We start from the raw sequence: 144,179 nt of genomic DNA, 5'->3' as shown, positions 1-144,179 counted from the left end.
TGGCCCTGTGTCTGAAGTGTGTGATGTCTTTAGCAAAAGGGATTTGCCTTCCACCTAAGCAGGGTAACCAAGGGCAGCAACAATAGGTTCTATATTTTGAGTCATTTTGTAGGGACTGGAATTACTAGCATCTATGATTTCGTTCTCTCTTTCTATTTTTTCAAGATAGAGTTTCTTGGCATAGCATCTCTGTCCTAGAACTTGCTTTGCAGATCAGGCCAATCTCAAATTCAATGACATCTGCCTGCTCTGCATCCTGAGTACTGGAGTTGAAGACATGTGCCACCACTTCCAGGCAAGGTTTTTTTTCTTAATTAAATGATTTGAAGTGGAAAGATATCTTTTTAATCCACATCATTTGAGGGAGGAAAACCAATCTCTAACCTGGACCACAGCTCCCACTGGAAGCCCATATAAGGGATAGGAAGGAAGGAAGCCTTTGCTCTTTCCTGCTTGCTCTCCCTTTGCCAGCAAGTCCATTTCTCCCCTGGCATAAAAGCCAATTTCAGGATTCCACTACTGAAGACCAGCCGAGTTACCTAGCCCCAAGCACTGAACAACTACTGGATTTTTGAACCTTCTGTTGGTAAACAGACAACACTGACCACAGCCTATAAAGTCATTCTAATAATTTCCTTCTATATATAGAGATTCATTCTGTAGGCTCTGTTCCTTAAGCCCTGGCCAACAATTAAACAAAAGGGCTTCTCAATGTCTGATGTTTGGGTTTTTCTGAGGTGGTCTTTGGTTCTTGGAGGGAGCACTATCAGCCCAGATAACAAATGTTCATTACACTGAATACGTGAATTGTAATTTTTAAGATAAGTAGTTAATGGTAGAATTCCTTGTGGCTTTTTCAGACATCTTTATTGTTGTTTTACCAAGTTCTCTTTTTTCCCTGTATTTCCCTCCCTCCTCCTTCTCTAAGGAGCCCCACTTTTCCCATTTTTCCCATCAGATCACTTGCGACTTACCATCCCTCTTTACTCTCTCCCCAGCTTCTTCGTTATTTTCCTCCCTCACCCTCCCTAGCAAGATTTCCCAGATCAGATTATTTGTACCCTGCTAGTTCCTTCCCTATTGCTCCTCATCCCCCTCCCCCAATCATGGCGACAGCCTGTCTCATTTTACATTTTAGGTTTTAGTAGTGAACCACAGGCTATGTACTCACATCTGAAGATTTGGAGCTAGGAGCCTCTAATAAGGGGGGACAAACATCCTTGCCAAGTTTCGATCTTTATCATTAGTAGGGTGCACTGTGCTGGTAGCACGGAGAAAGGATGGCAGAAGCGTCACAGGAGCCGCCCTGGTGACAAAGGAGACAAAATCAGTAGAAGGGGCAGCAGTAGCAAAGGCACAACGTTGACAAGGAAGCAGCAGAATAGCTCCAGAAACTGGCAGAGGCAGTGTTCTCGAAACATCTCTCACATTCTAAGAGACGGTAATCCTTACTGGACCTCAACGCCAAATTAATAATCCACATAGAAGTCACCTCAGACTTAACACTGCTAACCTACTTGGTCCCCAGTCTGTCCGGGCAGTCTGTTTTTAAGAGATCAATGTAACAAGCAACTTGGCTTGCCTTGGATGTCCCATGTAATCAGCTTTTACAACGTAAGCTAAAGCACAGCTGTGATCTTAAGTTTTACGTTCTTTCACGCCCCTGCCCTACACAACACACATACACCACTCCCTCGCTGAAAGTAGCAATTGCAGAACTTCTAAACTCTATCCTAAAGTTTGACTGCGAGCATTTGTGGATATTGCTTGGTAAATGATGATGTTTGTTGTCTGGGTCAGTTGGGATCCACTGGGACCAGCAATTTAGTCTCTTGTAAAACTGTTACAGGTTTCTGTAAGGTATCCCCTACTTTCCTCATGTGATGCTTTCTGTGCTGTTAAGTACAGCGAAGTCCTCTGTCAAGGGGAGAGATGCATACAGAGACAGAAGACATGAGCATGAGGTAGAGAATTCAAATCTGCACTAGCTCCCACTCGAGGGGCTCTAAATAGAAGTGATTTTTTTCCTTTATGCAACACTGGGGTATTATTGGTAACTTAGAGTTAATCACTAACACATTATGATCTGTGAAAGGCACAGAAATGTTAGAAACAAGGGACAGCTGTAGTGCAGAGAGAAGGCAAGAGAGGCTTGAGAGCTGAAGCTTAACAGAAGCGGAAGACTTTAAGGAGCCCGAGAAGAGAAACTACAGGCCCCGGTTGCTGGGTGAGGTCCAGCGGACTGTCTCCAAACCTGTGTTTCAAGGGTTTCAGATATGCCACACCTGAGAGCTATAATATATGTTGCTGTAGGGCTGATGAAAAGCTATCTATTGTGTTAGAAGGTGACATTTACTCTTGTCTGCTATTACAAAGGCAGTGCTTTCTAGAATACTAAATGCAGGACACTATGAACAAGGATACTTGCCAGTAGTCAACCAGAGCAATAAACATTCAACCTCAGTGCCTAGAGCCCTATGTCTTTATATTCTTTTTTTTAAGTTTTGAGTTTTAATTGTCTTTTAAATATAAACTTAAAAATGTTTTTCTTTTTTTAATTTTTTATTAGATATATTTCTTCACTTACATTTCAAATGTTATTCCCTTTCCCGGTTTTCTGTCCATAAGCACTCATCTCTTCCCCCTCCCCCATACAGCTATTCTCCCTCATAAATTCCCTTTACTACCCCCCCCCATATTCCCCTGCACTGGGGGTCCAACCTTGGCAAGACCAAGGGCTTCCCCTTCCACTGGTGCCCCAACAAGGCTATTCTCTGCTACATACTCAGTTGGAGCCCTGGGTCAGTCCATGTATAGTCTTTGGGTAGTGGTTTAGTCCCTGGAAGTTCTGGTTGGTTGGCATTGTTATTTTTATGGGGTTGCAAGCTCCTTCAACTCTTTCAATACTTCCTCAAATCCCCCCCCAAGGGGGTCCTGTTCTCAGTTCAGTGGTTGGCTACTAGCATTGGATGTGTCTCTCAGGAAAGATCTATATCCGGTTCCTTTCAGCATGCATTTTTTAGCTTCATCAATCTTATCTAGTTTTGGTGGCTGTACGTATATGGGCCACATGTGGGGCAGGCTCTGAATGGCCCATTCCTTGAGTTGCTGCTCTAAACTTTGCTTCCACATCCCCTCCTATGGATATTTTTTTACCCTTTTAAGAAGGAGTGGGAGCATCTGCATTTTGGTTATCCTTCTTGAGCTTCCTGTGGTCTGTGGATTGCATCTTGGGTAATTCGAGCTTTTGGGCTAATATCCACTTATCAATGAGGGCATACCAAGTATGTTTTTCTGTGATTGAGTTACCTCACTCAAGATATTTTCTAGTTCCATCCATTTTCCTCTGAATTTCATAAAGTCATTGTTTTTGATAGCTGAGTAGTACTCCATTGTGTAGATGTACAATATTTTTTTTAATCCATTCCTACGTTGAAGGGCATCTGGGTTCTTTCTACTTCTGGCTATTATAAATAAGGCTGCTATGAACATAGTGGAGCACGTGTCTTTGTTATATGTTGGGGCAGAATGGTTGTACCAGTCTGCAATCCCACCAACAATGGAGTGTTCCTCTTTCTCCACATCCTTGCCAGCATCTGCTGTCACCTGAGTTTTTGATCTTAGCCATTCTGACTGGTGTGAGGTGGAATCTCAGGGTTGTTTTGATTTGCATTTCCCTTATGACTAGGGATGTTGAACATTTCTTTAGGTGCTTTTTGACCATTCGATAATCCTCAGCTGAGAATGTTTTGTTTAGCTCTGAACCCCATTTTTAATAGGGTTATTTGGCTCTCTGAAGTCTAACTTCTTGAGTTCTTTATATATTTTGGATATTAACCCTCTATTAGATGTAGGATTGGTAAAGATCTTTTCCCAATCTATTGGTTGCTGTTTTGTCCTAATGACAGTGTCTTCTGCCTTACAGAAGCTTTGCAGTTTTATGAGATCCCATTTGTCGATTCTTGATCTGAGAGCATAAGTCATTGGTGTTTTGTTCAGGAAATTTTCCCCAGTGCCCTTGTGGGAAAAAGTGGGGAGTCTTCCCCACTTTTTTTTCCTATTAGTTTGAGTGTATCTGGTTTGATGTGGAGGTCTTGATCCACTTGGACTTAAGCTTTGTACAGGGTGATAAGCATGGATCGATCTGCATTCTTCTACATGCTGACCTCCAGTTGAACCAGCACCATTTGCTGAAAATGCTCTTTCTTCCATTGGATGGTTTTATTTCCTTTGTCAAAGATCAAGTGACCATAGGTGTGTGGGTTCTGGGTCTTCAATTCTGTTCCACTGATCTATCCGCCTGACTCTGTACCAATACCATAAAGATTTTATGACTATTGCTGTAATGTCTTTATATTCTAAAGCATAGAACAATAATCACCCCTGGCCCTTAAAGTTTGGAGCCATAAGTCTCTGGGTCTGCAAGTCAAGCACTTAGGTCTTCCACACTTATGGGCTCCTGGTTGCCAACTTTGGAAGAGCCCATTTTCTGATCATAAATCTTATCTGGTATGTATAAGGACCCCAGCAAACTTACTGGTAACAACACTGAAAAGAACAAGGGGAAACATACCCTGTGCTCAGGGGTTGAGAAATATTAATATTGTTAAGATTTTGATACTATGAGGTGTTATTTTTTTCTTTTTTCTATCAAAAGCAGCTTGCGTGCCAAGGGTCAATATTCTATAAATCTCTCCCAATGTTAATCTCCTTCACCTGGTAAAACTTTTGCTTGCACAAAGGTCCCACTGCCTTCCTGGGACTTGTGGCCTGGAAGACCCGCCCTGTCCCACTCTTCCATTATTTTCTTTGCACAGATTTTATTAAAATGTATTAGTCATGAAAGACTGTGAGACCGCACCCCAGCCAATGACCCACAGTCACTACACTGATTTAAGATAAAAACCAAGTGTACTTCCTGCCTCAGCAGGCTTGTTATCCAGTCTGGGTTTTGGTGCACCCATTTTGCCAAAAGAAATCACCTTGCTGTCCTAGTTTGCTTTCTATTCCTATGATTAAACAATGGCCAAAACCAGCTTTTAGAGAAATGAGTTTATTTCAGCCTTTAGTTGTAGACTACCTTGATGGAAGCCAGGGAAGGAACTCCATACGGGAACGTAAACAGATGCATACTGTCTTGCTTTCCATTGCTTGCTCAGCCCGTTTGCTTATACAATTCAAGACCTGTCCAAGGGTGGTTCTACAGCCCACAGTGAGATGGACCCTCTAAGGTAATCATTAATCAAGGAAATGCACTACAGGGTTGCCAACTGCAATCTGATAGAGGCATTTTCTCAGATAAGGTTCTTCTTCCCAGATAATTCAAGCTAACAAAACAATAACTACAACAACAAAACAGCTAGAACAATTCATCCCTTGTGGAGCTGACACGCCAACACATAATTATGAAACTATAACCTTCCCAGTCTTGTCTATTCCCAATATCTCATCATAATACTGTCATGGTTTGAATATGCTTGGTCTAGGGAGTGGCACTATTTGGAGGTGTGGCCTTGTTGAAGTAGGTTTGTCACTGTGAACATGGACTTTTTCACCCTAGTCTTAGCTACCTGGAAGCCAGTCTTCCACTAGCAGCCTTCAGATGAAGATGTAGATCTCTCAGCTCCTCCTGCACCATGCCTGCCTGAATGCTGCCATGTTCCCACCTTGATGATAATGGACTGAACCTCTGAACCTGTAAGCCAGCCCCAATTAAATGTTGTCTTTTATAAGACTTGCCTTAGTTATGGTGCCTGTTCACAGCAGTAAAACCCTAACTAAGACAAACACCAATGTTACAATATAAAATATAAATAACTTTTAAAATCTTGGTCTTTAAAAAAATTAAAACTCTTTAAAATATATAATGTCTCTTTAAAAGTCTCTCAACTGTTAGCTTCTATAAAATTAAAAATATTTGAACACTTTACTTCTCCAAGAGAACCAAGGCACAGTCACAGTCAAATTAAAACAAATCAAAATTCAATAGTGTAAAAAGTACAGATCTTAAATGGGGCCCATCCATGATCCTCTATAGACTCCAAAAGGCCTGGCCAGCTCTGCCTCTTCAGCTCTGCTACCTGCAACAAACACAATTTGTTTCATGTCTCACCAGCTCCATTCCACAGCTGGCACTCACCTTGCCTGTCATGCCATAGTCCTGGCATTTCCATATGTTGGGGCCTCCACTGCAACTGAGGCTGCATCTTCACCACTGACCTTTCCTAGACTCTCACGATTCCCTTCATACATTTCAAAACAACACGGGAGACACATATTACCAAGTTTGACTATACCGTGAGACACAGCCTTGGCCAGCTCTGTACCACAGTTGTAGTGTATTGACCCTGAGGAAATACTCCCAGAAGACTTCACATCAATAATGCCAGTCTCTTCTTAATCACCACTAATTAATTTCTCTACATGCTCCATGAACGGGCCCCATTCAAAAACTGTGCTTTTTACACTGCTGAATTTTGATTTGCTTTAATTTGACTGTGACTGCGCCTTGGTTCTCCTTGGAGTAATAGGGGATTTAGTTTGTTTTTTTTTTATTTTATAGGAGTTAACAATTGAGGGACATTTCTACCCACATTCAATGTTCCCAATCACAACCTGGAGCCTTATTTATGTACAATGTCTAGGCCTTAAACTTGTTCCCCGACTAGCTCATAACTCAATTATCCTGTTTAAATTATTGTATATCTGCTACATGGCTGGTTAGTTCTCCTCAGTTTCATACATCTGGCTTTCTCAGAGTCTGGATGGTGAATCTCCTGCCTCTATTTCCCAGAGGTCCAATTTCTCTGCTGGAACTCCCACCTTCTACTTCCTGTCTGTTGTTAATAGGCCATCAGCCTTTGATTGACAGATGATGCTTCCACATAGAGGACAAGAGATTTCTAAAAACATTAACAATGGTCAAACCCTTGATGATGTGGCTTTAGTAAACAAAAGACTGGGTTTGGGCTCTCTTGTCAGGAGAAGGAAAACGAATGAGAGAAAGGAAGAAGGAAAAAAAGGAGAAGGAAGATTGATGAATTTGGGGGGAAGAGAGAGCTTTTGAACTGACAGCTTGCCTCCACCACTGACTCCAATCATTGAATCAACACTGCTCCCATCCCCCACTTTCTCAGGACCCTCCTCACACTGAGGCCAGACCTCAGCATCATAGTCCTATTGCAGGCTCTGCAGGAACACATCTGAAGATTTTCATGCATGGCCATGTTGTGCCTGCTAGTCTTGGGGTATGGTAAGTGCTGGATGATGCTAAAAGACACTCATAAACTTCAGGAGTTTTAGTTTCTATTCTTTGTTTTCAAAACCAAGAAAACACTAGCCAAACTGTGCTCCCATCTATGTTTTGAACCAAAGCAAAACCAAAACCCAGCAAGGCAAACTCCAAATCCTGCAGCTCCCTGTCTTATGTTCAAGGGTGTAGAGGGCCCCTACTTTCCAGCTTTGCTGCCTATAGCACTTTTCTTCCTTGGGCTGGTTCCACTCCCTGTGTGCAGCTCTCCTCAGCAGATATCCCAAGGCTCTGACACCTCTAACATCTGGGCATCTCCACTGCAACCCAGGTTTTATTTTCACAACCTCTCACAATGGTGTCTCCGGCCCTTCATGCAGGGACTCCCCTGTCAACATGCAGCAGCGGTTCTTAACTATGGAAGGATCATCTACAACCCCTTAAATTATGTATCCTTCACGATTCTAAAATCAGAACCACTTGGCAGAACAACACTTCGCAGTGAGACTGCCTGCATGATATGTAGCCTGGCCCCATTGACTCACCCTTGCAACAGCTTTCATCTGTTGTTGCTTTCAAGGAACAGAAAGTTCCTTAGGCTTTTATTTTTCATACATTAGAAGCTTAGCTGTGTGGAGTCTTGCTCTTTATCCTATGCAGATCAGGTTTTGCCTGATGTTATTCTCTTTTGATGTAAACCCTGGCTCCAACATTTTATTCCCTGAAACTCCTTTTCTCTGTACACTGTACATTTTCTATCAATTTTATCCTGCTTGCTCTTTTTCATTATAGATATTCATAATAGTAATTTCTAATAAGCATGTGACAGAGTCAATATTAGGCTGTCATGTAATCTTTTTCACCAAAGAATTAGTCCATTACTTTTACATTTGACTGCAAGCACCTTCCTAGAAAAAGTGCAAAAGCGAGCCACATTCAACAGAATTAAAGAGGTTGTGGAATCTTCCTCCACGGTTAAAGGAAACTGCTAAGGTCAGGCATGTGGCAGGGGAGTCACCACATGAAGGTCATGAGAGGCCACTGTATGAAGCTTTGAAAATAAAGCCTGGGTTGCAGTGACAAGATGTAAGAGGTGCCAGCATTGTCTCCAGCCCAGTTCCCAATATCGTTTCTCTCTAAACTGCTTGAGGACTCCACAGTCTACATAGTTCTCAGTTCAATTGTCATCCAGGTTCCTATTAGGACAGACCATTAAAGACTGTTTACAATATTCAATTGCTTTCCTAATGCAAAGTCTCAAAGTCTTCCACATTCCTCAAAATAATAGTTCAGTCAGGCCTGTCACAGCAATAGACCAACTTCTGCCTTACTTTTCTATTGCTGTGATAAGACACTGTAACCAAGCCAACATACCCACACACGAACACACAGACATGCACAGACAGACAGACACACAGACACACAGACACACACACACACACACACACACACACACACATATATATATATGTGTGTGTGTGTGTGTGTGTGTATGAGGGGAAAGGGAGTCAATCTTATTCAGATCACCACAGAATACTGTAATATTCCCAAGTTTAATTGATTAAATATATATATATATATATATATATATATGGTTTAATTGGACTTATGGCTTTAAAGAGTTAGAGTACATGATGGCAGAGCAAAGCTGTGGTGGCAGGAAAGGCTGAGAGCTTACTGTGAATGACTGCTGGCCTTTGAAATCTCAAAGCCCACCCCAGTGACATCTCCTCCAACAAGGCCACACCTCCTGATCCTTTCCTAACAGTACCACCAACTGGGGACTGAATAAAAATGAGCTCAGTAAAGAAACTAAAATACCTTCTCTGTGCATCAAAGGGGAAAAGTTTATTCCAAACTACAAAGGTTGTCTCCTGGGAAAGCAAGGAGAAGCTGACAAAGGAAAGATTTTCAGGGATAAATGGAACCAGGAGAAAAGGGGCTTCTGAACTGCCGTGAGGTTTGTGAGCCTAAACTGAGTAAGCATAGAGTGTAGCATTGGCCTTGACAAGTTAATGGTCAACACCATCATAAGCTAATGAATGGGTCGCAAGCTCCTCTTGCCAGAGATAAGGAGAATGACTTCTTTTTTAGCAAGTAAAAATTTTCTTCAAGCCCCTGAAGGAATGAAAACTTTGGTCTAAATGCCAGTCTTGGGAAAAAGATTCTTGGGTGACCAGACAGGGACCAAGTATTCAAATATATGAGCCTATGAAGCTGTTGTGTTGGGGATTGTGGGTTCTGAGGGGAAGGGGAGTCAATCTTATTCAGATCACCACAGAATACTGTAATATTCCCAAGTTTAATTGATTTTTTTATACTAATGGCGTAATGATCTACATCTTGAAAGCACTGAAATAAACCCATTCCATAACCTCAAACTCAATGATGCTGTGCTCAGGCCTCAATTGTGTTGTGCTCAAACATGAACTTTATAGGTGGCAGTGCTACTTCACAATGTCAAAAGGTTGGATATACCTGAAAGGGAGTCCACCCTAAAGACCCAAGTGTCCTTCTAATACCATCATCCTAAGCCTGTGAAAGATAAACCTGCCCGGCCACAGCCCTCCCCTGACACAGCCCTCCCCTGACACAGCCCTCCCCTGACAGAGCCCTCTCCTGACACAGCCCTCCCCTGACACAGCCCTCCCTTGACACAGCCCTCCCCTGACAGAGCCCTCTCCTGACACAGCCCTCCCCTGACACAGCCCTCCCCTGACACAGCCCTCCCCTGACACAGCCCTCCCCTGACACAGCCCTCCCCTGACACAGCCCTCCCCTGACACAGCCCTCCCCTGACACAGCCCTCCCCCTGACACAGCCCTCCCCTGACACAGCCCTCCCCTGACACAGCCCTCCCCTGACACAGCCCTCTCCTGACACAGCCCTCCCCTGACACAGCCCTCTCCTGACACAGCCCTCCCCTGCTGCCCTTCGCTTTCTAGGAACTCTTTCCACCCAGAAGTGTTGCTCCTCTCTTAGCTGCATCTTCCTCTATCTTTACAAAGCCAGTGGTGGCATAGCTGGATGACTGGCCTCAACCTGTGCCACTGGTTCTGTCCTACTGAGTGGGTTGAGTCCTGCCACTCACTCTTCTTCACTGCTGCTGCTGTCGCCGCCGCCACCACCACCAACCACCAACCACCATCTTTGCTGAGGAATGGCAGCCTGGAGCTGCTCCACTTCTCCCTCCTAAATAGTTTTTGGTCACTGTGCCCTGGCTTCCTTCCACCCTTTCAAAGACCATAGCACAGCCTCCTCAGCTTGACTGTGTGGAGGTGAGCAGGTCCTCATAGGTTTTCTGAGCTCAGAGTCTCCATTTGTTGAAACTGAAGCTGATGACACTTGGGGAGAATAGCTGGTTGGGCTTGTAAGAGATAAAGCGAACAAAGTCACAGGAACTGGGGTGGAGGAGGTCTGAGGAGGAGTAAGATTCGCAGAGCAGTTTTCAGCTTGCATAATACAGGGTATGGTGGGGGCTCATAATTACAAGGCTATTGGTCAGCAAAGCTGGAGTAGAAGAAGCTACAGAAACTGTGGGCAGATAAGCAGGCAGTCTGAAAGGAAAAGGGTTCAAAATTATTGTTCCCTTGTATACGATAAAAAGACATAGGATAAGAGTTAATGGCAGTCGTCTCTCTCTCTCTCTCTCTCTCTCTCTCTCTCTCTCTCTCTCTCTGTGTGTGTGTGTGTGTGTGTGTGTGTGTGTGTGTGTGTGTGTGTGTGTGTGTGTGTCCTGGTACAAGTCATATATGTCTTACCTTATGAAAAAAGTTATGTAAACTCTTAGTGTTATTCATGTAAGGAAATATAGACAAATTTTTTGTGCAACCAAATTAAGGATTTGAAAACAAAGAAAAAAACAAATTTTAGAAATGGAATTGCTCATTTTCTGAGTAATTAGTTTCTGTGGAAATCTATCAGTGATGGCTGTTATTTTCAAGTATAAGGATACACTAATTTTAAAGAAATGTTTGGTTTTAATAATCTCACTTGTGTTTTTTTTTCTGGAATCAGGGAAAGACGCATTACCCCAGGCTACCGGGCTTCCATTTCAGCCAGCATCCTTTATGGTTGGTCGTAGCAGTTTTATGCCATAATTCAGCCTCAGGCAACCTATGACATTGTTGACCTTGATCTTATTCCAGCTGTGTGTAGATCAGGGTGCTACATAGTCCACTGGTAATCATGCATAAAGAAAATGTCCCTGGAATTGGTTTGTCCCTACTGATTTTTTTCCAGCTCCGATTATTGTAAAGGCAGTTATTTCTGTGGCTCATTCTGAACAGTATGCCAGTTTAGACTCGGGACACACGTGGGATGGGATCTCCCCCTAGTGTTGAAACAGTGGAAACGCATCAGCAACAAACATCACAGATCAGGAATGGAGAGACCATTGAATGCTGACAGTTCACAGGAAGTTAGTAGCCTGTTTATAATTTCTGAACAGATAAGCACAATGCCAGATTGGAAAGATTTAAACAAACACCTAATTCCTCAACCCTGGGATGACAGAATAAATCAGCAAGCATCCAGAACTGATTCCTAACGGCCAAAATAAAGAGCCAGAAAATGACCGGATAGCAATTAATATTGGAGAGTTCCCAGGTTGAAAATTTTAGACAGCTGTTTAAAGTCCTCGAAGCTCAGCCTAGTGAGCTCCATTCATGGCTCTCTCTCGTTTAGGGCTGAGCACTCAGCATCTGGGACCGGGTGTGCATCTTTCTATTGGCTGATGTCCACGGCACAAAGAAGCTTCTCTGACCAAGGTGACAGCAGCTCAGGCCTATCTATGGGTATAAGCACAAATATGTAGAAGGCACATTGACAGCATGACCATTTAGCAACATACCAGTCGCGGATTCTACCCTATGGGCTTAGGAGACCATTCTTATTCAAACCACCACAGAATCTTACTGACTAGTGGGTTTCCTTAAGACGTTTGTATACACTCATAATTTTGGCTGACCTACCCTCTACACTTTCCTCCTTTCCATCCTCCTACTCTACCCTTGCTTATTCCTCTAACCCCCAGTATATATCCTCTTCTTCTTTTATTTCACATGTTTTCTGCTGTCCTTTAAACTGGTTTTTAAACTGGATTGTGAGATGGTAGATTTCTGTATGGCTTTTCATACACCCTTCGTTTGGATTGGCCCTTCCCTCCACCCCACTGGTCTTCCCTTTCTGCTTAAGTCCTTCCAACCCCAACATTTCACCTCTCCTTTTATTTTACTGACAGCGTTCAATATCCCCTCCCTTAGCATGTCCCCAAAGGCACCTCTCTAGTTTCCTGTATTCCCTTGTGATTCAAGTTAAACTCACAAAAGATTTGAAACTAGGATCCACGTATGTGCTGGTCAGTTTTTTGCTAACTTCACACAAAGTGAGTCACTTGGAAAGAGGAAACTACAACTGAGGAATCACCTGTATGAAAGCACCCTGCAGGCATGACTCTGGGGCATTTTCTTGGTTAATGATTGATGTGGAGCCCACTTAGGGGAGAGGGTGATCCTGGGATGATCAAGTCAGTGAGCAGAGTCAATCTTTCCCGCCTCCGCTCCTGTATGAATCCGATCCTGGCTTCTCTTAGTGACTGGCTGTAATTGAGACATGTAAGACAATAAAACTCTTCCTCCATAAGTTGGTTTTGGCCACAGTCTTCATCACAGCAGTAGAAAACAAACTAGGACAGCACATACGGGAAAGCATATGGTGTTTGTCTTGCTAGACCTGAGTTACCTCACTTCAGTACTTTTTCTAGTTCCTTCCATTTACCTACAATTTTCATGTCCTCATTTTTCCTCTACAGGTGAATAATCTGTGTTAGTATATACATCACACATTTCTTATCCACTCTTCAGTTGATTTTGTTTCCCAGGTATTGCAAATGAACAAATGAACAAATGAACACAATGAACACAGTGAACAGCAATGAACACGGATGTACAAATATAGAGATCAGAAGACAATTTGTTCTCTCTTTTCACCGTGTGGGTTGCAGGAATAAAACTCAGGTCTACAGCTTGGCAAGAAATGACTTTACCCACTGAGCTGTCTACCTGACTCTGGTTTGTTAGTTTTGGAGGGTCACACGCATTGTCTAGGCTGGGACTCTGTGGGATCAAGTGATCTTTTGCTCCACCTTTCACAAAACCGACAAGTGTATTGCTGTATTATCTGTCTTAGTAAGCTTCTCCAGAGAAATGGTATTTAGTAAAAGCCCCCCCCCCCCTCTCTCTCTCTCTCTCTCTCTGTGTGTGTGTGTGTGTGTGTGTGTGTGTGTGTGTGTGTGTGTGTGTGTGTAAAGGATTGAACCCACTACAGCTTTGTGAATGTTAGGCCAGTACTCCACCACTGACTGACATCTCTAGCCCTTTGGTTTGGGGGACACGGTCTTGCTGGCTTCAAACACTCAGTCCTCTTGCCTTAGCCTTCTGAAAGCTTAGTCTCTAGGCATGCCCACACTCAGACTATTTTTTAAATTGTATTTATATATTGACTTTCAGATTATGTTTTAAGATGAGAATAAGCTTCAATACATTATTAATCATAATGCTCTCTGCTGGTTTGCTTTTTTAGCTATTTTATTGAGTTCTTATACCTCTACCTTCCTTTCAACCCTTATTCCACCCTAATCCCTTCCAACCACCTCCCCAACACTAAATAGGAGAGAAAGGTTAGAGGTGAAGGGGGATATAAACATCTTTAGGATTAGGGACATTTAGTAACCAAGTCAAATCTTCATTATCAGAATATCCAGCAGACCAGCAAACCAGCAATCCAGCGAAAGCAAATGCAACAGGGACCAGCAGTACCCAATTTTTTTACTTCTTTTTACCTCCTCCTCCTCTTCCTCTTCCTCCTCTTCTTCTTCCTCCTCCTCTTCCTCTTCCTCCTCCTCTTCTTCTTCCTCCTCCTCTTCCTCTTCCTCCTCCTCCTCTTCTTCCTCCTCCTCCTCCTCTTCCTCCTCCTCTTCTTCCTCCTCCTCCTCCTCTTCCTCCTCTTCTTCCTCTTCCTCTTCCTCCTCTTCTTCCTCTTCCTCTTCCTCCTCTTCCTCTTCCTCTTCCTCCCCTTCCTCCTCTTCTTCTTCCTCTTCCTCCTCCTCCTCTTCCTCCTCCTCTTCCTCCTCCTCTTCCTCCTCTTCCTCCTCTTCCTCCTCCTCTTCCTCCTCTTCTTCCTTCTCCTCTTCCTCTTCTTCCCCTCCGCCTCTCCCTCTCTCTCCTCTTCCTTTTCTTCCTCCTCCTTCTTCATAGCACCTCCTGCCCCTCTCAGGGCTCTGACATTTATTCCCTCTCCAGAGTCTCCAGAATTAATCTATCTGCAGCTGACCAAAAAAAAGATGCTCTTCCTAGAGCACTAGACAATTATAATGGCTGTGGATAAGTAAAGCAGTCCCATATCCCACACTTGGCATTAAAACAAAAAAAATTCACATAACCTAACTGGGTTTTTCCCGATAATTTTTTTATTCACTTTACATCCCAATTACAACCCGCCTCCCTCCTCTCCTCCCCATTGTCCTGTCCTCTTCTCCTCAGAGAAAAGGAGTCTCCCTTGGGTACTACCCAACCCTGGGACATCTAGTCACAGCAGGACTAGGCGCATCCTCTCCCACTGAGGTCCAATCAGGCAGTCCAAGTAGGGGGAAAGGGATCCAATGGCAGAGAACAGAGACCAAGAACCTACCCCTTTCCCACAAGAAGACCAAGTTGCACATTTGCCACTAACGTGTGTGGGGTCTAGGTCCTGCCCCTGAATGGTCCATAGCTGGTGGCTCGGGCTCTGTGAGCCCCCATGGTTCCAGGTTAGTTGACTCTGTGGGTTTTCTTTTGGTGTCCTTGACTCCTCTGGCTTGCTCACTTCTGTCCCTCACTCCTCCACAAGACTCCCTGAGCTCCTCCTGATGTTTGGCTGGAGGTCTGCATCTGTATCCATTCACTACTGAATGAAGCCTCTCAGAACACAATTATGCTAGGTTCCTGTCTGCAAGCATAGAAGAGTATCATTAGTAATGTCGGGTTGGCTCTCTCACATGGGATGAATCATGAACTGAGGCAGTCATTGGTTGACTGTTCCCTCAGCCTCTACTCCACCTTTATCTCTGCACATCAAGGAAAGACAGATTCTGGGTTGAAGGTTTTGTGTGTGGATTGATGTCCTCATTTCTCCTCTGGAAGTCTTAGGAATCTCAGATAGAGTCACCCTGTAGACTCCCTTTATCCCCCCTGCCATCCCAGGCCTCCAGCTAGTCACCAGAGATGCCCCTTCATTCTCACTCCTAGCCCTCTCCTACCTCCCCTTACCTACCCTCCCCATCCCCACACCTAATCGCCATCCCCATTCTCCTCCTCTCCCCCGTCTTACCCATGTCCTTCTTTCCAGCCACCTCAGATGACTATTCAGTCTCACCTTGAGTGAGATGCACGTATCCTCCTTTAGGACCTCCAATTTACCCAGTTTCTTTGGGTCTGTGGATTGTAGCATGATTTTCCTGTGCTTTATGGCTAATGTCTACTTAGAAGTGAGTACACACTACACATGTTTTTCTGCTCTGGGTTACCTCACTCAGAACAATCTCCTCAAGTTCTATCCATTTGCCTTCAAAACTCATGATGTCTTGGTTTTTAATAGCTTAGAAGTATTCCACTGTGTAGCTACACCACATTTTCTTTGTCCATTCTTCATTTGAGGGGTATTTAGGTTGTTTCCACTTCCCGGCTTTTATGAATGAAGCTGCTATGAACACAGTTGAGCAAGTGTCCCTGTGAGGCATCTTTGGGGTCTATGCCCAGGAGTGGTATAGCTGGGTCTTCAGGTAGAATTATTCCTAGTTTTCTGAAAAACCACCAAGTTGATTTCCAAAGTGGTTGTACTAGTTTTCACTCCCACCAGCACTGAAAGAGTGTTCTCCCTTGCTCTACCCCCACCCAGTGTGCGCTGTCACTTGAGTGTTCTTAGCCATTCTAATGGGTGTAAGGTGGAATCTCAGGGTTGTTTGATTTCTGTTTCCCCGATGATCAAGGACATTGAACATTTTAAGTGCTTCTTGGCCATTCAAGATTACTCTAGTGAAAAGTGTAGCTTTGTACTTCATTTTTTAAAAATGGATTATTGGTTCCTTGGTGTCTAATTTCTTTAGTACTTTATGTATTTTGGATATTAGTCCTCTGGTGGATGTAGGGTTGATGGATATCTTTTCCCAATGTGTAGGCTGCCATTTTGTCTTCTTGACAGAGTCCTTTTCCTTACAGAAGCTTTTCGGTTTCTTGAGGTCCCACTTATCAGTTGTTGATCTCAGAGCCTGAGCAGAGTTCCCCCAGTCTCTGCTTCAGTTCGTCCAGGTTGCTGTCTTGAGCTTGTACCTTGATTTTCCATGATGGTGGATTATAAGTGTAAGCTGAAGTAACACTTTTCCTTCCCAGGTTGTTTTTAGTCAAGGTGTTTATCACAGCAATAGAAAGCAAACTGAAATAAACCTCAAAACGCCTGACTCCTGAAGTATTGGGGATTTTTATTGTTTTGTTTTGCCGTTTGTTGTTTGTTTTTAGATTTTAGAACACACACACACACACACACACACACACACACACACACACACACACAGAGAGAGAGGTATATCTTAGTAGTGGGACCCAAATACAGATTTGAAATTCACTTGTAATTTAAAATAATCTTATATAAATAACTTGAACATATTTAACTGTCGATATTTTTTAGACCAACTTTTTCTCAGCATGCTTTTTGGACTGGCCACCAGCTCGTGAGCCTCCTTGCCTCATCCTCCTGAGAGCTGAGATTATGGGTATGTGTTAATATGCAACCTGAAAGTACCACAGTGCATGTAGTGCTTTTGGTACATTTTACCTTGATTGCCATCTGTCGCATGAAGTGACTGTATAATTTTTCTACTTGTAGTATCATTTCTATGCTCAAAAAGTTTTGGATTTTGGAGCGTTTTGCATTTGGATTTTCATATTAGAGATGCTTAACTCATACTACACTAGCCCTATCTTATAGATGAAGAAATAGGCAGATATCCTGCAAATTCCCGAAAGCTACTATGTATGGAAACAAAGGATTTCTACTAGATCTTCATAAATCTGTGCTGGAGGCCAGAAAAAATAGTTTTGAGGCTGCAATTTAAACATAATCCAGCAATAGTAGGAAGGTGTAGTAATACTTATTGACTGGATGTATAGACTAGTGTTGATTTATATATTAGTGCCAACCATTAGTAAAGTTAACAAAATTCGAACTGTCCTCCAAGTTCATTAATATATTAGTTATCTATCACCGAGCAACAAACTATGCCCAACTTCTTGTTGGATGTGTGCCTAGAGTTTAAAGAGAACATTTAATATGAAGCATTTTCATTTATTTATTGATTCATTCATTCATTCATTGGGTTTTTTTTTTCAAAACAGAGTCTCACTGTATAGCCCTGAGTGTTCTAGAACTCACTCTGTACACCAGGCTGGCCTCGAACTCAAGAAATCCACCTGCCTCTGCCTCTCCAATGCTGATGTTAAAGACATGCACCACCAGTGCCCAGCCTCATGATGAAACATTTTCTCAGGGGTAGAGAGTAAGGGACACATGGCCAGGGTGACTCTAGCTCTGAGTCTCGCATAAGTTTGTTCCATGTCTTGTCAGCTTCAGTGGGACAGGGGAATCTTTCTCCATGCTCACTTGTATTTCTACCCTTCCGTTAGTACTGGCTGCTGACCAGATGCTTTTGTTTCTAGCCAGATGGACCTCTTCAAAGACTGTGTGGGTGTCCTCACGCCATGGTGGCTAGTTTCCGCAAGCACTAGTGATGAAGGGGTGTGTGTAGCAAAATGCAGAGAGAGGAAAGAGAGAGAAGGACAGAAATAGAGTGTTCTCCAGATGGAAGGACACCATCCCTTCTACCCTACACATGGGGCTGTGATGGGCACACGCCTTGCTTTATGTGTCAAGCACCTGCCACACGGTTACTCACACCTCCTCAGTCTTACTCAAACTTCTTTTCTGTGTGCCGTTCAATGAATCACGCACTGTCAGACCATGGGCTTTACAAGAGGTGAGACATCTATCATCAAACGTAAATATTTACGCAATCTAACTGGAGTGTCAGCTGTGGTTAGACAGTGATCTGCTACTTAGATAGTGTTTGGCCCATTTACCTATTTGCACAGGTTGTACAGGCCACATGGCTCCTTTCCCTCTCTTGTTGGTTGGTGTTAGGGACTGGTCGAGGGCACCATGTGTACAGACCACACTCGCTCCAGCTGCAGCAAACCCGCCATCTGCCATCCCTTCCGGAATCCTGGAACATACATCTGTTTGGATTCCTCGGTTCAAGATTCTGGTTTCGATGCATTCTGTGTCTTTACCAGAGTCCTTCATTGTTAAGTAAAAGTTTCCCCTTCTTTTAAAACAAATCTTTACTATTTTATGTGTGGGGGTGTTTTGCTTACATGTATGTTGTGTCAAGTGTGTTCAGTGCTCGTAGAAGGATGCCAGAAGATGCTGTTGGATTCCCTGGAACTGGAGTTATAGATGGTTATGAGTTGCTACCTAGGTCCTAGGAATCAAATCCGAGTCCTCTGGAAGGGCAGCCAAGTGCTCTTAACTGCAGACTCACCACTACAGTTCCCAAGTTTTCTCTTCTTAATCTCTGCAGTGGGTATTTTCCAAGTCATTACTCCCTCGAACACTGAATTAATGTTGTGTGTTCATGAGTTTAATCATAGGTTTTTTTGACTGAGTTGGGAAGTATAAGAGGGTGCTTAGTCTTTTTACTTTCCTTTTCTTTCTTGCTCTTTCTTCTAATTCTTTTTTTTCATTCTGTGCTTGCTTCCTTCCTTTTGGATCTTCTGCTGCTAGAGTTTGAGCCCAGGGGCCCGTGAATGCCTAACAAGTGATGTACACTGAGCTATACCCATAGCTGCAGAGTGTTTGTATTACAATTTAAAGTAAATCTTAGGGGGAAATGAAACCAGATTCTTAGCCAAAATCTTACATGGCCTCTATCCTACTTATTAATAAAGTCCTTTGTCCATGTTCCCCCCACGCCCACTCACTGCTGAAGTCTCATGACCAGGCTTCCACTGTATTTCTCTCACCATTCTCCCACCAGAATGCCACACTATGCTCTGTGTTCAGCAGGAATTTTTCTAGCCTGGAGTATCAAAAATGTCCACATTCGTCACACAAACCAGTTCCAGAGGCCTAAGAACCACGTACGTGTTCAGATTTATCACAGTAACAGCCCCACTCCTAGTACCAATGTTCTTTCCTAGTCACTTCTTTCCTGTTACTATAATAAAAATATCCTGACAAAACAACATTTAAGGAAGAAAGTGTTTGCTTTGGCTCAGAATTCAAGGGTGAAGTACATCACGGTAAGGGGGTCCTGGTAGCTGAGCTTGATGGAGCTGGTCACTTTGCATTCACAGTCGGGATGCAGACAATGATGCTGGCACTCAGTTTGCTTTCTCCTTTCTGGGCTTTTCAGGACCCAAGCCTAGGGGATGGTGTAACCCACTTTAAAAAAAAAAGACCTATTTATTTTATTTTATGTGTATGGGTCTTTTGCCTACATGGCCAGAGTTACTCCCTAGCTACTTCCTAGCAACAGTTAATCAAAGATTAGTCTGATTGTTTCAGATATACTGAAACTGTGTATGATTGTACACAGTCTTGCTTTAGAGCACCCACCTATTCACTTGTAGTCATTCTATTAGATGTCTTACTCAGTGTCCCAGTGCTGTGAAGAGACTCCATCAAGCAATTCCTATCAAGGAAAGCATTTCACTGGAGCTGGCTTACAGTTCAGAGGTTTAGTCTGTTATTCTCATAGCACAGAACACAGTGGCGCACAGCAGACTTGGTGCTGGAGAGTAGCTGAGAGTTCTACATTGCAACCAGCAGGCAACAGACAGTGGGAGGAGGATAGGAGAAAGGAAGAGAGAGAGAGAGAGAGAGAGAGAGAGAGAGAGAGAGAGAGAGAGAGAGAGAGAGAGGAGAGTGAGAGTCCAAATCTACTCCATCTTGGGACCAGCCTCCATCTTAAAGAAAAGAAAAGAGAAAAAAAAAAAAAAGCTTGGGAACTTGACCTACAGCAAAACCCAAGCTGTAGCCTGTACCAGGAAAGGCACCACGGCTTGTCCTTGGCTAGAGTCACCCCTAGCTACTTCCTAGCAACGGTTAATCAAAGATTAGTCTAATTGTTTCAGATGTACTTTCAGACCATTTGTGAATGTACACAGTCTTGCTTCAGAGCACCCACCCAGTGGCTTATAGTCATTCTATTAGATGCCTGCCACTGGACACCCCACCCTCCCCCTCACTTGCTCCTGTTTTCCTATAAAAACTTGTCCTGCTAAGGGTTCAAGGCTACTCTGCCTTCCCTTCCTGTCCTGCTGTGTTAGAGTTGGGTTGGTGGGGAGCCCAATCCTGAGCTTGTAATAAAGAGACCCTTAATGCCATTACATCAGAAACGGCTCCTTGGTTGTCTTTTGGGGTTCATGAATGCTTCCTGGCACAACAGAGGGGGGAGCACCTGACTTGAACATTTGTACCCTCAAAGCCCATTTCCAATGACATACTTCCTCCAACAAGGTCACACCTCCTAATAGTGCCACTCCCTGGTGTTCAAGCAGTCAAATCTATGAGCTGATGAGTTTCATTCTTATTCAAACTACCATACATATGTATGTGCACTACATGTGTGTCTGGTACCCACAGAAGTCAGAAGGTGCCATATTCCAGGAACCGGAATTAAGGATAGTTGTGAACCACAGTGTGGTGCTAGGAACAAAACCCATGTACTCTTCAAAAGGAACAAGTGCTCTTAACCACTAAGACATCTCTCTAACCCTGTTTGTAGAGTGGATATTCCCACTTAAATTAACCTGATTACAATAATTCCTCACAGGCATGGCCAGAGGCCAAAGCAATCTAAATAATCCCTCACAAGTATGCCCAGAACTTTGTCTCCTAGGTGACAATAGATCCTAACAAGTTAAAAACAAGATAGGCCACCATAGTCACTGTAACTTTGGTTCTTCCAAGTGGCTCATGTATGTGGAATCATGTGGTTTGTCTTTTTGTATGTAGTTTATTTCACTCAGCATAACATCTTCTATAGCAGATTCCAGTTTCCTTTAAAAAAAGAAAAAAGAAAAAATCCTGAATGAAATTTCATTCCACTGCAGTAATATTCTGACATATATAACTCCTTTTGTCCCCACCTCTGCCTGTGAGCTGACATGTTTCTACTTTTCGGTAGTTGTGATTAATGCTATTATGAATATTGGTGCACAAAAATATGCTTATGCCAATGCTATAAATGATTTTTGGTATGTATTCCACAGTAGAACTGAGACAGATAAAATGACCTAACTTTCTCTAACAGTTTTTGGCTCAGTGTTACACACTATTAAATACTGTAAAAGCATTGTTAATGTTTCAGGTTTTGTTTTTGACACTGAATCTTGCTATGCAGCCCAGGTTGGCTTTGAACTGTCATTGGCTTTTGTAGTGGTTTGAATAGGTTGTTCCCCATAGACTCATATGTTTGAATATGCTTGGCCCAGGGAATGGCACTATTGGAAGTGGCCTTGTTGGAGGAACTGTGTCATTGTGGGGTGGACTTTAAGACTGTCCTCCTAATGCCGAATGGCTGAGAAACACCTAAAGAAATGTTCAACATCTTCAGTCATAAGAGAAATGCAAATCAAAACAACCCTGAGATTTCACCTCACACCAGTGAGAATGGCTAAGATCAAAAACTCAGGTGACAGCAGATGCTGGAGAGGATGTGGAGAAAGAGGAACACTCCTCCAATGTTGGTGGGGTTGCAGACTGATACAACCATTCTGGAAATCAGTCTGGAGGTTCCTCAGAAAATTGGACATTGAACTGCCTGAGGATCCAGCTATACCTCTCTTGGGCATATACCCAAAAGATGCCCCAACTTATAAAAAAGACACGTGCTCCACTATGTTCATCGCAGCCTTATTTATAATAGCCAGAAGCTGGAAAGAACCCAGATGCCCTTCAACAGAGGAATGGATACAGAAAATGTGGTACATCTACACAATGGAATATTACTCAGCTATCAAAAACAATGACTTTATGAAATTCGTAGGCAAATGGTTGGAACTGGAAAATATCATCCTGAGTGAGCTAACCCAATCACAGAAAGACACACATGGTATGCACTCATTGATAAGTGGCTATTAGCCCAAATGCTTGAATTACCCTAGATGCCTAGAACAAAGGAAACTCAAGACGGATGATCAAAATGTGAATGCTTCACTCCTTCTTTAAAAGGGGAACAAGAATACCCTTGGCAGGAAAGAGAGAGGCAAAGATTAAAACAGAGACTGAAGGAACACCTTCAGAGCCTGCCCCACATGTGGCCCACACATATACAGCCACCCAATTAGACAAGATGGATGAAGCAAAGAAGTGCAGGCCGACAGGAGCCAGATGTAGATCGCTCCTGAGAGACACAGCCAGAATACAGCAAATACAGAAGCGAATGCCAGCAGCAAACCACTGAACTGAGAATAGGACCCCCGTTGAAGGGATCAGAGAAAGAACTGGAAGAGCTTGAAGGGGCTCGAGACCCCATATGTACAACAATACCAAGCAACCAGAGCTTCCAGGGACTAAGCCACTACCTAAAGACTATACATGGACTGACCTTGGACTCTGACCTCATAGGTAGCAATGAATATCCTAGTAAGAGCACCAGTGAAAGGGGAAGCCATGGGTCCTGCTAAGACTGAACCCCCAGTGAACTAGAGTGTTGGGGGGAGAGCGGCAATGGGGGGAGGGTGGGGAGGGGAACACCCATAAGGAAGGGGAAGGGGAGGGGGAGGGGGATGTTTGCCCGGAAACCGGGAAAGGGAATCACACTCGAAATGTATATAAGAAATACTCAAGTTAATAAAAAAAAAAAATCAGAGCAGTTCTGATGATAGGATAAGCTAATATTTTTACAGTCTCTCAATATAAGAGTAGGATTACAGATTTGTGTTAAAATTTTCATGAGAAGAAATAAAACTAGTACATTGTATTTTATTGCCCATGATAATAAATGTGATGAGTATTCACTATAGTGATACTGAAACAAATCATAAAAATATGACTTCAGCTAGGCATGATGGTAAATTTCTGAGTTTGAAACTAACCTGTTCTATATAGTGAAATGTCAGGCCAACTCACCTACACATAAGGCCTAGTCTCAATAAAGATAAAAATACTTCAAAAAAAAAAAAAAAAAGACTGTCCTCCTAGCTGCCTGGAAGATAGGCTTCTCCTGTTTGCCTTTGGAACAAGATGTAGAACTCTCAGTTACTCCTGTATCTTGCCTGCCTGGATGCTGCCATGTTCCCACCTTGATGACAATGGACTAAACCTCAGAACCTGTAAGCCAGCCCCAAATAAATGTCCTTTATAAGAATTGCCTTGGTCATGATGTCTCTTAACAGCAATGGAAACCCTAAGACAACTTTCTTACCTCATCCTTTTACTGGGACTATAAACAAGTGCTATCATCCTTAATGGGAACAATTGGCCTTTATTGTAAGCATTCCACTTAATGTTTATTTTCCCACTAACTTAAATGTTGTGGGACTGGAGCAATTAGCCCATTCCCTGGCTCCTCTTTCCATGTGTGGAAGACTGTCAGTCAAGCACTTCCTTTTTAGGATACCTTAAGTATGGTTTGGCTATTTTGAATGGTTCTCTGATACCTTAAGAAAGATAGAGCGTGACCACAGCTGCTTATTGACAAAATATCTGGTTGCAGAAGGCTCTAATCAAACAGTATTTAAAATCACTTGTGCTGGATGTCTGCCTTCACAAGCCCTGCTAAACCCTAGCAGCCATTTTTGCCTATACCAGAAAGGGTACCTTCCCTTTGTGGCTCAAAAAAAGGCTTGTGATTGGTGCATACTGTCTTTTATTTTCATGAGGGGCTCTGTATCCCACACACCCTTTCTGGCTATGTAAGTAAATTCTCCAGAACATCTTTTGGGGTTAGCTTGGGGATTCCCTTCTGTGTGGCACTACAAAAAGGTTTCTGTTGGGACAAGAGGTGCTCTATGGTTAAGAGTGCATACAATTCTTCCAGAGGACCTGCATCAGGTGGCTCACAACTACCTATACTTCTTCCTCCAGCCAATTCTAGCTGATTGGCCTCCCAGGCACCTGCATGCATGTGCACAAACCATATATATATATATGTATATATATATCCTCTGCTGAAAGTGTGTGTGTGTGTGTGTGTGTGTGTGTGTGTGTTGTGTAGGCCAAGTGTATGTGAGCATGCAGATTTATATGCATGCAGAGTGGGATACCAGGCATCTTCATACCTTCCTCTGTTATTGTCCTATCACAAGTCAGAGTCTCTCACCAAGCCAGCGGTTCACAGTATCTTTTGCTAGACTGGCTGGCCAGCAAGCTTTCAGGACCCACCTCTTTCTGCCTCTCAGTGCTGGGGATACAGCAATGTGTCTGGCTTTATATTTGGATTTGAGGATTCAAAGTCAGGTCCTTCTCTTTGAAGAGCAAGTGTTCTTACCCATTCATCTATCTCTCCAACCCCCATGAGTGGTCTTTTCTGGTCTACTTTTGATATTTATTATTAGGTCATATTGAACTGGTACTATAAAGAAGAGATAGGCAGAAATGAGTGAAATGGGAGCTGCCAAGAAGGCAACAGGGCAGGAGTGTGGCAGTGTTCTAGAAGCAAGCTGCAGAGAGCAACAGGATAGGGAACAGAGGCTGCAGAGGCTGTGAAGAGCTAAAGACAAGAACCTTCCAATCCTTAAATGCCAAGGGTCCCTACAACCCAGATAGAGAACTGTAACACAAGGACCAAAGAGTCCCAACATCTAAGGATTGTCTAGATGCTATAACATTAGCATGCATATCTGGTTTGGCTAGTCATTGCTGGAAGCCTAGGATTACTGCTAAGTGCTGAGGAAGCTAGCAATTGAAGCCCAGAGAAATACTTTCATACCTAAAACCCTAAGTCTCTAGATCGGGGTTGAGGATTTAGCTCAGCGGTAGAGCGCTTGCCTAGCGAGCGCAAGGCCCTGGGTTCCGTCCCCAGCTCCGGAAAAAAAAAAAAAAAAAAAAAAAAAGTCTCTAGATCCTCAATCCTAGAACAAAAAACCCTTGGCTTTCATCTCTACTAGTTGCAAGTTTCTGGGTCACCTCAATCCCTAGACCGAGGGCATTCAAAGATCCCGGACTATCAATTCCAGAAAAGCCTCTCCTGTCATACTTGTGTTTTTTTTTACACATCTAGCGCAAAGAGACCCCAGCAGCGGACTGCTAACAGAATTGTTGGATCACATGGTAACTCTGTAAAGGAAAAAACAAAAAACAAAACACTATTACGAAATCATTGGGGAGGCCCTTGGTCCTATGCAGGTTTGATGCTATCCTTGAATTTACAGAAATCTGCCTACCTGACTCTGCCATGCTGAAATTAAAGGACTGTGCCACTATGTCCAGATTAAACTTTGTATAATTTATCGTTATAGGGGTGACTTATGACTCCCATATACACACAGTCAAGATGCGACAAAGCAGCCGCATAATTACAAGTTCCTTGGGCTCAGTGCTAGGTGTTCATAATGACCTTGGTCAACTAGATTTTCTTTGCATTATTATTACAGGGAAACAAAAATGGAGTGGATAGATACATTGTATATGAGCACAGCTAACTATATTTTATATGAGCACGCTTAACTATATTTTCTTTGTATCATTACAAGAAAGCAAAATGGGATGGATAGATACATTATACACGACCGCAGTCAACTAGATTTTCTTTGTATCCTTAGAAGGAAGCAAAATAGATACATTGTCTGTAATGCATTCTGAGGGCCCGTTAAGCCCCTCTACCAAACTCGTACTTTTAAATGGTCTCATGTCGTTCATACGCTCCTCTTAAACTTTGAACTCAATCTGGAATTCCTGAGATATCCTTTCTCCAGCCTCCTGCCAGCTGGGATTAGAGGCGTCTGCCACTTTACCTGCTTTTTGTCTTGTAGCCACCCCTATTCTCGAGACTGGACATGGAAGTTAGGAAGTAGACAATTCTGAACGTTTTTTGGTTTTGTTGTAACACGTATCTTCAAGCAAATCTATAATTTTTTTGCTTGCTAACAAGACACGGCAAGTTATAAATAACAGGCATAGACCACAAGCACTTGCTGCTTCAAGGCTCTGCTTTGAAATCTGGGGAATGGAGGGGACAACTGCAGCTACAAGCGCCGCTGAATAGAACTTTCCGAACTGCTTTTTCCAGGCCACGCCTGAGGCTGGGTGGCCCCACGACCCCGCTCCACGCACGCGCCCTAGCTGCCGGGCGGTAGCCCGGGAAGCCCCAACACAGACGCCGGCGTCACCTCGCACCGCCTCCGCCCTTCCTGCTTTCCGTTTCCTTCCCGCGCCTGCGCGGCTCCGATTGTTTTGGCTTTCCGGTGGGGCAAAGGAAAAGGGCGCGGTGAGCCAGATGAAGGCGGGGTCCAGGCGCGGACACCTGGGAACCGGCAGAGCCGCTGCTGGAGCGGGCCAGGGCGCGGGCGCGGGCCGCAGGCCGTGACGGCCCAGCCCAGGAGGCGCGAGGAAGCGGAAGCGGGGGCGGAAGCGAGCGGCCCGGATCCCCGCAGCGACACGCCCCCGCTGTGCGTGCGGCCGCGTGAGTGCAGCCCGGCGGAGCGGCGCGGTGAGCTGGGCGGCCGGGGCCGAGGTGAGCCCGGTCGGACGCGAGGTGGGCGGCCTTTGTGGGCCGGGGCGGCGGCGGCTTTCAAACTCCGGCGCTTCCGCCGAGCGCGCGGTGTTTCCGGCGGGGCCTTGCGCGGGCCGCGGGGCTCGGGGCGGCGTCCTTCCGAGGCAGAGCTGTTTTGCCCCGCTCGTGTCGCGGCAGCTGAAGACCGGCGACCGCGTCCTTGCCTTTTTTTTTTTCTTTCTTTCTTTTTCTTGGCACATCGGCAGTAACTAAGAGTTAGCCAGGTTAGCCGGGGTTCTGTTGTCCTCGGCCTGCGTGTGCTCTACTGTGGGAAGGGGAAGCTGCCCTTTGAAACCTGTTTGTTTTAGAGGGAAATCGTGGGTTTGAACTGGACTCATCTTCTCCTGCTAAATCAGAAGACCGTTGAATAGACTGTTCGCTGCCGTAGTGCAGTTGTTTTGAGTTAACGTGTGCTCTCCCCCACTTCCCGCCCCATCAAACTCCTGGCCTACTAGTTTTAAGATTTCTTTTTATAGCTACTTAAAGGAAAGGAAATACGTATTCTCCGGGCTGCAGCTCTCTAGAATTTCCTTGGTGGCCCCTCGTAAGTTAAGCAAGAAACTAAGATAGTAAACTTGATAGACTTTGCTTTGTGAACAGCTATATCAGCTTTGTAAAGACTGGGGAAAAGACAGTGCTGGTCACGTGTTGTTTATACATGAATCTGTAAGTCTGGCTCAATGAGCAGACACTAAAGAACAGTCCTATCAGGAGAATGCTCTGACTGGAATTATATTTTCTTCCTGTGAGTTAATACATTTTACTTATCTTCTTTTCTTTTGCGTTGTGAATTGTTCCCCAAATTTGAGTAATATAGACCATGTCGGCCTTTGGGTAAAGCTCTTATTTGTAACCTAAGGTCTATTTGAAAAGTCAAGTCAGTTGTTTTTCCCAGTCTCTGTGATGTGAAGTGTTGTTGCTCTTTTTGTCTGTCTGATAACGTTATGCCTTTCTGCTTTGCTCTTTTGTTAGTTAAGCGCTTTTTCAGGTTCTTTTAGATCAGGGCCAGAAATCTTAGAGGGTATAATTCTTGGCAACTATGGCTTTTCCGTTGAGCATACTTTGTATGTAGTCCGTGTGTTTCCACGCTGTTATTTCCTCTATTCAGATAAGTACTGTAATTATTCTCCCTTTTATTTCCATAAGCGCAGTACTGTAAAATGTTAACTTTTCACTTAAGGAGATGACAGAAATAAAAGGAGTCATGGTAATTAATTAGTGAGGCCACTGTAGAGTTTTCTTTTTAGCTAGCAGAAATAATGAGAATTTCTTAGTTTCTATGCTTTGAATATTGAATGTGTTTTAGATGTTTGTTAAATTCCTAGAAACCTGAGGTGTGTCTTGAGGTATACTGTATTAATAGTGTAACCCAGGCTTGCCTTAAAATCCTGCATCAACCTGGAGTTGCAGACTAGTACTAGCATACCATGCCCTATTGAATACAGTCTTGAAAGCCAAAAGATACCTGGTTTTCCACAGATTTGCATGCGATTTAGTAAACTGTTGACCACGCCCCACCCACCCCTTCTCAGCCATATTCCTAAGACAGTTGGGGCTGAGAAAATGATGAGTTTTGCTGTCCTGAAACGCGTCTTGTTATCCACCAGTCTTGCCCTGTTTTTCAGAGTTTGAATAAAGCAGATACATATGGAACTTGAGTAGTTAAGAGCGTTAGTCAGGTTGGTCTCAAGCACTTAGGTGTAGGAAGGAAGGTGTTCTTGATGTTTTGGGACGATTGGAGTCCCTAGATCCTTTTATGGGAAGGAGAGGTGGTCATGGGATAGTGAAGACAATGAAGTGTAACAGGACCATCTTTCTTTACTCCACTCATATAAATGACAGTGGTGACTCGTAGTGCCTTTCATTGCAAGCAGGGGCTTCCAAGAACTTTACCTTTATGGTTCACTTATTTTTGTTACACTGGGGATGCTAAGCAAACACCCTACTTTTATTACTGAGCAATAGCCCCAGCCCTTGTTTGTTTTTTAAGTGACAGGATCTTGCTGGGTAACCTAAGGTTGGCCTGAGCTACCAGGATGCATTTCCTCCCCTGCCCGCTTTGGAGAAAGGGCACACTCAGCATCAAGTTTTGAGTTCTATATTTCTGTAAGGAAACACATTTTAGTATTAATTAATTAGTAGTAATTAATGTTAAGGGGCTCTACCCCTTATACTCTATATAAGAATGTGAGTATCCAAGATGATACTTGCATAACTTGGGGTATCAGGAATGGCAAGTTGATTTAAACAATGTTGTTACAAAGTTACAAAAACAGTTCTTGGTTCTCTTGTCAGTAATTGTTTTCTGTTGTACTTGGAGGAACTGACCCAAGAAAACAGTGTTAATGGAAAATTTTGGGTCAGTTTTGTATCAGCCAGGCCCCGCCCCTTCTTGAGACTGAGTAAAATGGAGAGGTAAAGGAGTGATAATTCAAAATGGCATCCTGAGCTCAATGATTCTGTCATAGGCCCTGGGTAACTTACTGACCATACTGTAGTGTAAGAGCTTGTCCTTATGCTTCAGTTTACATAAGTACGCATCAATAACCTGTCTGAGCTGGGAATAAAGGAACATGTAGGAACAGACCTGAGCTCCAAGGTTTATTAGAGGAGGGAAAATTACTGATGTCAGATTTGCCATATTTTAAAAGCAAACAAACAAAAACCCCAGCCATTCTCAAAACCCTTTTACTTTTTCTTGTCACAGCTCCCAAAATTCATTTGTGTAAGATTTGTCATTTAAAGATCACATAGTGAGCCAGGTGTAATGGTGCACATCTTTAATCTCAACACTTGGGATGCAGTGGTGGGCAGATCTCTTAGTTGAAGGCCAGCATGGTCTTCATGGTGAGTTCTAAGACAGCCAGAGAGAGACCCTGTCTCAACAAAATAAAAAGATCAAGTTTCTTTTCTAAACATTCTCAACTTTTTTTTTAAGTACTTGAAAGGAAGCTGCTACTGACACCCCTTTAGTCCTCCCAAGGATGTGACCTCTCTTAAAGAGACACTTGTTTAATGACTATGCTATTATGGCTCTCTGTCTTTAATTTTTCTGCGCTGACATCAGCCATCCAGGGTTAATCTTGTTGGGCTGATAAATTCATACTTTGTACCATCTAAAAACTCTGTACATTTAAAAAACTAACTTCATTAAAGTTTCATTTACAGCTTAGCGTGGTAGTTCATGTGTGGGTTATTGGCATTGGAGAAGCTAAGTCAGGAAGACGAGAGTTCAAGACAAACCTGATTATATAGGGGGCTCCAGAACAGCCTGACCTACAAGGTGAGACCCTGTCTGAAAAAGACAAAAATAGGGAGCTACGTTGGGATACTGTGGCCTTGTAACTGAAATCTCTAAGCCTGTTAAGAATGTGGAGATTGGGCCTTTGGGAAGGGATACAAAGTTTCACCAGTGATTGGGACTAATAAAAATTGTACAATGTGTACAGTGCTCTGTTTAAGGCATTGTTCAAGGATGACCCTGAAAAAGCTGTGGAAGAGTTCTGTTTTTATATGAGCAAACTAAGGTGCACAACTAGTGAGCTGCAGAAGTGGGCTTTCCCCCAGAGTCATTTCCACTTCTGTGCTTTTGTACATGCACATGCACATGCACATGCACACACACCACAGTACTACTTGTCATCTAGAATCCCTTGGATCCTTTTCAATAAGTCTTCAGCCTTCTGTAGTGACACTTGCAGTACTGAAAGATGGCAGCAAGAGATTGTACTTACTACAATTGAATACCTGTAACTTGATTCCTAGAGGAAGACCTTCGTGTGTGTGTGTGTGTGTGTGTGTGTGTGTGTGTGTACGTACTATGTATGTACGTACGTACGTACGTACATGCGTGTGTACACGTGTGTTTTCCAGTGTGTTTCCTGTGCTGGGATTGAAGACAGGACTTAACACAGCTTCTTGCAGGCTAGGCCAGTGCCCTGTCTATCACTCAGCTGCACTTGCAGCCTTTGTTTTACTTTTGACTGGCAAGTAATTGTATATTTTGTGGAATACAATGTAATTCTTTAGAGATTTGTTTTTTAATTAGGTATGCATCTCTGAATGTGGGTAGACCCAAGTATGTAGGTGCTCTAAGAGGTCAGAAATGTCAGATACCAGGCTATTATGAGATTGATGGAGATGCTGGAACTGCATCTACGTCCTTGCAAAAGCCATCCCTCAACCTCAGCCATTTCTTCTAGAACAATTTAACGTTTTGATGTGTACATTGTAGAATGGTGAAGTTATTTCATATGCTCATTGTCTCACCTTGAGAGAGGGGGCAAGAGAGACAGAGAAAGACAGAAATATTTAAAATCTACCCTTAGCAGTTTTTTGTTTTTTTACTGTTTGAGATAGGGTCTCACTGTATAGCCCAGTGTCTTGCTTCCTCCTGCTGTGATAAAATGCCCTGACCAAAGCGACATGAGGAAGAAAGGCTTTATTTTGGCTTGAAGTTCCAGGTTCTAGTCCGTCTTGGCTGGGAAGCCACAGGAGCAGGATTTTAAGGGAGCTAGTTACATTGCATCCACATTCAAGAGAGAGATAATTGCTAGTCTCAGATTTCCCTGTTATATCCACTTAGGACCCTCTGCCCAGAAACTGGTCTCTAACAAAGATGGGTCTTACTTAATGGGTCACATGAACTAATGTAATCAAGATAGTCTCACTTAGCAGACATGTCAAGAGGCCCGTCTCCCAGACGATTAGCAGTTTTTATATAATAACTTATTCTTTATATAATAACGTATTTATTTCTATGAAAGGCCTCACAGTGTAAGAGATTCTGATAAACTTATTTTTCCTGTCTAAAATTTTGTAATGTAGCATCTACAAGCCCTGTTCACATTCTTTTTGTCCATCACTGATCCTTTAAAGATGGGGTAGCTGAAGCTGGCATGTAAGTATCTTGTGTAGCCCAAGTGGCCTCAAACTTGTGATAGTCCTCTTGCCTTAGCCTCCCATGTTCAGGGATGTATGGTAGCTGTCACCATGCCTGTCCTTTCCTGCCTTTGACACCTCATTTTTCATCCACAACTCAGTTAATTTTTGATAGGTCTCATTTTCACATACAGTTGTGTTTATTCTGAACTTTATTCCCTCTTACACACTTGGAAAATGGGTACTTACACATGCTAGACAAACTCCGCCACTGACCTGTCTTCCAACACTTAATACTCTTAAGACAAAGTGAAATGGACAATTCTCACAACAGACACAAACCCTCCAGTGTAACCAGCAACTATGTTGTGCATGTACAGTGAATAGCATGCCAGTCTCTTGCCCTGGCTTCATCTCGTCCTTGTATTTGGTAAATGTTTTTTGTTTTGTTGTTTTTCCTTATTTGTTTGTTTTTATCTTCCTGCTTCAGCCTTAAGAGCTGGGATTATGGGAATGTGTATTAATATTGTAGAAACATGTCTTTTACACATCTTGTGTTTTTCAAGTGTTTGTGTAGGCTGGTGTAGTTAATAAAACAGAAAGAAGCAATTTTGAGTAGTTTTGGATCAGGTCATTATATATAAGCAGTGGTTGTGTTCTTTTTCTTTTTTGTTTTGCTTTCTAGTCAGGGTCTCACTATGTATCCCTGGCTGGCCTGGAATTCATTATATAGACCAAGTGGTCTCAAACTCATAGAGATCCTCCTACCTTTGCCTCTGCTGTGCTTAGGTGTGCACTACTACAGATGGCCTTTGTATTTCTGATTTTGAGAAAAAAAATCTAGTCCTATATATCCCAGGCTGGCCTTAAACTTAGAATCTTCCAGCCTCAGCCTCCCAAATGCTGCCTTTCACGTGAGCATCACCAGTCTTGTCCCTTGATCATGGACTTTTGAGGTCACAGACGCAGGCATTCTTAATGCCTCAGATGTTGGCTGGGATAACAGGTACTTAATGTGTGCCTAGCCAAGAATTTTTGAATCTGTAACAGCGTTTCTCACCATGTGTATATATCTGGGGAGGGATAAGACATCCCTTCACTTTTGGGCTTGATTCTTTTTTTTTTTTTTTTTTGAGCCTTAATGAAGGGTCCACATATAAGTACAAAAGTGTTTTCAAAGTCCACTGAACCAGAGTAGCAGTGTTTGAATAGTAAGAGGTGTTAGATGAAACTTGGTGTGTTGGCTCCTGTCAGAAGTTTACTATGAATTTGAGACCATTCTGGACTCGGACAACCTGGACTATAGATAGATACCCTGTCTCAAAAACCAACTACCAATTTAAAAAAAAAAAAAATCTCGAAGTGTAGTATATACAGTATGTCCAGGTAAAGTTAATTAACAATCATACTTAGTTCAGTTATCAGTAATTTAAGTCTGTGCTACTCCTTGTCTTTATGATCCAAAGAGAAAATAATTCTAACAAAAACTATAGGTATATATTTTAGTCAGTAGCTGTTCATCCTGAAAAATTGTAAAGACATGCATAGCTCCCAGGAAGCTGAGGCAGAGGTACCCTTGGGCTAACCTGGGCTACATAATGAGATCCAGCCCCCCTCATCCTAACCCCTGCTCCACGGAGGCAAGAATGCTTGCCTAGTATTCAGGAAGCCCTGGATCTACGTATACTGTATATGGCATATCCCTGCAACCTCAGCGCCCTGGAGGTAGAGGCAGGAAGATCAGAAGTCCAGCCTGAGAATATGAAATGATATACTGTGTCTCATCAAAAGTAGATTTAAAAAAAAAAGTCCGTTCATTTGCATGCTGCTATTGATGGTGATATGAAGGCCAGAGCCAAAATATATTGTCTTTGAGTTGAAATAATACATGTTTTGAAAATATGCCTGAAAATTAGGTAAATGAAATTTGTATGTTGACAAAACCCAGAATATTTAAGTAGATACTAAATAAAATTTCCCTTTTCGTTGGGAGTAGCTTTCAGTGGTAGACAAGTGCTTGCTGAGTGCCCATTTTACTTGTTCTGCAGTGTGTCTTAAGAAAAAGAGTAAAGTGCTCTGTGCCTCTGCCAATAGTTTGTAGTTTGAGTGGGGCATAGTAGTATGAGCTTGTAGTACCAGTACTGGGGAGGTTCAAGCAAGAGAGTTTCAACTTAATGGCCAGCCTTGGCTATGTATAGCGATCTCTCAAGAAATCAACCAACTGAAAACAAAACAAAACAACCCAATAACCCATAAAACAGTGCCCACATTTGGAGCTTAAGCTGACCCTGTCTTGGAATAAAACAACCTTGGGCTGGAAGTGTACTTTGGTAGAAGAAGGCCTTTGATTTGTCCCCATTGCCCCTTGAGCTCAAAATTAAAAGGAAAGCTGTATTTCGGGGAAAATGTTCTGATACCAGCTTCTTACAGTTACCCATTTTATTCTTTTGTCTGTCTTTGGTGTCTCTCACTGGTTTTAAAGAGACCTTTAAAAAAAGTCATTTGTAGTTTTCACTGTGATTTTTAGTTAACAATAAATGGATGTGGTATTTAAGAGCACCGGTGGTTGGTAACTCAGCACCTCACGTGTAAGTACTCATATCAATTAACAGTAGTTGAATTCATTTTAAGTAATATTAGCTTATCTTCTAAAAACTAAACAGTTTCTTCAATACTATGCAAAAAAGGATGTCAACTTCTATTGATAAGATGTATGTGATTTATTGTTATTGCTATGCTGGGAATTGAGCCTGGGGACTTGAATACGCCAAGTGTGTGCTCTATGATTGTTCTATATCACCAGCCCTTTAATTTTAAATATAATATAGAATAATATGCAAAACAGCTGTTGAAAGGAAAAAAGTAAAATGTGGTGTTATATACAGTAAATAATGGGAATAGTGTTTGAGATTTGCTGCTGTGATTGGAGAGAACAGCTTAAAGGAGGAGAGGTTTGGCTATCATGGCAGATGAGAAGCAGAACAGTGACAGGAAGGGGCTAGGGAAATACCCCCAGGAATACCCCCTTCCCCGAGACCTGGTCCTCCCATCAGTACCCAATCTTACAATTTAACTGTCTCCCAGTAGTCTTCATAATTTGAATCAGTGGATTAAACCATCCTCTCATTGAGAGATGACCTTGCCTCAGGAACCACCCACACAGACATCTCTCTTCCGTTAGACACTGGATTTTAATGGTTCTCACTCCAATCAAGGCAAAAGTCAAAATGGGCTTAGAGTATTAAGGATGTCTTTCCGACTTTTTTTTTTTTAAGAGCAAGGAATTTTGTTACAGAAAAACTTGATGTTGGGCATCTCATTTGCTAATCGCCCTGAACTTTGTATATGCACAGCTCAGGTGTGGAAGTCACAGGACAACTATTCCATGTTGTTGCCTTTGGTAAAGATGATGTGTTCAGTTATGGAATACTTCCTAGATTTCTTGAGATTACCTCTATAGAAATATGTAACTTCAGATTTTAGAACATATCTCAGTCTAAGAATTATGAATAAAGGGCTGTAGGTGTATGTTAAGAATGAAATTTTTCCAAAACTTGACGAGCGTGGAACATTGCATTATAGCTGGTAGCAGCCAGTGATGTTAGGTATTAACTTGAGAGACTGCAGGGTAAAACTTAGACTTATGATGTGCCTTTCAGATCTAGAAGGACAACAGACCTCCAGGGGTCCAGTCTTGCTTTGCCTTTACACCTGTTTCAGTTACTTCCATAGTTAATTTGCTGGAAACATGACAGTCTGTATGGGGTTAGCAATTCTGGCAATTGTTTGGTTCCAGCCCAAAGATACATTGTGATCTCTTTGGTGCCCTGAATAATTGATACTTTGTAGGAGAAAGCAGTGGTTCTAATACATTAAAATTACTTCCCTTTCTGATTTTGGAGCTCAGGATTAATTATCTAATTTAAAATTGAGATAATTTGGGGGGTTAATTTATGGGTAGCCACCTATTTGGATTTCCCTTTTCATTTTCTGCTTATAGTTCCTTTGACATCACATGTTATAAATCCTGAGTTCCAAATATTTTTTAAATTAAGCCATGATTCATTTTAATTTGTTTGTTTTAAATTTTTTATTATTTCTTGTTTTACATGAATTGGATTTTTCCTGCATGTATGTTGAACCATGTATATGCAGTGCTGAAAGGGCCAGAAAAGGGCTCCAATTCCTTGGAACTGGAGTTACAGAAAGTTGTAAACTGCCATGTGGGTGCTAAGAACTGATGCTGGTGCTGGAAGAGCAGCCAGTGCTCTTAACCACTGAACCACCACCCTAGCTCCAATATTTTTTAATGAATGTTATGTAGTAGAATTTAGCTGTGTTGTCCCCATTGAGTGGTGTTACATTTCTTGTTATAGCAAAATAAATGATAAATAGCTTAAGGAAGGGCTTGTTTTGGCTTACAATTTGAGAGTATAGTCCATTGGGGGCAAGGGATGACACAGCTGTCACATCATCCCACAGTCAGGAAGCAGCAAATACTGAATGCTACTTCCCACTGACCTTTCTCCTTTCTATTCAGCCTGGGTCTTTTCACATTAATCTAACCTAGAAACTCCTTCACAAACATGCCTAGAGATTTGTTTTCACAGTGATCCTAAATCTTATGAGGTGACAGTCAAGATTAGCCAGCCAGCTATTCAACAAATTTTTTGTTGAAATAAGCTCGTCTTCTTGCTTTCAAGTCCTATTTGATCATGTCTAATTTCTTAGGGGTACTTTTGGGTTTATTGGTGATTTAAAATGCATTTCAATGAGAGAGAATGGGCAGGGGGAGACACTTGTTCTTTCAAATATTCTGACAACTTAAGTTCAACTCATTAATTTGGAAAACAATTTGTATGGTAAGGGTGTTTCTATGTAACTTGTTATTGTCACTCAAACATTTCTAAGAGAACACACTACAAAGAGATAAATTATACATACTTGTCTTGTGTAGAATTTAGAGAAGAGATGTGACTCAGTGGAGTGCTTGCCTGGTATCTTGCAAGGTTCTGAACTCTTATCTCCATCTCCTCAACAAAGTACATGTTTGATACCTATACATACAGATGTCTGCACAGTGGAATGTCTTCAAATTTAGAACTAGCACAGTTTGAATCCAGTTGCTGTGTAGTCTTTATGAACGTATGGATATGTTCAAAGAGCCATTGCCAAAGAGGGCTTCTGTTTGAGTTTTGGTTTCCCCTTAAATTGCACTCAGGTATTGCTGTTAAATATCTAAAAGATCTGACTTTTGCAATGTAAATTTTTTAGAGAACCTTAGAATTGCCTGGTTATTCATTTGCTTATTTTCTAGGATGTTTGTATCTTGTTTGGAAGGCAAAAAAGTTTAGAGTACAACTGTTAATTTTCTGCTGCCTAGTTATTTTAAGTGTTTATGACTCAAAACAATTCATTTCTCTTGTTTCATTTTTGTACTAATATCTGAAAATGATTAGAAGTTCACAAATATAATGCATATCAAAGGTTGTTGATTTTAAATATTGTGTTCTAAAAGCTTGATCTACATATTCTAACTGACCTTTTTTCTTTTCAGTTCTGCAGAAAACCTACTGAACATAAAATGTTGCAACAAAATCTACCTCCTGTACTTTTCCCCTTTATTCATGAGCTTCACAGTTGCAAATTTGAGCAGGATGTTTGGAAAATCTGTTGAAGAACTGTAGCGCAGGATGACCTAGCAAAGATTGTGAGCCTGTAACAAGATACTCATAGTGGCTGTGTCAGCTCTGTTCTGAATGCTGCAGATAACAGCAAGTGAACTCCCTCCTCTACTTCTCAAGTATTCATTTGACCTTCCATCAAGAAGGACTTTTCTAATCTGTTCTTGAAGATATTAATGGAATACAATCATGTCCACTCAAGAGGAAAGGCAGATCAATACGGAGTATGCTGTGTCCTTGTTGGAACAGTTGAAACTGTTTTATGAACAGCAGTTATTTACTGACATAGTGTTAATTGTTGAGGGCACCGAATTCCCTTGTCATAAGATGGTTCTTGCAACATGTAGCTCCTATTTCAGGTAAGTAGTTTGTCTTGTTTAGTTTGTAAGAAAAGTGTCATTTAAATTTCTTTATTATTCTGTGTGTGTGTGTGTGTGTGTGTGTGTGTGTGTGTGTGTGTGTGTGTGTGTGTGTGTGTGTTTACATACTCAGCTATGCCAGAACAAGCAGCGGAACCCACTGAGCATCTTACTGGAGATGCTGCAATGATGCTTCAGCAATACAGATTCTTTAAATGTTAAAGCTTTTGGTTTTTGGTTTTTGTTGTTGTTTCTGTTTGTTTGTTAGACAGAATCTTCTGTTTAGCCATCCTTGAATTCATTATGGGGACCAGGCTGGCCTTGACCTCCCAGAGATCTATCTGCCTTCCTCTGCCTTCCACGTGCTAGGATTAAAAGCATATACCACTATTCCCAGCATATGTTCAAGTTTTTAAAACTCCCATCTCCATGTTTTACTTAAATTTTTATTTCAGAAGATGCAATATTTGTCAGAGAATTTCCTAATGTCATTAAAGGACAGATGACATTTTCACTAATGTATTAAATATACAAAAATTGTTGAAATTGACCAAAGTTTTACTGCAAGGTGGCATAAAAATTCAAAATACTATTTTTCTTGGAAAGAAAAAAAGAATAGATAATTTACTCTTTTAGAAACTCATAATCATAATAAACTGAAGAATTATACAATAGACTGATATTTTTAGGGGATAATTGTTGCTGCTTAGATACTAGCTTAACAACAACAGCAAAACTAGGTGCCACCTTAATAGTAACTTGATTACTATTATGCTTGTGGTACCTCCTCAGTCTTACCAGACTCCAGCAGTGTAGGGACGCCTTGTGTCCCAGAACTTAGAAGTTTATTTAGTTACGCTCATTAGAAATAATAGAACGTTTTTTCTTCTTTAGAGAAGAAAGGTTTATTTTAGTTCACAGTTCCAAGTTACAGTCCATCTCAGACAAATAATAAAACTTTAAACTTTCAAGATGATTGTCATCTTAAAGGCTCTTGAGAATAAAAGCCAAGGTAAAGAAAGAGACAGGATGAATAAGGGAACATAAATGTATACTAAGTGTGTTCCTGTTACAAGCATTTGCTTCTGTTGCCTGTTTGTGGCACCTGAAAGCAAGACAGACTAAATGCCTTTGAAAGTCGATTTACCAAAAAGTGTGGAGATGGTACAATCCTCAGAGCCCACTGTGCCAGTTCCCCGTTCAGTGCCGATTACTTTGATTTTGGTTTGTGTTGTGGGCGTTCATGCAGTTTCAGACACAGATTTTCCTGTCTGTTACAGAGCCTATGTGCAATAATCAAGCATGTTTTACAAGTGGAGGTTACTGGGTTTCAACACCAGTTGTGCTTTGGTGGCTCTCAGGTGCAGACTTAGATGCTATATATTAAAGAACTTTTCACATGACTGTGGGGTCATTTTTGTTTTCAGACCCATTGTCTTAGCAAGTGGTAGAAATTCAGTTTTAGGTTCAGTGAATGGATCCCTGAGTTCATAAGCTCTCTCTTCTTAATGACTTAATTGTAAATCTTAAGCCATTTTTAAAAAGAGCTTTATGCTTTTGTTAGAGATTGGCAGCTGCATAGTCATGGAGTTGGGTTTTTTTTGCCCAGGTCAGTCTTTATTTTGTGAACTTGTACAATTCTCCTGCCTCAGCATTGTTAATAGAATAGATAGAGTTAGTTATTTTAGCAATTATCTTGTATAATATTAAACTACGCAAGAGAAATTCTATTACTGTTTTCTGTGTTGCCACTTCATTTTTTTCTTAAGTTTGTAGCTGTCCAAATAACATATTTTATGTTATGTAAAGTTTTAATCACATTCAGAGAGGAGGGGAGGGAGGGAGGGAAACAAGCAGTTCATGTGTGGAAGCCAGAGTACCAGTTGGAGGAGTTTGTTCTGTCCTTTCTCTCTGTGGGTCCCAGGGATCAAACTGAGGTCATTAGGCTTGGCAAGCAAGTATCTTTTTTGCCAAGTCATCTTGCTGGTTTGAAGACAGTGCACTTTAATCTCTCATTAATACTGTTTAATATTGCAATTTAAAGGCAACAGTATTTTCAAGGCTCCCATTATTTATTATTAGCCAGTTCCTTTTATTTATTGGTTTATTTTGTGTCTACCAGAAGTTGCCTACTCGTTAAGTCTGCACCACATGTGTGCTTGGTGTCCATAGAGGCCAGAAGAGGCTTTTAGATCCCTTGGAACTGGAGTTGTAGATGTTTATGAGCTACCATGGGGAATTGAACCTAGGTCCTGGCAGAGCCTGTGCTGATGAGCCATCACTCAAGCCACCTTTTCAAAGTTGTGATTTTATGTGTATGTTGGACTGCATGCAGTGCTCATGGAGGCCAGAATAGGGTGTTGGATCTCCCAGAACTTGAGTTATACACATGGTTGTAAGCCATCATATGGGTGCTTGGAACAGAACCCAGTCCTCTGGAAGAGTAGCCAGTACTCTTACCCACTGAGCCATCTCCCCACCCTGTAGTTTGTTCTTTAGCTTCTGTGATGTTTTGGGAAAAGCAACTGCTTATATTTATTGAGAACATACAATAGTTTGGTACATGCGTATAATTAAAGCTTTGTATCATTAAGATCATGTGATTGGACTGGTTTTATAGCCACAGAAGAAAGCATACTAATTACCTTTTCTTATGTTTCTTTTGTTCTAAGTAGATTATGGTATATGGCTTAATAATACATCTGTCTCAAATATTTTTAGTTGGATTCTGCCTTTAGAATTCAGGATTGTTACATACACAATTAATTCTGCTTTTTATTTTTTATATGTGTTTATGGTGTGTTGCAGAGTGCACACCACTTTGTGTGTATAGGTCAGGGACAAACCTCAGGTGTCAGACTTAGCCTCCCATTTTGTTTGAGATCGTCTCCTTGTTTGCCATCACATAAACCAGACTCCAGACTTGCTGGGCATTCCCTCTCTCGTTGTAGAAAACTGGGATTACAGATGCTAGTGGATCCTGAGAATTTGAACGGAAATCCTCAATACATATGCAACAAGCATTTTACCTGCTGAGTCATCTATCTCCCCAGTATCTAAATTCTGTCTTTAAACTAGTTGTGATTTTTTTTCTTTTGTAGTTTGTTACCCAAATAGTAATTGTATTTTGGTAAAATTTACTGATCATTTTGTACTCAAAGTAACTGAGTTACTACTTGAGAATTACTCAGCAATTTTATGATACTTGTTACATCATTATGTGATTCATTATTTGGTTTTTAAAAGATTTATTTACTTTATATATCTAAGTACACTGTCGCTGTCTTCAGACACACCAGAAGAGGGCACCGGATCCCATTACAGATGGTTGTGAGCCACCATGTGGTTGCTGGGAATTGAACTCAGGACCTCTGGAAAAGCAGCTAGTGCACTTTTCCAGAGCCCATCTCTCCAGCCCATTTTTGTTTGTTTGTGTTTTTAAGCCAGTTTAGAACTTTGACAAAGGGTGAGCAATGTGTCTCAGTAGGTAAGTGTGTTTGCCACTGAGCCTAAACCTAGGTAGATTTTCCAGAACCCACATGGTGGAAGGAAAAAACTGGCTCCCACAAGTTGTCTTTTGACCTCCACGTACTCACCATGGCACACATAGGCACAAATGCAATAAACCAATCAATCGGTCAATAAATGTACATTTTAAAAATGTCTGTGGTCACATTGGTTAGGCTCCTGCTACATTTAGTGTTCAGGAAGCAGTCACTTACTGAAGTCGAGTGTTCTTGTGACAGTATTAGGTAACCATTCTCACTGTAATCCTTGCCTTGTGGGTGAAGGAAAACCACGTGTCTGGTGCTTCAGGGATTTTTGCAGTTCTTTTTTCAGTTTGAGGGTTTGAGTGAGTGTGATTCATACTCATATTCTCTTTCTCCAGACAGATGAAGCTGGTAGCGATAAATGTTCTGGGCGTCTTTTCTAAGAACCCTATCCTGACTCAGTCATAATAATTTGTGTTTATCTTTTAGCCTCAGGTGGGACCTAAGAGCCACGCTGATATCGGTTCCTGTGTTCCCTCATTGCTTGCCTTGATTTTAACATTTGTCCATATTGCTCATTTTGTATTGTATTAGGAACCACCAGTAACTTCAGTTCCTCCTGCAGTGTGTGTGTTGAGGTGGGGTACTATTTCAGCTATATAGGCTACAATCCATCATGAAAAGCCAAGGCAAAGGACCTGAGACAAGCTGAAACAGCCCAAGGGCACGGCTTCGCCGCTCTCCGCAGTGTAGCCACAGCTGTTGCTGGTTCTTAGGACTGATGCCAGCCAGCTTCGAACCCACAGTGATCCTCTTGCTTTAACTGCCAGGTGCTGGGTTTGCGGTGCAAGCTGCTGAGCCCAGCAGCAGGTGTATTTATATTATTGATGGTGCGGGTGCTGCTGGTGTGTGTGTGTTGTGTAGTCACTGGAGAGTAAGCCTGGGGTATCATATGGGCAAGGCAAGAACTTTCCGATTGAGATAAACTGGCCCTTTTAAATTTTTGAAAATTTAAAAAGTTTAGTCTGGCTTTCAGCTTCTTGTTTTCCAGCTTTGGCCACAGCCTTCCAGATAGCTGACTCCACAGTTCGATAGCCATACTTCAGTTATGCCGAGGAGTGTTGCATGCATCTCACTGTTTTGGGGGTTTTGTTATTGTTTGCTTTTCAGGAATCTTTCAAATCCCCCCCTCCCCCCCCAAAAAAAAAAAAAACAACAACAACAAAACCAAAAACTGAGTTCTACTACAATGTTGTCTACCTGGTGGGTTTTTTGTTTGTTTGTTTGTTTGTTTTTTAAACTGGAATTCTTAAGTACGGTTCTCTTGCAATTTCTTTTTTCTGGGTGGGGGAAGGTGGGAGGGATCTTCCTTATCCTGCATTAATGCCTAACCTCCAGTTTCCCTCTACTAATGCGTTCTTTACTGGTGATGATACTCTTTCCTTTAGACTCAACTGGTCTTCACATACGCACAGCCTGACTTGCCTTTTTCCAATGAACTTTTCCTTCTTGGCCCTACAACTTGTTAATGGTTAACATTTTTTCCAGGTATTTTATTGAAAGTAAACAGGTAGCTTTGACTCTTATCTACTTTCCGAGTATCCTGTTCTGTGTTCAGAAAGGAGCTAGACTTTATCAGCCTTTTGTACTCACTGTTGGCATAATCTGTCTCCAGCTAGATGCCTGCTCTAGTTTCATAGCCACTTTTCTAGTTTGCACCCTGTGCCTCTTGAGCTGTTTGTGTATAGTGTATTTGTCTTAGAGTTCGTCATGATTAATGCAAGCTTCAAACATTGTCTCCTTTACTGTTTACAAGATTACTCAGAGGCAGCAGGGAGACTGGAATTGAGCCCAAGGCCTCATGTATGATACACAAAGTACTCTACCACTGAACAGCCTTTCCAGCCCTGTCTGTTTAAAGGCCTGTGACCTTCTACTCATCTTTTTCGTTTTCTACTATACTGCATGAACTTTATTCAGCTTACCCACATGTGTTATCCAAAGTGAATGCCTTCCTCGTCTCTTTGTAGACTGAAAGTTAGTGACTGTTTCGGTACTTACTCTTAATTCACTGATACAGGAGCTTTTTTTTCTCTTGAGAATGCAGTAATACTCTTCCAGATAAATAATAGGTAAGGTGTCAAGATGTCTCAGTACTTGCCATCAAGCCTGAAGTTAGATAGACCCTCCAGTTCCACACCGTGGAGGGACAGAGCTGACTCCCAGAACTGGTAACTGACCTCCACACATGCACTGCGGCCTGCACCCTATCTCACGCACAGTGAAGATGCACAATAAATAAAAGCAACTTTTTTCTAAAGTACAGTTTTTAAAGTTTCGGTCTGAGCCGTGTGTAATGGTGCGTGCCTTTAATTCAGCAGGAAGCAGAGAGAGATCTCTGAATTCCACAGCCTTTTCTACATAGTAAGTTCCAGGACAGCCAGAGGCACACAAGTGAGACAACTGACTCACAAAACTTGGAGTATAGTATATTGCCACAGTGTACTCTTTCTAGTATAATTTCCTGCATACTTTTTGTAATGGAGCTGCATGGTTTTTAGGAAAGTTAGTGATGTATAAGCTTTTTAAAGATGGAATTTATACACCATAACATCCACCCATTTCAAGTGTGCGGTCAGCTCTCAGCAGCTTCCTTTATCACACATTCAGCTGCAAATAAATGCTCTGAGAAGGAAAACCTTCCAGTCGAGCTACTTTTCCTGTATTTACATTGTTTGAGGTATGAGGCTGGGTGACATTGAAATTGCGTGGTTTTGCCTTCCATGTGTGCAGTGTTCTATATTTGATTCCCAGCACCACATGAACCAGGTATGATAGTGCATGTCTATAATCTCAGCACTGGAGGGAGAGGCAGGAGAATCAGAGTTGAAGGCCAGCCTAGATAATCTAGGCGTGTTGATACATAGATAAATAGGTAAGTAAACAGTTTAAAGGTATGTGCTGGGTTTATACATATGTGCCTCCTTTTTAAAAAGGACTTGGCAACTTTGTTTTTGTGTTGAAGTATCCAGGAGCCGTCCTCCTTGGATTCTGATGACAGAGTCATGCTACCATTTGCATTGTCTAATTGTAAGCACCTCTGCTGCCCTGTCTGCGTGTTTATAATCATTTCTCATCCCTCCCACAGCTCTAGCCACCTGCCAGTCAGCTTTCTGTCAGTGAAGATTTGGCAGCTTTTGGGCATTTCATGTAAATGAACTCAATATGTGGTCTTTGTATCTGGTTTCTTCACTGAGCATGTTTTTGAGGCTCATTTATTTATCAATACTTGTTTTATTGCTGAATAGTATTCCATTACGTGACGGTGAGGAATAAAGTCATTTTGATGTCCTCTGTTAAAATGGCTTAGTGGTTATTGTATGGCTTGTCTTGAACCCTGGATTATATATGATTTTCTCGTGGTCTTTGAAGGGGGTTGTCTATAAGTAAATAGAATTATCAACTTATCAATTAAATTAGCATCCTGTGGTACCTAGTTTGTTTTCATTTATAAGTGTGTTTCCCGTGTCCTGCAGGGCCATGTTCATGAGTGGACTAAGTGAAAGCAAGCAGACACACGTGCACCTGAGGAATGTGGATGCTGCTGCCTTGCAGATGATAATAACTTACGCATACACAGGGAACTTGGCGATAAACGACAGCACTGTAGAGCAGCTCTATGAAACCGCTTGTTTCCTACAGGTAAAGCAGGCCTCTCCCTGATGACGAAGTGTAGCTTATCTCGTCAGTAAACAGTATTTCATTGATGATAGTCTTTAGCCTTACAGTCTTATTGCAGAGTTTATATGGGTCAGATTTTGTATATAAAGTGTCGAATTAAAAAAATAGGATTTTTTTCAGTTGGTAGTTTTATGACAGGCATATAATTTTTTCTCTCTCTTTTTAATTGGGTATCTCTTATATACATGTCAAGTGTTATTCCCTTTCCTGGTTCCCTGTCCATAAGCCCTCTATCCCCTTCCCCCTTCCCTTCTATAAGAATGTTCCCCTCCCCCCACACACACACCCCTGACAGTCCCCTACACTGGGGGTCCAACCTTGGCAGGACCAAGGACTTCTCCGTCCATTGTGCTCAGCAAGGCCGTCCTTTGCTACATATGCAGTTGGAGCCATGGGTCAGTCCAGACAGGCATGTAATTTAAAAGTATGTGCCAGAGTAACAGCCATATTGGTGTAGAGATGTTAAATTTGCCCTCCCTCCCCATTTTCCAGGGGTAGCACTATATTAAACACAAGGTCATAATCTGTGTGGGTTTGATTACAGAATTAAATTAAAATTAAAAATTAATAAGCTGGTACACTCCTGTAATCACAGTACTAGGGAGGCTGAGGCGGGAAGATCACAAATTCCAGCGCACCCTAAACTCTAATGGTCGTAGAATTATATTGAGCTGCTAAGCAGTTAAGTAAAATGGATGACTAATGCATTTTAGTATGATTCTAGTCTGTATTTCTCAGATTACCCTTTCAGATTGTAATAGAATGTGGGTATTTTCCCATCTCTTTCCCTGTTTACGAATAATACTTTGTACTTTGGAAACTGGTGTTTGAGCCAGGCATGGTAGCGAGAGGTGAAAGTGAGGAAGGAATCAGAGTTTAAGGCCAGCCTCAGCTACCTGTAACAAGACCCTGTCTACAAAAACAAACAGGAAACAGCAGTAAACAGGCATTTAGAGAATTTAAACAACTCCTTAAATCTGAGATTACCAATGTGTGCCACTTACCCAGCCTGAATAGAACAACAGGTAAATTAGGCTATTGGGCAAGAGGAAGAAATGGAAAATGTATATAGTCTAGGAGTCTAATGTTGTCATTTGTAGGAAATTGTCTCTTACCCCAAATGTATAAAACTTGACATTATGGGACAATCTGCTATGGAAAACCTATATCTTAGATAAAAATAAACTGGAGGATGGGAGTATGGTTCTCAGTGCAGGGTCCTGGGTTCAAATTCTGAGCATGTTTTTATTTTTTAATTTTTTTCTATTAATCATCTTTTCCCCCTTATTTTAGGTAGAAGATGTGCTACAGCGTTGCCGAGAATATTTAATTAAAAAAATTAATGCAGAGAACTGTGTACGGCTGTTGAGTTTTGCTGACCTCTTCAGTTGTGAAGAATTAAAGCAGAGTGCTAAAAGGATGGTGGAGCACAAGTTCACGGCTGTGTACCGCCAGGAAGCCTTCATGCAGCTGTCCCACGACCTCCTCATAGACATCCTCAGCAGTGACAACTTAAATGTAGAAAAGGAAGAAACTGTGCGAGAAGCTGCCATGCTGTGGCTAGAGTACAACACAGAGTCACGATCCCAGTATTTGTCTTCGGTTCTTAGCCAGATCAGAATTGATGCACTCTCTGAAGTCACACAAAGAGCTTGGTTCCAAGGTCTCCCACCCAACGATAAGTCTGTTGTGGTTCAAGGTCTTTATAAATCCATGCCCAAGTTCTTCAAACCCAGACTTGGGATGACTAAGGAGGAGATGATGATTTTCATTGAAGCATCATCAGAAAACCCTTGTAGTCTGTACTCTTCTGTCTGTTACAGCCCCCAGGCAGAAAAAGTTTACAAGTTATGCAGCCCACCAGCTGATTTGCATAAAGTTGGGACTGTCGTAACCCCTGATAATGATATTTACATAGCAGGGGGCCAAGTGCCCCTGAAAAACACAAAAACAAATCACAGTAAAACAAGTAAACTGCAGACAGCCTTTCGAACTGTGAATTGCTTTTACTGGTTTGATGCACAACAAAATACCTGGTTTCCAAAGACACCGATGCTTTTTGTCCGGGTGAAGCCATCTTTGGTTTGCTGTGAAGGCTATATCTATGCAATCGGAGGAGACAGTGTTGGTGGAGAACTAAATCGGAGGACTGTAGAAAGGTATGACACTGAGAAGGATGAGTGGACAATGGTGAGCCCCTTGCCTTGCGCTTGGCAGTGGAGTGCAGCAGTTGTGGTTCACGACTGCATCTATGTGATGACATTAAACCTCATGTACTGTTACTTTCCAAGGTCTGACTCATGGGTAGAAATGGCCATGAGGCAGACCAGCAGGTCTTTTGCTTCGGCCGCAGCTTTTGGTGATAAAATTTTCTATATTGGAGGGTTGCATATTGCTACCAATTCTGGTATAAGACTCCCCTCTGGCACTGTAGATGGGTCTTCAGTAACTGTGGAAATTTATGATGTGAATAAAAATGAGTGGAAAATGGCAGCCAACATCCCTGCTAAAAGGTATTCTGATCCCTGTGTTAGAGCTGTTGTGATCTCAAATTCTCTTTGTGTTTTTATGCGAGAAACCCATTTAAATGAACGAGCTAAATATGTCACCTACCAGTATGATTTGGAACTTGACCGGTGGTCTCTGCGGCAGCATATATCTGAACGTGTATTGTGGGACCTAGGGAGAGATTTTCGATGCACTGTGGGGAAACTTTATCCATCCTGTCTTGAAGAATCTCCATGGAAGCCACCAACTTACCTTTTTTCACCAGATGGAACAGAGGAGTTTGAACTGGATGGAGAAATGGTTGCACTTCCACCTGTATAGGGGAGTCGAGGGAGTGCACATGCTGAACTTGGGATATCCTTTGCTAAACCAGAGGATATAATAGGACAGAGTATGAGTACATAAAAATCTATCTTTGATACATTTTATTTTTATGCCCTACTTAATATTTGCATCAGTATAATATATATCAGTGTGTCATACAGAAAGATATGCTTCTGTAATATGAAATAGGTTATTTGATAACTGAGAAACTTAAGTGTATCATGTGAGCATAAGAGTCTGGATGATGTAACATTGTTAGCCCTGTGTATGTACAGTCCAGAACTTCACTTTTAAAAGTAATCTCCTGTTCCCAGTGTGGAATTTCAGAATTGTGCCGAGATCATTTTAGTGTATGTATTGAATTCCTGTACTTCCAAAGTCCTGGAATATAGGTTTTTTTGTTTTTGTTTTTGTTTTTGTTTTTTTTTAGTATAATTCCGCTGCACTTAACACTAATGTTCATGTTGGTATAGAAATGTCTTTTAAATCCTATACTATGGTTGAGCAAGATCTGCTATACGTCTATGGTATTACACAGGGAAAGCTGTGACTGCAGGATCAGTCTCACTATTCTACTAGGTGCATGTATTCCCTTCCCACTGACTTACACTCGTCTCTCTAGAATACAGGTTGTCCAGTCAGCTGGTCACTTACCAGGTGTGGACTTACATTGCTGGGCTTGCAAATTGCTAGTCCCTCATTGTGCGGGTCTATGTGGAGCTTTAATCAGTAAATGTCTCCACTTCCTATATTACATTAACGTTGGCTCATGCATATAACCACCTGCTGCTGATGTAGTTATCCATCTTAAAAAGATTTAGAGTGGATTAACCAGGTCATTACATCTTAATTTAATAATGAGCATTACTGTAGAGTGATTGTGTATAGGTATCTAATAGGTGTGTTTTTTTTTTTAACCTGATGTGTGTATGTTTGGGGGGCTAGGATTAGAAAGGTGAACTGTGCAGGAATTGTCTGCACTGTGCAGAAGAGCAGATCCGAGTGCTGCTCTGCCATTAATCCCAGGAACCACTAGCAGTAGTGGGGCGCCACCAATGTAACATGAGCACAGGTGCCTCATGACAAACATGGCTGGCATGTTCAACTGCATAATGCTCTGGCACTGTATTTTGAATGACATTAATTTATTAAATAAATTGTATATAATCAATATCTGTTGTTGGTTTCTTTTGTGATGGGAATGTTCTAGCTATGCTTTTATTTGAGGTTTTGCCGAAGCAGATTAGGTACTTGAAGGTGCTTTCTCAAAAATGTTTTTGAGATACACAGACACACACACACACAGACACACACACACACACACACACACACACACATGCACGCATGCTCGCGTGTGAGAGAGATAGCGAGACAGAGAGACAGAGAGGGTGAGAAAGACTGATGTCAGGGTCATTTGCTTGTTACCTTCTAGCTGCTTTGCATCTTTCTTCGGTCCCATCGTCCAACATTTAATTTAGTATTTGGTTTGAAAATACTAAATAGAGAATTGTAGAGATAAATAGTTTGTAGTTTTAAATTGATGCAAATTGTCCCTTTAAGTTGCATGTTTGAACTGAGTAAGATACATACTGTTAGTCACTTAGAAACCTACTCGTTACACCATCATAATTGTTGATCTACTTTCTGATTTGTGAAATAAGCTTTTATAATAAAGGTATGAGAATGGTATATGTGGAATGGCTCAGCTTGAGGTATGGCAGTCTTAGAATATGTCTGCAGATAAAGAGAACTATTAGAATTCACTGGGGGTTCTTTTAAAAGCTTGGGATAGCCACAGCTGGATCGCTTGGCCTATAGTCACACCTCTACTTGAGTGCTGTTGGTTCAGGCCTTAAATTGTTGGAGATTGAACCCAGAGGGTTCAATCGAACCACTGAAATACCACACCCCATTCCTTGGCATAGTTAAGGCCTGTCTTAGCATTTCAGTTGCTGCAGTAAAACACCATGACCACAAGCAACTTCACTCTATACTTTACATATCTATCATGTAGGTAAATTAGGGCAGGAACTGAAGCACCGGCCATTGACAAGGCTGCTCATGGCTTGCTCAGCCTGCTATCTTACACCTGCCCAAAAGATGGTACAGCTCACAGTGAGCTGGTCCCTCCCACATCTCAAGACTCTGCCGTACAGGCCAATGGGGGCCTGGGGGCACATTTTCTCAGTTGTTTGCCTCTTTCCAGATGAACTACTTTGTATCAATTTGACAGAAAACTAAGCAGCACACAGTTGACTCTTGGAGAATTTTTCTATCAAAGAGTGGTGGTATGTCTTTAATCCCAGCAGCAGTGGGTGAACCTCTCAGTTGTAAGCCAGCCTGATCTACACAATAATGATTTCTAGCACAGCCAGAGCTACATAAAGAGATCATGTCTAAAAGGAAAATCAACTTTCAAAATTCTTGTTTGGTAAATAATTTGGGGGACTATAATCTATACCATGTAATCCATCCATTTAAAAGTACAAACAGTTGCTTGGTTTTTAAGAATACTTAACTGTACAACCATTACCACAAACAGTTGGAATTTGGTTTTGTGGCCATCATCCTAGCAGACCCCTCTCCAAAGGGCTCCTCATTGATCTTTCACCACACTGAACCAGATTGTCTAAAAGGAAGTCTTGCTTTTGCTCTGTATCTTTGTACCCTTGGAATAAAGCCAGGGTTTTTTCCAGTTTAAAAGACTTGAAGCGTTTCCTCTGCTTTGCTATGAATGTTCATGTACAAGAGAACTGTAGAACTCTGAATACTCATGGCCAGAAAAAAGGCTCACCAAGACAAGCTAGTCACACTACCTTAGTATAGGTACAGTATAAAGAAAATTTTAAAATCTCAAATAGCACCAAGTCACATTTAAAGGTAACACTGTTAGACTAATGAAGTTTCTCAGCTGGAATCCTACAGTCCTAGAGGGACTATGGCATATTCAAGTCCAGAAATAATTACCCAGAAAGGATAACTTTAAGAAGTGAAAGAAAAAGACCTAAGATAAACAGGAGCTTGGGGAATTATGACTACCAGACCAACCCTTACAAACCATTATTAAGGGTCCTAAATCCAGATGTAAAACTATAACCATCCTAAGTACTAAAAGTACAAGTCCACTAGAAGAGTAGATACAAAAACAGAAATAGAGAAGAATCAAACATCAGCACAGTAGAGCTATCAAACCATGGAGCTTAACAAATGAGGAAAAGAACAAAGACTATGCAAAGCAGCCAGAAGGAAACAAGCAACTGACCCTGAGTCAATCAGTACCTCTGGTTTGGATGAGTATGGCGCCTATAGTCATATATTTGAATGTTTGGTTCCCAGTTAGTGGAACTGTTTGGGAAGGATTAGGAGGTGTGGCCTTGTTGGGGGCAATGTGTTTTTCAAAGGGTGGGCTTTGTGGTTTCAAAAGCCCATTCCTTCCTCTGTCCCTCCATCAATCCCTCTGTCTGCTTGCAACTTTAGTATCAGACATGTGCTCTCAGCTACTGCTCCAGTACCATGCCTGCCTGCCTGCTGCTACTCTCTCCCCACAGTGATGATAAGACACTAACCCTCTGAAACTGTAAGCAAGTCCCCAATTAAAATGCTTTCTTTTATAAGTGCTGTGTTGGTCTTGGTGTCTCTTACTAGCAATAGAACAGTAACTAAGACAATAATACCATTCAGTAAATGGATTAAATTCTCCAAATAAAAGACAGATAGGCTGAATGGATTAAAGCAAACATAAGAGTTGGAGGTAGCTCAGTTACCCTGAGAGCACTGGTTTACTCTCCAGTACCACAAAACCTATAACCTCAGCACTTGCCAAGAGGGTTGCTGGGAGTTAAGGGCAGCCTGAGATACCATCTCAAAGAAACTATAAACAAAAGGCTGCCAAGCCACAACAGTATGTTTCCTATAAGGAACGCAGTAATGAGAACACCCAACTGGAAAAGATAGAAAATGATATTCCAGGCATATGATAACCAGCCCCTAAAGCCAACAGAGCAGCTGCACTGTCTATCTGACCAAACACCTTAATGCAAAATAAGTAAGAGACAAAGGCCACCACCAAGGAAATTAATCAAAGATAACAGAAGCAGAGCATGGTGATTTATACTTGTGATACTTATGCTCGGGAAGCCATGTAGAAAGATCACAAGGTAGAAACTAGTCTAGAATACTGAGACCCTAAAAAATAATAAAGATACAGTGCTCGTATATGATAGTATACTTAAGTGATCCCAAAAGTTCCACCAGAGAACTACTAAACCTGATAAACACCTTCAGCAAAGTGGCTGGGTATAAAATTAACTCAAATAAATCAGTAGCCTTCCTCTACACAAAAGAGAAACAAGCCGAGAAAGAAATTAGGGAAACCACACACTTCATAATAGTCCCAAATAATATAAAATACCTCGGTGTGACTTTAACCAAGCAAGTAAAATATCTGTACAATAAGAACTTAAAGACTCTGGAGAAAGAAATTGAAGAAGACCTCAGAAGACGGAAAGATCTCCCATGCTCATGGATTGGCAGGATTAATATAGTAAAAATGGCCATTTTACCAAAAGCGATCTACATATTCAATGCAATCCCCATCAAAATTCCAATCCAATTCTTCAGCTTGTTAGACAGAACAATTTGCAAATTCATCTGGCATAACAAGAAACCCAGGATAGCTAAAACTATCCTCAACAATAAAAGGACTTCAGGGGGAATCACTATCCCTGAACTCAAGCAGTATTACAGAGCAATAGTGATAAAAACTGCATGGTATTGGTACAGAGACAGACAGATAGACCAATGGAACAGAATTGAAGACCCAGAAATGAACCCACACACCTATGGGCACTTGATTTTTGACAAAGGAGCCAAAACCATCCAATGGAAAAAAGATAGCATTTTCAGCAAATGGTGCTGGTTCAACTGGAGGTCAACATGCTGAAGAATGCAGATTGATCCATGCCTATCACCCTGTACAAAGCTTAAGTCCAAGTGGATCAAGGACCTCCACATCAAACCAGATACACTCAAACTAATAGAAGAAAAAGTGGGGAAGCATCTGGAACACATGGGCACTGGAGAAAATTTCCTGAACAAAACACCAATGGCTTATGCTCTAAGATCAAGAATCAACAAATGGGATCTCACAAAACTACAAAGCTTCTGTAAGGCATAGGACACTGTTAGGACAAAACGGCAACCAACAGATTGGGAAAAGATCTTTACCAATCCTACAACAGATAGAGGCCTTATATCCAGAATGTACAAAGAACTCAAGAAGTTAGACCGCAGGGAAACAAATAACCCTATTAAAAATGCCTGAGGATCCAGCTATACCTCTCTTGGGCATATACCCAAAAGATGCCCCAACATATAAAAAAGACACATGCTCCACTATGTTCATAGCAGCCTTATTTATAATAGCCAGAAGCTGGAAAGAACCCAGATGCCTTTCAACAGAGGAATGGATACAGTTCATGCTCCACTCTTTGTCACTGTATTTCCTCCTATGAGTATTTTGTTCTCCCTTCTTTTTTTTTTAACTTTTTTTTTTTATTAACTTGAGTATTTCTTTTTTTTTTTTTTTCACACAGTAGATTTATAAGGCAACATACACACCACACCAAGCAAATCGTGTCTGATGATAGATTCCAGAGTCATCTGGGGACAAAGTGTATGCATTTTCTTTTTTTTTTTTTATTTTCTTTTTTTTTTTATTTTTTATTTTTTATTAACTTGAGTATTTCTTATATACATTTCGAGTGTTATTCCCTTTCCCGGTTTCCGGGCAAACATCCCCCTCCCCCCTCCCCTTCCTTATGGGTGTTCCCCTCCCAACCCTCCCCCCATTGCCGCCCTCCCCCGATAGACTAGTTCACTGTGGGTTCAGTCTTAGCAGGACCCAGGGCTTCCCCTTCCACTGGTGCTCTTACTAGGATATTCATTGCTACCTATGGGGTCAGAGTCCAGGGTCAGTCCATGTATAGTCTTTAGGTAGTGGCTTAGTCCCTGGAAGCTCTGGTTGCTTGGCATTGTTGTACTTTTGGGGTCTCGAGCCCCTTCAAGCTCTTCCAGTTCTTTCTCTGATTCCTTCAATAGGGGACCTATTCTCAGTTCAGTGGTTTGCTGCTGGCATTCGCCTCTATATTTGCTGTATTCTGGCTGTGTCTCTCAGGAGCGATCTACATCCGGCTCCTGTCGGTCTGCACTTCTTTGCTTCATCCATCTTGTCTAATTGGGTGGCTGTATATGTATGGGCCACATGTGGGGCAGGCTCTGAATGGGTGTTCCTTCAGTCTCTGTTTTAATCTTTGCCTCTCCCTTCCCTGCCAAGGGTATTCTTTTTCCTCATTTAAAGAAGGAGTGAAGCATTCACATTTTGATCATCCGTCTTGAGTTTCGTTTGTTCTAGGGATCTAGGGTAATTCAAGCATTTGGGCTAATAGCCACTTATCAATGAGTGCATACCATGTATGTCTTTCTGTGATTGGGTTAGCTCACTCAGGATGATATTTTCCAGTTCCAACCATTTGCCTACGAATTTCATAAACTCGTTGTTTTTGATAGCTGAGTAATATTCCATTGTGTAGATGTACCACATTTTCTGTATCCATTCCTCTGTTGAAGGGCATCTGGGTTCTTTCCAGCTTCTGGCTATTATAAATAAGGCTGCGATGAACATAGTGGAGCACGTGTCTCTTTTATATGTTGAGGCATCTTTTGGGTATATGCCCAAGAGAGGTATAGCTGGATCATCAGGCAGTTCAATGTCCAATTTTCTGAGGAACCTCCAGACTGATTTCCAGAATGGTTTTACCAGTCTGCAATCCCACCAACAATGGAGGAGTGTTCCTCTTCCTCCACATCCTCGCCAGCATCTGCTGTCACCTGAGTTTTTGATCTTAGCCAATCGCACTGGTGTGAGGTGAAATCTCAGGGTTGTTTTGATTTGCATTTCCCTTATGACTAAAGATGTTGAACATTTCTTTAGGTGTTTCTCAGCCATTCGGCATTCCTCAGCTGTGAATTCTTTGTTTAGCTCTGAACCCCATTTTTTAATAGGGTTATTTGTTTCCCTGCGGTCTAACTTCTTGAGTTCTTTGTATATTTTGGAAATAAGGCCTCTATCTGTTGTAGGATTGGTAAAGATCTTTTCCCAATCTGTTGGTTGCCGTTTTGTCCTAACCACAGTGTCCTTTGCCTTACAGAAGCTTTGCAGTTTTATGAGATCCCATTTGTCGATTCTTGATCTTAGAGCATAAGCCATTGGTGTTTTGTTCAGGAAATTTTTTCCAGTGCCCATGTGTTCCAGATGCTTCCCTAGTTTTTCTTCTATTAGTTTGAGTGTGTCTGGTTTGATGTGGAGGTCCTTGATCCACTTGGACTTAAGCTTTGTACAGGGTGATAAGGATGGATCGATCTGCATTCTTCTACATGTTGCCCTCCAGTTGAACCAGCACCATTTGCTGAAAATACTATCTTTTTTCCATTGGATGGTTTTGGCTCCTTTGTCAAAAATCAAGTGACCATAGGTGTGTGGGTTCATTTCTGGGTCTTCAATTCTATTCCATTGCTCTATCTGTCTGTCTCTGTACCAATACCATGCAGTTTTTATCACTATTGCTCTGTAATACTGCTTGAGTTCAGGGATAGTGATTCCCCCTGAAGTCCTTTTATTGTTGAGGATAGCTTTAGCTATCCTGGGTTTTTTGTTATTCCAGATGAATTTGCAAATTGTTCTGTCTAACTCTTTGAAGAATTGGATTGGTATTTTGATGGGGATTGCATTGAATCTGTAGATTGCTTTTGGTAAGATGGCCATTTTTACCATATTAATCCTGCCAATCCATGAGCATGGGAGATCTTTCCATCTTCTGAGGTCTTCTTCAATTTCTTTCCTCAGTGTCTTGAAGTTCTTATTGTACAGATCTTTTACTTGCTTGGTTAAAGTCACACCGAGGTACTTTATATTATTTGGGTCTATTATGAAGGGTGTCGTTACCCTAATTTCTTTCTCGGCTTGTTTCTCTTTTGTATAGAGGAAGGCAACTGATTTATTTGAGTTAATTTTATACCCAGCCACTTTGCTGAAGTTGTTTATCAGCTTTAGTAGTTCTCTGGTGGAACTTTTGGGATCACTTAAATATACTATCATGTCATCTGCAAATAGTGATATTTTGACCTCTTCTTTTCCGATCTGTATCCCTTTGATCTCCTTTTGTTGTCTGATTGCTCTGGCTAGAACTTCAAGAACTATATTGAATAAGTAGGGAGAGAGTGGGCAGCCTTGTCTAGTCCCTGATTTTAGTGGGATTGCTTCAAGTTTCTCTCCATTTAGTTTAATGTTAGCAACTGGTTTGCTGTATATGGCTTTTACTATGTTTAGGTATGGGCCTTGAATTCCTATTCTTTCCAGGACTTTTATCATGAAGGGGTGTTGAATTTTGTCAAATGCTTTCTCAGCATCTAATGAAATGATCATGTGGTTCTGTTCTTTCAGTTTGTTTATATAATGGATCACGTTGATGGTTTTCCGTATATTAAACCATCCCTGCATGCCTGGGATGAAGCCTACTTGATCATGGTGGATGATTGTTTTGATGTGCTCTTGAATTCGGTTTGCCAGAATTTTATTGAGTATTTTTGCGTCGATATTCATAAGGGAAATTGGTCTGAAGTTCTCTTTCTTTGTTGTGTCTTTGTGTGGTTTAGGTATAAGAGTAATTGTGGCTTCATAGAAGGAATTCGGTAGGGCTCCATCTGTTTCAATTTTGTGGAATAGTTTGGATAATATTGGTATGAGGTCTTCTATGAAGGTTTGATAGAATTCTGCACTAAACCCATCTGGACCTGGGCTCTTTTTGGTTGGGAGACCTTTAATGACTGCTTCTATTTCCTTAGGAGTTATGGGGTTGTTTAACTGGTTTATCTGTTCCTGATTTAACTTCGATACCTGGTATCTGTCTAGGAAATTGTCCATTTCCTGAAGATTTTCAAATTTTGTTGAATATAGGTTTTTATAGTAAGATCTGATGATTTTTTGAATTTCCTCCGAATCTGTAGTTATGTCTCCCTTTTCATTTCTGATTTTGTTAATTTGGACACACTCTCTGTGTCCTCTTGTTAGTCTGGTTAAGGGTTTATCTATCTTGTTGATTTTCTCAAAGAACCAACTTTTGGTTCTGTTGATTCTTTCTATGGTCCTTTTTGTTTCTACTTGGTTGATTTCAGCTCTGAGTTTGATTATTTCCTGCCTTCTACTCCTCCTGGGTGTATTTGCTTCTTTTTGTTCTAGAGCTTTTAGGTGTGCTGTCAAGCTGCTGACATATGCTCTTTCCTGTTTCTTTCTGCAGGCACTCAGCGCTATGAGTTTTCCTCTTAGCACAGCTTTCATTGTGTCCCATAAGTTTGAGTATGTTGTATCTTCATTTTCATTAAATTCTAAAAAGTTTTTAATTTCTTTCTTTATTTCTTCCTTGACCAGGTTATCATTGAGTAGAGCATTGTTCAATTTCCACGTATATGTGGGCATTCTTCCCTTATTGTTATTGAAGACCAGTTTTAGGCCGTGGTGGTCCGATAGCACGCATGGGATTATTTCTATCTTTCTGTACCTGTTGAGGCCCGTTTTTTGACCAATTATATGGTCAATTTTGGAGAAAGTACCATGAGGAGCTGAGAAGAAGGTATATCCTTTTGCTTTAGGATAGAATGTTCTATAAATATCCGTTAAGTCCATTTGGCTCATGACTTCTCTTAGTCTGTCTACATCACTGTTTAATTTCTGTTTCCATGATCTGTCCATTGATGAGAGTGGGGTGTTGAAATCTCCCACTATTATTGTGTGAGGTGCAATGTGTGTTTTAAGCTTTAGTAAGGTTTCTTTTACATATGTAGGTGCCCTTGTATTTGGGGCATAGATATTTAGGATTGAGAGTTCATCTTGGTTGATTTTTCCTTTGATGAATATGAAGTGTCCTTCCTTATCTTTTTTGATGACTTTTACTTGGAAATTGATTTTATTTGATATTAGAATGGCTACTCCAGCTTGCTTCTTCTGACCATTTGCTTGGAAAGTTGTTTTCCAGCCTTTCACTCTGAGGTAGTGTCTGTCTTTGTCTCTGAGGTGTGTTTCCTGTAGGCAGCAGAATGCAGGGTCCTCGTTGCGTATCCAGTTTGTTAATCTATGTCTTTTTATTGGGGAGTTGAGGCCATTGATATTGAGAGATATTAAGGAATAGTGATTATTGCTTCCCGTTATATTCATATTTGATGTGAGGTTATGTTTGTGTGCTTTCATTCTCTTTGTTTTGTTGCCAAGACGATTAGTTTCTTGCTTCTTCTAGGGTATAGCTTGCCTCCTTATGTTGGGCTTTACCATTTATTATCCTTTGTAGTGCTGGATTTGTAGAAAGATATTGTGTAAATTTTGTTTTGTCATGGAATATCTTGGTTTCTCCATCAATGTTAATTGAGAGTTTTGCTGGATACAGTAATCTGGGCTGGCATTTGTGTTCTCTTAGGGTCTGTATAACATCAGTCCAGGATCTTCTGGCCTTCATAGTTTCTGGCGAGAAGTCTGGTGTGATTCTGATAGGTCTCCCTTTATATGTTACTTGACCTTTTTCCCTTACTGCTTTTAATATTCTTTCTTTATTTTGTGCGTTTGGTGTTTTGACAATTATGTGACGGGAGGTGTTTCTTTTCTGGTCCAATCTATTTGGAGTTCTGTAGGCTTCCTGTATGTCTATGGGTATCTCTTTTTTTAGGTTAGGGAAGTTTTCTTCTATGATTTTGTTGAAGATATTTACTGGTCCTTTGAGCTGGGAGTCTTCACTCTCTTCTATACCTATTATCCTTAGGTTTGATCTTCTCATTGAGTCCTGGATTTCCTGTATGTTTTGGACCAGTAGCTTTTTCCGCTTTACATTATCTTTGACAGTTGAGTCAATGATTTCTATGGAATCTTCTGCTCCTGAGATTCTCTCTTCCATCTCTTGTATTCTGTTGGTGAAGCTTGTATCTACAGCTCCTTGTCTCTTCTTTTGGTTTTCTATATCCAGGGTTGTTTCCATGTGTTCTTTCTTGATTGCTTCTATTTCCATTTTTAATTCCTTCAACTGTTTGATTGTGTTTTCCTGGAATTCTTTCAGGGATTTTTGCGATTCCTCTCTGTAGGCTTTTACTTGTTTATTAATGTTTTCCTGTGCTTCCCTAAGTGTGTTCAGGTCTTTCCTGAAGTCCTCCAGCATCATGATCAAATATGATTTTGAAACTAGATCTTGCTTTTCTGGTGTGTTTGGATATTCCATGTTTGTTTTGGTGGGAGAATTGGGCTCCGATGATGGCATGTAGTCTTGGTTTCTGTTGCTTGGGTTCCTGCGCTTGCCTCTCGCCATCAGATTATCTCTAGTGTTACTTTGTTCTGCTATTTCTGACAGTGGCTAGACTGTCCTATAAGCCTGTGTGTCAGGAGTGCTGTAGACCTGTTTTCCTCTCTTTCAGTCAGTTATGGGGACAGAGTGTTCTGCTTTCGGGCGTGTAGTTTTTCCTCTCTACAGGTCTTCAGCTGTTCCTGTGGGCCTGTGTCTTGAGTTCACCAGGCAGCTTTCTTGCAGCAGAAAATTTGGTCTTACCTGTGGTCCCGAGGCTCAGGTTTGCTCGTGGGGTGCTGTCCAGGGGCTCTCTGCAGCGGCAGCAACCAGGAAGACCTGTGCCGCCCCTTCCGGGAGCTTCAGTGCACCAGGGTTCCAGAAGGTCTTTGGCTTTTTCCTCTGGCGTCCGAGATGTGTGTGCAGGGAGCAGTCTCTTCTGGTTTCCCAGGCCTGTCTGCCTCTCTGAAGGTTTAGCTCTCCCTCCCACGGGATTTGGGTGCAGAGAACTGTTTATCCGGTCTATTTCCTTCAGGGTCCGGCGGTGTCTGTGGCAGGGGTCCTGCCGCTCCTGGGCCCTCCCCCACGGGAGCCCAGAGGCCTTATACAGTTTCCTCTTGGGCCAGGGATGTGGGCAGGGGTGAGCAGTGTTGGTGGTCTCTTCCGCTCTGCAGCCTCAGGAGTGCCCACCTGACCAGGCGGTTGGGTCTCTCTCTCACCGGGTCTGGGAGCAGAGAGCTGCTGCGGGCCAGGATCCGCGGGTGTGGGACTTCCGGTAAACACAGAACGTGCCCGGTTCTAGAGAAATTCTGCTTCCGTGTGTCCCAAGCTCACCAGGCAGCTTTCTTGCAGCAGAAAATTTGGTCTTACCTGTGGTCCCGAGGCTCAGGTTTGCTCGTGGGGTGCTGTCCAGGGGCTCTCTGCAGCGGCAGCAACCAGGAAGACCTGTGCCGCCCCTTCCGGGAGCTTCAGTGCACCAGGGTTCCAGAAGGTCTTTGGCTTTTTCCTCTGGCGTCCGAGATGTGTGTGCAGGGAGCAGTCTCTTCTGGTTTCCCAGGCCTGTCTGCCTCTCTGAAGGTTTAGCTCTCCCTCCCACGGGATTTGGGTGCAGAGAACTGTTTATCCGGTCTGTTTCCTTCAGGGTCCGGCGGTGTCTTCGGCAGGGGTCCTGCCGCTCCTGGGCCCTCCCCCACGGGAGCCCAGAGGCCTTATACAGTTTCCTCTTGGGCCAGGGATGTGGGCAGGGGTGGGCAGTGTTGGTGGTCTCTTCCACTCTGCAGCCTCAGGAGTGCCCACCTGACCAGGCGGTTGGGTCTCTCTCTCACCGGGTCTGGGAGCAGAGAGCTGCTGCGGGCCGGGATCCGCGGGTGTGGGACTTCCGAGTATTTCTTATATACATTTCGAGTGTTATTCCCTTTCCCGGTTTCCGGGCAAACATCCCCCTCCCCCCTCCCCTTCCTTATGGGTGTTCCCCTCCCAACCCTCCCCCCATGGCCGCCCTCCCCCCGCCAGTCTAGTTCACTGGGGGTTCAGTCTTAGCAGGACCCAGGGCTTCCCCTTCCACTGGTGCTCTTACTAGGATATTCATTGCTACCTATAAGGTCAGAGTCCAGGGTCAGTCCATGTATAGTCTTTGGGTAGTGGCTTAGTCCCTGGAAGCTCTGGTTGCTCGGCATTGTTGTACATATGGGGTCTCGAGCCCCTTCAAGCTCTTCCAGTTCTTTCTCTGATTCCTTCAACGGGGGTCCTAGTCTCAGTTCAGTGGTTTGCTGCTGGCATTCGCCTCTGTGTTTGCTGTATTCTGGCTGTGTCTCTCAGGAGCGATCTACATCCGGCTCCTGTCGGCCTGCACTTCTTTGCTTCATCCATCTTATCTAATTGGGTGGCATGAAAAGAAATTTTGAAAATAAACCTGAAAGTCAATTATAACTGCTGGGTCTGAGACATGGGGCAAGAGTGGAGTAAGATCAGTAGTTAGATGTCAGCAATTCTATGCTACATGCCATGTATGTGCAGGAATATATACAATCCCAGGACATAACGTATGCCAAAAAGTTGAAAAGGAGGCCCTACCAAGATGGCTTCGCAGTTAGAGCATGCAGGGATGATGACCTGAGTTCAATTCCTGGATTCTACTCCCAGGAGTTGTCCTCTGACCTCCGTCCGCATGTGCATTGGGTCATATGTGAGTACCTCCCCGTAAATAGGAAATTAACAACAGTGAAATTCTATTTCTTACCCTGATGGGCCATGTCTCCAACAGGTGCATAACGTTGCTAAAATAATGACTTGTGCCTTGGGGATACTGAAGCCACAGTGTTGCTGGAGTAAAACATGGCGTGCCTGTGATGCTGCCAGGGTAAACCTACTACAGTGCCAGCCATGAAATCACAGCACAGACCCAGTGAAGATTAGCACTTAGGAGAATGGAGCGGGAAGACTGTCTGTCTAAGCTAAAGTGTCTCAAACAAAATACAAACAGCATAACATTAGGGTTATACAGCCTGGGAGTGTAGTGGGCTACACCCCGCAGGTTTATGTAAATATTCCCTAGTGCTGGCTCAGTAACAGTTATTCTTCAGTCTACATCTCCACCCCTAAGTAATCATATATGCTTTGAATTGGCAAAATCTGAAAGTCTGCCAGAGCATTGGGTGAACAGATACATAAGACAAACCTTTAAAAAAGTGGTCAAAAAGCTAAGAAGAAACTACTAGAAAATGTGTGGGTATTATATGTGTGGGTATTAGTTTATTATCTGCTCACTGTGGCCACAGGACCCAACAGACAGGAATCTCTGCCCCACCCAGCAGGAAAGGTGCACACAGCAACTGGACACCATAATGAGCACTCCCTGTGCCCAGAATGTATCACACAAAGTGATGCCAGGCCATGGTCATCAGAGGTCATCCATCACTAGGAGTCCTCATCATGTAGGCTCCACACCACCTGAAGTGGTATTCCTTTGGCCTTCCAAAACAGAAGTATCAGCTGGGAACAAGTATTCAAAACAAGAATCTGTGGGGAGTCTTTCCGATTCAACCTCAACAGTGGAATTCCGTTTAAAGGAAACAGTCAGAACAGACAATCCATGGAATAGAAAGCACTGGTGGCTGGGAGGGGCCGCTGGGAGGGAGTGACTGCTAGTGGACAGAGTTTCCTTTTGGAGTGGCAGAAATAGACAGTAGTGAGAACTGTCAATCTTTCTGAATAGCCTAGAAGCTACTGTAATTTTTTAAAATTATGCTTACTTATTTATGGGTTGGGCGTGAAGATCAACTTTGTGGCATAGGTTCTCTTCTTCCAACTGGGTTCCAGAGACTCAACTTAAAAGCTCAGGCTTGGCCTCAAGCTGAGCACCCTCCTGCTGACTCATTTTACATATTCCTGTAAACTATTTTAAAAAGGTAAAAATTACATACCATAAATTTTATGGTGTATACATCATATTGCAATAAGATAGAGCACTATAAGACTTAGAGACGTTTGCTGTTTTATTGCATGATAATATTCAGAAATTTTTATTTTGAAATTTAAAAACATTTATAAAAAACCTTCATCTTGGGAGGCAGAGGCAGGAAGATCTTGGTGAGTTTGAAGACAGCCTGGTCTACAAAGTTTGTTCCAGGACTGCCAGGGCTGTTATACAGAGAAACTCTGTCTTGAAAAACAAAAGGCAAAACACAAAACAAACAAACCTTTCAATTTTGGTGCTGGAGAGATGCTCTACTGGAGGACTTTGGTTTAAATCCCATCCTGAGGCTTCACTGAGGCTTGACGCAGTGGAATACATCTGTAATCCCAGTACTTGGACCACAGAAGCAGGGGTCAATTTAAGGCTATCACAGACTATATAAGACCCTGTCTCAAAAAACAAAAAAAAAACCAGACCCACCCAAATCCACCACATGAAACTGAGCTCAGCATCCAGAAACAGCTATTTGGGGACTACAGAAGCAAAGCAGTGATTCCCCATCCCAGACACCGGATGGCTTTAGAAAAGACAATAGTCGCTACCCATACTGAACCCCCTTCCCCATCCTTAGCTATAAAAACCTCAGCTCAAGGCATGTACTGTGATCTAAATTCTGCTCACTGAAGGACTGGGTCCCACATCCCCATCAAAGCATAGCCAGAACTAGACATTTTACTGCTATGACATTAAATAATGCTGCTCTAGCTGGTTGAAACCATCTATGTTTCTCATAAAAAATCTCTTTTATTTCTCATAAAAACTTATTTCTTATTTATCCTTACACTATCTAAAACACCTTGGTGTACTTGGGGACTACTGTGTGTTATAAATTAGTAATTTACTATACATGAAAAGATTTTTTTCTCATATAGAAACATAATTTTTCATTATGGAAGACAAAGTTCCTAAATATTTCCCACCTCATTCTTCAGCTTGTAAATATTAAACTATCAGACTTTGGACTGTGTTGTGTTATAATGTAAGATATTTCATTTTATATATTATATAATTTTATATATTATATTTTTATATTATATATTATTCTACATTTATTTTTTATATATTTTGCTTTAAAAATACTTTTTACATTTTCATTTTAGCATGTATATTACACTCCTGTTCTCATGCCATGGCATATGGGAGTCAGTTCTCTTACTTCCACCGTGTGGGTTCTGAAGACTGAACTCTGGGCATCACGCTTAACTATTTTGATGCTCCTGGTTTTTTATTTTTTGAAATAGGGTCTCATGTAGTTCATAATGGTCTTTAATTTTTTCCTGCTGCCATCTCCCAAGAGCTGAGATTATAGCCCTATATTTTATATGCCACTGAGAATCAAACCCAGGACTTCACTAGGCAAAAAAGATATATCCTCAGCCCACAATGTTTGATTCTTAAAATTGTTCTTTGATGCTGCCACCGTAGACCATATTGATATGGCCTGTGCTGCCATCTGAGACCGTGGTGATGTTCAGGTCCATGGTCCTACTGCAGCCTGAGTCTTTGTTGATGCCCATGACCTGTGTTGCCACCAAAGGCCATGAGGATGTCCATGGTTTATACTGTAGCCTGAAGCCATAATATCAATATTACATGATATACATGGCCTGTGCTGAAGACTAAGATCTTGTTGATGTTCTTGCCCTGTGTTGCTGAGGGCTGTGATGGTGTCTGTAGCCGATGCAGTGACATAGGGCTGTATTGATGTGTGTGGTCTGCACTGCCGCCTGAGACCATGCTGAGGTTTGTGGCATGTGCCAATGCATTGATGTCTATGGTCAGTGCTGTTGCCAGAAATTATGTGTAAATTCATGATCCATTCTTCCACTGACTGTAAAGAACAAGGAAGATACTTCTGCCATGGTATTGATGATTACAGACTCACAGTTAATAGGACATAGAAGGCTTCCATGACAACCCTTATTCCCACATGAAAAACAACGTAATAGCCTAGACAGAAAGCCATTGAAGAGAATTTCTAAAAATTGTGATAAAGATGGTGAAATGTCAACAGTTGGGTTGGGGATTTAGCTCAGTGGTAGAGCACTTGCCTAGCAAGTGCAAGGCCCTGGGTTCGGTCCCCAGCTCTGAAAAAAAGAAAAAAAAAAATGTCAACAGTTGATGGCTTCTTTAAGGAGTCAGCCACCAGTTTCACCATACTTCAGTGAGTATATAAACCATCACAAATTGGACCTTTTTTTGTTTGTTTGTTTGTTTGTTTGTTTGGCAGAGGGGGAGATCAGAGAAGGTTGCAAGGATAGGGTTGAGGACCTGGGAGTACTGGGAAGTGAGAGTGCTCAGGGTATATGATGTGAAATTCCCAAATAATCAATGAAAAAAATGTTATTTGAGGCCAGTTCCATGGCTCAGCAGGTAAAAGAACTTGGTGCCAAGTCTGATAACATTCCAAATGTGATCCTAAGAACTCACATGGTGGAAGGAGAGAACTGACTCCTGCAAGTAATCCTTGGACCTACACATGCATGCTGTGGGACACACACACACACACACACACACACACACACACACACACGGCGGGGGGTGGGGAGGAGAGGGGGAGGAGAGAGGGGTTGAGGAGAGGGGGGAGAGAGTTTAGTGTTTTAGGACAAAAGTAGAAAGAGCTGACTTCCAAGAAGGTGAGCCCTGACCTGCACATGTACCACACATAGAAACTCAAATACTCTAAGAATGATAGTACAGCTTTTAAAAAAGATTGTATGTAAGTACACTGTCGCTCTCCTCAGACACACCACAAGAGGGCATCGGATCCCATTACAGATGGTGTGAGCCACCATGTGGTTGCTGGGAATTGAACTCAGGACCTCTGGAAGAGCAGTCAGTGCTCTTAACCACTGAGCCATCTCCCTAGCCCTAAAAATATGTCTTTTAAATCACTCAATAGCCTGAGGTTAGGACAGAATTGACCCTTAACACACTTGTGATAGTTTGTATTTTGCATCTGTGCTAGGTGGTATTTTCATTGATCAACTCTGAAAAACATTTAGGTCTTGTGGTATCAAATATTCTGCCAGAATTTAATTCAATTGAAATTAAGCATACCCAAGCTGGGTGATGGTGGTACATGTCTTTAACCCCAGCCCTCAAGGCAGTGGCAGGTGGATCTTTGAGTTTCTGGTCTACAGAGCCAGTTCAGGACAGCCAGGGCTGCACAGAGAAATCCTGTCTTGAAAAACAAAATACCAAAACCAAAAACAACAAAAATCATGCCCTTCTCATTAGTATGCAAGTTGTTTTACATTTCATTAATGGTACAATTGAACTACTAATTTAATTATATACTGTGATATAATTATATACTGCACTGATTTATTTTTCCTCTCAACATGAAACAAGCTAGGTTCATCTAGGAAAACTTCAATTGAGAAAACCCTCCATCAGATTGGCCAGTTGTGGGGGTTTTCTTGATTAATGGTTGATGAGGGCCCAGCTGACTGTGGATAGTACCACTCATGGGCAGGTGGTCCTGGGTAATATAAACTAGGCTATCTATAGAGAGCAAAGCCAGTAAACAGTATCCATTCATGGCCTCAAGGTGGATGTTATCACAATGGTAGGCTTTGGGTAAGCAGAGGGGCAATGGTTGGTGGTACAGTGATCTTAGTAGTCCAACATCCTCCCCAGGCCTACTTCTTACTTTTGCTATGCTGGGGACCAAGGTCCTGGTACATTAACCCTAGGCTACATTTAAATGATGCCCAAACCACAGCATCCCCACTGCTGAACACTAAGGAATACTTACACTTGTACACCTGCATATTGTCTACAATGTCCCAATTGGGGAAAAAATGCACTTAGAACACACACACTCACACTTGTGCAAAAGCATGTAACATTGAATTTTTCTATTTTAATTTCTGTTAGCCCTATAGTTTCGTGAGACAATGTGTCATTATGCAGCCAAGATGTGGTGGCATGAAAAGGTTTGGCCCCCATAAACTCACGTTTGAATGCTTGACCCATAGGAAGTGGCACTATTAGGAGGTGTGGCCTTATTGGAGTAGGTGTGGCCTTTGAGGAAGTGTGTCACTGTGGAGGTGGGCTTTGAGGTCTTAGATATATGTGGAAGCTCTGCCCCATAGGAAGCTCCTCCTTGCAGCCTCCAGATCAAGATGTAGAACTCTCAGCTCCTTCTCCAGCACCAAAGCTGCCTGGATGGTGCATTGCTTCCTGTCATGATGATACTTTAACTGTACCTCTCAAACTATAAGCCATCCCCAATTAAATGTTTTTCTTTATAAAAATTGCATTGGTCAAGGTGTCTCTTCATAGCAATAAAACCCAAAAGCATCTGGCTGACCTTGAACTATTCTCTGGACTTGGCTGTGCTGGAGTTATACAGCTATATAACTACACCTGGCTTTTAGCCTTGGGATTTTAATAACAAAAAGTACTGGTTGAGCTGTCAAAAGTCTATCTGGGAATTTCCATCTCACAGGCATTCGGTGTGAGCAGATGATTTATCTAGGGCAGAGGTTTCAGTTTCTAAATGGATGGACACTATGGAACAAAGAACCAATTCAGGCCATGGCAGCCGAAAATGGTGCAACAGAATTGCTGCAGAGCTCTACAAAGTGCTCAGTGGCTGCTTTCTGGGGCAGAGCAGGTGGGAAGGCTCCTGTTCTTTGTTCACTCATCACTTTATTCTCCAGAGAAGTACAAGTTCCTGCTTAAAACAGGCTCATGGATTAGGTTGGCTAGAAGAATCTAGATGGACTTTTCACACCTGTAGACTAACCCCAGTGTGAAGTATGCAGAGTAGGTTTCTTTCTTGGAGCACTGTAGTAGTAGAGCCACATCTCTAGGCTATGCGGGAGACAGTAGCTGGAGCTGTTCGGGCCCTCAATGACTACCCCACCCCCACACCTATAGTGGCTTACAGTGCCTCTTGGTTAGTCACCTTACTGTCTAACCTCTGGAGAAACCTAAGAAGCCATTGCTCACAGTGACTGGATTTTGACTGAGAACAGTTGTGGGAGTTTTGTTTTGGGGCTTATTGTGTTTTGGACACATGTGTTTGGTTGGTGGGAAGCTGAGATTCAGTGAAAAAGGCTGGAGTAGCAGGTGAGTTCGAGATGGCCAGCCAAGAAACTGAGTTCAGTTCAGTTAAACAGGCTGTGGTGGTTAGACTCCTGAAGCAGCTCTCTAAGATGCTACCTGCCCCTAGGAAGCCCTGTTACCTTCCAAATTGTTTACTTTCACCAGGCTGATGGGACTCCCCTTGTCCTGACTTGACCTTATTTTTTGGTTTCATTTCCTTTCTGACCCTTGTTGTCACTCTTAACATTTGATTTCTCCAAGACATGCTGCTCCCTAGTCTTCATTTGTGCTGTTCACATAGCTCTGGGATCCTTAGTGTCTTCAAGTTCATGTTCAACTCCCTTCATGCTAAAACTCCCAACCTTTAGGTCTTGGCTCGGGCTCATAGGAACCTAACTGTCCCTGATGAACAGCTGCCACCCCCTAGGAAGGTGTTGGTTTAGTACTCTGGCTCACAAGTTAGTACGCTCTACCCTCTGGCAACTGGCAACCTATGGCAGCAAGCTATATTCAGCCGGAGATAGTGTGTGCTACCATGCAATATACACGACACACAGAAGATATTCAAATACTCCACAAGGAAGGCAGAACTTAATGTGTAGCCTGAGAGACTCAGTTGATGTTAACAAATTTCAAGTGGCCACAGACTGTAAACATTAGTTTCCTGGGGGAAAATTGAATCTCTGGTACAGTTAAAAGGCCCTCAAAGTTTGTGGCTGCCCAGGACAGGTTTGGAAACACTGGAGCCACCGTGAGACTATTTGACTTTGAGGACATCAGCCAATCAGAGTACCAAAACAAGGTCCCTTCATCCATCTCTACGAAGTGGTGCTGAGGTAATACTTTGCCAAGACCTGAAACAAAATGAGAAAAATATGGATAAGTTAAATGAGAATCTCAGCTAATATTTAATACTGTAAATTTACTGTTTTCCGTAAAGACTTCTCTTTAACGCTTACTGATTTTATGCTCCTCTTGTGTTTTTGCATGAACGTACAAAGATGAGAAGTTAGCTTCACAAGAGTTCTTCCTTGAAGAAATAAGCAGCAGCAAGATACACTATTCTTGTATGTCTTGATTTCACATGGCTCTAATGAAGAAATCCCAGGTAGTCCTGAATGTGAAACGCAAGAGTAAATAACTTCTACACTAGAGTGTCTTTATGATTGTGGGTAAAGGGCTTCTTAAAGAGAATACAAAGTCTCTAAATGTAATTGGGTAAATGCAACTAGATTAAGTATTTTTTTCATGTGCTAAAGAGAAGGTGAGAAATGCCCTTGAATGCTACACTTGAATAAGACCAGAGTTCAGGTCTTGGCTTCTACTTTAGATACCACCCGCGACTCCAGTTTTGGGGGATTGGATTCCCTCTTCTGGCTTTGATAGTCATGACACTGTGAAAAACCAACCTCTCAATATACACATAATTAAAAATAATTAAAAGAAAAACTAACTCTCAAGACATTGTGAAGAATGAATCATGGGAAATACCTGTTAAACCAAAAATGACAAAAAAACAGTATGCAGTATACACCCATGTGTATGACAGTTGAAAGATCTTGTCCTGTTGTGGCAGTAAATTAATCCTCTGGCAGCCGTGCTTGCTAGCGCTTCTCACTACCACCCCAAAGTTGTGGATTCTCAAATGAAAGGCACACACGTAGTTTTATTTTTAATATGTTCCAAAGCAGCTCAACAGCTGGGCTATTTCCAAATTTTCACGTAGCTAATGCCTTCCCTCCAATACTCCTGATTACTTACTAAGATCTAATTTCTATCTTTATTACCCCAGACCCAAATGGTGGTGGTGGTCGGGGAATTGGGGCCACTCTTACATGGCTGTACACTCCCACTTCTCTAGCTCTCAAGCCCAATCTTCCTGATTCCCCGTCATGGCAATTCTAAAACTTCTCTCTATGGTTCCCCTGCCTGGGAGTCCTGCCTCTGTCTCCCTGCCTGACCATTGGACACAGGCAACTTTATTTACCAATTAGAGCCAACTGGGGACAGGAACCCTCAGCATCTTTCAGGCAGAAGTTAGGGTTCCCTGTGATTTTGGGAGCCAAATTAACACAAATAGCATTAGAACCAATCTACAACAATTCACCCTTTCCATCCTTTAAAAAGGCCTCTTAGATATAGATTGAACATAGTTGTAAAAGTTATGTAAACTATAAGGTAAGATATACAATAATAACATCCAGTCCATCAAATTTGTCAATGTAGTACATTGCTATAACATCTAATTTAAAGAGTTTATAACTTTCTACCTGAATTGTTTTGATTTTTATCTTGTATTATCAACTGAAAAACCATCCTTTTATATCCAGACCACCTTCCTTAGTGCTAAAGGCCATACTCAATACAACCCCAGGAAAGGAACGTTTATCTTATTCCATGAACAAGTTGGAAGGAGTCACGGTGCACAGCAAACATGCCTGAAATCTTCAGTGTAATATTTTTAACCTTACCAGTCCAAGTGGAGAAATGGACTATAGTAGCACAGTTTCTTTCCTCCCTGGCCTTGACCATGAGGTGATTACATGACCAACCTCCTTAGAACTTGCATAGCATTCCTTCAGAGTTCCCCAGATGCTATATAGGGCTCTTTCTGCAGAGGTTTCCTAGAAAGCTGAGGTTCCACCATAAGCAGTATCAGGAGGAAGCTAGATTCGGTGTGGAGTCCTTCAGCTCACTTATGTGCTGTTTTCTTGACAAATGAAGAATGAAATGCTGTCCAGTTGTGAAGACCAGAAATCACACAGACAACATGCAGTTAAGTCCAGGAGATCAACAGCAGTGTGCAAGAGAAACAGGATAATTTTATTATCAGGTTTTCCTTAAAATAAAGATACAGTAGAAGCTCTACAGTTCAGCATGATTAGACATGATTTATAATTTGAATATGTTTTAGAAAACAAATGACAACAGAGATGAACCAGCACAAACTACAAAGCTACTAGAGAAAGCTATAGCTTAACTTCCTTAAAAGCTATTTTCCAACCATTAAGTGTCTTCACCAAGTCATTAATCAAATGCTTTCTAAATTTAGAAACGGATGATCAAGTGGACTGAAACATGTAATGCACAATCTTGCTTTTCCAGTTATAAAATAACAGTATCTTAACAAAATAAAATATGCTCTAAGCAGTTTCTGAAAACTTCAATGACCTTTTCTGGCTCAGTACCTGACTTGAAATGTTCAAATGTTTATATTGCACACAACATAAACTTTAGCAGCATACTATGTGCATGAGAAGCTGATGAAAAATAAGATTGGAAATCCCCTTAAATTGTGTTCAATATACATGATTTAAATATATAGTTTTCTATATCTTTAATTAGTGTAAGTAAAAAGGTAAATAGCACAGAAATACAAATGTATTTAGAGTTTTACAAAATATATCCAACGCCTTTGACATGCACAATCTTTTAATTTTGGAGTGTTATACCACATGAGGAAGCCAGTTTCTTCTTCATAATGTAGGTAGGAAGTCATTTTTATGAAGTTTTTTATATGAAAAAATAAAAACACATTCCTTTTGTCCCTAAAAAATTTTATGGAATGTTGGAAATTATGGAAAAACAATTTCAAATTAATGAAGTCAGAAGACTTGGAATGAGAAAATTCTAGCGGCACATTATGTTATGAGGAATGATGGTTATCGTCAAGTGATTCAGGGAGCATTCTGTCAGAGTTAAAAGCTACCAGGAGATGGCGTGGAAAGCCATGAATGCTGGGCCATTTCTCATTAAAGAATCAGTGTGCAAACGTTTCAGGGATCCTAAAGCAATACCCCAATACATTAACAGGCGGGTACCAGAGGCAGGAGCCAACACTTCTGTTCTAACAGGCTGCCCTCCGTGGAGGTTGTAGCAGACACTGCCTGTGGGTATAAATCAGGACGCTGGCCTGCAGGGCTTCTAAGCTTATCAACATGAAAGGAAGAGGGGCCACCGGCTGTTAACTCCCACAAAATTTTCTCCATAGAATATAAAGCTTCAATAATACCTGCCTACCAGGAAAAGAATGTTATAGCTTCACTTAAAAATGTAAATAGCAGATTACAATTCTAACTTCTGCCTAGACTCATGCCTTTCATAAGCTAAATACTGATGTCAAAATACTCTCCATTCAGACTTTAAGTGCCCTGTTTCTAAACCATGTGACAGCTTTTCATTTTTGTTTTCCTAATTTGCTTTTTCCTTGAATTTCTAAAGAAATAGCTAAAGAAAGCTATTTAAAAAAAAAAAAGTTAACTGCTTAGTACAAAATTTGAAAAGCAGAAAGGCTGAGGAAGTCCTGTCATGGGCTCTACTTTGCTGCCCAAGAAAGCCAACTGTTTCTTAATGCAAAAGGAGAGAACTGTTTTCAGGCTTGTGAACTAGTGAAGGATTTGAGGGCAGACAATTCATATTGGTTATAAATCAGATATACATATACAATTGCTCTACACTGTTACATGCAGCTTCAGAATTTCCACTCTACTCCACAGACTGACAGCTTTAGCTCTTTCCCCTCCTTATCTGCGTCACTGTCATTACACTAGGATCACAGTGGGCTTCCTCAAAACCATCTGAACAGCAGTGCAGCTACTGCCAATGTCTGCTTTCTGAAAACCTGAAAAATGGTGGTTGACTTTCACTCCCGCAGGCCTAGTTATAAACACTCAGTTCTTAGACACAAAAGCATTGGCAATCACTGGAGAAAGCGTGGTTTCCAATAGCCATAGCTCCTGGCAATAGGCAAAGGCCTAGTGTTGGCTAAAGAGCCACCATGCCAGGACTGGAGGGAGACTACTCATCAGCTAGTCTAGCTCACTGGAGCCTAAAATACAGTCTTCACGTGTGTTGGCTCACTGGCTGTATCTCCTATTCTCCAGGACACTGGCTGCTGCATTAGGTGATGCCCCTGCCAGCAACAAAATGTTGGGTCTTGAAAAGTCAACAGTTCCAAGAACCTGAAGGAAATAAGTGTATGGTCTTTTGACCATTCTAAGATGTTTTATATTCCAAGGTAAGTTATTTTATGCTGACCAGTTAAGTGACCATTTTAAGAGTTAAGTTTTTAACTACATTAAGAGAAAGTTCAATTAAAATATACACATAGTGGTGTGCTCCTATAATCCCAGTTGAGACAGAGGGAGGAGTTTGGCAATTTAGAGACCTATGTGGTAAGACTGTGAGACCATACACAGGGAGACCCATATACAACTCAAATGGGGAATGTGAAACAAAAGCAGTTACAATTTTCCCCCAAGTATATTTCAAGGTGAATGTTGCACTGCTTTTGTTTAGGTGACAGCAGGCATTTCCCCAAGTCATACAAACCTGATGCAAACTAAAGAACAACCATTATCTTACTAGCTAACCCAGGCACGGCTCCTAGCAATGTCAACTACCATGGGCCTATCAGTATGCTGCAGCCACATGAAATGATATCTAAGAACGAATTCTCAATAGTCTCGGCACAACCTTGATTGATGTGCCTCTCGCAGTTCTGTGTGGCTTTACTTTCTTCTCTTTTCAAATATTTAGTGACCAGAGAAAATTAATGGTGTTCTCCCATTAACCAATTAATTTGTTGTTACTGGACTCTCTCAAGTTATTATGCCCAATTGGAAGTAGTTTGTATTTTGTGGTTTTGTGTGAAAATCTAACTTGCAAAGTTTTAAAAATATTGAGTTATGCCCTATCTTCTTTTTATAGTCCTTAGGTAATCTCATAGGGGATAAATGAAATACAATTAATGTCCTTAATTAGGCCCCTTACTTTACCAATCATATGTAGATATAATGGTTATTCCACATGCCCTGTGCTACTGAAAAGGCAGATTGTTTCCCATAAGTACTCCCTGAGAACACCAACTAAGGACCCTCTGAAAGGCAAATGACAGTTACACATGACAAACACATGAATTAAATGAGAGGCTGGCAAATTCATGCCTGTGGTAATATGAAACTGATTTGCCAAGCAAGTGACTCGTAGCATGGGTGTGAACTCATTCTCTTGCTTCTTACTGTTCTTTCACTTGAGGTGTGTGTCCTTGTGTGTGTGAATATAAGCCTAGGCATGAGACACTGCTTATGTGGAGGTCAGAGGACAATTTTCAAGAGTTAGTTCTTCCTTTCCACGAGAGGCAGGGTCTCTCGTTTCTGCCAATTCATTGTTCACTCTAGGCTGGCTGGCTTTCGATATTCTAGAAGATTCTCCTGACTCTGCTTCCCACTTCATTGTAGGAACACTAGGATTACAGATGCGGCTTTTTATGTGGGTTCCAGAGATCTGGACTCAGGTTGTCATGCTTGCACAGTAAGCACTTCTCCTCACTAAATCTCCTTGGCCCACTTCTTGTTTTTCTAAATGTGAGCTAAGTCATGGTTTATATTTAACCTTTATTGGTCACTTTGGTTTTCTTTAGAAGGTGTCAGACCTGAATAAAGGAGGATTTTCAGTCAGGGAAATAGGAAGGTCAAGTGCCTTAAAAGCTCAATGCAGAACAAGACTAAGAGAAGGCCCGTGGATCTATCCAGATCCAATGGACAACCATACACATGAAGAAACAAGGCACATATTTTCAATAACGAAGTGCTGATCGGACAGCAACATAACTGGAGTTGATCAAGCTAGCGTGTGGGTCGTCAAAGTACTGCCTTCCAGACATGTGCCAACCCTTCAGTGCTGCTGAGTCAGCACTGCTGCTTCCTTGCACGAGTGCTGCCAGCAGGAGAGCAGCACAGGGGCATCTCTGCTGCTTCACACCAACTGTGACAGGAGACATTCATAGCAAATGGTATCTTACGTTCAGCTTTCCCCTCTTGACTCTCACAGCTCTGGGAAGTGAGTTGGCAGATATGTTTAGTGGGTAGAGTGTTTCCTCTAAGCCCCCATAAGAGCCCACCCTAGAACTCAGGCTGGAATGCATAGTCCCTACGCTTTACAAATACATTTTAGGGCTAACTTCAGAGATAGTCAAATAGTAATATAACTTAATTTTAGTCAATATAAATTACAATGACCATCTAAATATTTAAACAGCAAAATAGAACAAAATATACATATGTAAAAATTCTTCTAAGTAAACAAATGTACAATCTCAGAACTTAAAATTCACTAGAAGGTTCATTGTGCACATTAATTAGGCTCAGAATGAAGTGAAAGTAGTCAATTTAACCCCAACCTGGAAAGCTATTTCTGCTATGTTGGTTTCATCCATTCAGCATCCTGCAACTTTCATTTAGACAGAGTGCAACCGTCCATGTAAACAGTTTGTCGTCTTGGTCCCTGGGTATGGACCTTCGGATAGAGGAAGAAACCCTGGGAGCAGCAGATGGGGAGGGAGCATTACACCTTTGAAAACACAGCAGCTTCTGCTGCTGGACTCAGGGCTTCCCGTTGGGTGGCTCAGGAAGACTCTGAGGGGTGGATGTGGTGAAAGTAGATAGCCATGAAGACATAGCTGTCTTTGCACTGGAAAAAGCTCCTCCAACTGACTGGCCTGTGTGAAAAAGAAAAACAAAAGGAAAAATGGATGAGCTTAATATAAGGTTCAAGTATTTTGCATGCTGGGAATAAAATGTAGGCAGGTCCTTTAATAGTGAACCACATCTAATATTTGGTTAGACAACGAGAACCCAATAAACATGAATAAGGTTAAGTCACTTGTAGTTACTGAGACACCACTTAAATTTTTAGTTCAAAAGACTAAACTGAGTAATATTTCAACACACTAGGCACTTTGTGGGGGCTAATAACATAATTTTGTAGCCATAGCACTAGCAATTCTGACTGTAATGAGAATTATCTGGAGAGCTTAAATAGCTAAATATACAGGTGGAGAGATGCCTCAGGAATTAAGACTGTTTACTGTTCTTCCAGGATCAAATTCAGTTCCTAGCACCCATATCAGGAGACTCAACACTGCCTTTAACTCTAGCTCCAGGAGACCCAATGCTTCTGGTCTCCATGGATACCCACGCACACATGTAGACAGAACACAGGCACACATTCTCTGAAGCTACTTGTATTAGAAGAGTAGTACTATACTAGAAGAGAGTCTTGTAGGTCTCAAGTCTTGTTATTTTAAAATAATATTTTGAAGCTGCTGTGAGTGTGAGATTATTTAAGTCACTGATGTTAGAGAAAGGGGGTGTAGAGGAGACTTGGGTTGCAATTTAATTAACAGCAGCAACACCGGAAACCAAATATAGCAGTCCTCCCTGCCTATGGTTTCAGTTCTTACATTTGAGTTCCCTGACATCTTAATCTTCAGAGAATTATATCCAGGTGATAAATGTTCAATGGACTATTTTAGAAATAAATTATTTATAAATTATAAATTTCAGTCTAAGTACACCCATCACACTTTCCAGTTGTGCCCTACTCATATCTCCTTTTGTCTAATGTATACATGCTTCTGTTCCGCCTACCAGGCATCTGGTAGACACCTGGTTATAGACTCAGTCCCATGGTGTGCAGGTGGGTTCTCATTAACTTGACACAAGCCTAGACATATCTGAAAGGGGGAATCTTAATTGGGAAAATGCTACTAACAGACTGTGCATACATTTATAGGGCATTTTCTTGATTAATGATTAGTGTAGGATTATTTAGCCCACCGTGGTTGGTACCACTCCTGGGCAAGTGGTCTTGCTGGTATGCAGGCTGAGCAAGGCACTGAGCAAACCAATAAGCAGCCTTGACTTCTCTCGATGAACTGTGTCCTAGGACATGAAGCCAAACAAACCCCTTTTACTCCAAGTTGCTTTTGATCATGATTATCAAAGCAATAGAGCCCTGACTAAGATACCTGGTATCGCAGTGTCTATGTTCCAGTAACCCTAAAGGCAAGAGCAGTGGAGCTGGCAATTTGAACACGGCAAAGAAGAGCTGTAAAGTGATTTCTTTAAACGAAAAAGTGAAAAAATTTTGAGTGACAGAATATATTCATATAACTTTAACTAAAATATACTGTTATAACTCTCTCATCCTATTATTGCTGTTAATTCCTGTGGTTAATTTACATGTTAATGTTTTATCACAGGTTGGATGTGCAAAAGAAACAAAACAAAAACACAAACAAAAAACCATGGCATGTCCGTAGTTGTGAGTCTTCTCTGTGACTCTTTGAATAGATCTCTTGGATGTGGGGGTAGGCTACTGTAGTGATGCTTATGTCTTCAACAAAGCTAATTTTTTCTATTAAATATAAGAATTCAAAATAAATCAAATGTATAACCATACAGAAACAAATATATCAAATTTCATTCCTCTGGCAATAAAATATACCTAGCAGTAGGGCTATGTGTTCTGTGTCTTTTAAAAGGAGTCCAAAGAGTCCTTACACCAACTTTCTGTAGGTGTGAGGAGGGCTAGCTACCAAGATCATTAGGACATTCTTATACTGGGGCTTTTGTGTTTTGCTCAATAAGAGTTAACAGTTATATTTCTGTTATGGGTTAAACATAAAATGTCCTGCATGGGCCCACATGTTTGAATACTTTCTCTCTGCATGGTGATACTACTTTGGGAGGCTAAGGAACTTTGGGACCTGTGGTCTAGCAGAAGTGAAGTGTTACATGGGCATTTGAAGTTGTATCTATTTCCAGCTCCAGCTCTCTGCTTCCTGGTCTACTAGGATATAAAGAGCAGCAGTCACGTGCTCACACTGTTATGCATTGCACAACTTTGCCGACCTCATAAACTGTGCCCTTTAAAACCATAAGCCAAAGCAGAGTCAGGTATGGTCAAAGTAATAAGAAAGCAACTAATATGGTTTCTAGGTTTGAAACTCGATTGAAATAAGTTAAAAGTACAGAACAGAGGTCCTGGGTGTGGTGGTGCACACCTCACCTTTATTTCCAGTACTTGGGAGAAGAGACAGATTTTGAGTTCAAGGCCATTTTGGTCTACAAATTAAGTTCCAGGTTACCTGGGACTCCAACAACAAACAAATAAAAAAGGAAATAAGAAATTTATTCAGACATAACACAGGATAATCTTCAAAAAATTTTGAGTGAAAAAAAGGTAGGCATAGAATATATGTACATGCTATGATTTATCTAGTGTTGGGTATCTGGGTAATACTGGCCTCATAAAGTGAGTCGGAAAGTATTACCTCATTCACTCCTTTATAAAAGGTTTGCATTCAGTTTATGTTCTTTCCTTAAATATCTGATAGAATTTCAATGTGAAGTCTGTAATCTCAGCACCTGTGATGTTGAGCCAGGAGAATCTGGAGTTTGAGGCTAATCTGGACTACAAAGTGAGACCCTGTCTTGACAAACAAACAAGAGGGGTTGAATAAGAGAAGAAAGAAAGAAAGAGAGGCAGGGAGAGAGAAAGGAAGGAGGAAGAAGAGGAGAAAAGAGTTCAAGAGCCAAGTCAACATAGATGTGGACTAAATTAGAAACCCTACAGCAGTCCTAAATTCTTCAGCATATCCAGAGCTAGTCTCACTTTCCTGGCTATCTGTGGTTTCTCTTTTTATTCTTTTTCTTACTTAGAAAACATACATTCCTTTTTTATTTTAGAACCGAAAGCTTTAAAAGCCTTTCTGTATTGTTTTGTGATCCAGATATCTCTATAACTTTATTGTAATGAATTGCTCACTGAAGACAGAAAATGGATACATGACAAACAGCTCCTGCTGAGGGTGTGCCTTACCAACGGCTTTTCCTGTTTGTACCACATTCCGGCTGGTTGTGACCATGACATTGCCAATTTTTTTGCCACGTTCACTGTTCTGAACAGAACTAAGAAAAGAAATACAATTTTTAAAAATCTCAAACATTTGAGAATATCCACAACCAAACAACTCTATTAACATCCCAAATTAGTATTGAGAAAATAAAAAGCAAAATTATTATGAAAAAATACTTGAGTATACTTGAAAGAAAACAGAAATGAACTGAGATGAGGACAGAAAGATTTATGGCTAAATCTCCTTGACAGACATGATTTCAGAGAGGCTATCATCAAAATAAGAATGGCAAGTCCTGTTATTATATCATACTATTGTGTGTAGACAGAGTTTTCATTTTGAAATACATACTATTGAGCTACAGAATATTATACACACTGGGTTACTATTTGGAACACTAATCTATCAAGTATATAAACAAAATACCTAATTGGCAACATATGGCATATACCCAGAATAACTCCCCCTTATATTCTCTAAGTACTCACTGTGAGAATCTGAGTTTCATGTCTGACACGGAGTACTGGCCTTGAAAAGGATGGCTGTAAAACAAAGTTTAAGTTTATATTGTGAATACATCAATAACACTGCAAGGAACAGCCACATAAACTGTTAGTAAACCTTTTGGGAGACACAAGTGGACAGAGTGCTCTGAAACTGACAGTGGGGTCCCATGCATCATTCTGAATATGAACTCTCCAAGTGACTCAGCAGTTCTGAGTTCTACCTTCTTTCCTTGTGCAATGAATGATTATGGTTAAAAGTGGACATGTGTGTGTGTACTGGGAGATGGACGTGCTAACACTACTCTGATAGAGGAATTATTTAATCTGGGGTAGGGAGCAAGCATCAGCCCAACTTAAAAATACATCAGGAAATTAGGTGAGTAGCTGATTTAAGCCACAGTCACAACTTTACCTTGATCCTGGTAAATATGTGTCATTGGCCATGAAAATTTGCTAGTGAATCAGCAAAATCTGTAGTGTATTAGAAAAGCAACTCAAAATGAAGAATCTAAAATGTCACTGTAGTTTTGTGAGAATTTCTGTCACACCAAAGGAGAAACATTTTATTAAAACCAAAACCAAACCAACCACAGGACTTAAGCACAGTTAAGATTGGAAGAGAGAATTGTCTCATACTCGGGGTCCTCTGTCCTGTGTTACAGAGAAAGAGAAATTCATAGCTATTTACACAATCCTATGGTTTTGTCAAATGACAGCAAAGTGCTCTGGGTTAAAGTAAGCATACAAAACAGTTCTTCCTTTTACGGATCACAGAACTAACCTAACAAATCATATAAACATGCTGTGCTTATAGCTGCCTAACATATTTGAAGCCCAAGTTCAGTATCAAACAGTCATTTTTCCTATTTCCCAAAAAAGCTTGATTTCAGGGATGGGATGTGTCTGATGCTTGGTAATTTAGAGGATTCCTCTTTAGAAGCTAAAATAGTGCAGACAGATCTCAAGGGTAATTAGTTCAGATATTTCAAATTACATTTCCTGATAATTAATAAAGACCATCATTTCTTTTTTTTTCATTTCTTATTTTTAATCTGGTGAAAATGTTTAAAATCTGATTACCATGACTCCCTAATTACTACTCTAATGGACCTCTTCATCCTTGATCTTCTTGCCTTTGTGTTTTAAAAATGTAAAAAAAAAAAAAAAAATTTTTTTTCTATGTGTACTTTTATAAAAATATTTTTTATTTTTTGAAATTAAAATATAATTACATTGTTTTTCCTCCTCCCTTTCTTCCCTCCAAACCTTACAATGTAATTCACCTTCATGGCCTCCATTTCTACAATTTTTGTTACACACACACACACACACACACACACACACACACCCCTTACCAGTCTGTATAGTATATAATGCTAACTGTATGTATATGCTTTCAGGGCTGACCACAATTTGGGGGCTCTCCCCTGGGAGGACTTTTTCTCCTGCTTCTTCAGTGCTCTGCATTTTTTGCCTATAATTCTTAGCCTGAGTTTGAAGCCCCATGAGATTTCCTCCTTCCGTGTTAGCATATCTACTGGTGTTCTCTTTGTTTATTTTTGTTTTTGAAGGTAAGTCTAGCCTTCAAGCTTACAACTTTCCTACGTTAGCCTCTTGAGTATGAGATTACAGGAATGTGCTACCATACCTAGTTATGTGTGCTTTCCAGTCTGCTTTTCAACCCCCAGAACCTTTGTTTCTTTATATATATTTTTTAGGTAACATTTTTTTAAAGCCCAGTCTAGCTAAGCCTAGGTACCAGCATTAAGGTTTGCAGAGTTGGTTCATGTTAAAAGCATCAGGTGCAATGACCAAGACAGCTCACACACTGGATAGTTTACTAACTAGGGTGACGCAGCTAGTAAAAAGAGCCACCTCATGTGTCCCTGGCAAACCAGTTCACATACATTTCCCTCTGTGTGCCTCAGCAGCTAGACCTTGTAACTGGTGAAATAGACTACTTTGAACTCTTAGTTCTTTCCTTTAATAGCACTAAAACATGGTCTACTTTTTAATTGTTTTTAAGATATTCAGATGGCAATATTATTACCACACCTCCATAGAACATATAAAGACATCAAATATAGCTTTTGCTACAGACAAAAAATTTACCGAAATTAGAGTTGAACTTATTTATTTTCTTTGAGAGATAATATAAAGATATTATTTTGTAGACTTGTCCACCAAAATGTTCTGAAACCATGTTTCCCACCAAATTCATTTAGAAGTTTCTATTGTTTAATCTGTATGTCAGAAAGTGTGTGTATTTGTTTATCTTTTCTAGCATCATTTAAGTGGCAGTTCTACTTTAGCTAAAAACAATAAACGATAGGTCCCAAATAACAATGGTGTTGAATACAAAGTTGACTTTGTCTATTCCCACCAAGAAAAAAAAGTTCAAAGTACAATAAAAATAGCCAATTTATGCTTGTAACATTAAAATTAGTATTTAAGCCAGGAGTGGTAGTAAACACCTTTAATCTAAGCACTGGGAAGGCAGAGGCAGATGGCTCTCAGTTCGAGGTCAGCCCGATCTATCACAGTGAGTTCCAAGTTAGGTAGGGGCTACATAGTAAGATTGCCTCAATATCAGAAAAGCTTTCTTTGTAAAGCAACCATTTTCTATCCCATTAAGTCTAGAAGACATACTTACTTTGGATTTATCTCTGCAAGTGCTGGATGCTTATTGCTGTTCCATACCCTGTAGTTGTGAGTATTCTTCCAGGCAGCAACAAAAGTTGTCCCATAGTCTGATAACATCTTTTCATTATCTGCAAAGAAAACAGTTGAAGAAAAGTTAAGCTGGATCACAGCCATCTGGGCATGAAGATTAATAACCGTAAAGGGCGAAAGTCCCTTTACGGTTTTAAATCCCACACCCACATCGCGGGGACATAGCCTATAGATGTAAGCAAATTTGGCTCTAGTTCCAGAAATCCTGTTAAGAAGCGATGTAGCCTCTGGCAAGTCAATCATTCAGAAATTTATTTCCTTAACTGTGAAATAAGAGGACTGAGCCAAATACTGCCCAAGGCTCTCTACCAACACCAAAACATTTCCATGTTTTCCTTACTCTTACAAGGATCCTATTATCTATTAAACAAAAACCACAGACATGACACTGAACAGACATACTGGCTTAAGCATATGGTGAGGCAGTTAGAATCTCCTTCCAAATGTTAAAGAGGTTGAGCACAAAGAACTAAACTACTTCTTTTACCCACGGTTTCTCTTTTTTGGACTTTGTCTCAGTATTTGGTGCTGCATTCTTGAATTACTGAAGCATTTATACTGTCAAAAAATACTTAAAACAACATAGGATTTTCACATTAATGCTAAGGAGCTCTTGGCTATTGATACCATGGGGAAGTGTCAATGAATATTTTCTTTTGCTTGGACAGAGGACACAAAAGGTCTAGAGAAGTGATTGAAGTAGCTATTGCCTCGCATTTAGCACAAATGAAGGTTTGCTATTTTGTTTTTGACACAAGGTCTTGCTATGCACTCGGGCTGGTTTTGAACTCTTGTGGCCCTTCTGTCTTAGCTTCCTTCTGTCCAGGCAGATGGTATGTGAGGTGTGTACTACCATGTCTGGCTATATTGTTTGCTTTTAAGGTGAAATACAAGTGCTTTTCATTGCAAGAAAAGGACTAGGAGACACAAAGTTCAATTTACAGCATAAAGGTATGCTTCCCCCAAGGTATTGCTACAGCTCAACCTCCTCTGCTAATCATACAGAAGAATGGGCTTTTGAACCAGACTGCTGAAGCCTTTCAACCAGATGGATGACCAAGTTACAGTATTGTTTCCTGTCTTCTGTAAATTGGAATTTCTGAGATTAAGGCCCAAATTAATTACCAGCTATTACGTGTTCAGAACATACCTTGCAATGTATTGATTTTTTCAATTAAAAAAAAGGTGAATGTCAGACAATTATGGCACATGCTTTTAATCCTACTCCTTGGGAGGCAGAGGCAGGCAAGCAGATCTATGAATTTGAGGCCAGCATGGTCTACAGAGTGAGTTCCACAACATCCAGGGCTACACAGAGAAACCCTGTCTTGAAAACAAAGAAGTGATTATTCATGAGGCCAAATAACTAGTAGATATCTGGCCTTCTTTTTAATATTAGGAAGTAAATTTGGGTTAAAAGACTTAATTTTGATGCCTCTGCTCCTATGTTTATAGAGATGATAGACATTAAAAAATACCCAACTAATAAATGAGGACTTGTTCATTACTTTTTCTTTATAATGGAGAACATCCCTGGAATCTAGAAATCTGGTAGGTGGAAATGATAATAATGATTAAAAAAAAAATCCTGCTGACACAAAACGCAACTGCACGGTACTACAGACGTGCACTCCTACAGACTATTACAAATAAGTCACATGACACTGCAGACGTGTACTCTTATAGACTGTTACAAGAAAGTAAACTGCATGTTGTAAATATTTCATTGCTATTTTTTTAAAAAAGCAAAATTATACTGAAATCTATTTTTGCTACAAGTCTACAAGTATTTGCCACAATTCCAAAGTAGAAATGCTCATTGCAAAACTCCACTTCTAGTTCATGTTGTTTTCTAAGTAGAGTGAAGTAGTTTTAACCAGGAATGTATTTTCATTTGCCCCATTTTAAATTTAATGGGAAATATAATATTTTTTAAAATGGGTATTTTGAAGGTCCAATCACTCTGAATATGATTTGCAATGATTCCTTTAAAATTTATTCTTTAATAACTTGAAAATATATAAGCAGTATTTATGAAGTTACCAAATACTGACATTTCCTTTGATACAAAATAATCAGCAGCCAAGTGGAAGTGAAAAGAGTCAGTATTCTTTTAACATTTTTATCATAAAGAAAAGAGTAATGGTCAGATAATATGTTTAAATAGACTCACTTTTGTAAAGACTACACTGAACTATAAACTCAAAGTTCAAAACATATGTAAAGGAAAGATTTGGGGGGATATAAAGTACTCAAAATGTCAAAGAGTCATTACATCTGTATGGGTACCAATGATTTTCTAACTATGAACACCTATTTCTTAGAAGGCTTATAGGAAGAATTGTGGCTAAGTGCTTCTTACCTAACTGCAGTGTAGCAGCCAGCAGAGCGTGGATGTAGACCGCAAACTGGGCCCGGATCCATTCATCACCTCCCTCCCAGCCTGTGCCATCCAGGAAGACATCATCCCGGTTCTCAGTCACATGCCTCACTAGGTAATCTGCAAACCTTAGGTCTGCAGTTGTTGGGTTAAGCAGCTTCCTAAGTTCTGGATCATGGATCTGGATCAGTGCTTCTTCTACCTAGAAGAGTATCCAGATACAAGTCAGAGTTAGGACACAGATATCCATGCCACATTATAAAAAGGAACTACTGGGGAATTGGTACTGGAATAAAAAAATATGAGTAACAACATTCTCAAAGGATGAATCTAAGAGAGACAGGCTTGTACACTGAGGTTTCTATATATTCTCTCTTTTTGTGGAAAAGAGTGCCTTTTCTAATTTTAGAAATTACAGGTAGAGGAGGATAGTTGGCTCAGTGGTTAAGAGCACTTGCTATTCTTGGGAATGATCTGTGTTTGCTTAACAGCCTCACAGGGTTGCTTATATCCATTCAGTTCCAGGGAATCTGGCATGCTCTTCTGATGTCCATGGTCACCTAGTGTGCACACAGGTGCATGCAGGCAAAATAAGCACACATAAGTAAGTCTTAAGAAAAGACTTACAGAAAATATATGTGCAACTAAGAACATGACTTTGAACTAGGAAAGTAATTCATGCTTTTAAAATCTTTGATAGTATACTTACTTTGGAAAATATAATACATACACAATGAAACTTGCCCTTATATTAACATGGAAAAGAACAAGTTTAGTTATAATTCCTTCACATTTTTCATTTTGAGGGTATGTATACTTCAAAATACTTTTAATACTGACACACACACACACACACACACACACACACACCCCTACCTAACTGGCAAGGTTCTGTTCTCTTCTTTAGCTGCTGGTGATTAAACTTAGGATCTTACACATACTTAGCAACTGCTCTTCAAGTGAACTCACCCCCAAAAGTTAGTTTTGGATCAATCAACTTATGAATGTTAAGCACTTTGTGCTCTCCCACTGTACCCTCCTATCTGGTATAAAATTTTTTTCTCTCATTTATATTGGGGATAATAATAAATCTGTTAGTAATTATAAAAGCCTTAGTGCAATTAAAAAATCCCAACATTTTCAATTGTGAAATTAAATGAATTAAAAAACTTAAAAATAGTGATACAGAATTGAATAACTGCTATTAAGTTCTTTAATATCAGGAACATATTAAGCAGGGTATGTGTTTAAATTGTTCTGAAAAAAAATTTCACATTTTAATAAGGCATTGAGACCATGATAGGCCTGGTTTGCTCGGGCTGGAATCCTTGCTCAAGCATTTATCAGTTTTTTTGATAATGGGACAAGTACTTAATTGTGTCCCTCAGCTTATGTATGTGCAAAATGTAGACAGTATTTATCTTATAGGGCTGCTAGGAAAATTAAGATCAGTTAATATATATAAAGTGGATATAGTGAGGTATGCCTTTAATCCCAATACTTAGGAGGAAGAGGCAAGCAGATCTCTGAGTTCAAGGCCAGCTTGGTCTACAAAGTACATTCCAGGCCAGCCAGGGTTAAGTAGAGACCCTGTCTCAAAACCAAACCAAACCAAAACAACACAAAACCAAAAACTCAAACAAATATAAAATTAAAATGACTAGAATATTATTTTTCTTATTAATGTTGTTTATAATAGGTTCATAATTATATTTAGGAAAAATAGTGAGCCAGCAGGCCGAATTCATATACTCAGACATAAACGTACTTCCACAATGGCATCACTGAGGTGCTTCTGTTGTCGAAAAAGGATGTTAGTAGCTCCGGCCACAAATCCCCGAACAGTGACATCGGAGAGAAGATGATGCTGCTGCAGTGCCATGTAAGGCAAACACAGATATCCCTATGGATTACAAGAGAAAATAAGAGAATGTGAAAAACACAGCTACTCCTCTTTTCATGCAAGAAATGTCCATTCTTCTCTGCTGCCCATTTAACCTTTGACTCATTAGTATTCACAGAGCAATGGCTCGCCTTGACTGCAGTACGTCCAGCTAGTGATTAGCTCGTTTTCTTCATAAATGGCCAAACCTCTGTAAGGCCATCTTACTTGATCCCTTCATTCTTGGTTCAATTTAAAGTCTGACTTTCTTTTAATTTAGGGAATTAAACATATTACATCCATTAAAAAGTATGTTGTCTAATAGAAAGCAGTTAAGAATTTTAAAGCATACATCTTCACACAGCCACCAATGTGCAATGAGAATAGTAAAGCATCCAGTTTACTATTAGACACAAAGCAAAAATATGTCAAAATACTTGCTACAAATTAAAGTAAAAGTATCCAACTTCCATTTGAAAAAGCACTGCCTTAAAATTATAGCTGAATCACTAATCTTCAAAAGGCATTTGAATCTACAAACCACCCAACCGAAAGCAAGCCCAACCCAGCCCAATCCCCAGAGTTAAGGGTGTGGTCAGTGGGAATGATCTGGGCATAAATGCAGGACAGAGCTGTTGAACCTCTCATCCTGTTTGTAGTCTGAGGTTATACATAAACCATGAGACTTACTGAAAACCTATTCTGATTCAGAATCTTTCAGCAACAGTTTCTATTTTCCTGTGAATATTTCAACTGGGCTGCAAGAACCTTGTCTCGAAAAAAACACACACATCCTTCTGCCCAATACTTTACCTAAATTTATCCTATAGACATGCCTTGTTCATCTGTTGACATATTTTTAAATTATTTAATATAGTACTTTTTATAAACAGGAATAATAACTTCATGAAAACTGGAGTAGATATATTTCTAGCTAGAACATTCTAAAGCTAAAAAAAGTGATAAAGTTCAATTCTCAGAAATGTAAAAGTGATCAAGGGGTAGAGAAAGATGGGCACAGACAATCATTGTATAAAAGGGGTAAGGGAAAGTCTATATATTTCTTTGTGCTATAAAAATACCACTAGAAGGAAGCACAATATTGGTAATACTCATAGCTACCAGAGAAGGCAGATGGGCAGAAGAGATGGGTTAGGAAACATTTGGTTTTTGGTTCTAGGGGTTAAATCCTTTGTTGGGTGTATGCTAGGCATGCATTCTACATCCTCAGTCCACAGAAAATTTATTACAGGTGCCTTGGACCTTTTTCCTATTGAACTATGTGGAAATATTGCATATTAATACAACTGTTCAAAACAGTTTTAATATGGTATTATTTTTCTTTTTATGATGTTCAATTTAGCTAAAATCTTTGTAAGGTGCTGGAATATGATTACAGAAGAATGTAAGTCTTTATCCAAAAGAACAGATTTTATATCCAAACCTACTCCTGGCTTCCCACTTATCTAAGACAATTCAATATCCATACTTGAAATGGTACCATATACTGACAAAAAAGACAAAAACCACAGAATAATTATCATGTATGATTAACATACACTAATACACAAGTTATAAAGATAAAAATTACAAGCAAACATTATTGAGATATTTGCCTATCTATATTCTCAGAAGTGAGTGAATAAATAAAAAAGTAGGGTGGACTATAATGGAATATTATTCATCTCCCCTTCAAATATCCAAATACTAAAAAAAAAATGCTATATTCAATTACAAGTTGAGAAGTTACATGACTTTTTATTGTCTGAGATATGATCCTGCTATGTATCTTGGGCTGGCCTCAAATTCAGGATCCTCATGCCTCAGCTACCAAAGTGCTGGGTCACAGTCATGTGCCACCACACATGGCTAAGATAACTAAACTTCACTATTTAAGATGCCTTGTTTTAAATTGGCATATAGAAATTAAAACAAAGTAACTTCTAATCATAGTTTTTACAGTACATCAACTGATTTTACTAAAAGACTTGTAATTAGAAAGCTGACACAGGAAATTAAACAGAAAAGGATTCCAGTCCTAACACTTAACTATGCCAGCATGTGCCCAACTCCAGTACTAAATCAGGAGGAAACAGAAGGAAGGCCTTCAATATTGGACTTCCACACCCCCAAATGCTATTCTGTTTCTCTTTTTCAGTTTATCTTACTTCATCCCTCGTTTCAGTGTTCCTCTGCTCATTCATTTGCATAGCAGCAGAGCATGAGTATACAGGCATGATTTGTTTCAATTTTCTCTTGGTCTGCTGGAATAGACGTTTCTAGACTCATCACTTCCTCAGCCAATCTGATACTTCTTTTTTAAAAAAGACTTATTATTCTATATATCTAAGTACACTGTCACTGTCTTCAGACACATCAGAAGAGGGCACCAGATCCCATTACATATGGTTGTGAGCCATCATGTGGTTGCTGAGAATTGAACTCAGGACCTCTAGAAGAGCTCTTAAGTCAGTGCTCTTAACCTTTGAGCCATTTCTCCAGCCCCTTCTGTGTATTTCTTAAATAAGCTCTCAGAAAAAAGCCATACAAATTATTTAACAATCTGGTGTAACCTCTAATGCACTCATGCACACACATGTATACACACACACACACACACACACACACACACACACACACACAACGAGAACAACAACAACAAAACCACGCCCTTCTCAAAAGCAAAAGCAGAGTCAGAGCACAGGCTATTAGCCGCACCCACATGGTAGCTCACAACCTTCTGTCACCTGAGCTCCAGGGGATCTGACACCTTCTTCTGACCCGAGCAGGCACTGTATGCACACATATACATACAGGCAAAACTTTATACATATAAGATAAAAATAAATAAGAAAGTAAAAGAATCCCAAGAGGAAAAGAGCTTAAAAAATCTAGTTTTTAGAGCATCTTATCTTCCAAAGTTATTGACCAAAAGGATCAGTATTTGTAGTTAGAAGTGTGATTAAGCAACACACTGGGTTCTACTCAACACACAACATGAAACCAAAGAGGAAAAATGACTTATTTATCACAATAACAGTGGTAAGCCTACCACTTATTTAGTACTGGCATAAAGCACACAAATCTAATAGCTAACATGGTTTATTGAAAAAATCCAGATCACTTTGAGTAACCTGACCCTCAAAACCAAAATTTTTCAGTCCATTTGCCTCCTGACAAGAAGTGCTCTTAGACATGCAGAAATAACAGCAGTTAAAGAAATTGTACAATTTGGGGTGGGAAGGAGGGCTCAACTGCTAATAGCACCTGATGCTTTGCAGAGGGCCTGGGTCTAGGTGCACCTTAATGATAGGTCCCAACTATCTCTCACTCCTCTTTCCAGAGATCTAGTATTCTTTGGACACTAGGTACACATGGCATATGTATATATATTTTCTTAGGGTTTCTACTGCTGTGATAATATTCCATGACCAAAAGCAAATTGGGAAAGAGGGGGTCTATTTCACCTTACAACTCTCAGGTCACATCCATCACTGAGTGAAATTAGAGCAGAAATCATGCAAGAATGTTACTACCGGCTTATCTCCCATGGCTTGCTCAGTCTGCTCTTAAACAATCCAAAACTATCTGCCCAAGAATGGTACCAACCATAGGGGGGCGGGCCTTCCCACAGCAATGTTTGACTAAGAAAATGCCCTACAGACTTGCCAATCTTATGGAGGTGTTTTTTCAGTTAAGATTTCCTCTTCCCAGGTATGTCAAGGTTCATTTAACCCCTTGCCAACTTCACACAAACACATCACTTTTTTTTTTTTTTTCCCCCGGAGCTGGGGACCAAATCCAGGGCCTTGCACTTGCTAGGCAAGTGCTCTACCACTGAGCTAAATCCCCAACCCCCAACACATCACTTATTAATCATAACTTTTCCTTTCTTGTTCATCCCCCAAGATCTCATATTAATTATAATATAAACACAATAATTTTAAAAGTTCTTTAGTCTTGTTACAATCAATGTCTCAATTAAGGATACTCCATTTTACCTTTGTAAAGATGGCCAGAGGCATGCCATATTGGTCTTCTTCCAAACCAGAAATGAGCCCTGGTATCAGGACCACCTGTCTGGTATTAGCTTGAGGTTGTACTGTGATTGGAGGACTGTCTGAGGGCACAGAGTCCTTTTGGAATAAGTGTGTCTGGTCTGAGCCCATCTGCTCCCTTTCTTTTAAGCTGGCATCCTCTAAGACACTAGGATCCAAAGTTTCCCAGTCACTTTCTGAAGACTCTGGAGATGGTCGAGGTGGAAGTTCCAAATATCGGCCAGTATCACTGTGTTCTTGTCCTTTGTTGTTGTTACCTTCTACCTGGAAGTAAGGCTTCTCCGTCGGAGGAACAGCATCTTCTCCATGGTTTACTGCCACGATTCTTGTGACAATTCCCAAGCTGGTATTTAAGTTGTCAGAAGTAGACTCAGAAATAAAATCATCTGCAGAGGGATTACCTTCCTGAAGTCCAGCATCTTCAGACATACTCTTTCGGGGTCTATACTGAGAACAGTCACTGAGACCATGCTCAATCATGCCTAAAATATAAAATATTGAAGAACAGCTTGGCTTATGGTAATATGGACGAAAATAAAGTGTAGTTTCTGTTTTATACAGTGGAAATTTCCTATAAAAATTTTCCAAAAGCTATATTTGCATCTTTTAAAATGAAATTTCTATTAGAAAAGGAAAAGCTGGGAAGTTGGGTGTGGTGGCCCACAAATTAATCCCAGAATTTGTGAGGCAGAGGCACGCAGCTCTCTGAGTTTGAAGCCAGCCTGGTCTACAAAGTGAGTTATGACAGCCAGGGCTGCACAGAGAAACTATTATCTTGAAACCCAAACCAACCAAGCAACCAAGCAACCAACCAAACAAACAAAGGAAAGATGGGAGCTGGCAAGATGGGTAAGGGTGCTTGTTGCCAAACTAAGCCTGAAGATCTAGACTGAATACCACAACACACAATGGAGGGTACATTCTCACAGGATGTCTGTCCTCTGACCACCAGCATGACATGGCTTACAGCCACCCCACCCCCACCCCCAATGTTAAAATTAAAGTAAGGAAGGAAAACCAGGGTAAATGAAAAAAGCCTATTGCCAAAAGAACTGGAAAGGTTAACCCTAATGAGTTTACTTTGTGTCTATTTTTATTATTAAAAAGTTGAAATTCCAATAACATTAAGCAAAAGTAGCAATGGCTACCCGCTTACCTGGAAAAAGGGATAGCACAGTCATTAGTGCACCCACCAACCTATTCACTGGAGAAATGTAAAACAGAACCTGAAATGGATCCAAATGAAATTAAATTAGAAAATTCACAAGGCTGTAATAATATATAAGGGGAGGATCCTTTGCATAAGAATAATACTTTAAAAAGCCTATGAACAGATGTACGGCTTAGTCTTCATGGGGAAGCCCTGACAACTAGCGCAGGGCTGTCTCCGACTCTGTGGCCTGCTTCTGGATTCTCTTCCCCTAATGAGGCTGCCTTGTATAGCCTCAACGGAAGATGCACCTAGTCCTGCTGCAATGTGATATGCCATGGCGGGTTGATATTCATGAGAGTAAGAGAAGAAGCTGCTATCAGGATGCAAAGCAAAGCAAATAAATAAATACTAATTATATAAAAATAGCTAGTAGATTAGTAAATGACACCCCTAAAAAATGAGAGAAATATAACGATTTGGATGATTTAAGGACCCCCCCAAACAAACAACAACAATAACAAATGAGTCATGTTTTAAACCAACACAACAACAACAATCAGCCACCCACAATTCAGATAAAATCTGCCAATAAGGCCTGATGGTGATTCAAAGGATAAAAGTGCCATCGAGCTGGATGACCTCAGTTTAATCTGTGTGTCCTGCATGGTAGAAGAAGAAAAACCACCTGCAAAGGCTGTCCTCTGACTTCTATACGCTTTGGTGACGGTGGGAGTGCAAACATACACACGCAGAGACACACAATGAGTTAACCAGACTTTGGGTCTAGTTAATTTCATGATTTTTTAAAAAAAAATTCTCAAGTTCTTTATAATAAAGTTTTAATAAATAAAAAAAATTATAACTTAGAAAGTACTGCCAACCGACACTAAATGACCATGGTAGGTTGGGCAACAGAATAGTCACAACATGTTAGAGTCATTGTCCCATGAATTATTGGTTAAGGTAGTTTGTCAACTTAACCAAATGATCAAAACTCCTATTATCAAAGAACCATACGGTTGTGTAACACTGACGTCATATCATCATTGATCTAGCATCTTGCTAAAAATGTTTAAAATGAAAGTAACCACAAGAAAACAATTACACATTTAATTCTGTAATACTCAAGTAGATTCTTTTTAAAAGTGCCAATTGCACCCACTTCAACACCATAGATATTAAAATTGGAACCATACAGAGAAATGGCCCCTTGCAAAGAAGACATGCAAATTCATGAAGCATTCCATAATTTAAAAAGGTGTCAATCATAAGGACTGAAGTTCCGGTTCCAATGCCCCCACATAACAAACTTGTAAAGAGCAGCTCTGAGGCTAGCTGATTGCTGAGGCTTGCTGGTTTCCTGTATATCATAAGAAATAAAAGTCCCAGGTTAACAATGGCTTATGCTCTAAGATCAAGAATTGACAAATGGGATCTCATAAAACTGCAAAGCTTCTGTAAGGCAAAGGACACTGTGGTTAGGACAAAACGGCAACCAACAGATTGGGAAAAGATCTTTACCAATCCTACAACAGATAGAGGCCTTATATCCAAAATATACAAAGAACTCAAGAAGTTAGACCGCAGGGAGACAAATAACCCTATTAAAAAATGGGGTTCAGAGCTAAACAAAGAATTCACAGCTGAGGAATGCCGAATGGCTGAGAAACACCTAAAGAAATGTTCAACATCTTTAGTCATAAGGGAAATGCAAATCAAAACAACCCTGAGATTTCACCTCACACCAGTGAGAATGGCTAAGATCAAAAACTCAGGTGACAGCAGATGCTGGCAAGGATGCAGAGAAAGAGGAACACTCCTCCATTGTTGGTGGGGTTGCAGACTGGTACAACCATTCTGGAAATCAGTCTGGAAGTTCCTCAGAAAATTGGACATTGAACTGCCTGAGGATCCAGCTATACCTCTCTTGGGCATATACCCAAAAGATGCCCCAACATATAAAAAAGACACATGCTCCACTATGTTCATCGCAGCCTTATTTATAATAGCCAGAAGCTGGAAAGAACCCAGATGCCCTTCAACAGAGGAATGGATACAGAAAATGTGGTACATCTACACAATGGAATATTACTCAGCTATCAAAAACAGTGACTTTATGAAATTCGTGGGCAAATGGTTGGAACTGGAAAATATCATCCTGAGTGAGCTAACCCAATCACAGAAAGACACACATGGTATGCACTCATTGATAAGTGGCTATTAGCCCAAATGCTTGAATTACCCTAGATGCCTAGAACAAATGAAACTCAAGACGGATGATCAAAATGTGAATGCTTCACTCCTTCCAAAAGGGGAACAAGAATACCCTTGGCAGGGAAGAGAGAGGCAAAGATTAAAACAGAGACTGAAGGAACACCCATTCAGAGCCTGCCCCACATGTGGCCCATACATATACAGCCACCCAATTAGACAAGATGGATGAAGCAAAGAAGTGCAGGCCGACAGGAGCCGGATGTAGATCGCTCCTGAGAGACACAGCCAGAATACAGCAAATACAGAGGCGAATGCCAGCAGCAAACCACTGAACTGAGAATAGGACCCCCGTTGAAGGAATCAGAGAAAGAACTGGAAGAGCTTGAAGGGGCTCGAGACCCCATATGTACAACAATGCCAAGCAACCAGAGCTTCCAGGGACTAAGCCAATACCTAAAGACTATACATGGACTGACCCTGGACTCTGACCTCATAGGTAGCAATGAATATCCTAGTAAGAGCACCAGTGGAAGGGGAAGCCCTGGGTCCTGCTAAGACTGAACCCCCAGTGAACTAGACTGGTGGGGGGAGGGCGGCAATGGGGGGAGGGTTGGGAGGGGAATACCCATAAGGAAGGGGAGAGGGGAGGGGGATGTTTGCCCGGAAACCGGGAAAGGGAATAACACTCGAAATGTATATAAGAAATACTCAAGTTAATAAAAAAAAAAAAGATTTTGAGACAGGAAATAATAATAATAATAATAATAATAATAATAATAATAATAATAAAAAGTCCCAGGTTAAAAGAGATCCTGACGCAAAATGAATAGGGTGATTGATAGATGAGGATAAGCATTAACCTCTGCTAGCCACGGCATGCAGGCACAGGTTCTCATACCTACATATAAGTGTACATAAACCCACACAGATATAGATCAATTAAAAAGTCCCAATGTCATGAAATTCAAGAAAAAAAATGGGAAAAAGAGGCAGGACTAGGAAGACAGTCCAGTGGTTAAAGTATTCTACTTTAGCAGAAGACATGAGTAGATTCCCAGAATCCACATCAGGTGGTCTAAAAGTGCTTATAATTCCAGTTCCAGAGGATCTAAAGATCTCCTGGATTCTGAGCACAGCTTCACTTATATACACAGATACACACATAGACACATAGTTAAATATAAGACAGATCTTAAAAAAATGAATAAAGAAAAGGATGCCCACTCTTCCCACATCTATTCAATACAGTAAGCTAGAACAATGAGACAACAAAAAGAGATCAAGGGGATACAAGTTGGTAAAGATGAATTAAAGGTATCACTATTTGCAGATGATATTATAGTATACATAAGGGACCCCAAAAATTCTACCAGAGAACTTCTCCAGCTGATAAACAACTTTAGCAAAGTGGCCGGATATAAAATTAACTCAAATAAATCAGTAGCCTTCCTTTGTACAAATGATAAACAGGCTGAGAAAGAAATTAGGGAAACAATTCCCTTCAAAATAGCAACAGATAATATAAAATATCTTGGGATAACTCTAACCAAGCAAGTGAAAGACCTTTATGATAAGAACTTCAAGTCTCTCAAGAAAGAAATCAAAGCTCTCAGAAAATGGAGAGATCTCCTACGTTCATGGATTGGCATAATTAACCTAGTGAAAATGGCCATCCTATCAAAAGCAATCTATAGATTCAATGCAATCCCCATCAAAATCCCAACACAATTCTTCAAAGACATGAAAAGAACAATTCTCAAATTCATCTGGAAAGGCAAAAACACCAGAATAGCGAAAACAATTCCTAACAAAATAGAATGGCTGGGGAAATCACCACCCCTGACCTCAAGCTCTACTAGAGCGATAGTGATAAAAACTGCATGGTATTGGTACAGAAACAGACAGGTTGATCAATGGTATAGAACTTAAGACCCAGAAATAAAATCACACACTTACGCACACTAGATCTTTGATAAATACAATGGAAAAAAGAAAGCATCTTCAATAAATGGTGCTAGTCTAACTGGATGTCTGTATGTAGAAAAATAAAAATAGACCCATATTTGTCACCATGCACAAAGTTCAAGTCCAAGCGGATCAAGGATCTCAACATAAAACCAGATACACTGAATCTAATAAAAGTGGGAAAGAGCCTTGAACTCATTGGCAGAGGCAAAAATTTCCTAAACAGAACTCCAATGGCTTATGCTCTAAGATCAAGAATTGATAAATGAGACCTCATGAAATTGGAAAGCTTCTGTAAGGCAAAGGACATAGTCAATGAGACAAATCAGCATCCTACAGATTGGGAAAAAAAAATCTTCACCAACCCCACAACTGATAGAGGGCTAATATCCAAAATATATAAAGAACTCAAGAAGCTAACCACCAAAAAATCAAACAACCCAATCAAAAAATGGGGTAAAGAACTAAACCAAGAATTCACAATAGTGGAATCTCAAATGGCTGAGAAGCACCTAAAGAAATGTTCAAAGTCCTTAATGATCAGAGAAATGCAAATCAAAACAACCCTGAGATTCCACCTCACACCAGTCAGAATGGCTAAGATCAAAACCTCAGGTGACAACACATGTTGGCAAGGATGTGGAGAAAGAGGAACACTCCTCCATTGCTGGTGGGATTGCAACCACTCTAGAAATCAATTTGGAGGTTCCTCAGAAAATTGTAAATAGACCTACCTAAAGATCCAGAAATACCATTCTTAGGAATATACCCCAAAGATGCCCCACCATGCCACAGGAGCATATGTTCTACTATGTTCCACTATGTTCATAGCAGCCTTATTTGAGATAGCCAGAAGCTGGAAACAACCCAGATGTCCCACTACAGAAGAATGGATACAGAAAATGTGGTTCATTTACACAATGGAATACTACTCAGCTATTAAGAATGAGGACATCCTGAATTTAGCAGGCAAATGGATGGAACTAGAAAATGTCATCTGGAGTGAGGTAATTCAGACACAAAAGGCCATGCACAGCATGTTCTCACTAATAAGTGGATATTAGTCAAAGAAAAAAAAAAGTACAGAATACCCAAGATACAGTCCACAGAACTGAAAAAGGTGAATAAGCTGAAGGGCCCAAGTGAGGACGCCTTAGTTCCACTTGGGAGGGAGAAGAAAGCAACCACAAGGGAGGGACAGGGGAGGGAAAGGAGATGGAGGTGGGAGGGAGAGGGGAACATGATCTGGTTTTGGGTGGAGGGGGGTGTGGGGGGGAGGGAAAGGACTGAAGCCCTGAGGGCCAGCAGAAAGAATGAAAACAGGAGGAGACCTTGGGAGGAAGGAGGTTGGGAGGACCCTCTAGAATGTACCAGAGACTATCAGAACTCAAAGTCGGGGACCCTAGATAAAAGGCCCTACAGTGGTGAGAGGGAACTTATTGAATCTACCTCCAGCAGAAAGACAGGGCATCAAGCGAGGAATGTGGTTGCTATCCCACAGCCAAACTCTGACCCATAAGTCTTCCTGTCTGAGAAAACTGCAGGGACAAAAATGGAGAAAAGACTGAGAAAAAGGAGGTCCAGTGACAGGTCCAAAGTGGGATCCAGCTCAAGGGGAGGCCACAAGCCCTCACACTGAAGCTATGGAGCACTCACAAAAAGGGACCTGCTGAAAGAGTCAGATGAAGATATGTGTGCTCAACCAACGAACAGAAGCTGCTGACCCCTCTGGTTGAATCAGGGAAAAGCTGGTGGAAGCTAAGGAGCAGAGGAGGGCGACCCTGTAGGAGGACCAGCAGTCTCAATTAACCTGGATCCCTGAGATCTCTCAGACACTGGGTCACCAACCAGGCTGCATACGCCAGCTGAGATGAGGCCTCCAAGACATACAGCAGAGGACTCCCGGGTGTGGATTCAGTCAGAGAAGATGCACCTAATCTTCAAGAGACTGGAGGCTCCAGGAAGTTTAGTGGTTGGGTGGGGGCATCCTTGTGGAGACTGTGTGTGCGCATGCGCACGTGCGTGCAGGGAGGGGAGTACGGGGGGTGGGGAAGGGGGGAGGAGTTATGAGATGTGAAACTCTCCGGGGTAGACTGGGAGGGGAATAAAATCTGGAGTGAATAAATAAATAAATAATAACTAAATAAATATGAATAAACAAAAGAGTATGAAGTAATGATGGTACAATTTGACTTGGAGTTAGATGTACTACCATTGTGCTATAGAATAATTTGAGACTAGCAGACACTAGAAATGCAATATAGGATTCTTGATTCATCTGGTTCCTAGATGAAAATGAACAACTGTCTATACATTTTATCTATAAAGTTAGAGATAAGATACTCTCATTCATTATCTTTCTATAAAGACATTGAAAACTCAGCTCCTTACCACTCTTTAAATCTGTAATTTTTATACAAGATAAATGACTAAGAGATTGATGGGATAGGTCAGAGATATCAGAGAAATAAATGCAAAGGCTATAGTGCAAGAAAAATAAAATCTAGAGTGTGAAAACTGGGTAGTTACCATGTAGCCCAGGCTACTCTGGAGCCTACCACCATTCTCCTGTCTTAGCCTTCCAAGGCCTGAGATGACAAGACTGAGATACTACGTCTGGGTTTCTTTTTCTCTTCTTTTTTTAATAGAGCACCAGAATTTTTAAAAATTAAACTTTATGTGTGTTTTGCCTGCATGAACAATGTCTACAGATGTGTGCTTGCAGAAAGGCAGAAGAGAACGTCAGATACCCTGGTACGGGAATTACAGATGGTTATGAGCTACCATGTAGGTACTGGGAATCAAACCCTGTGACTGTGAAAGAACAGCTAGTACTCTTAACTGCTGAGTCATCTCCTAGGAGCCAGCTCCTACGCCTGTGTTTTTAACCCTTATTTCATATTCATGTTTCTAGGTGTTCATGTACACATTTAAATGCGTGTGGAGGCTGGAGTGAGACATCAGGTATCTTTTCCCATTGCTTCCCCAGCTTATTACATTTGAGACAAAGTCTCTCACTTAAATCTGGAGCTCACAGACTGGCCAGATGGGCTAGTCAGCAAGTGACAGAGATCGTCAATTTCTATTTCTCCAGTGCAGAGATTACAGAACAGGGACTGTGCTAGCTTTTCTTCTCACATGGACACTGGGGATCTGAACTCAAGTGCTCATGCTTGCATCACAAGCATTTTACTAACTGAGCCATTTCCCCAATCCTTAATATCCTAATTACAGTAAAAATCCATTCTCCTAAATCCCCACAATGACACTTAACACCTGCATTGATAAAAAAGTTCTCTACTTCACTTTGTGTATTATAATTACATTATTTCTAGGCAAATCAAATTAACATAAGGACATTATTATAACTAGAAGTGGTAATATATGCTTATAATCCCAGGATTCCCATGTTGGAGGCACTGGGATTAAGTTTTCAAACAGCTGTGATCACATTAGAGATCCTGTCCCACCCCAACTCCCTCCATGAAAAAAAAGAAAGCAAAGGAGGTTAAAACATCTAGGGAAACTTGAAAACAGACTGTATATTGTGTTCTACAGCCTTGTTTCAGTGAATCTGTATTTGTTTATAAAACAGGATCATAGTTAATAGAACACAGGGCTGGAGAAATAGCTCAGTGATGAACACTTCCTGCTTTTGCAGGTGATTCAGGTTCAGTTCCCAGCACCCACAGAGCAGTTCACAACCTTATATAGCTCCAGTTCCAGGGGATCTGATACCTTCTTCTGTCCTCTGGGGGCATTAGGCACACATGTAGTGAATATATACAAATACAGGCAAAACACTCATACTCATTAGGTAACAATAAATAAACTTAAAAAGTCACAGACTTGAAGGTTGGATAGCTTTTAGCCTCATGTGCCTCGATGCATTTTGACAATAAAAAGTATTGGAAATTTTTATTGTCCAGAGTTACATGCAACACACAACATAATTAGCTGATTTGTAACTCATTTTAAATGGCTCTGTGCTGGACTCTTTCAGGTAGTTTTGCATCCAACTCAGATTAATTGTAAAAAAAAAAAACTCTATGGAGCAAAAGAAGGTAACAAGCTTTAAGGTAATGAGCCATAATGAACATAGTGCATGACTGACCCCTCAACATCCCTTTTACCTTAGATGCACTGAATACAGTTAATGTGGGATATAAAACTGGATGTATTTCAGGGACAGCTTCTGATTAGTCTAAGCATAAGTTCAGCAAACTTTTTCTATAAAGGGTCAGACATATGGCTTGTTAGCCATATAGTTTCTCACAGCTACTCAACTGTTTCTAAAGGATGAAAACAGCTATAAACAATAAGCAAACAGTAGCTGCTATGCCTCTTTTCCAATAAAACTTTTATCATGGCTCAATAGTTAAGAACAGCCGTTGCTCTTGCTAAAGACCTGAGTTCAAGTCCTAGCACTCACATTAGGTACCCTGTAACCACAACTACAGAGTGTCTGATGTCCTGTTTTTGGTTTCTGCAGGAACATGGAAGCAGATGCATATATCTACACACATACACATAAAAACAGTAAGTCTTAAAAACAACTAATTTCTCTAAAGAAAGTGGTAAGGTAGAGTAGGCTACAAGACCTAGTTCATAGACCTGAGGTCCACAATGACTATGGCAATCCCATCTCTTTGTCGTACACAGTGGTCTGGAACCCAAGTTTAAGCCAATTAGTCTAGGCAGAATTTTGATAACAAGCTGATGGAACAAATTCATATTCAATAGCTCGGGAAGTGGTATTATATCTGAGAAAGCAAATAGCCAAATTATTGTTGGCAGTTTACTGTATACACGGGAGATCACTTTGAGTAAAACCAGCTGGACTGTGGGACAAAGAGAAAACCCAAGATTGTGACACCCTGGAAGCACCAAATCAACCATCAACCCTGAAGTCTGAGTGAACCAACACATTTCCTTTTCTATTTAAGTTAGTTTAAACTTCTTATGGTAACAGGACAATTGACTATACTATCAAACTGTCTTTAAAAAGGAACACACAAATTTGTATTTGTATGATAGTAAAAAAGAATTTTGTGTTTCACTTGACAGACAAAATATGTTTTAATACTTAATCATTAATTCCCACATTACAATAGTATGTAAAAATGCCAATAAATAACCTGTTCTTCCTTTTACCCTTCTGTATCTCACCTTCTTTTCAAGAAGAATTAGCTTAAACAGGATCAAGACCTGCAGAAAGAGAAAGAAATACTATTTTAAAACAAGAACTCAGATCTATTAATCATTTGCTATTTCTTTTTAAAATATAATCATGTTATATAATATTATATAATTATACTTAAGATACATGAGAAACTGAACTTGAGCTGAGAAATTAAGCATTAGCTATGTCCTCTAAAAATGTGAATCATTTGACCTTTAATTGAAATAATCTTTTTTTGGAAAGAATAGTGTCATCTCTGCTTGACATTTTTCTGAAGAGGAAGAGATTTGAGGCTGGGGAATTGTTTAGTTGGTAATGTGCTTGCCTACCATTCATGAGAGCCTGGTGTCAGTAAGTTAGGCATGGTGGTACACACTTACAAGCTCAGCACTGGGAGCTAGAGGCAGGAGAGTCCCAAATTCAGGGTAATACTTAGCTATACAGTGAATTCAAGGCTAGTCTGGGATACATGACATTTACATCGCTATTCAATAAAATTTCAGTAAATAAGTGACTGTATGTGTGTGTCCTTGGCAACTTATGCTTTAACAATAAGGACCATATCTTTGACACCAAAACCACAACAAAAGAAAAAGTAAGTCATGTAGAAGAATATTCCACTTTCAGGGAAACATCTTCATTTCTACCCATACTAAGTGAAACTGCAAAGACTGCAGAATAAGAAATCAAAAGCAAACTCTATTGAGCAAGAGGTACTCCCAGACTTTTACCACACAAATATTCCTGATGCCTCCGGCCTTGTATACTTAAGAAGCTGTCTTAGAAGAGCAAAACCACAATTATGCCGCCAGCTGATTGTGATACTGCCCCAATGAGTTCGCAGGAAAAGGAACACAATCACAGCCTCTCCCATTTCAGTACACCGCAAGTTGAAGGAGATCTATCACACCTTGTGTCGAAAATGAAGGACAAGATCTCGAGGAGACAGACCTACAATGTAAACAGGAGAGGTAAATGTGAAAAAAAAATATCTAGAGAAACAAATGAGAACATGTAAATATTCAAACATTTATGTAATTTTTGGTGAAATATATATATATTCGGAAAGAGTATCATCCCCAAGGATGAAAATGTTTAAAATATACCCTGTCAGACACATTAGCCATGTGGTCACTAAGCACTTCAAATGTGGCTTTCAAATTTTATGAACTATACTATAATACACTTAGTCTATACTATTAGTAGATACAGTTTTGGACACTGGGTTTAACACTTCTATTCTACACACATAAACCACATAAATTTAAGTCATAAAGCTTACACCATAATGGCAGTCAGTCTTTTAAATGTGAACTCTGGTCACTGCATTACATATACTTCTATTTCTGAATCACAGTGTTTTCCAATCACATAGCTCTAACACCATAGTAAAAGAGAAAACAACTTACAAATACAGTCTTAGAACAGGAATGTCTAGCTGACGTTCTAAGACTGCACTAGTAAACCACAATGTGGCTACTTTACATTGAAATGGAAACCGAGGAAACAAAAATTACCATAGCATTACAACTCTTATCACAAAAGAATATTTATTGACTACCTAGGCTAACAATGGATTTTTTTGTGCTGTCAATAGTGTACATTAACAACCCCCCGCCCCCAAAGTGAAGAATCTCAGTGAAGAGCTAAGCAGCACCTGTGCCATTCTATTGGAATTGAGCTGATCAGCATTAATGGAAAAAAGTCTAGTACTAGTCTAAAACGCTGAAACTTGCCTCTGCAATACATGTAAATATCACCACCAGTATAAAATAATGATCCATCTCAGATGAATTCTGGGTATTTAAGGAAGAAGCAAACTTAAGAACTTAGATCCCATACGAAGATTGTGTGAGTACTTATTAGTTGTATAATACTCAATGGAATGTACATACGCTTAACAGTTCTGATCAACAGTTACATGCAACTCAAAGCAGAAAACTCTGAGGACATTAGCTTGTTTTGGAAGTCACTCACCAAGATACACCTGTGATCCTTCTAATGAGGCCCCTCCCAAGGAACTGTTCATATGCTCATAGAGCTCCTGTGGAATGCAGAACGAGTTTAGAACTCTACACTGATACTTTAGCCACTAAGTTCCTAGAAATATGATGACCAGAAAGGGACTTTATTCTGCCACCTACTAAATAAAATAAGCAACCACAGTCTCCGAAACCTGCTAGTTTTCAGCACTCAACCTATTTCTTTTCTTGTAGACATGAACAGTAACAGGAGAGATCTGAGCAAAAAGAACAAAACGCTACTCGGGGGCTCTCTCTCTCTCTCTCTCTCTCTCTGCTCCTTTTCAGAACTTTAACAGAAATATAAATTAACCTTCCCTCTGTCTCCCCACTAAATTCCTAGCTGCCCCACCTCTCACCAATGCCCAAGAAAGATAGAGAACTGTATACCACTGCCAGCCTTGAGAAGGATGGTATCTTTTTTTCAATAAAATACCAGGAACTAGAAACTGGACTTAAATTTATAGACACAATGCCATAGCAAGATATCATTCCTCCTAAGAGACACTGATAATAGTTGTTTATAGTCACTGCCTTGTCAAAAACAGTTTGAATTTAGTACATGGGTTAATCTACTAGCACTTCAATGTTTAATGCAGATATATTATAAAGATTTACTCTATTCTATATTTTAAAAATGATTTATCTTAGATTTTTATCAACATGCATGTGTGTGCCTAAAGAAGTCAGAGAAGAAGAAAGACATCAGATCCCTAGGTGGTTGTGAGCCATCAAATGTGGATGCTAGGAACCAAACTTGGGTTCTCTGTAAGAGCTTTTAAGCACTGAATCATCTCAGGTCCAAGCAAATGGATTTTCATACAATGTTTTTCTTAAACTATCAGGACTAGCCTTCACAGTACTGCCACAAGAGCTATTTGATTCATTAAGCTACCATTCACCAAACACGTATGGAAATTGATTACCTTTAGAATGGAAATTTGGGAAAAATCTTTCTCTTCAAAATATGCATGTGTAATAAGTTGAAGTTTTGCTTGAAGTAAGCCATAAAGAGGCTAAGAAAAAGAGAAACCATCATTAGGTTGATCATAGTGAACAACAGAAGCAAACAAAACCCTTCAGCTTTTAATTCAAAGATATCAGGGTGGAAAGTTTACTAACTATCAACTGTAGGGTACACATTCAGAACCAGAAACTGTGATATCTCCTAGTCCCACTCTTTGGCAGCAGGTGAAAGCTATCTTGGCAAGGTTGTGAGACAGACTCTGGGCCAAGCTCCATCTTTCAGTCTGCTTAATTAAATGCCTCAACCTCTCCATACCTCCTCACCAAGCTGATCCTGTATACCAAAAGGAGCATATAGTATATATAGTATTTCCTTCCTCTCTCTGACCCTCTCTCCAATTCTTCCATTGTGGTGGGGAACAGAACTAGGACTTGGATAAGATAGATTAATATTTGTTTCTCTAAAGAAAATAAAAATAAGCTGAATGTGATCAAACACACATGTAATTTGAGAAGTGGAGGCAGAAGGATCAGGAGTTAAAGGTTTTAGCTATACAAAAAGTTGCAGGCCAACCTGGGCCAAAAAGGACCCTGTCTTAAGAACAAAATGATGTTACAATAGGGGCCTGGCAATGGCTCTGCTCACAGAGGTACTTGCAACTTGAGAGAGCCCCGATGAGTGAGTCTGATCCTTGGAACACACATAAAGTCAGAGGGAGAGAAATGACCACCAAAGTCGTTCTATTGTCTCCACATGTGCACTCTGGCAGGTACTCCTCCCCCATCTCTAGCAGCACAAATTTTAAAGATAATGTACATGTTTAAATGTGTAATTGTTAATTTAAACTTGAAGACTATGCACCAAGAAGAAACACAACTCTGAAATTTTGTTTTAGTACAGTTTTACCATGTCACTGGCTTTCCTCAAACATTCTAAAATTTAAAGTACATGTTAAGGCTAAATTTCTTAACTGCAATAGTCATGGACTTCTCTATTATCAATAAAATTGGAGAAGTTAAGATTTTTTTTTAAGTTGTTAAAAGAACCGTTATCCACAGTCTTAGGAACAAACAAAAATAGATAAACAAAATGTAACAGCTGTTTCATTTGGGTCAAACTTGCTCAACTTAGAGTCTTCAGCAGAGTAGAAACGAGAGCACACTGATGGATACAGAGGAAATAAGAGCACATTAGTAAGCACCTGACTAATTTTAGCAAAGTTCTGCCTTGAATGTTAATAGGTAAGTAAGTTACTAGATCTCTTACCAGCTTGCTTAAAACACAGACACTTTTCTGAACAGTTTCTCTGGTGATGTCGGCTTGCCTTACTTTTAATGCCTATTATAAGCAAATAGTTAAGTATTAGAAATACTTTATAGCAGCATTTACAAAACAGTTTTCAATAAGAACATACAAAAATTGTGTATTTGGTTAAAGAATGCCACAGTGAATTTCAGATATGCTAGTTGAGCGAGTACCTGCCAGCCTTGTTCTGAATGTCAGAAGCCATGCCCTGGGTAGAACAGTGAGGAACAATCCCTACTCTCGCAGAAGTTACTGGCCGATGAAAACTGTTTTATGTACAAGTCACATACCAGACCAACCATTTAGTGAGAACCAACTAACAAAAACTGACTGGATTAAAAAACAAAATTTGCTATCTCCTAAAAACGCATACCTGTGACACATCCAAAAACTGAGAGTCACAAGGATGGAAATCCACCTACCAAACAAATGGAGCCTCCACAAAAACTAATGTTGCTAGATTCATAGCTGCTAAAGCAGACTTCAAAACTAGTCAGGAGAGATAAAGGAGGTCATCATAAAGTGTCTTTAGGAACTGATACTCAAATTTACTATGGATGTATTTCCTGTTTGTTAGTAATGCTACTGAAGTGCTCTAACATTTTCTTTTTGTACATTTCTATACATTTAACTACTACTGAATTTAATTTTTAATGTAATTTTGATGGATGCCTTCCATCTTTCACTAGTTCTCATTATATAAATTTTAATATGCTAATAAAAATAATCCATGGCAAAAAAAATTGTAACAAATGCTGGTAACTATGTAAAGAAAGGAAAACCCTAATCATTGCTAGTAAGGGTGCAAATTGTTACAGCCATTATAGAGATCAGTATGGAGATTTGGCAAAAACGTACAAATTAAGAGCTGGAACAATGGCTCAAAAGTTAGGAATACACACTGCTCTGGCAGAGGACCCCAACTCTGTTCCCAGAACCCAAGTCAGATGAGTCACGACTACCTATTACTCCTCCTCTATGGGACTGAACATCCTCTTCTGGCCTCTGCACACGTGTACTACATGAAGTTACAGACTGTGACAAACAACCAGATAACAAACAACCAAGAAAGGATGGAGGAGCTTTTTCCTGCTGCTGCTCATCATCAACCATCATACCTTGGCTTCAATTTGTCGATAACAAGAGATACCATATACTGTGGCTCCATTTCCATTTCTGGGTGGCAAGTGAAAAAACACAGTATCTAAGAGAAACACAGAAAAATATAAGTAGTGACATTAGTTACTTATTACTGAACAATTAAATGTGAAATTATAATGCAGTCATTAACATAAACATAATGACACATCCAGGAACTATGTGATACTTATTTCTAGCATCAGACTTTTTCCCAATCCTTATAGTACATGTCTGCCACAACACCTAGGAGTGTTAAGGATAGCAAGTCAAACTGACTATAAAATTACAGAAAATATATACAGGGACTGTTCCAGACTAAAGGAAAATCAAATCATAAAAACTGATGGCAACATGTGAATTCTTCAATTTTCTGAGTGCACTCAAAAAATTTGGTTTAAAAACTGGAAAAATTTGAACATAGACTGGATGTGAGATGATATTATGAAATCACTGTTAAATTATTTAGCTATGATAATACAACTGGATGCTGGGAAATGATTACATTCTTAGAGGGTGCATGCACTTAAATATTTAGAAGTCAAGTGTCTGTCATTATTCCAATGACTTTAGAATAAAAAGTTACAAAACTGACAATACACACAAAGAAAACTTGCAAATATTCCCTATAATCTTAATTTAATTTTCCCACCAGGTTGAAAGCATCCATAATAAAAAAGTTAGGAAGAAACATATTTCTGAGGTTACAAATCTTATAATAAAATTTATTTAAACTGTATGGTAACATCTGATTTATTTTATAAGGGATTTATTTATAAGTATTAAGTAATGCATGAGGAAAACAAGTACTCAAATGATGAAATGATGTTTAATCTGGTTTAATTAAGGTAGAATAGTCCTTCATTAGATGTGACAAAGCACTCCCATATGGTGGAAGACTCCATAGGAAGGAAATAGCCCAGTACTCTCTAAAGCGTCTCTTGTGCATGTCTCACCTCCAACACATACACATTTTACAAATAATCACAACAGGTCCAAAGTATTCAAGACCATGAGAGAAATTTCAAAATTGCACTTAGTAATTCATCTATTATTGACTGCATACCTTCCTGATAGTTATGTGCACCATCTGGTAAGGCAAGGGAAGGCAGGTACTTCCACTCTTCAGGTAAAGCGTGGCTGTCATGGCCATCTCCTGGAATTAGTGGTGGGTAAGAGAACTCAACCTAAAACGGAAAAGAATGTTAGCCAAGCAGTGATCAAAGAAGGGGTCTTACACTGACAAACTGATGCTCTTAAATCCTGAATGATGCTATTGACGATTATCAGCAAACACACAGAAGTGGAGAAAGATGGGAAGGTTTATAGACTATTCCCAGTTGACTTAAAGCGTCTAGTTATAACTCAAGTGCGATCTACTCATAAATATGTTTAAACAGAGTTTAGGTGCTAAGTATACTCAAGAATTCTGTAAGTGAAATTAAGGCTATGCTAGGATGACTTGGGTTCAGTGTCTGTAACACAGTTTCTTTGGAAAAATGTGGTCCAGACTTTAAACAGCCAACTTTGGGAACACAATTCATCCATAAGTTGTAGACTGCCTATCTTATGTTGGCAATTTTAGAATTCTTGTTTTCTGCTGGTAAAATTGCTACCATTAGATACTTGTTCTTGAAAACTAGAAGAATTTGCTATCAATTTTAAAATATTTAACCTCCTTTCTACATGAACACTCACAATTTTAATAGCTACATAGTACTTGTTTAGTCAATACTTTTGTTATATTAGAAGGTTTTAATAGCTGTATAAACTAGCTATTGTTATTCAATGGGCATAATAAAAATACTACTGGTTCCTACAACAAATATACTAAAACCTTTAAAACTTCCTGAATCATAAATTACTTGTAATCAGTCCCAATATTCCCTAGCTTATACTTAAGCCATCTTTAGAATAAAGAGTAGTCACCCGAAATGCCTTGATTAGAAAGATGGAACTTTCAAGCTTGTCCTTTCACCCTAGAAGAGAGCCTGGAGATCAGCAAATAGCGAGTGTGTTGATCAATCATGCCCTTAGCAGTGGGATTCAGGGAGCTCCTGAGTTGCTAAATACATGAAGATGAAGGGAAGGAATGGATGCTCCCTATCTCTCCTTCATATTCTGCTTTATATTCCACTCTCTTCATTTGGCTATTCTTGAGCTGACGGTTATGGGAACCTTTAAATTTGACAGAAGTTCAGGTGGCCTGGGACCTTGGCACCTGTAACTGGCTTTGTAATAAGTCTTATGGATGCAAGCCCTTAAATTATGGGTTTTAACGTTAACTCAGAGTAGTTAATAATAGGTCTGCAGAGATGGGAAGAATCTGAGATCATACATGAACAATAAGCTTCCAGCTTCATATCTGGAGTTTCCTTTTCACACTTATCCTGATTATTATCTACTACTAAGTAGTCCATGGGCCAAAATCTAAGTAAAATTTAAGGATTAAAAAACACAGTGAGACATTAATGTACATCAGTGTAAAGGAGATATCAACATCCCCCAAAAGGATAAAACTAAAACCAAGAAAATTTCAAGTATCTCTCTTTAAATAACCAATTCATGTGGGTAGATCTACTCTGATTCTAATAATCTTACATATTTATTAAGAAGTGGTAACAGAAGGAAAGAAGACAATGGCTGACTTACAAAAAGTGGAAACAATAATGATGCTCTAAATCACAAGGAATAAGCTTTTTCTTTCTTATGTGTACAGGTGTCTTGCCTGCATCTATGTAAGAACACCATATGGGTGTCTTTTTCTAGTGGTTGCCAACGAAACAGAAGGAGGGGTCCAAAGCTGAACATGAGGCAAGGATCTATCCTCAATGGCCTCCCACCCTGTTAATTCCTATTTAGGTACCTAATAGGAAACATCACAACTGCCACTTAGAGTTTAAAATGATAATATAAAAAGGTGAAAGCTATGTTGAGGCCCATTAAGGGAAAGCTACTTTCTCTGGGTCAAAATAATAGAATCTTAATTATGCCTTTTGTCTTAGGAGGAGACATGACATTCTGATATGCTCCAAAGATTAGAACATTACATACTATTCTCTCTTAATCCTGGGCCAGTAAAATAGCTCAGCAGGTAATGTACTTGCAGTCATAATTCAATCCCTGAAGTCCTGTAGTGAAGGAGAGAACTCTCTTCTCAGCTGTTCTTCTAACCTCCACTTCTGTGCCTGCTCTGTCACTCACCCACCAGAAAACCTTGTTAGAAAGCCTGGTTCACCTGAAGGCATCATGGAAATGGGAAAATGATCCCCTTAGTAAGATCATGTATTCATCTCCCAGAAGCCCAACTCCCAAAAAGCTGCTTATAGCTTTCCCATCAAGCAGTACTACTAAGTCTGCCAACATTTCCTTTTCTATCTTTCTATTTCTTCTTTTGATACACTCCAAAACCCTAGCAACACATGCCCATGCTTTTTCACTTTCTATGAAGACTCCTCCACCTCCATTTATAGCTGTTTACTGACTTCCAGGGCTGAACCCTCCTGGTTTATTGGACTCTAATTTGAAAGGCATGACTTTCAGGGGCTATGAAATGGCTCAGAAGGTTAAAGGCATCAAGCTTCATATCTGGAGTCAGAACTCCCACAGTGCAAGGAGAGAACTGTTTCCAATTTGTTTCCTTTAAAATTTGCCTGAAATTAGACTATTTGACATGAAATAATTTCTCTCTCTCTCTCTCTCTCTCTCTCTCTCTCTCTCTCTCTCTGTGTGTGTGTGTGTGTGTGTGTGTGTGTGTGTGTATATATATATATATATATATATTTCTACAGGATTTTTTTTTGTTCAAGTATATAAAGTATAATTGTCAGATTGCCAGATTTAAAAATACTGTGATTCATTTATTTTTGAGACAGTGTCTCCTATGTAGTCTTGGCTGGCTGGAACTTATACTGTAGACCAGACTGGCCTTGAAGTCAGAGATCTGCCTGCCTCTACCTCCCAAGTGCTGGAATTAAAGTTATGTGCCACCATGTCCAGCTTTTTTTTTAAATGCAATGCATAAGTATCGTATTTACACAATTTTCACCCTTTCTCTCACTCTCAACTCCTTCAATGCCCTTCTCTCTCAGGACTTTGTCTTTGTTATTGTTACACACAGAAACACACACACAAATGTTCATATAAACTACTGAGTCTATTTAGTGCTCTGTGTGTGTGTGTGTGTGTGTCTGTGTGTGTTTGGCTGAGCACTTGAAATGATTAACTCATCATCAGGGACTTATCCGCTCAGTCTTCCTCTCTAAGCATCCATTAATTGGTTGTGGCTCTTCGCAGTAAAAGAAAAGTAAAACTTCCATGCATATACAAAATAAAATTAAAATGTAGTTAAAAAACAAGTGATGACTTTCTCCCTTTCTCCTTTGTCTTCCCAGCCTGGCAGCTGCCAAATTTATAACTTATTGACCCTGGTGGGGTTTTTTGTTTGTTTGCTTGTTTGTTTGTTCCATTGTTTTTTGAGACTGGTTTTCTCGTGTACCCTTGCTAAAACTGTTTTGTAGATTAGGCTGTCCTGGAACTCAATGTTATACCTGCCTCTGTCTCTTGAGTGCTGGATTAACAGTGTCAATATCACCATCTGGCTCCTGGTTTTGTTTTTGTTTGTTTTATCAAATGAACCTTAAACTTCTTTCTGAGTTAGTTTCTAAACTGTTAGAAAATCGGTTTCCCTGGTAAAGTTCCAACTGTCTTACAATTTTGCTTTTTCTTCCTAGGAAATATAGTGTGGGGCTGGATGTTGCTCTTGCAAAGAGCTAAGTTTCAATTTCTAACATCTACTTTGAGGGGCTCATAACTGAATGTAACTACAGGAAAACTAACACACTCTTCTGGATTCCACAGGCACCTGCATACATATGGTGAACATATATACATAAACTCAGGCACGCACATACACACAAAACAAATAATCTTGGGGGGAAAAAAAAGAAAAAGAAAATAAGAGTTCGGATCTGAGATCCAGGCCAACCTGATCTACAGACTGAGTACCAGGACACCAAGGGCTACACAGAGAAACCCTGTCTCAAAAAAAAACCAAAAAAACAAAAGAAAAAAAAAGCCAGACAATAAAAAGAGTTATGGAGAGAGTCATAAGGCTCCACCCGTCTTTGAGAAGCTATTAGCATTTATAGGTGCTAGGGCATGGGAGCGGATCATTTTCTTTCACAGTATAGCCATTAAGCTGCCCAAGTTCCAGTGACTAATTTCCCCATCCATGCTTGTGCAGTGGGTCACACTATAACAACAAAAACAAAGAAACATGAAAATAGAAGAAAGACTTGTTGAGAAGAAAATGTTCAGTAGGAGTGGAGGGCATGAAAAAGAGTAATGAGATATGAAAATGACCCAAAGATTTTACATACTCGTATGATACTGTCAAAGCATAATAAAGAAAGAAAACAGTTTGGTAAAAAAAAAAAACAAAAACAAAAAGCATACAACCCGCTCTCAAAACCCAAGAAACAAAAACAAAAACAAAAAAATCAGTTTATTCAAGAATTAAAGATGCTAGCTATGTATACAATCCAGGACTCTATCATTAAATAGGCCAAAAGCAAAAATTTAGATTGGTGACATGGTAACATAGTGGGTAAAGGTGCCTGTAGCCTGACAATATAAGCATGAAGACCTGAATTCATGAAAATGTTGAGAGAACTGACACCACAAATTGTCTTTTGACTTCTACACATGGGCCATACCCCATTCTAAGCACATCATATACACAATTAATAATAATAATAATAATAATAATAATAATAATGTTAAGGCTTGGAAAATAATTGTTCTCTATTGAACATTAAAAAATTTAAAAGTATGAACAAAATCAAAGAGCTTACGTGATACATACTTGATTATTTAATAAAAGATTATGGCAATCTGATTTGTGGGCTGGCCCAGCCTGGTAAGTATTGCTGCTGCTCTTACTCCTCAAAGAAGCTTTTTTCTTCATAGAAATCTACAACTGGTCAAAATGCAGAGGACAACAACTGACCATGAGGTACACAACCCAAGCTGATGATATATTTATAGCACAATCTCTACACCTGATGCTCAGGGAACATGGTAGAAGCGGTGTGTGGAAAGATTCTAGGAGTCAGAGGACAAGGACATCTGTGAGATAATATCTTCTATATATAGCAGGAAAGCTGCACACAAGAACTCTCAGTAATGTGGTTGTTTACACAATGACAACAGTAGATAGGGCAAGCAGAAAGGGGCCCATACCTAGATGAAGGCTATAGGTAATTCATTGAGCTAGATATGGAGACTCAGTCTTCTCCAAGGACATATCCCTGATAGGTTATCTATTCCAAGTAGTCAACCCTAAACGGATACACACCAGCAACACTAAACATACTCAGCAGGTTAAATTTATATGTGTGGATGGTTATGTGCAGCACACATGCTTGCATGTGTGTAACAGATGAAATGATAAATTTGAGGAGAGGGAGGGACACAAGAGAAATTGGAAGAGGTGTAAAGAATGTAAATAAAATATTCATATATGACAAAAAAGAGCAGGGCATGGCAGCAAATAAATCTTTATTTTTGTTTTAAGATAGGATCTCTCTATTAGATAGCCCTGTTGTCCTGGAACTCAGTCTGTGGACCAGGATGGCCTTAAACTCACAGAGATCTACTCTTTGTACCTATTAGGCAAGCACTCTACCACTGAGCTACCTACATTCCCTAGTCTAGGATTAGGTTCTTAGTGCTTTGTTTCTACCATACCCTAGGTAGGTGTAACTTTCAAAGATCAATAATTAATCAAGCTACTTTAAGCATCAAATAGAGGAAAAACTAGGATTTATTTGCTTCTTGGAATTATTATATATTATTTGGCAATAGAAACTGAGAAGGGCAAATTAGGAAGCTATTTGGATTTGATGGTCTTAGAGAAACATAATATAGGCCTCCTGCTTCTGGCACAAAACTTACTTTACAAAAGCAGTCACTTTTACCTGCATGCTAAAACCAAAAGTCAAAGGCAGAGAGAGAGAGAGAGAGAGAGAGAGAGAGAGAGAGAGAGAGAGAGAGACAGAGAGAGAGAGAATATTCAGGTTGCTCTTGTATCTTTGCTTTTTAAAAAAAATCTTTTATTAATTTTTATTTATATGTATACAGTGCAGTGTAGCTGTTTTGAGATGCACCAGAAGAGGGCATCAGATCCCATTATAGATGGTTGTGAGCCACCATGTGGTTGGTGGGATTTGAACTTAGGACCTCTGCAAGAACAGCCAGTACTCTTAACCACTGAGCCATCTCTCCAGCCCTGTATCTTTGCTTTTAAGAACAGTTCTCTATTCTCTAGTCTTTATGCAGCACTATATACTGCTTCCTTTGTTGAAATTTATATTAGCAATAAAACCAGTAAGAAAGGCAGAAAACGTAATGAATCTTGGCTTTCAAATGACAGCAAGAATCAGAAGACTACCCTATCTTCTATCAATTCTGATTTTTCTTTCCTTTCCAGAGCTCCATTCAGTGTAGTTCTGAAGCGAGCTTCCACAATGACTATACTGCCACACACGGACACACATGGCACAGGAAGCAAGGTTACTACTTCTGACCGACTCCAGGGCTGTTTTTCAAAACAGTATGATCTCAGCAATCTTTTTTTTTTTCAGTGTGATTTCTGTCATTTTGTCACTTTACTCCTAGCTTATAACGCAACTAGTTAGTTCAAAGGCTGTAGTCATGAAGTACTAAAAAGTCATAATAGCACACACAATAATGCTACTTTCTCTTTAGTGTTATTCTACATCTTTCTAATCTGAGGATAAAAGGATAGAACATCTTAAAGTTAATGGTCTCTTTTTGAGGCAGGATCTAAGTATCCTGTTCAACTTAAGATAATCAATTTGCCACAGCCTCCCATTTGCTGGATGTGTGCTGTGTACCACCACACCTAGATTGAAGTTAACAGTCGACACACACCTATATACACACGCACACGCAGCTAGCTAGCTACCAGTTCTCCACTCCCTTTTCTACTTTTGTTATCTTCTAATGTTACATTCTCTGTGAAAAGAAACCAAATGCTTTGTTTTCTATTAGCAGTACTCCGTTTTTTCAACACCTTAGGTATTCAATATATACATCCACTAGCGCATTATGACATCATTGCCTTCCAGTGTTTGTTCAGATTAAACAATCCTATTCTATTTTGCTCCTCTGCCTTCAAAACAAAGCAAATGCTCTGTTCAGATGGTAGGTTGAAGAGTAAGCTAAGAAGCTGGCTCCATTTGGACTATCCATGTCCATTTGCACTATCTGTTTGGCACGTTACATTTTCATTTACTGCAACCGACTTGGAGGGTCAACCTAACCAAAAGAATAGTTCTGGGCAAGATCAAATCTTACATGGCACAAAGAGAAGGGGGCGGGGCCGCTCGCCAACCCTAAACTACAGATTCGGAGGCTTGCGGGAGATAAACAAAGGAAGCTGATTCTTCAGAGCGGAGCCTACAAGTGCGTCAGCCTACTTGAGCATTCGTGTGGAAACCCACAGCTCACTACATGCCGGCGTTCAAACGCCGAGTTTTTCCTCAAGATTTCCTTTACGGGTAGACACCCAGCAGGTCGGTGGAGATTGACAGGGAACAGAAGGCTCGTCCGTCCTTCTTTCTCTAAACCCGAACCCCCGCTGCTCGTCACACAATTCCCAGAGGCACAACGCGCGGGAGGCCGCGGGGCGCCGAGTAGGCGCGGGCCGGTCCTCACCTGGCAGCCCTTCTTGTGGTGAAAGCCGACCACCACGATATGCAGGACAGGCCCGCAGGGGGCGCCGTCACTTTCACGCCCAGCCTTCTCCATGGGCGCTCGCCGTAGACCCGCACCGCGACTCCAAACGCCGAGGCCGGGCCGCACAAAGCAGAGCGACGGCTTTCAGATGTCAACCGGAGCGCCACATACGCGCTGCGCCACGGGCTCGGGGGCCGCCGACCAGCTCCCTCACCTCCGCGAAGCCCCACAGGGCCTCCACCGCTCTGCTTCATCCGCTTCCGCAGCTTCCGGGCTGTCACCTGACGCTACAGCCGCCTCCGGCAGGGCGGGGCGGTACCCTGAGGCCCATGTCCCGGCAGCGTCTGAGGCAGTGTGGGCGGAGCCTGACTAGGGGGCGGGATTAAAGGAAAATAAATCGGATAAGGGCGGGGTTGTATAACATGAGAGGCGGGACTGTTTGAGAGCAGGATTGGCGGAAGAGGTTGAAGGCGGGGCCTATAGGACCTGTGGGGCGGGGCAGAGCGGGCGGGGCGGGGCAAGGTAAGGCAGACGCTGACCATCAGGTACCTTTTGCAGTCAGTGGTGGAGGAGTTGAATTGGCTTCCACTTAAACCTGCTCCTTTCTCCCTACGATCTTTGTCAAATCACTTCCTTCTAAAAATCTATCTTTCCTTCATTAAATATCCTTACTCCTCCTCCTTCAATTTTACTTATTTATAAAACGTATTTTCATTCTTTAAATCTTTCGTGGAATCTCTCAGCCTTGAGTTTTAAATGTTTTACAACGACACATGCATTTTCATGAAGTTTGGTATCTTGTGTATTCAACGTTGAAATTAAGTTGCTTGCTTACTCAAATGTTTCTTTACTTTCACTCTAGAGTTTTTTCATTTAATTTTTTTCTGTACAGTCCCATATACTAGGCTGCAAGTGTGTAATGCTACAAGTTGAGGAGCTGAAGTAAGAGAGTTCCAAGTTTCAAGCCAACCTGGGCTACATTGTCTTAGAAATGTGCTCACAAGGTCAAAGATCACTACTGCAAGTATAATGACCCAGCAAAGCTTTATAACTTTCAAGTCACTCCAGGCGTGGTGGTGCATGCCTTTAATTCAAACACTCACTCCAGAGGCAGAGGCAGGCAGATTTCTGAGTTTGAGACCAGCCTGGTCTACAGAGCAAGTACCAGGACAGCCAGAGCTACACAGAATTCCTGTCTTGAAAAACAATGACAAGGGATAACAACAACAGCAGCAACAATTAATAATAATAATAGTAATAATAATGATGATGATAATAACTTCAGATGAAAAGGGTCATAGTCCAAAAACCATAGGAACAAACACCACCTGTTCAGGATGGCCAGGTGGTAGTGGTGATGGTGGTGGTTGGCTTTTCCATTTTAGCTGAGGTCCTAGCTCACGCTTTACTCCAGATCATCTGATTTAGGATGTGGCTGGAAAAGGAGAAGAAAGAGAGAGTGCAGAGTACGCAGTGTTTAAACTGAGTGCACCTGGATAAACATCTAATGAAGGACAGGGAAAGGAGGCAAAGAAGGCACGTGGTTCTTAAAATTGTAAGAAAAGACAAATTTCTCACATTGGTGAGTGTGATGGCTATTCTTGGTTGTCAACTTGACTAAATCTGGAATGAACTACAACGAAGAAATGGAGGGCACATCTGTGATCCAGGTTTTGAGGCTGGAAGAGACAGGCTTCTGACCTGGATCTTAACATGGAATGACACATACTTTTGATCCAGATCTTGAGGCATAGTGACCATGAAAAGCTTAGGCCCAGGCAAGGTAGTATACATCTTTACATCCAACAGACTGAGGCAAGCAGAGTTCAAGGCCAGCCTGGGATAGAGCAAGTTCCAAATCCAGGTGTGATAGTACACACCTTTACTCTGGGCCATACCTTCTGCATAAGGACAATGGAAAAGGCATACTTCCTTCTCTACCTGCTTCCACTTACTGGCCAGCACACCCATTGGAAACTACTTCGGAATTCCTGCTTATACAGAAGAAGAGCCGAAACACTAGCCTCTTGGGACTGAGCAATTACTAGATCTTTGGACTTCCATTCACAGCCGCTCATTGTTGGGTTAGTTGGACCAAAGACTGTAAGTCAGTACAATAGTTTCCTTTAATATATATAGACATTCCATAAGTTCTGTGACTCTAGAGAACCGTGACTAACACAGAGTTTAAGATCAGTCTAGGCAAACAGGTATCCTCCTCATACCCGCAAAGATAAATAAATATATACGTTATACACAAGAGTTTGGAAGTCTTGACTCATAATATCCTCACCAATAAAGACTTACATTGTACCTGTCAAATGATTATTCCAGCTGTGATTAAAATATACTCATGTACAGTTTAAGTGCTTCTGGGTTTTACTGTAGTTGGCACAAAATAGGTTTGTTTCTAGAGTTTCCAAATCCTTTACTGAATGTGCTAAGTTTTGAAAAGTAAGTTGTTTAAATGCTTCTAAAACTACTCAATATTTTTAATATGCTATCATATCTTTTTTATATAGCAAAATTCTTGGCAATGTTCATGGCTTCATGAAAACTATACGATTTCCAGTAACATTTTTTTCACATTACCCTTTTATGTTAACTACTTGTCTTTTACTATTTTCTTGATGTAACCTGTGTTAATATTTTCCACAGTTGGCATAGCTAAAATTGAGTCTAACTTCACACCTTTGCTTGAACTTGTGTTAGACTGTCTCCAGGAAACATCGACATTTACTCCACTGTTCAGGAGTGACACGCTGCCTTTAGAGGTATGTGTCACTTTGGATCCTGAGGCTATCGCGTGAGATTAAATCATCTTTATTAAGCTTAAATGTTTTAAAAAGTATCATTTAAGATTATCATTTATTTAGTTATTTTCAGACACGAAGTGATCTGAGGGAGAAAGGATTCATTGCAGTGCAGGGGTTGAGATGACACGTACACAAAAGAAGGGACAGATAAAGAGGACTTCATGGTCCTTAAACTGGTACATTTAAAAGCACCTCCCTTATCTTAGTTTTGTGTGTATATGTACATGTTTATGTTTGTGTGTGTATATGGAGGCCAGAGGTCAATGTTGGATACCTTTCTTCAATTACTTCTGTACTTTACTTATTGACAGGGTCTTTCACTGAACCCGGAGAGCACCTATCTGGCTAGACTAAAAGACTTGCAAACCTTAGGAATCCTCCTGTCTCCTTCCCCAACACTGGCACTGTGGACCTGAGCCATTATTTCCAATTTTTTTATAATGTAAGTGCTAGGTAATGAACTCAGGTCTTCCTACTTGAGTGATAGACTAAGCCATTTTTTTTCTAGACTGTGCATTCATTTTTAAGTGAATTACATCACTGTAAAGTAAATTCATTAACAGGATATTATTTACAAGGACAAATCCCTTACTGAAAAACAATTCTTTTATTTTTCAAAGTATTGGGAAGGGTTAGGCGGGAAGAAATACTAGTTTGAGATAACCAAGTCTAAGTACATTTCTGTACCTTGTCTTGAAAGAAAAGTTTGGTTGTGTTCATATAATGACATTTAACTTCAGGGGAAATTTAAAATGCTTTTCTGAATATATAGAATCTTGAAAAGATTTACATTATATATACTTTATAATGATTCATAAACTCCATTTATGTTTTGCTCTGTAAGGAAGCACCAAAGGGGAGGGGGCCAGGTGCACTTTGAGTCAAGAAGCTATGGCGTAATTTCCAACTCGGTGAAATTGTAGCTGAAATTGACTGGCTGTTTTTGGCTTTTTTTTTTTTTTTTTTTTTTTTTTTTGCCTCAGGAAAGAACATGGTGGAATAGAACTGCTCCCATCTAGAAATCTTGCTCAGTATACTGTGTAAATACTAAGTTTCTTTTATACAGTATAAAAATATTTCATTCTTTTTTGTGGTACTCACAAGTGCTAATGTTGCTAAGTCCAGCTACTTGGAAGGCTGAGGCAAGACAGGAGAAAGTTCAAGGACTGCCTGGGCTACGGAGTGAGTTCAAACTAGCCTGAGTAGCTTCATGACAACCTACAAGACAATACAAGACTTTCCCTGTATGCATGAGGTTCCTGGTTTCAGCCCCAGCACTGCAAAAAGAAACTTGCTAGTGTTCATTTTGTTCATATCAGGGAAGATGTAAAACATCGGCTGTATTCTTTTTCTGATGAAAACAAAACAGGAATACAGATAGAAAAGAAAAGCAAGAAAAGAAGGGGACTTCATTAATGAGTATGGCCTTACTCTCTGTATGAGACCTCACAAAGATTAAGGTGTGTGCCAATGAGCATAAATGAGATATAATAAATCCAAAGAGCATTGATTAGGCCCTGTATTACATCTGGGAATGTGGTAGTTTTACTGTGCCAAGGCAGATAAATTGTTGCTTGAATGTGGTTTATTGTTATAAAATAACCTTTCTTTTACATTTATTTTGCCTGTTGGAGTGTTTATGTGGTAATGGGAGTACAGGTTTTGGTAGTTGGTATACCTCTACCTTGTGAGTTCCAGAGGTTGGACTTGGCTCATCTGGCTTGGCATCACTCACCTTTACCATCACTGAGCTGTCTCACCAGCCCCCTCAATAACATACATGTGCAAGCAATTAATAATGCTACCTATATGCTGTTCTACCCTAAGCCAAATATAATGTTAACATTAGGAAACAAAAATCTATAAGTAACACTACATCACATAGAATAGTTTGCTATGGGCTGGAGAGATGGCTCAGCTGTTAAAGGATAGGCTAACAACCAAAAATATAAGAATAGTTTGCTGTATATTAGATCTTGCCCTAACCAATTTTCATAGGTTATTTCATTTAATCATTAAAATAATGAGAGAGATAGTTCCAAGGTTGAGAGCATTGGTTCCTCTTCTAGAAGACCTGGGTTTGATTCCCAGCATCTCCATGGGATTCATAACTATAATTTAAGTTCCAGGGGATCTGATACCCTCCCTGACCTCCATGGACACCAGGCACATATGTAGTGCACGGACAATAGGCTGGTTTGAGTAAGAATGAACTCCATAGGCTCATATGTTTGAATGTTTAATTACTAAGGGTTGGAACTGTTAGAAAAGATTAGAAGGATTAGTAGGTGTGGCCTTATTGCAGTAGGATTGGCCTTAGAGGAAGTATGTCACTTGGGGGGCGGGGAGGGGAGGTGAGCTTTAAGGTTATCAAAAGCCCTGCCAGGTCCAATCTCTTTCTCTTGACTTGTGGATCAGGACGTAGATCTCCACTACTGTTTCAGTGCCATGGAGGCTGCCACACACCCCACCACTTCAAGAATGATAATGAACTAAAGCTCTATAGCTTGAAGCAAGTTCCTAATTAATGTTGATATGTTGTCTTGGTCACAGTAATAGGAAGGTCACAAAGACACATATACATGCAAACAAAACATCCATATACATAATTAATAATTAAAACTAATATTGTATTTGGTATTACCACCAGTGCTTCAAACAGGTAAGCTGAGATTTAAAAAGCGTAAATAATGTACTCATAAGAAAAAGTAGTTTGTAGAAACTGTGCTGGGGCTAGTGAAATGGCTCAATAGGTAAAGATGCTTTCTGCCAAGCTTGTTGACCAGAGTCTGAGTCCCAGAACTCACATAATAGAAGGAAAGAACACATTCCTTCCAATTTTCTGCTGTTACACACATATGTGTGCACTCATGTGGTGCACACAATTAAATGTAATGTTAAAAACATTTTTAAAAGCTTTTAAAAACTGCGAAGTTTGGATTTGAAAAAAAGCCACTAAATTCAGAACCAATGGATTTAGTCACTATACTATGTTCCAATGTTCTTAGTCTTGAGGAACTCAGTTTTTTTTTAAGGGTAGGTGCTTTGTTGAATAATTATATTAAAATGTACATCCAAATAACTTTGACAGCTATTGACAGTGCTGCCAGCCAGCATCAGACTCCAAAAAGACTACACAAGTCAGGAGAGGTGATCATTTCTGATCAGGGTCTTGAAAAATGGACATCTTTACCAGAACATTGAGGAATAGCATGAAGTTAAATAGGAAAAAACCACTGAAGACTGGGGTTATTCAGAAAAAAAAACCCCACATTTCGAAAGGCAAGTGTTTTATGTTAAATGTAGAAGAAATAAATGGTTATGGTTCAAAGACAAGATCAACAAGAAAGGCTTTTAAGTGACATATACCCACGACACACAATATTTCCTTTTCTCAGGATGCTACTTTTGTCTCTTCTCTGCTTTTCCATCCTTAATCACTGTGCGGGATTAGACTCCCAGCAACTCCTCAGTTCTTCAAGCTCTTATGTGTGGCCAGGGGACAGTGTTTAACTTTTTTTTTTTAAGCACAAGAAACTTAATCCTGATTCTTGCATCAAAGGACGGCTGTAAAGTGTGTTTGCAATTGCTTCAGCACCTAGTAGATACAAAAGATTTATCCTTTGGGAGTGGAAGAAAAGTCACCACTGGCTTGGAATTGAGAATGGGGTTGAGTTTTCTAAGTTCCTTGGAGGCATTGCTTTCTATATTAAATTCTATAGTTCTGTGTACATGGAATGTATTATTTGTCCTTCTTCCCACTCACTTGGTTGAAGATTTTTCTGGACATTGTTTTACATACCCAGCAAGCTGGTAGTCAGACAGTATTTGATGGATATGTTTGTTCAACGAAGGAAAGGATCGTGCTTACCAAACACTGTAAAATGAATGCTGTTCATAATGATCTCTCATATTAGATTGTTTGATTTTAAGTCCATCACATGAGATGGACAAAGGCAAAGAATTTATCTGCTTTAAAAACAACAAAACAAACAGCCAAACAAACAAAAACACTAGGGCTCAAACTCAGGGCCTCATCAATGTTAGGAAAGTACTCTATAGCGAAGCTACTAGCTAGCCCTTGTTAGTTTTAATTTTTTCTTTAATGTCAGGGTCTAAGGTGGCCATGATGACAACTGATGCCTCCTTCTGTCTCTGGGTTTACTGGTCATTCCACATTAAAAGGGGCCTTTTCAATCTTTTCCAACACAGAAGTGTGATAGCAAGGTTTCCAAACATGATGGTGAAAACATACAGAATGACATCTTTCTGTTGCCTGTAAGTCAAAAACTGATGACTTTAAAGCCTGTAATAAACTAGACTCCTAGAAACGATACGAAGAAATTAAATAAGTATTAAAACCTTTTTTAAAAGGATAATGAAAAATAATGCTGCTTATGGATTTTCAGTCCTCTGTCCTTAAAAGTAACAGATTCCTTAAGAAAATGAGTAGTTGTTAAGGAACACGCTGAACTATGATGGGAAATATAAATTGATTATTTTGCTCTGAAGAAAAATGCCGGCTTGAGATGCAACCTTCCGCTTGCCTAGGAAGCGCAAGGCCCTGGGTTCGGTTCCCAGCTCCGAAAAAAAAAAAAGAAAAAGAAAAAGGAAAGTTGCCAACTCGGAGATCTCATTTGCTGTGGTCTTCTGGAGGCAAACTCTCTCTGAAGTTTAGTAAAACTTCAGGGGACTATAGTCGGGTTGGTGGCAGGGATAGAGGTCTGAACCTCTCTACAGAGCTCTACAATCGCAAGATCGGCCTCCGATTAGTCTCGTCTGACCCAGCTGTGGGAAAAGGGCGGAAGCGCGCTATTTTAAAGTCTGCGCCGGTGTCCTTATGCCACTTCCGGCGTGGCCATGGCGGCTAACGCGACCACGAACCCGTCTCAACTCCTGCCACTAGGTAAAAGTCTTGCTTGGGGAGCGGGCGGGTTGCTACAGTTCCACGTTGGGGGCCGAGGCTGGGCCGCCGCCCTTCCGAGCCCGGCTTACCGCCCTTGGCGTCGCTGGGAAGACAGACCGTTTTGCCTGTCGGTAGTCGGCGAAGGTCTCACTTAGTGAAGGACATGCTCGGCCTTCTTTTTGAGCTCGCCAATAAGATGTCATGGGTACCAGTCCCAGTTCTCTGCGTGGCCTTTTCGGTCTCCAGATTAGGCAGACTCTGTATTAGGCATTGCATCCACGGTATACAATGAATCTTAAAATAGAAATCTGGAAACTAGCTCCGTTATTCCTTAATTCAACAAGCAGTTCCCGCGCAGTGCCAGAGAGCTGTTGAATAACGAACTTAAATTACAGCCATTGCTTTCAGATAGCACACTAGCACACATCGTGCTGAACAATTCCAAGATGCCGAGACGCTCAGGTTGGTCCTGGAGCTCAGAGAAGAAGTGACAGGAAAGCTGGTGTCTCTAATAATGCTTCTCCCCTGTAATGCTTTGGGTCTGGTGAATGTAGTGAAAGTGGCTGTGATTGAAAGTTTTTGCAATGTTAGATATTGTTTATCGGTACAAACACTGATGAAGAGAAACAGTCATGGTTTCCATCTCATGGTGTGTTCCTATATTAATCAATTAATCTAAATAAAAATCACAGTCCTATTAATTGCAAATAAAGAGTTAAGTGAAAGCTAAAGCAGACATTTGTGCTAATGATTGAACAGAGATTTGTATAAGATGTAAAATTATTGAGTATTGATTCATGGCTTCAGATACATATGTAGCAGAGGATGGCTTTGTCTGACATTAGTGGGAGGGGAGGCCCTTGATCCTGTGGAGGTTTGATGTCCCAGCATAGGGAGAGGCTGGAGTGGGGGGGGCAGGAGTGTGGGAGCACTCTCGTAGAGGCAAAGAGGAGGTGGGAGAGAGCGGATGTCAGAGGAGGGCTGTGGAGGGGTAATCAGGAGGGGGGTATCATTTGAGATGTAAACGAATGGAATGATTAATAAAAATAAAAGCAAAATAAATGTTGAATGTTTTTGCCTATCCATAATGATAAGAAAATAATAAAGTAGGCATTCAAATGTTTGTTGATTTAATAAGTGGGTAAAACTACCTCTTTCCTTCCACAGAGCTTGTGGACAAGTGTATAGGATCAAGAATTCACATTGTGATGAAGAGTGATAAAGAAATCGTGGGTACACTTCTAGGATTTGATGACTTTGTCAGTATCCTTTTTATAAGTGGTAATGATGTAGTGTTTTAAAGATGTATTAAGTCTTTGTGGTTATTACATTAATAATTTTGTTTTCCAGGAACTTGGTAGCATTTTAAGAGGCGTGTTTGATGATAGGGTTTTTGCCAACAACAAACCTTTGAATTTGCACTACCATAATGTTGAACATATTTGAAACCAAACAAAAACATACACCAGAATAAAGTCAACCTTGTTTATTTTCTTAACGTCGAATTTCAGATATGGTGTTGGAAGATGTCACAGAGTTGTGAGTAGTTAAAGGATTGGGGAGGAGGGGAGGACATCTCTTATCGAGTAATCTCTGATTACTTTTCTATTCCTGTGAAGAGACAGTATAACAAAGTCATCTTATAGAAGAAGGCTTTAACTGAAGGCTTGCTTGTAGCTTCAGATGATTAGAGTCCTTGACCCTCCTGGTGGGGATTGTGACAGCAGGCAGCAAGGTGTGCATCTGGAGCAGTAGCTAGGAGCTTATATGTTGAGACAACAACCAGGAGACAGAGAGAGGGAGAGAGAGTTCGAATATGAGTTAGCAGTTACTGGGTGTAGTTTAGGCTTTTGAAATCTCAAAGCCCACTCCCATTGACACACCTCCTCCAAAAAGGCCACACCTCCTAATCATTCCCAGTCTACTGAGGACGAAGTGGAGGCCATTCTCCTTTAAACCTCCATAGTAGCTTTAGTATGATTGATTAAAAAAAAATTACTTGTTGGAAAATACCTTAACATTTAAACATTATTTACTGGTATTTGTGAGGTCCAGTTAGAGAATTATTATCTTAATATTCCTGAATTTGTAAGAATTGCGAGCAAGCTTTATGGTGAATTATATTTACATGAATATTATCTAGTGGACAGTTTATATTTGTGAAACTTACTGTAATTGTATAAGTTCACATTCATTCATATGTAAGAATAGCAGCTTTGGTACTAGGGATGGAACCCAGGCCGTGTGTGTGTGTGTGTGTGTGTGTGTGTGTGTGTGTGTGTGTGTGTGTACTCTTCCAGCAAGCTATTCTCCTTGCCCCAGTAATAACTTTTAGGGAGGGAAAGTGTTTACAAAATACTGCATTTGATTACTTGTTTATCCTGACTCCATTTTAATCTGTTTATTTAGTGAAATTACACCAGAAGGAAGAAGAATTACAAAATTAGATCAAATTCTACTAAATGGAAATAATATAACAATGGTAAGATATTAAAACTTTTCTTTTGAAATTATTTTACTTTTGTGGTGCAGGAATTATGGAACTGACTTAAACTGATAGTTGACAGTGTTCATGGCCTAGGTACACGGCTGAGATGGGAAGGGAGCCTTGGTGACCTGTGCCCCAAGGCAGCTGTGGAAAGAGCATTGGTCTAAGCTTGACGTTAGTTTGCTTATTAGTCTTTGTAGACTTTTAGCTCGTAAGGAATCATCAGTAACGTAAACGTCAGTCAGTGATGTAGGAATTACATACAGAGGACTTGGAGAAGATAGGATTTGAAGGATGGGGGAGAGACAAAGCTAGCTTTGGTCCATGAGGAACACTCAGGGTTTCTTAGGTGATGTGATAATGTTATTAATAAACTCTTTTTCTCCAATGCAGCTGGTTCCTGGAGGAGAAGGGCCTGAAGTATGAGTGGATTTCCTTGACTTATGCTGGATTCTGGCTTTGTGTTTTTCAAACCTTTAATGTTTAGATTCTATAAAATGAAGTTTCCGTTAAAGGGAAACACTTTGAAGATATACATCCATTTTTCTAAGCTAATCATGGTTATTTTGGGAAAAGAAGAGTTTTGTTTTGTCTTGTTTTTTTAAAGACTAAAAAAATAAAGATGGTTTTGGTTAACTGTGATTTGATTTATTATGTTGAAATAGCTAGTGGAACAAGTATAGTTATTTCGATACTTGGTTTCATATTGATTTCTGTTTGTTTTTATTACTTTGATTGGGGAAGGGTAAGTTTACTCAGTGGCTTGAGGGTAGGGTAGAGCAGAGGAGATCCTCCTGAAGTGATGTCCTCCAATAGCTGTTCTTCCTGGCCTCTTTGCTGAAAGTGAACTTACCTCTTGTTTTTTCATAGAGACTTTGTTCGTTTTTATGTGTATGAGTGTCTTCTCTGCATGTAGGTCTGCTGCCTGTGCAGGTCTGCAGAGGACAGGAGGTTGTTTGGTCCCTGGTACTAGACTTACTGTGGGTTGTCACATGCAGTGTGAGTCTGGGAACTAAACCTGGTTCTCTCTGAGGAACTAGCGCTCTTAACCATCGTGCCATCTCTCTAGCTCCTGAACTTAATACTTAAACAGTATCACTCCAAAACAAAATGAGTTTGGATATATATCATTTAAAAAACCTTAATGATCCCTTAAGAAAATTCAGTTCAGGGGTTGGGGATTTAGCTCTGTGGTAGAGCGCTTGCCTAGGAAGCGCAAGGGCCTGGGTTCGGTCCCCAGCTCCGAAAAAAAGAACCAAAAAAAAAAAAAAAAGAAAAAAGAAAATTCAGTTCAAATTCTGATATTCTCTAATGATGCTTTTCATATGGAATTCAGTTTTTATTAATTCCTATAAAAAACACAAACCATGTGTGCTGTATTGTACAAGTGCAGGTAAGCAAAAGGTAGTAATCACATCTTTTATTTTCCTAGCTTGAAAAAGCACTAATTTTATTTTTTTTAATGTATACGAGAGCCTACCTGTATCTTTGTATACCACTTACCTGCTTTGTACCCTTGGAGGCCAGAAGATATTGGATCCCCTGGAACTGGAATTACAAGGGGTTGTGAACCTTATATGGATGCTGGAAATGAACTGGGGTCATGTGCAAGTCCATCAAGTGTTTTTAATTGCTGAGCCATCTCTCCAGCTCTATCTTGTCCTATATTTAAACCAACAGCGACAACAATAAACATTTCCTTACTCTGGGTATGAATGTGCCATGTGAGTGTGAGTGCCGTGGAGCATGCATGGCGGGCAGAGGACAACTTGTGGGAGTCTTCCTTTCCCTTCTATCATATGGGTCCTGAATGTTGAACTTAGGCTGTCAGGCTGGGTAGCAAGTGCCTTTGCCTGCAGAGCCGTCTCATTCATTCCTGTCAATACTTTTTGATGTGTACATTTTAACAAAAACTTGCTTATCCTAAATTTTAGACTCTATGCTAAGTATAATTTTAAAGAAGGTTGAATGTTGAGTATTTTTCTGTGTCAAATATTTCAGCAGTAAATTATTTTGCCTATCCTTCTAGGCTATAGCAATTTTAACTAAATCTTTATAATTTTTTTCCTAGAATAAATTCATAGAGCACATATTTGTTGTATTGCTAATAAAGTTTATTCCACGCTACTTTTGCCAGTTCTTTCAGTCTCCTTACACCCTTATCAACATTCAACTATGCTATATTTTTTTCTTCCATGTGCTAATCAAAACCTGATTTAAAAACCTTTAAAAACATACTTTGAACTTACTTGTATTTTATGAGTTATTTGAGGCCTTCTCATCCCAGTCCTTTTTGGAGACAGAGTCTTGCCATACCTTCCAGGCTGGCCTCGAACTTGTAATTAGGATGATGAATAATCAAATTATTTTTGTCACATATTTTACAAATAATATCCCCAGCCTAGTGGCATTTTTGATAAAATGTACTTTTATGTTTACCTAGGCTGCATTTTCATCTGGTCCAAACTGATCAGAAACTTCATTGCTCTGTGTGTGTGTGTGTGTGTGTGTGTGTGTGTGTATGTGTGATATGACAGGAAAGGAAAAATACTTAATATAGCATATTAAATATTTTAGTGTTTCTGTCTTTAAAAACTCTTAATTTTCAGAACAAAGTTAGTTACTTGTAATATCGATTGACTTACATGGTATAAATATTACTACACTGCCTAATTTCAGGAAAACTATGGTTTGGTGCTTGCTCGCTCTTTTCCTTCTGGAATAAGCTGAATGATGCTGGCTTTCCCCACCTCTTATTTTTCAATACCAGGGAAACATGGTGGTCGTTGCCAACTCCCTTTTCTTTTCTCGGACCTAGTACTTCTCAGGGGAGCATATATTCTTAACTTAAGTGTGCTATAAGTTTTATAGGAGGAGTCCTAGTTGCCCATGTGGCTGCATGGATGAGTACACTTGCTTCCAGTCAAACTAGCTCTCCTGGTTTGTTTGTTCTCAGAGCTGAATCAAATCCAGAGTCCTGTATATGCCAGGAAAGCATTCCTCACTGAGCTGCATTCTCATCTCCCAATCTATTCTGTAACAGTAATAATGCTATAATTCCCTTCTGTTTACACATTCACTCTCAATTTGTTTAGAATAGTTACTATTCTGAATTTTTCAACCTTGGCACTCACTGTCAGGATCTCTATCCATGAAATACGAGTAGACCACCCCCTTTATTCTCTATCTACTTCTAACTGTCCAGATACTGCCAAATATCCTGAGTAAATAATCACTCTTTGACTGAACCATCAGAATAAGTAGGTGTTATTTATTGGGCTCTCCCAAGTCACCTAATACCTAGTCAAGGACCAGGAGCACTGGTGTTAGATAACTAAAAATTGTGGGAGAAAATGCTGTGGTAGAGGGTCTAGTTGGGCAAATGGGTGGGTTTAATCTGGAAGGATGTTGAACTGGGTGCTAGTCATACATGATCTTTCACTGAGGTAGGTTGGTAGCCCCTGGCAAGATGATGACACATTAAAGCTGGACTGGAGTTCCCTGCCCACCTTCTAGGCAATGCCCACTGGAACTGGTCACCCAGGGACTATTTACTGCTTTCTAACCTTGCGGGGCTCTATGAGTCTTGTAAGTTTCAGGAATTTTCTGAGCCTTTGGATTCTCAGGCGCTTCCTCCATGAAGGAATGCTTTAATTCAGAGGAAGTAGCTATGCAACAGAAGCAGGAGTGTGACCAAGTCTTAAAGAAAAAAGCAGGAGCACACAGAAATGGATTAGAGTGAACTTGGACAAAGGCCACTGCTGCAGATATAGATGTAGCAGAAAGAAAGCCTGCTTCCAGCCTGGCACATCTGAAGTAAGGTCCTGACAGATTCCAGTTCTCAGTTCATCTTCAGAATTTACACTGGTCAGACCTATATTTGCACCCCTCATATTCAGAGTCTGTTCTGTGACTGACAGTGTTAGGTTTCAGGCTCCAGGACATTTTTTACTCGATAGAATCATGAACTGAGATCTAGGATGAGTTGTTTTCTAAATTGAATGTTGGGGCTGGTGATAATATTTTGTGTCTTTGGCCCCATTAAAAAGCGAATCATGGGCCTGGAAAGATGGCTCAGCAGTTAAGAGCACTTGTTCTCTTTCAGAAGACCCTACTTTGGTTCCCAGCACCCACATCAGGTGACTCAAAACTGCCTGTAACTCCAACTTAGAGGTATCAGACGCTCTCTTCTGGCCTCCACTAACCCACAAACACATGGTTGACACACACTCATACATGTAAACAAAAATAATTTTAAAAAATGAAAAGTAAGGCATGAGTAACAAAAAGTGAATAGGATGTCTTTAAAATGAAGAAAAATTCCTAAGTAATGGCATGTATCTCTAATCTCAGCACCTGTACTGAAGCAGGAAGGTTGCCGCAAGTCTGAGGCCATCCTGGTACACGTATTGAGTAAGGACAAGGCCCGGCAGGGCTACGTTCCAAACAACTTTCACCTCAAGAAGTGAAAAGATGAACCACAGGGTGGGAGAAAGTATTTGAAAGGAAAAGTAATGGCTTAATCTCAGCCCGAAGGAGATTTATTTGCCCCAGAGGGACAGAGGGCAGGGATAAGGGGCAAAGACGGAGGAAGACAGGAGGATGAATGGGAGAGGGGAAGGGAACAAAGAAGGGAGGAAAGGGGCAAAGGAGAGGGTAAGTGGTATTTGTCGGAGGGAGACAGATGTGGCATATAGGAAAATGTCAGTTTATAAAGGCACAAGGGGAACCCTGTGTTCAGAAGAGGTGTTTAATTTTTACTGGGCATGTTAATTAGGTGACCCAAAGGGGGCTTTGATTTCTGACCTTTAATATGATAGCTAGACCTTGGTAGTCAGAAAGCAGAGAAGCAAAAAATGTTGAGAAATGGCAGAAATTGGACTCTAGTGGACTCTCTTGCTGGAGTAAAGACATAGCCACTGTGGGAAACAGTTTGACAGATCCACAGAGTTAAGTAGCGTGTACCTGCCATAGCAGTCCCACTGCTGGGCTATGCCTTCAACAGAACTAGCTAGCAGTCCAGCTACATGACTGTCCATAGCAGCATCAATTATGACTGCCCCTGCCAAGTGTGAACAACTCCCATTCATACCATCACCAGCTGTAAAAAGGATGAAGTACGATCAAGCAACAACTCAACTGAGAAATTGATCTCATCTATGTGCAGTTTCCAGAGCAGGCAAATCGACAGAAGATATTGTTGGTTACCAGGGCTGGGTAGAGAAAAGGAAAGTGACTGTTAAAGGGTACAGTGCTTGTTTTTGGGTGGTGCAAACCTGGAATTAGTGGTGGCTGTCTGCAAAATTTGGCCAATATATGGAAACTTACTGAACTCAGGTGATTTTGAAGCCAGATTATATCTCAATTTTAAAACTGAGGAAGATGTGAGATCTATAACTTAGAGTAAAGAACCATTTTCATGAGTGCCACTCAGCCTGTGACTGAAGTAACTTTCTGAAGTCTCTTGGTGAGATGGCTCAGTGGGTAGAGGCACTGACTGGTAAGCCTGACCTGAATCTGATCCTTGGGACCCACCCACCCACGTGGTAAGAAGAAAAGAACCAACTTCTGTAAGTTGTCCTCTGTCCTGCACACTCAGACCCTGTATATAATAACTAGTTAAATAAACAAATGGAGAGGGGGAGGGAGAAGGAGAGGGAGAGGGAGAGGGAGAGAGAGAAATGAAAGTATTTTTGGTTAAGTTAGAACAGTAAGAATTTAGGGAATATTGTTTTATGTTGGATTCTTTTTATTTTATTTTATTTTTTAAACTTATGGGATCGGGATGGACAAGGACTCATTATTTGGCCCTGGAACTTTCTATGTAGACAAGGTTGGCCTTGAACTCAAAGAGATCTGCCTGCCTTTGCCTCTAGAGTGCTGAGGTGAAAGATATGCCACCATACCAGGCAGAATATTGGATTCTTAACTCACCGAGAAAGGCAATTTCAGTTAGATTTTTTATTTTGTTAAATTTAACATGTTTGGACTCCTCCATTGGGGCCCTCTTGTTTAGTCCAATGGTTAGCTGCAACCATCCTCATCTGTATTAATAGGGCTCTTGCAGAGCCTCTCAGGAGAAACCCGTATCTAGCTCCTGTCAACAAGTACCTCTTGACATCGGATTTTGCTTTACAATATTCAACTTTTAAATTTTCCTTATAAACTTGATAATGAGAGGCTTATTGAGGTTGGCGATATTATCATTATTAATGGTTCTAAATCCTTATACATACCAGTTTAAATCAGGAGCTAGCTAGGCATAACCCGGCATGGGAAATTGAATGAATTTTTAGACTTGGAATTTTACCAGCAAGTCAAAAGCACAAAAACACAGAGAAGAAAGGGAGGAATGCTGCTTTGCCAGTTCTGGTGTTTTCTTTTGTGTGCAGGGAGATTAGTCACCACACCTGGATGCTGTCTGCTCTCATGGACTGATTTGATTAAATGTGGAAAGCAGAAGAAGTGTAGGCATGCTTACTCCTCTCTCCTTTTGGGATTGAGTTGTTGGAGGGAGTATGCATTCTTTGTTGTTTTATGGCTTCTGCTTCTACACAAGAATCTGAGCTTGGGTAAATCTCAGAGATTCTGAACTTCATACAAAGAAGTTAACCACAGTACATTGATTGAAGCCACCAAGCCTGCGTGCCCCTATAAGACTCCAATAGCCCTCATCTCTGCTGCACTGGTACGATGGCCTTCTCTGGCTCCTGGTGTCCACTTACCTTATATATGTCTTTCACAGCCCCCAACAACAGGGATGATTGCTCTAGCATATGGATTACAGTCATATAACTTTGGGTTTAAATCCTTTAGTAACTCACCATTTAGAAATGAACTCAAGCTTTATAACAGGATTCTAGGATCTATTGAACCACTAACAGAAGTTCCTGGTTCTTGCTCCCTGGTTTGGATTTTGGCTTAATGTATATTAAGCTTCTGGGGGAATGGTCTTGTTCAGTTCATGACTGACTGTAGAATTCCATCCTCTAGGAAGTCCTTCAAGATCCCTTACCAGCACCACTCACTGCTTACCTAGACGTGTCATAGCGACTTTAAAGGCTTTTCCAATTTTGTACAGCTGTTCACTTCTGGGAAAGTAGCATCTAGTATGGATGTCACACAAAGTCCTAGTTTCAAGGGAGATGAATCTTGTTCCCTGTTTAGGTTAGAATTCAGAATTTAAGCCGCTTTTTAACAGCACCAGCTTTTGCATAGTTTGCTGGCATGGTTGATAGCCAGCAAGGTTGTATCTCCTTCAGTGCAAGGAGGTACAATTATCAAGATTGTACCACTGGGGTTTACTAAAAATCAGGAGGTCACGTCTTGTGCTGTGTGGATCCCACTTTAGAAAGACAGCACCTGACATCTCCAAGTAGTGATTTTAGGGTAGTCTGCTGCCCAGTGCATGTCCTGTGGACCCAGTCTTAAGGACTGTGAAGTCAGGATACATTTGCTGGAACAAGATGGATGAAAGCAGATTCAATCTACTTATCCGAGGGTGACAATGACAATCTGGTTATCAAGGTTTCATTTTCAACTTTAAGAAAAATTCGTGAAGCCAAGCACAGTGATGGGGCTTCCTACTTCAAATCCCAGGTCTACGGAGGTTGAGACAAAACTATGAATTTTATATAATTAGTTCCAGGCAAGTCTGGAGTGAGCTCATCTCAAAAAACAAACCAAACCAAACCAAACCAAACCAAACCAAAACAAAACAAAACAAAACAAAAGTATGTTTGTTATCAACTGACCACCAGAGGACACTGTGGGACTAGCCTGATAGTTGCTGGAGCCTGGAGCCTGTGACTTTTCACTCCCAGAAGCCCCAGGGGAACTGGGTTTCTGGTTACTTACTCTGCAGTGTTTATTGCTGGATCACAAGATAAGCCTGGGAGAGCTTTAACTCACGCTATTGTTTTACCCTCTTTTTTTTTCTGGACAGAGTTCACTATGTAGGCCTGGCTGGCCTGGAACTGACTATTGTAGACCAAGCTGGCCTTGAACTCCTGTTCTGCCTCCTGAGTTGTGGTATTAATACCATCATGCCATGCATATACTATAAAAAGGAAATCAATTTTGGGTACTAGAGAGATGGCTCAGCGGTTAAGAGCACTGGCTGTTCTTCCAGAGGACCTAAATTGAATTCCCAGCACCAACATGGCAACTTACAACTGTCCACTGTCTGTAACTCCTGTTCCAAGGGGATCTGATACCCTCACACAGACATACATGTAGTCAAAATACCAATGTAAGTTTTCTAAAAAGGAAACAAATTTTTATTCATGAAGAATAATGTTTTACCTGGACTATGCCTCATGCCTGCTAGGGAGGTGCTCTACCACTGAAATATTTTCCAGTTTTAAATTAAGGACGAGATATCACTAAGTCATTCAGGTTGGTCTTGAACTCACTTTTTATCTCAAGCTGGTCCTGAACTTTGAATCACCCTGCTTCTGCCTGAATGTGGTGTAATACAAACATGAACTATAGGCCTAGACTCACCCAGGGCTGTAATCTTAACCTTTGCCAGTTGTTTGACTTTGGACAGGTTACACACTTAACCTTGTTGGCTTTGATTTCTAACTTGTAAATTAGGGGAAAATAACTACCATTCAAGCTTACGAAGATTAATAAAGACCACATATATATATATATATATATATAAATCCATAATTGTTTAGATATATAGCAAGCTCTCAGGGAGTGAAGGCTTTTTACTGTTGAAGAGCCTCTTTTTATTAAAACATGCCTTATTTTAGTTACAGTGACTCATACAACAAAATAACAGCCGTCCTTATGGCATTTTCAAACACTGAGCTCTGGTTGATCTCCCCAACACCTGCTTCTCTTGCTTTCCCCACTCTATCCACTTTCACACCACACTGGAAAGGCTTAGGAGGTCAGGTTACCCTGCTCCCACACCTCCTCCCACCGGAGCCATATCCCGTATGTAAACAAATGATTTCTCACTTCTGAAAAGAGTTTTACAGATCAAAGATTCCTCCTTCCCTCTGGGAGAGAAAGTATAGTTAAAAGACCTGATACCTCCTAACTTGACTGAGTTCTAGCAGCTTGTGTAAGGTCTGTGAGCAGGCACTCCTCACTAGAGGTATCCCACATTCACCGCCCAGCTTCTGTTGGTCCCTTGCTGGCCCCGGTGCTTCACTTACTGGGTGCGGCAGGTGCGCAGCCGCAGAAGCCCACTTCTCTGCTGTCAGTGTCCGGAGGAGCTGCGGTTCTGTAGCAGCCAAGTACTAAGTGGCTTTGATTTAGCTCCAAGCACCGGGGTCTCCCTCAGACAGTTTTCCTTAACAAGCAATGCACAATCTTTCAGCTAATGTGTCCACTGGCATTTATTATGGCTGGCCCATTTTGGGGTTTAAAGATGTCCATGATATGGTAAAACCCATACTACATAAATGTGAAAAAGTCCATGGAAATCCATATCATACACCCTTGAAAGGGGACTTCTATGGAGAAATTTTCAATGTTGCCAGAAAGAACTTTAATTTTTTTATTTAATCATTTATTTACTTTATATCCCAACCAGAGCTTTACCACCCTTCCTTTTCCCCTCCACCCAGGCCTCTCTCCTTCTCCTCTGAGAAGGGGAAACCTCTCATGGATATCAACCCACCATATCCAGTCATAGTAGGATTGGGAGCATCTTTTTGTTCTTGAGGTCAGACAAGGGCATCCAGTTAGGAGAAAGGGATGCAAAGTCAGGCAACAAAATCAGACAGCCCTTGCTCCTGCTGTTAGAGGTACCACATGAGGTCCAAGCTGTATGCCTGTTACATATGTATAGGCATATGCACTCTCTCTGGCTGGTGATTCAGTCTCTGTGCTCATGTTAGTTGATTCTATATGTTTTCTTATGGTGTCTGTCCTTGACCTCTCTGGTTCTTTCAGTCCTTGCTCCTCCTCTTCCACAAGGTTCCCTGAGCTCCACCTCTGCTTGGCTGTGGGTCTCTGCATCTGTTTTTGTGAGATGCTGGGTGAAGCCAGTTTGGCAGTGTCTCAGAAAACTGGTAATAGTTCTACCTCAAGACCCAGCTATACCATTCCTGGGCACATAACTAAAAGATGCTCCACCACACTACAAGGACACATTCACAGCTATGTTCATGGCAGCTTTTTTTTTGGTTCTTTTTTTTTTCGGAGCTGGGGACCGAACCCAGGGCCTTGCGCTTCCTAGGTAAGCGCTCTACCACTGAGCTAAATCCCCAGCCCGTTCATGGCAGCTTTATTTGTAATAGCCAGAAGATGAAAACAACCTAGATGTCCTTCAACTGAAGAATGGATAAAGAAAATATGGTACATTTATTTATACAATGGAATATTACATTGAAAACAATGACATCATGAAACTTGCAGGCAAACAGATGGAACTAGATAAGATTATCCTGAGTGAGGTAACCCAGATCCAGAAAAACAAACATGGTATGTACTCACTTAAAAGTGGATATTAGGGCTGGAGAGATGGCTCAGTGGTTAAGAGCACTGATTGCTCTTCCAAAGGTCCTGAGTTCAAATCCCAGTAACTACATGGTGGCTCACAACCATCTGTAATGAGATCGGATGCCCTCTTCTGGTGTATCTGAAGACAGTTAATATATATATATGTATATATATATATGTATATATATGTATATATATATGTATATATATATGTATATATGTGGATATTAGCCATAAAATACCATGCTAGAATCCACAGACCCAAAGAAACTAAGTAACAAGTAGGGAGAGTCCAAGAGAGGATGCTTGAATCTCACTGAGGAGGGGAAATAAAATAGACATCTGGGGAGGGAGAGTTAGGGGAAAAGGGACCAAAAGGGATCAAGTATGGGAGGATAGCAGGTAAGAGAACTGGAATCAGTTGGAGGGCATCACTTGGACAAGCTAGAAACCTAGGACAATGGAAACTTCCAGGAATCTGTGAGGGGGACCCTAGGTAAGACTCCTAGCAATGGGGGATATGGAGCATGGACTGGTCACCTCCTGTTACCAGGCAAGACTTCCAATGAAGGGATGGGGATCAACCCAGCCACAAAACCTTCACCTCACAATTTCCCCTGCCTATAAGAGGTTCAAGGATAAAGAGGTAATGGCCAACCAATGACTGATATAACTTGAGTCCCATGCCATGAGAGAGCCTACCCCCTGACACTATTAATATTAATAATATTCTGCTATCCTTGCAGACAGGAGGCTAGCATAACAAGTCATCTGAGTGGCTTCACCCAGAAGCTGAAAACAAGGACCATGATTCTTTTTTTTTTTTTTTAGTTTAAATATTTTTTTATCTTTATTAACTTGAGTATTTCTTATTTACATTTCGATTGTTATTCCCCTTCCCGGTCTCCAGGCCAACATCCCCCTAACCCCTCCCCCTCCATATGGGCTTCTCCTCCCCATCCTCCCCCACATTACCACCCCCCCAACAATCACGTTCACTGGGGGTTCAGTCTTGGCAGGACCAAGGGCTTCCCCTTCCACTGGTGCTCTTACTAGGCTATTCATTGCTACCTATGAGGTTGGAGCCCAGGGCCAGTCCATGTATAGTCTTTGGGTAGTGACTTAGTCCCTGGAAGCTCTGGTTGCTTGGCATTGTTGTTCATAAGGGGTCTCGAGCCCCTTCAAGCTCTTCCAGTCCTTTCTCTTATTCCTTCAACGGGGGTCCCGATCTCAGTTCAGTGGATTGCTACTGGCATTCGCCTCTGTATTTGCTGTATTCTGGATGTGTGTCTCAGGAGAGATCTACATCCGGTTCATGTCAGTCTGCACTTCTTTGCTTCATCCATCTTATCTAGTTTGGTGGCTGTATATGTATGGGCCACATGTGGGGCAGGCTCTGAATGGATGTTCCTTCTGCCTCTGTTCTAAACTTTGCCTCGCTATTCCCTGCCAAGGGTATTCTTGTTCCCCTTTTAAAGAAGGAGTGAAGCATTCGCATTTTGGTCGTCCGTCTTGAGTTTCAGGTGTTCTGTGCATCTAGGGCAATTCAACACATTTGGGCTAATAGCCACTTATCAGTGAGTGCATAGCACGTGTGTTTTTCTGTAATTGGGTTACCTCACTCAGGATGACATTTTCCAGTTCCCTCCATTTGCCTATGAATTTCATAAAGTCAGGACCTTGATTCTTTTTTTATTATTATTGTATAGATTTTCTGGTTATATATATATATATATATATATATGCATATATATATATTTTCTTTTTTAGGTTTTTTTTTATTAACTTGAGTATTTCTTATTTACATTTCGAGTGTTATTCCCTTTCCCGGTTTCCGGGCAAACATCCCCCTAATCCCTCTCCCTCCCCTTCTTTATGGGTGTTCCCCTCCCCATCCTCCCCCCAACAATCTAGTTCACTGGGGGTTCAGTCTTAGCAGGACCCAGGGCTTCCCCTTCCACTGGTGCTCTTACTAGGCTATTCATTGCTACCTATGAGGTCAGAGTCCAGGGTCAGTCCATGTATAGTCTTTAGGTAGTGGCTTAGTCCCTGGAAGCTCTGGTTGCTTGGCATTGTTGTTCATAAGGGGTCTCGAGCCCCTTCGAGCTCTTCCAGTTCTTTCTCTGATTCCTTCAACAGGGGTCCTATTCTCAGTTCAGTGGTTTGCTGCTGGCATTCGCCTCTGTATTTGCTGTATTCTGGCTGTGTCTCTCAGGATTGATCTACATCCGGCTCCTGTCGGCCTGCACTTCTTTGCTTCATCCATCTTGCCTAATTGGATGGCTGTATATGTATGGGCCACATGTGGGGCAGGCTCTGAATGGGTGTTCCTTCTGTGTTTGTTTTAATCTTTGCCTCTCTCTTCCCTGCCAAGGGTATTCTTGTTCCCCTTTTAAAGAAGGAGTGAAGCATTCACATTTTGATCATCCGTCTTGAGTTTCATTTGTTCTAGGCATCTAGGGTAATTCAAGCATTTGGGCTAATAGCCACTTATCAATGAGTGCATACCATGTGTCTTTCTGTGATTGGGTTACCTCACTCAGGATGATATTTTCCAGTTCCAACCATTTGCCTACGAATTTCATAAAGTCATTGTTTTTGATAGCTTAGTAATATTCCATTGTGTAGATGTACCACATTTTCTGTATCCATTCCTCTGTTGAAGGGCATCTGGGTTCTTTTCAGCTTCTGGCTATTATAAATAAGGCTGCTATGAACATAGTGGAGCACGTGTCTTTTTTATATGTTGGGGCATCTTTTGGGTATATAGGGCCTTGATTCTTTAGAGTTACTTCTTACAGCAATTCGAGGAAGGTACTGTAGGAAGAGAAAACTAATAAATCAAAACAACAAAGACTGGACTTGAAACCAATTTCTTCCACATTTCTAAAGGCACATTTGTGAATTGCCACTGATGAAAGGTTCCTTATTTATCCATCCACTGCAGTGTTTCACTGCTCATGATACGGTCTCATCTCAGTTCTATTTTAGGTCAAACATTTTCCAGTAGCTGGGAATTAGTTTGACAGTACTATTAAGCTTCAGCTACTAAATCCACCATGGTATAGAACTAAAAAAATCCACTCGGAAATCAAGATATTTTTATGTAATATTAATTAGAGTGAACAACTAGAAAGTCAGTGTCTTAAAATGGAAATGAAATCTGTGAGTGTGGGTAGAAGAGAAAGCCACTGGAGTGAAATTATGATTTAAATAACGTTGTTAGAACCTTGTGTGCTCCGACCCACAGCAGCTCTCTGCTCCCAGACCCCGTGGGAAAGAGACCTCACCGCCTGGTCAGGTGGGCACTCCTGAGGCTGCAGAGCGGAAGAGACCACCAACACTGCCCACCCCTGCCCACATCCCTGGCCCAAGAGGAAACTGTATAAGGCCTCTGGGATCCCGTGGGGGAGGGCCCAGGAGCGGCAGGACCCCTGCCTGAGACACCGCCAGAACCTGAAGGAAACAGACCGGATAAACAGTTCTGTGCACCCAAATCCTGTGGGAGGGAGAGCTAAACCTTCAGAGAGGCAGACAAGCCTGGGAAACCAGAAGAGACTGCTCTCTGTACATACATCTCAGACGCCAGAGGAAAACACCAAAGGCCATCTGGAACCCTGGTGCACTGAAGCTCCCGGAAGTGGCGGCACAGGTCTTCCTGGTTGCTGCCGCCGCAGAGAGCCCGTGGGCAGCACCCCGCGAAAGAACTTGAGCCTCGGGACCACAGGTAAGACTAATTGTATGCTGCAAGTGACCTGCCTGGTGAACTCAAGACACAGGCCCACAGGAACAGCTGAAGACCTGTAGAGAGGAAAAACTACACGCACGAAAGCAGAACACACTGTCCCCATAACTGGCTGAAAGAAAACAGGAAAACAGGACTACAGCACTCCTGACACACAGGCTTATAGGGACAGTCTAGCCACTGTCAGAAATAGCAGAACAAAGTAACACTAGAGATAATCTGATGGCGAGAGGCCAGCGCAGGAACCCAAGCAACAGAAACCAAGACTACATGGCATCATCGGAGCCCAATTCTCCCACCAAAACAAACATGGAATGTCCAAACACACCAGAAAAGCAAGATCTAGTTTCAAAATAATATTTGATCATGATGCTGGAGGACTTCAAGAAAGATGTGAAGAACTCCCTTAGAGAACAAGTAGAAGCCTACAGAGAGAAATCACAAAAATGCCTGAAAGAATTCCAGGAAAACATAAATAAACAAGTAGAAGCCCATAGTGAGGAGACACAAAAATCCCTGAAAGAATTCCAGGAAAACATAAATAAACAAGTAGAAGCCCATAGAGAGGAGACACAAAAATCCCTGAAAGAATTCCAGGAAAACACAATCAAACAGTTGAAGGAATTAAAAATGGAAATAGAAGCAATCAAGAAAGAACACGTGGAAACAACCCTGGATATAGAAAACCAAAAGAAGAGACAAGGAGCTGTAGATACAAGCTTCACCAACAGAATACAAGAGATGGAAGAGAGAATCTCAGGAGCAGAAGATTCCATAGAAATCATTGACTCAACTGTCAAAGATAATGTAAAGCAGAAAAAGGTACTGGTCCAAAACATACAGGAAATCCAGGACTCAATGAGAAGATCAAACCTAAGGATAATAGGTATAGAAGAGAGTGAAGACTCCCAGCTCAAAGGACCAGTAAATATCTTCAACAAAATCATAGAAGAAAACTTCCCTAACCTAAAAAAAGAGATACCCATAGGCATACAAGAAGCCTACAGAACTCCAAATAGATTGGACCAGAAAAGAAACACCTCCCGTCACATAATAGTCAAAACACCAAATGCACAAAATAAAGAAAGAATATTAAAAGCAGTAAGGGAAAAAGGTCAAGTAACATATAAAGGCAGACCTATCAGAATCACACCAGACTTCTCGCCAGAAACTATGAAGGCCAGAAGATCCTGGACTGATGTCATACAGACCATAAGAGAACACAAATGCCAGCCCAGGTTACTGTATCCTGCAAAACTCTCAATTAACATAGATGGAGAAACCAAGATATTCCATGACAAAACCAAATTTACACAATATCTTTCTACAAATCCAGCACTACAAAGGATAATAAAGGGTAAAGCCCAACATAAGGAGGCAAGCTATACCCTAGAAGAAGCAAGAAACTAATCGTCTTGGCAACAAAACAAAGAGAAGAAAAGCACACAAACATAACCTCACATCCAAATATAATACGACAGGAAGCAATAATCACTATTCCTTAATATCTCTCAACATCAATGGCCTCAACTCCCCAATAAAGAGACATAGATTAACAAACTGGAAAGGCAACGAGGACCCTGCATTCTGCTGCCTACAGGAAACACACCTCAGAGACAAAGACAGACATTACCTCAGAGTGAAAGGCTGGAAAACAATTTTCCAAGCAAATGGTCAGAAGAAGCAAGCTGGAGTAGCCATTCTAATATCAAATAAAATCAATTTTCAACTAAAAGTCATCAAAAAAGATAAGGAAGGACACTTCATATTCATGAAAGGAAAAATCCACCAAGATGAACTCTCAATCCTAAATATCTATGCCCCAAATACAAGGGCACCTACATATGTAAAAGAAACCTTACTAAAGCTCAAAACACACATTGCACCTCACACAATAATAGTGGGAGATTTCAACACCCCACTCTCATCAATGGACAGATCATGGAAACAGAAATTAAACAGAGATGTAGACAGACTAAGAGAAGTCATGAGCCAAATGGACTTAACGGATATTTACAGAACATTCTATCCTAAAGCAAAAGGATATACCTTCTTCTCAGCTCCTCATGGTACTTTCTCCAAAATTGACCATATAATTGGTCAAAATACGGGCCTCAACAGGTACAGAAAACTAGAAATAATCCCATGCGTGCTATCGGACCACCACGGCCTAAAACTGGTCTTCAATAACAATCAAGGAAGAATGCCCACATATACGTGGAAATTGAACAATGCTCTACTCAATGATAACCTGGTCAATGAAGAAATAAAGAAAGAAATTAAAGACTTTTTAGAATTTAATGCAAATGAAGGTACAACATACCCAAACTTATGGGACACAATGAAAGCTGTGCTAAGAGGAAAACACATAGCGCTGAGTGCCTGCAGAAAGAAACAGGAAAGAGCATATGTCAGCAGCTTGACAGCACACCTAAAAGCTCTAGAACAAAAAGAAGCAAATACACCCAGGAGGAGTAGAAGGCAGGAAATAATCACACTCAGAGCTGAAATCAACCAAGTAGAAACAGAAAGGACCCTAGAAAGAATCAACAGAACCAAAAGTTGGTTCTTTGAGAAAATCAACAAGATAGATAAACCCTTAGCCAGACTAACGAGAGGACACAGAGAGTGTGTCCAAATTAACAAAATCAGAAATGAAAAGGGAGACATAACAACAGATTCAGAGGAAATTCAAAAAATCATCAGATCTTACTATAAAAACCTATATTCAACAAAACTTGAAAATCTTCAGGAAATGGACAATTTCCTAGACAGGTATCAGGTACCGAAGTTAAATCAGGAACAGATAAACCAGTTAAACAACCCCATAACTCCTAAGGAAATAGAAGCAGTCATTAAAGGTCTCCCAACCAAAAAGAGCCCAGGTCCAGACGGGTTTAGTGCAGAATTCTATCAAACCTTCATAGAAGACCTCATACCAATATTATCCAAACTATTCCTCAAAATTGAAACAGATGGAGCACTACCGAATACCTTCTACGAAGCCACAATTACTCTTATACCTAAACCACACAAAGACCCAACAAAGAAAGAGAACTTCAGACCAATTTCCCTTATGAATATCGACGCAAAAATACTCAACAAAATTCTGGCAAACCGAATCCAAGAGCACATCAAAACAATCATCCACCATGACCAAGTAGGCTTCATCCCAGGCATGCAGGGATGGTTTAATATACGGAAAACCATCAACGTGATCCATTATATAAACAAACTGAAAGAACAAAACCACATGATCATTTCATTAGACGCTGAGAAAGCATTTGAAAAATTCAACACCCCTTCATGATAAAAGTCCTGGAAAGAATAGGAATTCAAGGCCCATACCTGAACATAGTAAAAGCCATATACAGCAAACCAGTTGCTAACATTAAACTAAATGGAGAAAAACTTGAAGCAATCCCACTAAAATCAGGGACTAGACAAGGCTGCCCACTCTCTCCCTACTTATTCAATATAGTTCTTGAAGTTCTAGCCAGAGCAATCAGACAACAAAAGGAGGTCAAGGGGATACAGATCGGAAAAGAAGAAGTCAAAATATCACTATTTGTAGATGATATGATAGTATATTTAAGTGATCCCAAAAGTTCCACCAGAGAACTACTAAAGCTGATAAACAACTTCAGCAAAGTGGCTGGGTATAAAATTAACTCAAATAAATCAGTAGCCTTCCTCTACACAAAAGAGAAACAAGCCGAGAAAGAAATTAGGGAAACGACACCCTTCATAATAGACCCAAATAATATAAAGTACTTCGGTGTGACTTTAACCAAGCAAGTAAAAGATCTGTACAATAAGAACTTCAAGACACTGAAGAAGGAAATTGAAGAAGACCTCAGAAGATGGAAAGATCTCCCATGCTCATGGATTGGCAGGATTAATATAGTAAAAATGGCCATTTTACCAAAAGCGATCTACAGATTCAATGCAATCCCCATCAAAATACCAATCCAATTCTTCAAAGAGTTAGACAGAACAATTTGCAAATTCATCTGGAATAACAAAAAACCCAGGATAGCTAAAGCTATCCTCAACAATAAAAGGACTTCAGGGGGAATCACTATCCCTGAACTCAAGCAGTATTACAGAGCAATAGTGATAAAAACTGCATGGTATTGGTACAGAGACAGACAGATAGACCAATGGAATAGAATTGAAGACCCAGAAATGAACCCACACACCTATGGTCACTTGATTTTTGACAAAGGAGCCAAAACCATTCAATGGAAAAAAGATAGCATTTTCAGCAAATGGTGCTGGTTCAACTGGAGGTCAACATGTAGAAGAATGCAGATCGATCCATACTTATCACCATGTACAAAGCTTAAGTCCAAGTGGATCAAGGACCTCCACATCAAACCAGACACACTCAAACTAATAGAAGAAAAGCTAGGGAAGCATCTGGAACACATGGGCACTGGAAAAAATTTCCTAAACAAAACACCAATGGCTTACGCTCTAAGATCAAGAATCGACAAATGGGATCTCATAAAACTGCAAAGCTTCTGCAGGCAAAGGACACTGTGGTTAGGACAAAACGGCAACCAACAGATTGGGAAAAGATCTTTACCAATCCTACAACAGATAGAGGCCTTATATCCAAAATATACAAAGAACTCAAGAAGTTAGACCGCAGGGAAACGAATAACCCTATTAAAAAATGGGGTTCAGAGCTAAACAAAGAATTCACAGCTGAGGGATGCCGAATGGCTGAGAAACACCTAAAGAATTGTTCAACATCTTTAGTCATAAGGGAAATGCAAATCAAAACAACCCTGAGATTTCACCTCACACCAGTGAGAATGGCTACGATCAAAAACTC

General features: G+C 40.7%; 3 protein-coding genes and 1 non-coding gene across 18 annotated transcripts; 3 read left to right on the top strand and 1 right to left on the bottom strand.

Annotated features, from left to right (window-relative positions):
• Nucleotides 1-26,734: 26,734 nt before the first annotated feature.
• Nucleotides 26,735-49,216, top strand: Kbtbd2 (kelch repeat and BTB domain containing 2). Of its 8 annotated transcripts, none has more exons than XM_087657389.1 (5): nt 26,735-27,017; nt 30,225-30,339; nt 37,495-37,980; nt 45,008-45,173; nt 46,506-49,215. In XM_087657389.1, exons 3-5 carry the CDS (start codon nt 37,811-37,813, stop codon nt 48,039-48,041), a joined length of 1,872 nt encoding a protein of 623 aa, XP_087513515.1. In that variant the 5' UTR covers nt 26,735-27,017; nt 30,225-30,339; nt 37,495-37,810; the 3' UTR covers nt 48,042-49,215.
• Nucleotides 49,217-65,000: 15,784 nt separating this feature from the next.
• Nucleotides 65,001-115,181, bottom strand: Avl9 (AVL9 cell migration associated). 8 transcript variants are annotated; one of them, XR_015685539.1, is made up of 20 exons: nt 114,897-115,181; nt 107,221-107,341; nt 106,136-106,221; nt 104,979-105,050; nt 103,672-103,761; nt 102,702-102,768; nt 101,635-101,675; nt 100,712-100,750; nt 91,367-91,436; nt 90,154-90,692; nt 86,039-86,173; nt 84,253-84,472; nt 81,811-81,928; nt 79,140-79,193; nt 78,615-78,703; nt 76,759-76,852; nt 75,130-75,447; nt 70,421-70,682; nt 68,909-69,063; nt 65,001-68,803 (listed from the first exon to the last, which is right to left on the bottom strand). XR_015685539.1 is itself a non-coding variant. In XM_087657387.1 (17 exons), exons 1-17 carry the CDS (start codon nt 114,987-114,989, stop codon nt 75,354-75,356), a joined length of 2,022 nt encoding a protein of 673 aa, XP_087513513.1. In that variant the 5' UTR covers nt 114,990-115,181; the 3' UTR covers nt 70,752-75,353.
• LOC147994876 (U6 spliceosomal RNA) lies at nt 92,515-92,616 on the top strand. Its single transcript, XR_015687297.1, has one exon. It is a non-coding gene; the product is annotated as a U6 spliceosomal RNA (small nuclear RNA).
• A 7,361-nt stretch (nt 115,182-122,542) lies between the features above and the next one.
• Nucleotides 122,543-125,765, top strand: Lsm5 (LSM5 homolog, U6 small nuclear RNA and mRNA degradation associated). The gene is made up of 5 exons (NM_001107289.1): nt 122,543-122,639; nt 123,807-123,902; nt 124,151-124,178; nt 125,049-125,121; nt 125,521-125,765. Exons 1-5 carry the CDS (start codon nt 122,594-122,596, stop codon nt 125,551-125,553), a joined length of 276 nt encoding a protein of 91 aa, NP_001100759.1. The 5' UTR covers nt 122,543-122,593; the 3' UTR covers nt 125,554-125,765.
• The last annotated feature ends 18,414 nt before the right edge of the window (nt 125,766-144,179 follow it).

Source organism: Rattus norvegicus, chromosome 4 (assembly GCF_021556685.1).
Source record: "Rattus norvegicus strain SHRSP/BbbUtx chromosome 4, alternate assembly SHRSP_T2T, whole genome shotgun sequence".
Lineage (NCBI taxonomy): Eukaryota > Metazoa > Chordata > Mammalia > Rodentia > Muridae > Rattus > Rattus norvegicus.
The sequence above is the reverse complement of the archived record's forward strand: the minus strand, read 5'-3'. Positions and strand labels throughout refer to the sequence as shown.

Coding starts and splice junctions, on each gene's coding strand:
- Kbtbd2 (XM_087657391.1), top strand. CDS start 37,811: ATGTCCACTCAAGAGGAAAGGCAGATCAATACGGAGTATGCTGTGTCC. Junction 37,981..45,007: donor ACATGTAGCTCCTATTTCAG/GTAAGTAGTTTG, acceptor CGTGTCCTGCAG/GGCCATGTTCATGAGTGGAC. Junction 45,174..46,505: donor AAACCGCTTGTTTCCTACAG/GTAAAGCAGGCC, acceptor CCCTTATTTTAG/GTAGAAGATGTGCTACAGCG.
- Avl9 (XM_087657386.1), bottom strand. CDS start 114,989: ATGGAGAAGGCTGGGCGTGAAAGTGACGGCGCCCCCTGCGGGCCTGTC. Junction 101,676..102,701: donor AGGATCACAGGTGTATCTTG/GTGAGTGACTTC, acceptor TTTACATTGTAG/GTCTGTCTCCTCGAGATCTT. Junction 100,751..101,634: donor TCCTTCATTTTCGACACAAG/GTGTGATAGATC, acceptor CTCTTTCTGCAG/GTCTTGATCCTGTTTAAGCT.
- Lsm5 (NM_001107289.1), top strand. CDS start 122,594: ATGGCGGCTAACGCGACCACGAACCCGTCTCAACTCCTGCCACTAG. Junction 123,903..124,150: donor AGGATTTGATGACTTTGTCA/GTATCCTTTTTA, acceptor GTCGAATTTCAG/ATATGGTGTTGGAAGATGTC. Junction 125,122..125,520: donor ATGGAAATAATATAACAATG/GTAAGATATTAA, acceptor TCTCCAATGCAG/CTGGTTCCTGGAGGAGAAGG.